The following is a 121,896-nucleotide window of genomic DNA, read 5'->3' as shown; positions in this document are numbered from 1 at the left end:
TTTCCAAACATAAAGCAAAAATATAGGAGTAGAATACGCTCATTATTATTATTTTTTTTTAAGTTTCCCAGATATCACTGTTTAATGAATGAACGCACTAATTTTAGCTACTAAAATTTTGACAGCTGGTGAATAAACTCGACTGACGAATACGATGTTATTTTACACGTTAAATAACAAAAATCTCACAAAAGCTCTTTTTGTCAATAGTTTATTTGTAGATTTTATAGACAATTTATATATAGTAATGTATAATACAGAATAAAAAAATACAGTAAAGTAATGTATTACATTTCACATTAACCAAATAGGAAAAAACAATGATACAGTAATGATACAGTGACAAAACATTTGTGATTTACCAAATATAGGGGGGTGCTTTATTAAGGCATAACGTGCAATTTTGGGGAAAAGGGCAAAATGTTGACGGGCAGTCTACTGGTTGCCATTGCGATTGCTTCTTATTTAAAACTTTTCCCTAAATTGGAACTTCTCTTTTGCCCAGATAACTCTCCCCCATAGTTATGGGGTTCAGTGAATAAAATAAAATGACTCTCAAATAGTTACATATTATTATAGTTTAAAGAAAAAAGTCCACAATTCAAGCTTTTACTTTACAGGTTTCTGGTGCTGATCCAAAAGAAGCCTAAATAAACCAGCTTGCTTACACTACTGGCACTCAGAGAGCTAGATGTGTTTGTTATTGCTTAGCTCATTCCTAACTCCTCTGCCCATGGGAAATATGACGACCTGTTTCAAGGTCACCCAGCGTTTAAAGTAATCATCTCTATTTTTTATTTTTTTTATTCACATTCATCTATTTGCATTAATGGACACGCAGCACATAAAATCAGTCCATACATATTCAGACAATCCAGCAGTTATTAACTGCTCAGTGACTACACAATATAATGGGATTTGCCTTGACCGTTATCACAAAGGTATTTTGCTAATATACTTCAAACTCTAACACCAATGGGCTTTCTCAAAAGGCATCAAGTTCATCTTCTCCTGCTTTCTCCCTCATTGTTACCGAGTATTAATTCAATTAATTTTTATCCGTATTCTGATTGCCCGAAACACTTTGCTTATCATAGATGTATAATTTCACATTATACGTGTATGATGCCTAACATGGAAAAGCAGATTCCATCATTTTCAAACTTGACTTAGAACTTCTCTTATTCTTAAATTATGTACAAACATTTAAAATAATGTGATTCTTTGCTTTAAGTGGTTTGTGCAGAAATGTGTCCCTTTCACAACTGGATCTTTTGTTAGTATGAAACTCAAACAACAGGTAGATATACAATTAATAGATACACACATTTGTAGACACAGTATATAAAATAAAATAAAAATTTAAAGGGGAGGGACTACTTACACTTAAATAAATATGTGATGCCAAAAAAAAATAGAAAATCAATATTCTTAAAACTGTAAAGTTATTTTAAAATTTGCCGATGTGAGCATACAAGTTTGTAATTACAATATGCAATTTGCAAGGTTCTAAGAAAAAAATGAAATTTTTACTCACCGTAAATTATTTTTTTCTTAATATGGTGGCAGTACATATGGGTTGTGCTTCCTAATTGGGACAAGTATCTGCAAGATAGGTAATTAAGAAAAGTCCCTCCCCTTTACCCTATAAAGGGCTTCCCCCGGCAAACCCACCTCAGTCGTAGCAAGAATACACACCTAAGCCACACACTGTAAACAAAATTGTAATTTAGAGGGTGGGAGATTTGTACTGCCACCATAATAAGAAAAATTATTTACGGTGACTAAACATTTCAGTTTTTTCTGACATATGGTGGCAGTATGTATGAGATATAGCAAGATCCCCAATCGGATGGGCCTTATGCCTAAACAGCTTGAAGTACCTACGCCCTAATGCAATTTTAGAAGCAGTGAGTACATCTAGCCTGAAAATGCCTGACGTTTTGTTAAGGTGCTAAAAGCTGACCAAGCAGCAGCCATGTTGATTACTTCGGGTGAAGTAAGAGCTTTCTCTGCCCACGAAGTGGCCATTGCCTTTGTGGAATGCGCTGAGAAAGATGCTGGCGAATCAAAACTACTGAAGCATAGGCCATTATGATTGACGAAAAAACGTGAAATAGAATTACGAGAGGTGGGTTTTCCAGGGGAAGACCTTTATAGGGTAAAGGGGAGGGACTTTTCTTAATTACCTATCTTGCAGATGCTTGTCCCAATTAGGAAGCACCACCCATACATACTGCCATCATATGTCAGAAAAAAACAGGGATTTTCTGGAAGGGGCAATCTGAATTGTAGAGAACTAATAAGAGATTTTTAGGCCAAAATAGTTTCAATGGGAGATTCTCCATTTGCCCATCATGGCCTAAAATTTCCAATTCTAATTCTGTGCGGGAATAGACCCCATAGTCCATAGCTACATTCATTGAGTCACCATCAGTATAGAAAATAATTCAGGAGTGTGTAATAATAATAATATGTAGTAAATATAAGGTTGACTGAAAATCTTGACACATGTAATTTATCAAATAAATAGTTTACAGAAACAGTGGTTGCAAATCCACTTCCTTGAGTACCCTAACGAGTATGCACATACTGTGATGCTTTAAGCATTTTCATTTGTGGAGAAGTGAACAATTTAAGACCAAAACAGTCAAAATAGAAACGTGGGAATTCTGGTCTAAAAATTGTGGAAATTCAAAAATAAATTCTTCATTCTAATTTACATAAATATACCTTTAAGAACTATTTTGCCTGATGTTAAAAAACCCCAGGTTATAAATGCAATAAACAACTATGGGGTGATTTCTGTGGAACATCCTGACTGTATGAATAGCCAGAATTGAAGATAATATTCCTTCTCCAAAATAAAGTTCTGTAATACCTTAAATATGTTTCCCCTACAGACGGGAACTACAGTATTCCATTAAATCAAAAGTCAGGCATATAAATGTTATTGAAAGTTAAAGATTGTTTTGCAGAAGATATTCAGGAGCTTGTTACAGTGGGCCAGATACAGCATATGAATTATCATTACATCACCTACTTATAGTTATCTATTGACGCTACATCATTCATGAACAACCAGTGCTTGAAGACCTATAGGTGTGCCCAGCTGAATAAAAAAATAGACTAATCTAAATTTGTGAAAATGAGTTTGAAAGTCAGTGGAGTTGAAAATGAACATTATTTCAGCAGTCAGCAGACATCCAGTTTTGAGATCCCCTCACTGCCATATCCATGAATAATTCCCACAACACTCACCACTTCCTTTTTACGAGTATAATTTAGAGGGACTGTGATTCATCAACAGCTCAAGAGGTCTAGCTAGTGAATGATAATCACATTTGAAAGAAAAGAAACACATGAACTATCAGTGCTATGAATATCTTTCACACGGTGAGGACTTTTAATCTTACATTTACGGAGGTTTGACAATAAACCCCATAATTCTATGTTCCATGTACTGAAAGGGTGTCAGGAGCTTTGGCAAATGAAATAAAGTGCATACAGTATTTGTTTATGAAAATCACAATATCCAAGTAAAAATCAAATGCATCAGAATTTTCATTGGAATTTCAATTCACTGTCAGTGAAGTAGTGAATATGAATTTGATGGAATGTCGCTTGAAGAACTCACGTGAGCTGAAGAAATGTTGTAAGCTCCTGTAAAAGAAAAAGTAAAATACAAATAAGCTGATTTAGTATGCGTCTAAATGCTTCAGGATTTATTTTCATTCCCCCCCAAAAAATAAAATCTAGTTTCTTGCTCACACCATGAAATATGGCGGCAAATTTAATTTACAGGAAAGGGACTGGTATTTTTTTAATTTTGGCTTTTAGCATAAAAAACACATTATTTATATTCTTCTATCTGTATATTTATTGTAGTGTTATCGTTAATTATCATATGTACACTGTTGTATTGACTTTGCATGTTTTATGCAGACCATCTGTTTACCCCCTCCTTTTCTCAATAAAATGTTTGTAAAACAAACAAAATAGTTTCACTAAGATATACCCAGCCAAAAACAATGACAGTTCTATGTTAATGGAGAAAGGTGGTTTGGCAAACAGAATTCCAAAAACTGTCATATAATATGAGTGTTGCTCAAGTGGGGGTTTGAGGTCTGATCTAGTACTTAACTTGGAGCTTAACTTGTGTTCCATCTCTATATGAACACACTCTGTCTGGCTGCAGGGGATATTGAGGAAGGGGTGTTTGTGGGGGGATATTGGGGAAGGTGATAGACTAAGAGTTCTTGTGTTTTCTGAATGGTAATTATAACTCTAAGGGGATAGTCTGGAGATGGACAGAAAGTTGAGTCTATGCAGGGAAAGTAGGGGCCAAATGAGGTAAGCCTAAGTTAACATGGTTAAGGGGTGGTGATGTAAAAGGACAATGGTAGAGGGTCATCGCTTTTTTTTTTTGGACTTCTGTCATTCTAGCAATGCCTGTGATATACATTAGATATTTTTTATGGAAAGCTTGTCATATCAATTTCACTTATTGTTAGTTTTTTGTTTTTTTATGTATTAGATATAATGAAATGTAATGTTTTGTTTTAAATAAGGTATATTGATTTTTTTTTTTTTTTTCAGAAAATTAGATTTTTTAACTGGCTGAGCAGCCATGTTATGTCAGGCTCTACTAACCAACTGCTGCTAACTGATGCTGTAATTGCTCTGTGTGAAATTGCTGCAGCGGGCATTTTAGTTTACAGAGCAGTTGGTCAGATAACAGGAGAGTCTAACCCAACATGGCTTAAAAGTGAAATATTCTATTGGAAAAAAAATCACTAAGTTTCATATAAATGTAATAAACATAAACATGTGATTGTCTGTTAAATGGTCATGTTCTGTGTTAATGAGCAACACGTCCATAGTGGTAAATGCTAGAAACTGCTTCCCTTTCCTACAACAAAATGCAGTTTTGAAACATCTTTGAATTCAGCCACTGGAATGTTTAAATTCTCACCTTTTTTATGAAACAGATTGAAGACTCCTTTGTTCATGACTGTCTTAGGGAATGGAGAATCTGAAGAGTTGGTGTTGGTAGTCTGTAATAAATTACCAGATGAGAGACAGAATGTTAACAAATAAGAATCAAATCAATCTGAAAACACTAAAGTGTTTATATGAATATATTCTACACATTTCAGTATATTGTTAATACAGTTCAGTCAACTCCATGTCCTTAACCCCTTAAGGACACATGACGTGTGTGACATGTCATGATTCCTTTTTATTCCAGAAGTTTGGTCCTTAAGGGGTTAATAAGATGGTTTATAGTGATAACTCGATATTTTAAATTTGCACATTACCAACATCTGGAACTGCTTTAATTAAGACTCATTTAAACAGCATGTAGCCTGATGAATTGTCAACTGTTCTGCATAGGACAGTGACTGCGGCATAGACACGTACCCCTAAAAAATGGTTACCCCACTTTGTCCACTACCCCAACTGTTCACCTCCATGTCCATTGTATGCGTCTTGTAACCATCTCACCTAGTGACCTGCATCTGAAAGAACTGTTATAGCTTCCTCAGGACTGTCATCAGAAATTCTGAAGCTTGTTACACAGCTCAAGAACCCTACTCACTATAGAAGAGGTGTATATATATTGTATAAAAGTGTATATATATAGGTGTAATATATATATATATATATATACGCATACATACAAGTGGCAGCGCTTTGTGAATAATCCCCTGAAAGAGTATTCAGAGGTAACACTTATCCTCTGGCTTTTTCAAGATAGACTATGTTTCGCTTGTTATCCTCAGGATTTTTTCAAGATGGACTATCTTTAAAAAGACTGTGGATAACAGGCGAAACATGTTGATGCGAAAGTGGCTTGTGAACTGTTGTAACAGCACGAGGATTACAGCAGCGAGGAGTTTCAGTGTCTCCCCGGACCACACACTGATTCCTGCACTAAAAGGAAACTGGTGGCATGGAACACACCGGTGGAGCGATAACTCTGCATGCTGCTATGATTTCTACTTATGCTTTTATTGTGGTTAATGGAGACAGTAATCACATTTTTATCCTGTAAGAGTTTCTATGAGGGGTAGGGTTTGGGATATCTGATTAAACATAATTACACTATATATGTTTTATTCTATCTTTTAAGGTAATTGAAAAGGGACTGTATGTAACAAAGTATCATATTGGAAGTGAATATTGAAACGGAACATCCAAGTACCCAGTTTTCTACTAGACCACCTCTACTATAGGACTCTACTATTGGTTGGATTTTGTAATATATTTGAGCAATAATTTCTCTGTGTAATATTAAGTGTTCTCTGAATACTATTTCAGGTGATTATTCACTAAGCTCTGCCACTTGTTTTTATGTATGAATTGTTGAGAATTAGGGAATATTCTTGTTTTGTGGAGCTGCTAGACTATTGAATATCTAAGCACTGTTAGTATTTGATATTGTTTTTTTGTGCGCTCTCTTTTCTGTGTTTTTATTTGTTATATATATATATATATATACACACACACATACACACACATACACATATAAATGTAGGAAATGTAGAGCCTGGACCCATTGATGATTAAATCATCTTGTTTCATTTCTTGAACACTGTTCTGACACTGTCTTGTTAAAGAGTTCAAACTTTTAATAAAACACTACAGACATTAACAAATTGATTGAATATTTTAGGTAAAAAATGACCCAATTGACCCAATTCAGAAACATTCAGAAATCCACCAGGAAGTGGCGTACACACGACCCATGGGGCCCCGGTGCGAAAATTGATCCGTGGAGAAAGGTAAGTGCTGAAGACACACACACACACTCTCACGAACAGACACATACACACTAGCTAACAGACACACACAGCGACATACATACATACACACTCACTGACAGACAGACACACATACACACTCACTTACAAAACATACACTCTCACTGACAAACACACACTCACTAACAGACACACACACTGACACTCACTAGCAGACACACACTCAATAACAGACACACTCACTGACACTCACTAGCAGACACACACACACACACACACTAACACACACTAACACTAACACACACTAGCACTAACACACACTAACACTAACACACACTAACACTAACACACACACAGGTTTTTTTTTATTTAATCCCCCAGCCTCCTTACCTTTGGGAGTGCTGATGGGATTGCCTGGGGTCCAGTGGTGTCACCAGGCAGTCAAGCTGGTGGGCGCACGAGGGAGCACTCTCCCCTGTTTAGCTCCCTCGCGTAATATATATGACGTCATATTCTGGCTCCGGCATCAGTGCGGTGCGCGAGGGAGCTGAACAGAGAGCACTCAGGGGAGACTGATCCCTCGCGCGCCCGCCAGCTGGTCCACCCGGTGACACCAGGGCCAGCCTCGGGGGGCCCTGAGGTGGCCCCCCAGGAGAAAAGGCTGGACACACTGGGTACATACCGTGTCGCAGGGGACCCCTGCGACCCCGTTATGTACGCCACTGCGGCTCAAGGTCAGCGAGAATTTCTAGTTTAATGAACTAACGTAAATACTTATATCCTTATGATTTCCAGTATAAAATTTAAAGGACCACTATACGCACCCAGACCAGTTCAGCTTAAGGAAGTGGTCTGGGTGCCAGGTCCAGCCAGGATTAACCCTTTCTTCTATAAACATAGCAGTTTCAGAGAAACTGCTATGTTTATATTAGGGTTAATCAAGCCTCTAGTGGCTGTCTCATTGACAGCCGCTAGAGGCGCTTGCATGCTTCTCACTGTGAAAATCACAGTGAGAAGATGCCAGCGTCCATAGGAAAGCATTGTGAGACTGGCTGAATGTGCACGCGGCTCTTGCCACGCATGCGCATTCAGCCGAGGAGGAGGAGAGCAGGAGGAGAGCTCCCCGCCTGGCGCTGGAGAAAGAGGTAAGTTTAACCCCTTCTTCCCCCTAGAGCCCGGCGGGAGGGGGACACTGAGGGTGGGGGCACCCTCAGGGCACTATAGTGCCAGGAAAACGAGTATGTTTTCCTGGCACTATAGTGGTCCTTTAACCCCTTAAGGACACATGACGTGTGTGACACGTCATGATTCCCTTTTATTCCAGAAGTTTGGTCCTTAAGGGGTTAAGAAATATGTAAAAACTGAAAACCACAAAGCCCACAAAGTTTTTTTTTTTTTTTTTTTTTTGGTGAGGCATACCTTGGTCTGTTGTGAAGTGAATCTGGACAGTGAGAATGTGTGGAACAAAGCCTCTCGTACCTGTAGAGTAAAAAAAAAAAAAAAATGAACTAAAATAGCATTTTACACTTTTAAGATTTGTTTTGGTCTGACTGCAATTCATTTGAATTTGGGCCAGTCGGATAATCAGACAAATTCCCAAACTGTGAGCTGAAATGTTCCATGAATCACAAACCAACCATAACTCGCAATGGCAGAGCATGTTTGTTTTGATTTGTGATTCATAATTCCATCCATGGCACCAAAGAAAGTGAGGAGGAAAAAGATGGTTGATAGTTAAGAGACAGTCGCTAAATGTGGATTTTATTCACAAATCAAGTGAAAAGTAGACAATAGGGCCTATTGGAGGGAGGCAATAGGTATATATATATATATATATATATATATATATATATATATATATATATATATATATATATATATATATATATATATATATATATATATATATATATATATATATATATATATATATATATATTTATTTATATAGTTTATGTTCAATAAATGTATAATATAAAAAAACAGAATCTAATTCAGCAGTTTCTCCTCTTTTTCTATCTTTTGGTTATTTTTGCTCACTTGATTTGTAAACCAAATGGCGTGAAAATTATCTAATCGGTGTACTGCTAATATTAAATTATGTATACATTTTGCAGCACAATGATAGGGCCATTATTGATATCTCTTTCAGTTCTAATGAATCAATTTTTCTGCACAGAAATTCGGCCAAGCTGGACCGGCATATATGGCAGATATTTGTGCATCCTAAAATTTCTTCAGTTTTTTTGATGAGCTAAATTTTCTCATCCTGCAAAAGTCCACGTTAGATAAGTGAGTAATGTAATGTATACAAATATGCTGAGAGCTTACCTTTTTGTCCATCAAACACCCAAACAGCAGAATAAATAAACCCTGAAAAACAGTAAAACAACAAATATTTTTCAATTCCTACAGAAATATGGCTACTATCTATGAATTTGTATGTTTAATACAACTATTACTGAAGCTTGTTTGATACAACTTGATATTTATAATACACTCAGTACAAGTATAGCTGTAAACACATCAGTGAGAATTCTACATTACATTTTATTTTTCAGACTTCAAAAGCACATATTTGTTAAATATAGAGCAGGGGTGCCCAAAACGTTAATCCCCCAGATGTTTTAAAACTACAGCTTTCATGATGCCTTGTCATTCTAAAGGCACGCAATGCACCATGGGAGTTGTACTTCTACAATATCTGGGGGGGTATACCTTTTGGGCACCCCTAATATAGAGGATAAATCAACATGATACTAAAAATTTAAAGATGTTAAGTTCTAGTTTAAGCGGTTCGTTCATAATACTCTAAATTGTTGTTAATCCTAACTTTATGGCACAATCATACAGTTTTAAGATATATTCAGTATCATTATATAATTAGGATACTGTAAACTAATAGAAGCAGGCCGGTTTATATGTAGAATCACTGCCTGTTCACCTGTTAATTATCTCATACACTAGCATTATATGTGTAGCCATACAAATAAACTGAAATACTTTAGGACATTTAGGCATTTTTCGTAAACTGCACTATATACTGCACCGAAAATAGCTATAACCCCACCTGCCTATTAACAGATATCACAGGAGGAATCTAATGCTTCCTCTCTTCCTTTCTAATTACTTGTATGAAGTATCCCAACAGGTACTTTCACAGTTCTGGCTTTAGTGCATGTGCTATCAGATTAGCGATTAGTTGCATGTATCTATTCTGATAAATGTAAGTACTGCCAACTAAATGTTCCATCAAGCAAGAGTTTATACAATATGTTCAGCAACAATGAAAATTAATGGCTTTGAGGTCGTCTGAGTCACTTCCTGGTTTGGTAAGAATTCTAAACAGAAGCTCTAATGGACATTTGCAGTGAAAATTGGAAATGTAAACATAAGTATTATTTATGAAATGCTAGGTATATTTTGATATGCCTTATCTAAACATTGCATTCAAACAGGGTCAACATACATTTAATTCCGTATATTGGTAGGTAAAATATAGGTAAATGAACTCCATTCTGAAATTAACAGGATTATTTACTAACGTGAAAATCAAAAGTTAATTTCAAATTCAAGGCCAGAGTAGCTGAACTGACCTTGTATTTGAACCTCACTTTGAATTCACCTTAAGTTATCACTTTATCAAATAACCCTGTAAGAAATGCAACATAAAGCAAAGGCATATATTCTTAAAAATTTGGTAATTTGGTTAAACTTGACCTTAGAAACAAAATAAAAGCCAACATTAAGGATAATTCTAAGCCTTTTGCTGTAGTGGTTATGGTTCCAGGGGTCCCCTGGTACCTTCCCATGGAAAGGAGTCAAACCATTTTCAGAATACTATTGAAATTAAGATCAGACCAGAAAATATATGCATGATAATGAACTAATGGCTGCCATCTGTCTGCAAAAGTAAAATAGGAAATTCTCATAACTTTCATATATATATTCAAACTTCTCTGTTTAAGCATTTCTTTCCTTAAAAAAAAAAAAAAAAAAAGTGGAACAGCTTGCACTGTTTATATGGTAGAAAAGCATAGCTTTGTGGAACCAAATGGGGAAAAAATTAATTTTAAATAGATTAAATATAATATACATTTAAAATTGTTTATATTTTTCTATAGAATTTTAACTTGGCTTACCTGAAGTGAGTTGAGAGCTGCAAAAATACCATGGATCCATGTTTCCTGGCTAGCCACTGTTCCAATACCAAATCCCCAGGTGAGACCAAGCAGGGGAGTTAAAATCAGAATGCATTTTGCAATGTGTTTCAACGTGCTTGAGTCGTCCTTTTTTTGTTTGTCTCCAACAGCAGGTCTGCAGAGTTTTTTCAGAACTACAAAAACAATCATGACGTTCACAAGCAGAATTGCTAACGCTGGCACCACAAATGCAATGAATGCTTTGCTCTCCGTTGTGTTCAGCCAGCATGCATTGCTTGATGTATATAAGTTTCTTGGCTGGGTGACAGCCACAGTAATTACCGAAATAACCAGAGGGCATCCATAGCCCAGAGCGAATGATATAGTCATCATATTAGTTTTACTCATGTCATGCAAAACATAAACAAGGCGATAGAAGAGAATAAGCCCCATCGTTAGCATCCAGAAAAACACGGACAGGTAAAAAAAATGTGTAAAGAAGGTGGTAGCCACACAGGCATCTGATACAGGTACTCCTGACTTTGGAGTCAATGCATCTCCGATAATAAACCAAATATCCGCAAGCAGGAGCGATACTGCGATGTTTATTATACAAACATGACGCATGTAAGAGGTTTTGTTCTTTGTCACTGACTTCCACACTGTGGCTTCGACACAGATACAAATAACCAAACTAAGCATGGAAATTCCAACACCAATGTAAGTTATATAGTCCAATATTATTACTTCAATTACAGGTTTCGGTTTAGGGTCACCATACGACATCAGAATTGAAAATGAAGTCAAGTGGGTGCATTCACATGATACATTGTCCGAATTATTTCCTACAATGCTGCACCCAGCACCATCCCAAGACTCTGTGGTAAAGTTCCAGAAAACACATTTGGGATTCTTTAACGAGTTATTGCTCGTTTTAAAGTTCATTGAAATTTTAAAGTCCTCTGTACTGGTTCTGTTAGAAATAGTAGTAGTCATGACAAGACCATTCAATACCTGTGTATTATTTCCGGTAGGTATAATGTCCTTTAAGGTTGAATATGCAATGCTCACAATGCTTGAGTTCGGTGGAATATGCTTCAGAGTGTTTGTATAAACATTGCCTGTCAAATTACCATCAAAAGTGAAATTTTCTTGAAATGTATTTGTGTTTTGATCTACAATAAGGCCTGCTAACTGGACATTTGTGTTAGCTTTTATGGATACCGTTACATTGAAAACAAGTTTATTAGCAAAGTTTTCCACGGACTGAAGTAGATTTGAACTTTGTGCGGTTTGATCCGGTGCATTTTTCCAAGCAGCAACAGATGAATCGTTAACTACAACGTTGACTGTAGAAAGGAAATTCTAGAAAGAAAACAGTGAAATTAATGTGAGACTGGTAGTTATTATATGCATTGTGTTAAGCTTTTTTCCCCCCTTCTAATTCTGATCTTTCAGCTGTTTAGTAGATATCTGCCTAATATGGTTTCCTTACCTTGGATTGCCATAATTAAGGATACTGGATTAGGGACTTCACTATTAAGCAACTAAAAGAACACATTTAAGAAACAATTTTGTTATTTTCCTCTTTCAGCTCTTTAGTAGATAGTTCCCCTTAATTTGGTGCCTTGATGTGTGGTTTCCCAACTTAGGATACCGAATTAGGATGCCATTTCTCAGATGGCTCCTTTATATGGTATCCTTAAATCGGATACCAAATTTAGTGTGGAAAATTGATTTTGGTATCCTTAAATGGATACCAAATTTGTGGAAAATTGTATTATTTTGCTTTTGTGCAGGATGTGAAAAGTGACACTATAGGCGTGGCAGCACTTTTCACACCCTGCACATCAGTTTGCGTAATGATTTTATTTTATTTTTGTAAAAAAAGGTTTTTGTAATGCTGTTGTACAAAAGGTGAAAAGTGCTGCCCTTGTGACTTTTAAAAACACTGTACTGCCGGACAGCAATTTTCACAGGCCTGCACAATGGAATTTATAGGATTTTATTTTCCCTTTTCTTCAAAAATTGGAGAACACAGTAACATGGAGACACAAACACACGTATGCCTTTGTATAGAGGCAAAGACAAGCCCAAAGCTTTGCTATACCTCTGCATAAAGTCAAGAGCTTGCAAATGCCTTTGAATTAAGGCTTAGGCTTACTAATTCTCTTTATAAATTAATGGCTTGCTTTTGCCTCCATATAGCCATCTACTAAACAATGTCTAGTTTGGTACCCTAAGTAGATATTTTTGGAATTAACGAAACTGACACTTATTTTTTATCCTTGCACATGTCTAGTGTTAACCACCAAAAATGTATTTAGATTAAAAATTTGATGTATTTTTTTTTTATTTAGTTGCACATACGTATATGTACAAATTTATATAAGCAAAAATGTGAAAATGTTTTTTTTTTATGCACACGTACATTTTACTAACATATAATGTTGTGTTAGGTATAAATATGGGATATTAAATGAAAACCCTTTCTGTATATTAATCTTAAATTGAGCCCTATATTTTAAGTGAAGCCAGTGTAGGGCCTGAGAGAGGGGGGAGGTGTGGAAGGTACAGGCGGACAGAAAAAAGAGCCTCGCTGCCGCATTCATTATAGACTGTAGAGGGGCAAGTTAGGAACACATAAGACCACGTAAGAGTAGCGAAAGCAGCATTGCATGTGTATACAACATGCAATGCTGTATCCCTGCCTAGTTCTCTATAATATATCAGAAACTGTGCTCACTAAACTGAATCCAATCCGCTTGACAAAGACCTCTAGTTAGGTCAAAACGTTGCTGTGCATTTTGTTGCAATAAATCTGCCTGCGGCTTCACATTTGGAGTGCCTGTGAGTTTTTCTTGTTTGCCGTGTCGTGGTGGGATTGCTGGTCCTGCTCCGGAGCACCTGTGGCCGTTGGGAGTGAGTGTGGCTCCTGCGATCTACTTTGCTACATATATGTATCAGACTTAATAGAGGCGCACCACCGGGCTTTTTTTTTTTATTTTTTTTTCTTTACGGATAGATAATATTTAAGCATGCATTATTAACAGCAAGGATAGTTAATGATTAAATAAGCAGATTATCGTGGGATATCCATTACCCCATGGCAACTCATAAGTTAATGCTGCTATGTCTAGTGATTTTCATGGAGTTTTCCTATAGAGGCAATTCAGTAATAAAGTCTAGGAAAGGGAACTCGCTATAGACTCTTAGAAAATATCACATACAGCTGATAGAGACACAATTGTAACATACTACTTTTTTTTTTTTTAACTGTAAATACTTTCTTTCCTTTTTAATTTGAATTGATGCAATCATACAGAATACTTTTTCATTACACTAGTAGGAAAAGATTTTTAAGTGAGGGATTATTTTTCCAATTTGCTTTCTCCAGTTTAGCTCCGAATATTCTTGCAAAATTGGAAATAATATTAATAATAATAATAGTATTGTTTTCATTAGTAAAACTGAAACAGTATAAAACGAAGCAGCACAAGTTTAATCCTGTCAGAGTGGACTGAAGTAGGAAACGATGGACCCCACACCCTCTCCCTTTACTTTTAGTTAATTGTATTGTCGTGGTGTTATGAAGCATTGGGACAAAAGTCATCATCAGAGTCAAGTTCTGAGTATGGATATGGTGGTAAATAGTTTTAAATAAAAGGCGGTCAGGTTAGTTATGACTGACTGGCTATTTGGTGGTTAATAAAGTTAAACGTTTTCTAAGTTGGTGAACCATATGTTATATGTTATATGGGTATGGTTACAAAGTTATAGTTGTAAGTCCTTTGAGCTTTGAATAAACACCACGGCCAAGTCCATTGAAAAGTGATAAACGTTGTCTGTGGTTATTGTGTCTCATTTTATTTAAACAAATATTGCCTACCATACATATAATGCTGTATTTGGAGTTAAAGTATTGACTGCAAACCGGGCCTTTCATTTTTAAATGTTTTTTTGTTTTGTGTTTTTACCTAGCTTTTATTGTTAGTCATCTTTTATGGTCTGGAATTGAATTTGTAGAGCTACAAAGTTTGCACATGCTACACATTATATTGAAAAATACATTGCACCACTAATGATTTATTTTAGAGATCCATGTAGCAGCACTTGGCCTGTGTGCCTGTTTTGATAAAACAGTAAAGTTTGGTTGTAAATCTGGTGTGCTGGACCACCCACTGCGTGTGAAGCCAGAGTATCTTTGGCGTGTGGGTTTGGGCAGTGAGATCATATTAAGGGTATTTAAAGGAAGATTGGGAATCTTGTGGATCATACCAGCTTCTAAGAGAATCTGTAATACTAAAAGACAAAATGTGTATTTCAATGTCACTGTTTTATACCTCAGCAGACATAGGAAAGCTGATCCTGGCTACTCCCATCATTGAGCATACATCTTCTCTTCATGCTAAAGACGGTAATTATTTTTTTCTTATTCTCTATCAAATTTATGCCCAAATGATCTGAATAAACATAATCTTATTAACATTAGCACATGGGATATTTATTTATGTTAAATGAACATAAATCTTACCTGCATTAATGATTTTTGTACTGTTGTGGCGACGTTATTAACTTGTGATAACATGCTTACTACAAGTGCTAAATTATTGGATGAGTTTGTTATGCTGCTCGACTCACTGTTCACTTGTGCAGAAATATTTTCAAGCAAATCTGGTAGTTGGGCTTCAGAATCTGGGCTTGTCAGTGCCTTAAAATAAAAAAAGAGAAGAGAAGCAACATACATTAACCATATAACAATAAATATATATATATATATATATGCACATAGTTATTACATAACAGATACAAACCAGCATTGTTTATTTGTTGCATGTGAAAATAATTGTCAAAATGCCAGGTTTCAGCTTAACTAATTAATATAACCTGATACATGCTCTTGAACAGATGCACTCGGGCCATCAGATTAATTTACAAGTTGCCAGAAAGCCTCAATGCAAAGTGTGAGATATAATCACAGGGGTGAATAACCATAGATGAGTTGCAGTGCTATTGAGGTTAAATATCCCTATGTGACAGCACATACAAAAGCAGCGCACTGCCATCTAGAGGAAATAAAGGGTAATATTTGCAATTGGTAACAGTATAAGTGTAAAAAACTGACATTGTAACAAGTATCTACAGTAGCATTCTATATTATTATTATTATTATTATTATTATTATATTATTTATAGAGCGCCGTCAAATTCCGCAGCGCTTTACAATGGGTGGACGAACAGACATGTAATTGTAACCAGACAAGTTGGACACACAGGAACAGAGGGGTTGAGGGCCCTGCTCAATGAGCTTACATGCTAGAGGGAGTGGGGTAAAATGACACAAAAGGTAAGAATAGTATTAGACTAGTGACAGTTGCAGAAGAGGAATCAGTTGGGAGCTATTAAGAGTTTAATTGATACGCTTTTATGAAGAAGTGGGTTTTTAATGATTTTTTGAAGGAGTGGAGACTGGGTGAGCATCTAACGGAGGAGTTCCACAGGAACGGTGCAGCCCTTGAGAAGTCTTGAAGGAGAGCAACCTTCCAAGACCTTAGTCGCATCTGGCATTAAGTAGGGGCGGATGCGCGCAATGTTTTTGAGATGGAAATTACAGGATTTGGCGATAGATTGAACATGAGGCTTGAAGGAGAGTTCGGAGTCAAAGAGAACACCTAGGCAGCGAGCCTGCGTGGTGGAGCTGATGGTAGCACCATTGACTTGGAGGGAGACAGACACAGGAGTAGCAACACTTGAGGGAGGAAAGACCAGAATTTCAGTTTTGGTCAAGTTAATTTAAGGAAGTGGGCAGCCATTCAGTTAGAAACAGCAGAGAGGCAGTGAGAGACACTAGTCAAGAGGGACGGGGAGAGATCAGGAGAGGACAGGTAGATTTGCGTGTCATCTGCATAGAAATGATATTGGAAGCCAAAGGAGCTAATGAGTTTACCAAGGGAGGCAGTATAGATGGAGAACAGTAGGGGACCAAGGACTGAGGAGAAGGGGAGAAGAAACATAGCCAGAGAAAGAAACACTGAAAGAGCGCTGGGAGAGGTAGGAGGAGCACCAGGAGAGAGCAATATCTTGTAGACCGATATTGCTAAGGATGAGAAGAAGCTGTTTAAATCAGCACTTTAAGCGGATCTGTCTTCCCTGCAAAATTTGGCATGAGAGACAAGTTACATTTTAAACATTTAAACATCTTTACTTTTTGCAGCAATAAAATCGACAAAAAAAAATATATATATATATACTGGGTTAAAAAGATGATAACCTCAAAAAATGAATGTGTAAATTGGATTGGTCTATAAACTGAAAACTGCTATCAGTTTCCTATCTGCAGATTGTACTGAATTGTTATAGTTAGCGCAAAATTCTACACTGATCAGTAAGAGTACATGCATGATTTTAGTAAATGTTGAAATGTTACTCTTTTTCTTACCTACCATGGTGGGGTAGAAGACAATAAAATAATGGACGTTAAGCCACTACAACAAAAACTGATTAACCAGTGGATGCCCAGTCCCTTGGTTCTAATAACTATAGGATCAGAGAGTGTCCAGTGATTCTGACTCAAGAACTTCCCTAAATTTCTCACATCTAAATTATCAGGTATTGATAATATTGGTCCAAAAGAGTTAAAGCTCCCCCTGCCAGTGCGTAGGGAGTATACAAGTCATGAGTCACCAACCCATCCTTAAAGGACCACTCTAGGCACCCAGACCACTTCAGCTTAATGAAGTGGTCTGGGTGCCAGGTCCAGCTAGGGTTAACCCATTTTTTTATAAACATAGCAGTTTCAGAGAAACTGCTATGTTTATTAATGGGTTAAGCCTTCCCCCAAATCCTCTAGTGGCTGTCTCACTGACAGCCGCTAGAGGCGCTTGCGTGATTCTCACTGTGAAAATCACAGTGAGAGCACGCAAGCGTCCATAGGAAAGCATTGTAAATGCTTTCCTATGCGACCGGCTGAATGCACGCGCAGCTCTTGCCGCGCGTGCGCATTCAGTCGACGGGGCGGAACGGAAGAGGATCGGAGGCAGAGATCTCCCCGCCCAGCGCTGGAAAAAGGTAAGTTTTACCCCTTTTCCCCTTTCCAGAGCCGGGCGGGAGGGGGACCCTGAGGGTGGGGGCACCCTCAGGGCACTCTAGTGCCAGGAAAACAAGTATGTTTTCCTGGCACTAGAGTGGTCCTTTAACACAGTAATAACCAACCATTCATCCATCCCCTTCCAACCCCTTCTCTGTCATACTTATTAAGGTGGTGTTGTTTAGCTCAAAAAAAAAAAAAAAAAAAAAACTCTATAAAAGAACATTTCACACCCTATCGATCTAGGATGGGGCAGTAGCGAGTTATCAACTGGTAGCTTAATTCAACCCCTTTTGAGTTGACCATATGTCTCCGACAGCTATAATCATAGAATAAAATAAAAATTAAAAAAATGCCATGAGGTCTAGAATGTTATGCTACTTAATGGACGGTTGGGCAAAGGAATTACCTTCTATGCTGCTAGCACTATAGATATAATAATTACTTGAATTGATGCTACTTCCATCTCACTCCCACCCCATTCCCTACATCCTTTCCCTTTCTCTTACCCCCCTCCCCCCCCTCTTCAACTCACCCCTTCAGTTCACATTGTTACAGTTTTGAAAGTTTGTAAATGTATTATTCATAGGCATAATATGGAAAAGCCAATGTAACGCATACGTTGTAATGAAATAGCTGCACCACATGTTACATTTTGTTTACATTGTATTCTTTTTTGCTGTATACTGTTCTTAAACAACATGCATTCTGTTCATAATGCTGTTACACCTGCACTAAAACGTTAAATAAAAAATAAAAAGAACATTTCACAAAGCCCTCTTAAAGTATAACTTCAAGGTATTCAGCTATAAATCATGACCAAAATAAAAGACAGAACTCTCCACAACTGGTACACAATTGTACACTAGGACATATAATTGTATTATTCTGCTTCTAACTATAGAAAATGCTTTGCCAATCTCTAAACTGCACAATTAAGCTACATGGTCTATCCACCAAATCATGGAAATGCCTGGCATCCTAGTTCATTTTATTTTACCTGCAAATCCACATTTAGTCTGTTGAGAGCTGCAGAGACGCAATTATCTTGCTCCGGCTTCCAGCTTCCACCACTACAAATGTAGTTAATATCCCCTGTTTGTTGACTATTTACAGCACTACAAGGAATTGTTACACGGTCTCCTTCTTTCCCAATCAATTTAATGCTATCATTGCATTTGACCTCTGTAAAAAAAAAAAAAATAATAATAATTAATTTGCTCTGTGAATAGGAATATATGTAATTAAAATAATTTATACATTTTACAGTGATATAGTCTATACAGCTACAGTGTAGACAAGACTGATATAAAGGGATTGTCAACATACAATTTGAATTTTTTTTATGATTAATTAAGGTATTTTATTGTAGTAAGTAGGCAAGTAATCCAAGCATTAGTAAAATATAATTATCATAACATACTACATTTTAAGCAACATTCGATCATAAAGGTGAACAATGCATGTCAATGGTGGGCTAAAAACATGTATCTTTTTCATCTGCAGACTATGAGTTCAAAAGACTAATATATAAAGTAGCTTAAGGTAATGCTTAATGAGAGGAACCATATAGGAACAGCAAAGTAGTCAAGGCACTCAAGGTCTTCATATATCAGCAGATTTATTGGGAAAAACATGAGAGATACAGCAAGGTTTCTATCCCTTCAGGGATCTTTATCAAGTTTAAGGGATCGAAACATTTCTGTATCTGTCATGTTTTTCCAATGAATCTGGTGATGAAGACCTTGAGTGCTGGGACTACTTTGCTTTACTCTATGGATTAGGGGTTTGCCAGCCATAGGTAGTGTGCCAAGGTCTACAGGTGATGAGAGTGCGGGTCCCTCATTTTTTTGTTGTTGCTGCTATGAATGAGAGGAACCAGTCAGATGAGAGTAAAACCCAGATGTCAGGACAAAATATAAGAAAACAGTGCAAACATAAAACAGGCAAACTAGGCATAAGTGGTGACAAAGGTAGCTGCTCTCATTATTACAGTAAACTGAAATTGGTTGCCTCCATGTTTAATGCTGAGACTGTGAGATAGCCTGCTTAATATGTAATATGAGGATAAGAAATCCCATTACTATAGCCTTGCTGAGTGAACCTATATAGAAATACCTGTTTGCATTTTATAACCTGTTTTCTCTTTTTTAAATTACTTTGTATTTTGATGCATTTATTTATATTTCCTTTGCAGCTTTATTTATACTTGTACTTGATGAATTTCCATTTCAATAAACACAAACAATTAAAACGCGTATTGGTAGATTCCGGGTCACACTCACCCATATCTTCAGCTGGAAGGCTATTCCATGCATCTACTACCCTCTCAGTAAAGTAATACTTCCTGATATTATTTTTAAACATTTGCCCCTCTAATTTAAGACTATGTCCTCTTGTTGTGGTAGATTTTCTTTTAAATATAGTCTCCTCCTTTACTGTGTTGATTCCCTTTATGTATTTAAATGTTTCTATCATATCCCACCTGTCTCGTCTTTCCTCCAAGCTATACATGTTAAGATCCTTTAACCTTTCCTGGTAAGTTTTATCCTGCAATCCATGAACCAGTTTAGTAGCCCTTCTCTGAACTCTCTCTAAGGTATCAATATCCTTCTGGAGATACGGTCTCCAGTACTGTGTACAATACTCCAAGTGAGGTCTCACCAGTGTTCTGTACAATGGCATGAGCACCACCCTCTTTCTTCTGCTAATGCCTCTCCCTATACAACCAAGCATTCTGCTAGCATTTCCTGCTGCTCTTTTACATTGTCTGCCTACCTTTAAGTCATCAGAAATAACCAAATCCCTCTCCTCAGATGTTAAGGTTAGGACTCTATCAAATATTCTGTACTCTGCCCTTGGGTTTTTACGTCCAAGATGCATTATCTTGCACTTATCCACATTAAATGTCAGTTGCCACAACTCTGACCATTTTTCCAGTTTACCTAAATCATTTGCCATTTGGCTTATCCCTCCTGGAACATCAACCCTGTTACATATCTTAGTATCATCAGCAAAAATACACACCTTACCATCAAGACCTTCTGCAATATCACTTATAAAAAAATTAAAGAGAATGGGTCCAAGTACAGATCCCTGAGGTACCCCTCTGGTGACAAGCCCTTGCTTCAAATATACCCCATTGACTACAACCTTCTGTTGCCTGTCACTCAGCCACTGCCTTACCCATTCAACAATATTGGAATCCAAACTTAAAGATTGCAGTTTATTGATAAGCCTTCTATGTGCACCAGTGTCAAAAGCCTTGTCTACTGCACCACCCTGATCTATTTTAGCGACCCAATAAAAAAAAATAAAAAAATCAATAAGTCAGTTTGGCATGATCTTCCTGAAGTAAACCCATGTTGTTTCCGATCATCAATTCCATGGGATTTTAGATGTTCAACAATCCTATCCTATAACAAGGTTTCCATCACTTTATCCACTACTCAAATAAGGCTTACTGGCCTGTAGTTGTCTAACTCCTCCCTACTACCTTTCTTGTTAATTGGTGCAACATTGACTAATTTCCAGTTTTCTGGGACTACTCCCATTAATGATTGGTTAAATACATCAGTTAACGGTTTTACTACTACACAGCTAAGCTCTTTTAATTACTTTGAGTGTATTCCATCAGGCCCCACCGACATATTTGTCTTTCCTTTAGACAGCTAAAATACAACCTCTTCCTCTGTTAAAAATCACATGTAACAAATTACTCTTTTTTTCCTAATAGAGGTCAAAACAAAACGGATCGCTGCTCCAAACAGATCGTCTCTTCCTCTTGGCTGTTTTGAAGGAAGAGTGACAGCAACTAGCCCTTCTCCTGCAGAACAGCAATGTTTTACATTGCCGGGTAAAACACAGATTGAGACATGACACCCAGACCACTTAATTGAGATGAAGTTGTTTGGGCCCATATAGTGTCCCTTTAAACTTGTAATTGCAATATCAGTATAATTGCTAAATAAGACAGCAGTAAACAAACTAAAGCTCTAAACAATAATTGTCAAACTAATATATGGTTTCTGCTGGAGACAGATCCGGTCTGGCCATCGGTCAAACTGTGCAAATGTCCAGTGGGCCGCAATGGCCAAGGGCCGGGGCCAACCAGGGAGATCAAAGGATCTTCCAATCCGGCCAATGCAGGGCTGACGCTCAGTGAGCGCAGCCCAAATATGCAACAAAGTCCTTTTATGGGCCAGTGAGGAGATTAGATACAGGCAGAGCGGTACAGGGAGCTACTGATCTCACGTCCTGCTGGGGGCCATATGCTATGCTCCTGTGAGCTTCGATTACTGAGAGTGTTGCCATGGGTTACCATGGCAATGCTCTGAGTAACGCCGGAGCTCCCCGGAAGCAGCAGCCAGAGAGCTCCCTCAGCTAACTTGACCAACAGGATATCTCCGTCCCTTGGCCAAATGTAACAGAAGGGAGGGGGGAACAAATGTAGGGTTTTTTTGTTTTGCTTTTTTAAACATATTATTTCATTATGTTATTATTATTATGAATTGTACATGCATTTAACCCCTTAAGGACAGAGCTTCAGAAGCTTGTCTTTCACTTAATGACAACAGCATTTTTTGCATTTTATTTGCTGTTTGCGTTCAACTGCAATTTGCATTTGACTAATTTCTTGCACCGCCGCATATTATATACCGTTTTAAAGGACAGAAAGGGCTTTAATTTGATGTAACATATACATATTATATATATATATATATATATATATATATATATATGTTACATCAAATTAAAGCAAAAAAAATAAAAAATAATAATGTGTGCAAAATTAGTGCAGGTTAAGGAAAGTAATTAAAAATAAATTCATTTAGTTGTTCTGATTTACAGAATATATAATGTGCAAGTTCTGTTTAATTAAGATTTTCTTATCCCCTGCTATGTTAAAAGCTTGCTAGACCCTGCAAGAGCCTCCTGTATGTGATTAAAGTTCAATTTAGAGATTGAGATACAATTATTTAAGGTAAATTATATCTGTTTGAAAGTGAAACCAGTTTTTTGTTTCATGCAGGCTCTGTCAATGATAGCCAGGGGAGGTGTGGCTAGGGCTGCATAAACAGAAACAAAGTGATTTTTTTTTTTTAAAGATTCTTTATTTTTCATTTTTCATTTTTCATAAACAAAGGTTGATGAACGTTTTTACAGAAAAAAGAGGTTGGTTAGTCAGGGGGTAACAATATGATACGACACAGTTTCATTGACACATAACTCTGGCATTGTGTTTGGTATCTCATACATTATATTCCCTTGGGGACTTGTGAGTTAGGGGGTTCGTGCGTATAACCTTACAGGTCATGTTCTCTTTGGTCAGATGTTGTTGCGGAGGTCTAGGGCGGTTATGATGTTTCTGACCAGGTAACGGTCCCGAAGTTTGCCAATTAATAGAGACAAGTTAGGTTGTAGGCTTGTTGGGTCAGGTATTTTGGTGGCGGTCGTTCTATTGTTGGGGGGGGGGGGGGGAACAGTTGTCTTGGAGGTACGGCCTTTGGGTCGTTTAGTGACTGTGGCGATGGCGGCAGGGCCTGGTAGGTGGGTTGGGTGCTGTGGGGAAGGGGAGTGTTGGGTAGGTGTGGGTGTTAAGGGTGGGGAGAGTGTTATGAAGAGGAGGATTAGAGGCTGCTGCCCTCCTGGGTACTCCCTCCGAGCCCAGGGTAGGTGGAATTGGTTTGGGGTTGGTTGGCTAGGTGCGTGTCTTCGCATTCGTTCTATGTTGGTGGTGTTGGTTGCGTGATCTGGTAGGTCACCATGGAGGGTTACTGTGTCCTTCTAGCCATGGGTCCCAAACTTTGTGAAATGATTTAGGGGTGTCGTGTATCTGTGCTGTTATTCTGTCCATGTCTATACTATCTGTGATTTTTGCGTATATTTGAGGGTGGGTGGGTATACGTGATGTGGACCAGTGTTCCGCAATTGCTCTGCGTGTGGCAAGGGTCACTCTTGCTATGAGTTTATTTTCATTGCGGGTGAAGCTTTCCAGAGGTTTGGAGAGTAGAAGAGCCCATGGGTCAAGGGGTACTGGCTTGTCCAGTAGTCTGGATAGGAGGGCCGTTATCGTTAGCCATAAGGGGGTAAGTTTAGGGCACGTCCACCAGCAGTGGAGGAAAGTGCCTGTTTCGCCACATAATTTCCAGCAGAGGTTGGTGGGGCTTTGTTTCATGGCTTTTAGGCGGTAGGGAGTGAGGTACCATCTGAAGAGCATTTTGTATGCCTGCTCTTGGTGGGTGACGCATATTGAAATGGATTTGGTAGATGCCCAGATGTCTGCCCAATCTGAGGGGTCTTCGGGGGGTCCCAGGTCTTTCTCCCAGGCCGCGATGTATGGGAGGGATACCTGTGTATGGTGTGTGGTTAGTGTCTGGTATATGGTTGATATTTGGCTCTTTCTGAATGGTGAGTGGAGGGTGTCCCTTTCGAAACTGGTCAGGGATGAGGTTGCTGCTAAGCGGACTGCGTCTGTTGCTGCGAAGCTTCGAAGTTGGAGGTAGCGAAAGTAGTCATATGTGGTTAGGGTTTCGGGGTTGGGGATGTCGGTGTATTGCAGGGGTTTGCCATTGGGGTAAAGGTGTCCTAGTCGAACTATGTCGCGGTCTTCGAAGTGGGCGTAGTCTTGCGGAGTGAGGCCTGGTGGGAACATTCTGTTGCGGAGGATTGGGGTGAGAGGTGATAAGCCCGTGGACAGCTCGAATTTGTCGCTTAGGTGGTCCCAGAGGTCTAGGGAGTGGGTGATTGTTGGGGAGGTGGGGGGTGGCAGCGATCTGTATTGTTTTTGGAGCCACATGTATTGGGAGGGGTGTTCTTTACCAAAGATGAGGTGTTCTAAGTCTACCCAACGTTTGTGTGAGGGGGGAAGGTGCCAGTGTTGAATTTGGGTGAGGTGAGCCGCATGGAGGTAGAGTGTAAGGTTGGGGAGGCCTAGCCCTCCGGAGGGTTTGGGTACGTATAGTGTGGATCTACGGACTCGGGGTTTCTTTCCGTTCCAGATGAATGGGTCTATGGCAGTTTGCAGTTGTTTGAGGTCTGTTTTTTTACAGGGGATGGGTAGTGCTTGGAAGGCATAGAGGAATTTGGGTAGGAGGTTCATTTTAACCGATGCTATTCTTCCTAGCCAGGATATGGTCATCGGTTTCCAGCGTTCCAGGTTTAGGAATGCTTTTTGGAATAGTGGGGGGTAGTTGGCTGTGTATAGGGTAGAGGTGTCGTTGGTGATTTGGACCCCTAGATAGGTGATCGCTGATGGGCATATTCTGAAGGGGAATTCCCGTTTCAGGGTGTGGATAGTTGATTCCGAGAGGTTAAGCGGCATGAGGTCTGATTTAGTGGCGTTGAGTTGATATCCGGAGATTTTTGAGTAGCTTTGTAGGGTTGTTAGGAGGGTGGTTAGGGTTGGGACGGGGTTAGTCAGGGTAAGGAGGATGTCGTCTGCGTATGCTGCGATTGTGAATGTTTCGTCCCTGATCCGGAGCCCTTCTATGTGTGGGTCATTACGTATGGTCTCCAGCAGGGGTTCAAGGGAGATGGCGAATAGTAAAGGGGACAGGGGGCAACCTTGACGGGTTCCATTCAATATGGGGAAGGAAGGTGGGGTGATGTTGGGGATTAGGAGGTGTGCGGTCGGTGTGTGGTACATTGCTTGTAGAAAAAGGGTGAATTCTTGTGGGAATCCGAATTTGTGGAGTACTGTAAAAAGGTATGGCCAGAGAAGGCGGTCGAAGGCCTTCTCGGCGTCTAGGGAGAGTATCGTGGTAGGGAGGCGTTTATGATTGGCATACCAGATGAGGTCTATAGCTCGTCTGGTATTGTCTTGTGCTTGTCTTTGAGGGATAAAACCTACTTGGTCTGGGTTGATAAGTTTTGGTAAGAGGGGGTTGATTCTTGTCGTCATCACTTTGGTCAGGAGTTTTAAGTCTATGTTCAGGAGTGAAATTGGGCGAAAGTGGCCTGGGTCTTCGTGGGTCTTACCGGGTTTGGGTAGGAGAGTAATGTTCGCTCGCGTCATGTCGGGGGGTAGTGGGGTGCCTTTGAGCATTTCATTAAATACTTTGCATAGTCGTGGGGTGAGTATGTCTCCAAATGTTTTGTAGTAGATAGCTGTCAGGCCGTCAGGGCCAGGGCTTTTATTGGGTTTTAAGGTTTTTATAGCTGCTTGCAGTTCTTCTGGGGTGATGTCTGCGGAGATTATCGTTCTAGCTGTGTCTGTGAGGGAGGGGAGGGAGAGTGTTTTGAGGAAGTCGTCTGTTAAGGTTTGGGTGAGGTCGGTTTGGGGGTTCGGGGTGTGGTTGTAGAGGGACGTAAAGTATTGTTGGAATGTTTTCCCGATTGTGTGGGGGTCTCTACTCAGTGTGCCGTCTGATGTACGAATCTTGGAGATTCGTTTCGAGTCCGTTAGGTGTTTGAGACGTTTTGCTAGCATCGAGTCTGCCTTGTTACCCTTCTCGTAGTATTTTTGTTTGGTCCATGTGAGTGCTTTAGCTGTGGCTGAGAGTGAGAGGCGTTTGAGCAGGGTCCTAGCTGATGAGAGCTGGTCAAAAAGAGAGGGAGTTGGGTTTTGCTTGTGTAGAGTTTCTAGACGGCCTATTTCAGAGATGGTGTCCATGAGTTGTCTGTTATGTTGTTTTTTGTGTGTCGTTGCAATGGCTATTAATTTGCCTCTTATGACCGGTTTGTGGGCCGCCCAAAGGGTGATTGGGGAGGACACAGAAGGGTCATTCAAGGTGAAGTACTCCTTTATGTTTTCTGCCAGGGACATGGTTCCGAGCTTGTCTTGTAGGAGCTGTGAGTTGAGCTTCCATGTCCACGGACGTGTCATGTTGGGAATTGAGAGGGTGAGGGAGATGTCGGCATGGTCCGACCATGTTATATGGCCTATGGAGGTGTGTGTGATTCTGGATGTGATGTTTGGGGAGATGAGGAAGTAGTCGATACGGGAGTAGGTGTTGTGGGGATGGGAGTAGAACGTATAATCTCGAGTGGAGGGGTGCTGGGCTCTCCATATGTCCAGGAGGTTGTGTGTGTGAAGGAATTGAGAGAAAGGGGCGTCGTTGTGTGAGGGTCGTGGTTCTCCCTGGGATTTGGTTGTGCGGTCCAGGGTTGGGTGGTGTGTGGCGTTACAGTCGCCCCCTACAATGGTGAAGGTTGCTTTGAGCGTTGTTAGGTGGGCCGAGAATGTTTGCCAGAAAGCTGGGTCTGGGGTTGTGGGGGCGTATAAGGAGGTGATAGAATAGGTTGAGGGTCCTATTTTGCCTGTGAGCGTGAGGTATCTACCTTGCTTGTCCGGGAAAGCTTGGACATCGGTCAGAGGGCAGGATGCTTTAAGTATGACGGCTACTCCTTTGGTTTTAGCTTCTGGTGAGTTGGCATGGAAGCTGCGGTTGTAGTGCTTGTTCTGGAGTGGGAAGTGTTTGTGAGGGGTGAAGTGGGTTTCTTGAACTAAGAGAATGTCTGCTTTTTGGCTGTGGGCCCATCGTAGTAGGGCGTGACGTTTTTTGGGGTTGTTAAGGCCCTTTGCGTTGATGGAAATACAGTGTAGTTTGAGTGGCATGGCCGGGGTTGAGTTTGATCAGGTGCTGGGGTGTGTCTGTGTGGTGTGGGATGATCTAGAGATTGGGCGTCGGGGTCTGGGTAGTCCCAGGAGGGCAGCAGGGGGGGGGGGTATGGCGGGACGGGTGAGGTATAAGGAGGGGGTGTAAGTGCTGGACTTATCTCAGTTGCCAGCAAGGGTGGTCTGTAGTGTCAGGGGTCTCTCTGGTTGGAGTGGTCAGAGACCGTTGACACAAATCAGGTCGTGTGGGGGGAAGAGGTCGTCTGTCTAGGAGTGGGTGGCAAACAATTTGCGATTGTAAGTGGGCAGTCTGGTATTAGTGCAAAACCTGGTGTAATGGAACCTGGAGAGTAACTTTTGGAACTATTTACAGCAGCGTGTACTTCTTGCCGCGCCTCGATGCGACATTAGGTTGTTTGGTGTATTACGGCTTAGGACTCTTCTGTGTGGGTAATACGTCGTGGTTTAGGGGTCACGTCCCCCCGGGCCCATGTTTAGGGTGGTGGGCCAGTGGAGCCCCAAGGGCCGCCCAGGGCCCCCACCGCTGCCTGGGTATATCATATCCGTGGGGCTCAGGGCCGTCGCGGCCCCCCGCCTCCCCCGTCCCGAAGGCAGGGGGAGGGGGAAGGCCGCCAAGACCCAGGCCGTGTCCCCTCCCGGCCCCGTCCCTGACAAAGTGGCACCGTGGAGCGGCACCTGGTCTCCGGGCCGTCGCGGCCCGCCGCCCCCCCCGCCCCCGGGGGGGGAGGGGGGGAGGGGAGGGCCGCCAGAGCCCAGAGGTATCCATCCCCAGCCATCCGCCGGCTGTCCCAACCGCTGAGGTCGATTCAAGTGTAACCTGTGTGATGCAGTACCCTGCCGGGCCGGGACCGTCGTAGTCCGCCGCCCCCCCGTCCCACGAGGGGGGGGGGGGGAAGACCACCAGGGAGCCGGGACCCCCCTCCACCCATCTCAAGTATAAAACAGAAGCTTTCTCCAGAGACCGTGACCCCCACCCCAGCATCATGCATAAAACATAAAACAGAGATTGTCCCCATAGAGCCCCTACGGTATTCCCAGGGTCCCCAGAGTTTTTGTTGGTCGTGCCGGAGGTGCAGTATCCCTCCCGAACCGGGACCGTCGCAGTCCGCCGCCCTCCCCGCCCCGAAAAGGGGGGGGGGGGTAGACCACCAGGGCCCCGGGGCCTCCACCCCCAGCCCCAGGTGTAGAATAGTGGCTGTCCCTATGAAACCATATCCCCACCCCAGCCCTAGGCATAAAACAGAGAGTGTCCCCATAGTATTCTTACGGTATTCCCAGAGTCCATAAAGTTCTTGGAGATCGTGTTGGTCTTATAGGTCGGTGTCCAGCCGCTGGGTGTTGGGGTGTACTTTAGGTCGATCAATAGCTGAGTGGGGCCTTAGGCATATGCGTCCTGGGGTGCTATGCTGTGTTCCTTGAGGTGTTGTGTGGCCTCGCTGGGGTCTCCTAGGGCTGTGGGCGGAGGCGGGCTGATCCGGGGAGGCCCAGCGCCGCCAACGCGGGGACTGGTGCTGGAGTGCAAAGTTCCCAGGGGGGGATCTCGAGAGTGCTGAAGTGTCCGTGCGGCTGTGGGGCGAGCGCGACAACCAGGGTCTCGCGCCGGGCCCCGGGGTTTGCGGTCAGGTCTCTAGTTTGGTTTCAGTGCGGGTACCAATCAGGGTTCTTCTTTCCATGCAGCTGGGTCTGGTGTGACGGGAAGGGTCCGTGCGAAGTAGCTGTAAATAGGGTCGCTGTGGATTCGGTCGAGACGCGGCAGCCGTACCGGTGTGTGGGTTTAGGCTGGGAGCTGCCTGGGGCGCTGTCTTCTATCGCGCTCCCGTTGCGGCTGTTGGTCCCATGTTCGGTGTTGGGCTGCAGGTTGTTGTGAGTTTGCGGTTATGTCTTGGGCAAGGTCCTGGAGGCCTAGTTGTGCGGCAAATTCCTGGGCTTCTGATGGCCTGTACAGCGTGTATGTGCGGTTGTCGTGTCGCACCATGAGTTTAAAGGGATGGCCCCAGGAATAGCGAATTCTTCTTGCTTGTAGTGCTTGGGTTAGGGGTTTCAGCTCTCTGCGTTTGCGGAGGGTTGTAGGCGCTAGGTCTTGGTATAATTGTACCGCATGGCCTTCTATTTGAAGTGGGGTCTCTCTAGTTGCGCGCATTATTGCTTCCTTAATATGGAAGTAGTGGCAGCGGACTATGATGTCCCGTGGTTGTGAGGTACTCGCGGAGGGCGGGCGGAGAGCCCTGTGCGCTCTGTCGAGGAGAAGATCTGACGGTGGAGCGTCTGGCAGCAAGCTGCTGAAGGCCTCATGAAGCATGGCGTTGAGGGCCTCTGGTGCGGAGGATTCTGGCAGACCTCTTATGCGAATGTTATTCCGCCTGGATCTGTTGTTCAGGTCTTCTTGTAGGTCCTCTAGGTATGCTATTTGTCCCTGCACTTCCTTGAGTGTGGCCTCATGGCTGGAGGTGATGGCGGTAACGTCGGCCATTTTGTTTTCCAGGGTGTGAGTGCGTTTCGTTAAGTCAGTCAGGCCCTCTTTGAGTGGGGCTAGGTGTTTCGTCAGCTCATCTGCCACTAGTGATTTCATGTCAGATAGTAAGTCTTTCAGATCTTTCTTTGTAAGGGGCGAGGGCTCCCTTTTGCGGCTAGTGACGCTGGTATCAGAGTCTGAATCTGAGGCCTGCAGGCTGTGTGTGCCTGGCATCTCTTTGTCTGACCTGACTTTGAAGATTGGCGCCACGGCTGCTCCGGTTTTGGATTTTCGTCCCCCTCCCATCTTAACGCGTTCCGGTGTGGGTCGGGATCACGGAGGTCAGTTTTCGGCTGTCTTTGTGCGGTATTGCCCCTAATGTGCGCTTATAAATGTATTGCCGCCACGGAGCTCTCCTACAACGCGGCCATCTTCGTCGGCGGTTAAGCTCCGCCCCAGAAACAAAGTGATTTAACTCCTAAATGGCAGTGAATTGAGCAGTGAAATTGCAGGGGAATGAACTATACACTAAAACTGCTTTATTTAGCTGAAGTAATTTAGGTGACTATAGAGTTCCTTTAATGAGCCTATGTTTCCATTTGGGGTATTATAACAGTTTGACTGTTCAAAAAAAACCCATAAAGGCCTACCATTTGTAAAAGTAGACACTCCAGGGTATTTCACATGGTGCATATTGTGCCTTAGCATGCCCCCATTTTTTTACCAATATATGCCAAAGTGGTAAAAAAATAATTTTGGGCATTTTTTTTTACATACGGATTGCATTTTTGCTGGGAATTTTGTATATTTCATATGTGCCACTAAGTTCAAAACCCCCAAATTATGCTCAGCTAAGTCTTCTGAGTAAAAAGACACCCCCAATGAATGTCGTTGGCACTATTTTGTGAAGCTACAGTGCCATATAGGAGACCAAGCCACATCAGTTTTTACCGAACTTTGAATTTTGACGCTGGGCCTATGTGCAATTTCCAAGCATCTTCACAGGTTTTAAATTCAAACTACCCCACAAAGGCCTACCATTTCTTAAAGTAGACACCCCAGGGTATTTCAAAAGGCATTTTTTGAACCTTAGCGTGGGATCATTTTTCCTCTAGCTTGTACCAAGTGTAGTGGTAATAAGCGTTTTTTCTGCCTTTTTTAGACACACAAAGTGAGTTTGCACAGTATATTTTGCAAACCTTATGTGTACTACCACTGTATAATACTTCATATGTTGCTTAGCTATGTCGGCTGAGTACAAAAATACCCCCGTATGTACCTTTGCCAGGTATATGTGGACATCGGAGGGCAGGGCTGCCATCAGAAATTTTGGGGCCCCTGACAAAGCACAAGGTCTGGGTTTGAGTAGTGGATGTAGTGTGTGTACATTGATGTAGTGTGTGTTTGTGTAGTGGATGCAGTGTATGTATGTACTAGATAAAATGTATTTAGTGGATTCAGTGTCTGTAGTGGATGTAGTGTGTGTATTAGACGCAGTGTCTGTGTATAGTGAATGCAGAGTGTTTCAATTTGTGGTGGATGTAGTGTGTGTACTGTGAATACAGGATGTTTGTGTAGTCGATGCTGTGTGTACAGTTGATGCAGAGTGTATGTTAGTGTAGTCAATGCAGAGTGTGTGTCAGTATAGTGAATCCAGAGTGTGTGCATAGTTTAGTGAATGCAGAGTGTGTGTTAGTGTGTAATAAATGCAGACTGTGTGTTAGTGTTATATATGCAGTGTGTGTTAGGGTGTAGTGAATGCAGAGTGTGTCAGTGTAATGAATGTAGTGTGTGTGATTTTGTAGTGAACGCAGAGTGTGTGTTAATGTGTAGTGAATGCAGAGAGTGTGTTAGTGTGTAGCGGATGCAGAGTGTGTGTTAGTGTAGCGAATGCAGAGTGTGTCTTAGTGTAGTGAATGCAGAGTGTGTTTTAGTGTAGTGAATGCAGAGTGTGTTAATGTGTAGCGAATGCAGAGTGTGTGTCAGTATAGTGGATGCAGTTAGTGTGTTAGTGTGTAGTGTATGCAGAGTGCATGTTGTATTAGTGAATGCAGTGTGTGTGTTGTATTAGTGTATGCATTGTGTGTTAGTGTATGCAGTGTGTGTGTGTTGTATTAGTGTATGCAGTGTGTGTTAGTGTATGCAGTGTGTGTTAGTGTATGCAGTGTGTGTGTTGTATTAGTGTATGCATTGTGTGTTAGTGTATGCAGTGTGTGTGTGTTGTATTAGTGTATGCAGTGTGTGTGAGTGTATGCATTGTGTGTTGTGTCAGTGTATGCAGAGTGTGTGTTGTGTTAGTATATGCAGAGTGTGTGTTGTGTTAGTGTATGCAGAGTGTGTGTTGTGTTAGTGTATGCAGAGTGTGTGTTGTGTTAGTGTATGCAGTGTGTGTTGTGTTAGTGTATGCAGTGTGTCTGTGTTGTGTTAGTGTATGCAGAGTGTGTGTTGTGTTAGTGTATGCCGAGTGTGTGTTGTGTTAGTGTATGCAGTGTGTTGTGTTAGTGTATGCATTGTGTGTTGTGTCAGTGTATGCAGAGTGTGTGTTGTGTCAGTGTATGCAGAGTGTGTGTTGTGTTAGTGTATGCCGAGTGTGTGTTGTGTTAGTGTATGCAGTGTGTTGTGTTAGTGTATGCAGTGTGTGTGTTGTGTCCGTGTATGCAGAGTGTGTGTTGTGTCAGTGTATGCAGAGTGTGTGTTGTGTTAGTGTATGCCGAGTGTGTGTTGTGTTAGTGTATGCCATGTGTTGTGTTAGTGTATGCAGTGTGTGTGTTGTGTCAGTGTATGCAGAGTGTGTGTTGTGTTAGTGTATGCAGAGTGTGGGTTGTGTTAGTGTATGCAGTGTGTGTTGTGTTAGTGTATGCAGTGTGTGTTGTGTTAGTGTACGCAGTGTGTCTGTGTTGTGTTAGTGTACGCAGTGTGTGTGTGTTGTGTTAGTGTATGCAGTGTGTGTGTGTTGTGTCAGTGTATGCAGTGTGTGTGTTGTGTCAGTGTATGCAGTGCGTGTGTTGTGTTAGTGTATGCAGTGTGTGTGTGTTGTGTCAGTGTATGCAGTGTGTGTGTGTGTGTTGTGTCAGTGTATGCAGTGTGTGTGTTGTGTTAGTGTATGCAGAGTGTGTGTTGTGTCAGTGTATGCAGAGTGTGTGTTGTGTTAGTGTATGCAGTGTGTTGTGTTAGTGTATGCAGTGTGTTGTGTTAGTGTATGCAGTGTGTGTGTGTTGTGTCAGTGTATGCAGAGTGTGTGTTGTGTTAGTGTATGCAGTGTGTCTGTGTTGTGTTAGTGTACGCAGTGTGTGTTGTGTTAGTGTATGCAGTGTGTGTGTGTGTTGTGTCAGTGTATGCAGAGTGTGTGTTGTGTTAGTGTATGCAGTGTGTCTGTGTTGTGTTAGTGTACGCAGTGTGTTGTGTCAGTGTATGCAGTGTGTGTGTGTTGTGTTAGTGTATGCAGTGTGTGTGTTGTGTTAGTGTATGCAGTGTGTGTGTTGTGTCAGTGTATGCAGTGTGTGTGTGTTGTGTTAGTGTATGCAGTGTGTGTGTTGTATCAGTGTATACAGTGTGTGTGTGTTGTGTTAGTGTATGCAGTGTGTGTGCTGTGTCAGTGTATGCAGTGTGTGTTGTGTCAGTGAATGCAGTGTGTGTTGTGTTAGTGAATGCAGTGTGTGTTGTGTCAGTGTATGCAGTGTGTGTGTTGTGTTAGTGTATGCAGTGTGTGTGTGTCGTGTCAGTGTATGCAGTGTGTGTTGTGTTAGTGTATGCAGTGTGTGTTGTGTTAGTGTATGCAGTGTGTGTTGTGTTAGTGTATGCAGTGTGTCTGTGTTGTGTTAGTGTATGCAGTGTGTCTGTGTTGTGTTAGTGTATGCAGAGTGTGTGTTGTGTTAGTGTATGCAGTGTGTTGTGTTAGTGTATGCAGTGTGTGTTAGTGTATGCATTGTGTGTTGTGTCAGTGTATGCAGAGTGTGTGTTGTGTTAGTGTATGCCGAGTGTGTGTTGTGTTAGTGTATGCAGTGTGTTGTGTTAGTGTATGCAGTGTGTGTGTTGTGTCAGTGTATGCAGAGTGTGTGTTGTGTTAGTGTATGCAGTGTGTGTTGTGTTAGTGTATGCAGTGTGTCTGTGTTGTGTTAGTGTACGCAGTGTGTGTGTTGCGTTAGTGTATGCAGTGTGTGTGTGTTGTGTCAGTGTATGCAGTGTGTGTGTTGTGTCAGTGTATGCAGCACGTGTGTTGTGTTAGTGTATGCAGTGTGTGTGTGTTGTGTCAGTGTATGCAGTGTGTGTGTGTGTGTTGTGTCAGTGTATGCAGTGTGTGTGTGTGTTGTGTCAGTGTATGCAGTGTGTGTGTTGTGTCAGTGTATGCAGTGTGTGTGTTGTGTTAGTGTGTGTGTTGTGTCAGTGTATGCAGTGTGTGTTGTCAGTGTATGCAGTGTGTGTGTTGTGTTAGTGAATGCAGTGTGTGTTGTGTCAGTGTATGCAGTGTGTGTGTTGTGTCAGTGTATGCAGTGTGTGTGTTGTGTTAGTGTATGCAGTGTGTGTGTCGTGTCAGTGTATGCAGTGTGTGTTGTGTCAGTGTATGCAGTGTGTGTGTGTTTTGTTAGTGTATGCAGTGTGTGTGTCGTGTCAGCGTATGTAGTGTGTGTGTGTAAATGTGCAATCTGGGGAAAGGGAGAGGGGGAGGTGGAGGAAGGGGCATTTTCACATACATTTTTAAATGTAATTACATGTTTCTCCCCCCACCCTGCTTACCTGTGTCCAGGGAGGGGGGAGATTACATCCCCGGTGGTCCGGTGGCATGTGGGGGCCCCCGGCTCCCTGTTAACGCAGAGGGGGCCCAGGCAGCACACTGCCTCTTCTCTTCTCCTCTCTTCCAATAACCCTTGCGAGACCCGCGGATCGTTGCCATGGCAACCAGGTCTCGTGAGAGTTATTAGAAGAGAGAAGAGGCTGTGTGCTGCCTGGGCCCCCTCTGCGGTAACAGGGAGCCGGGGGCCCGCGGCTGCACACATAGATAGCGATATTCGCGATCTATGTGTGCAGAGAAAGAAAGTGGGTTGTCACCCCCTGATGGCGGCCCTGTCGGAGGGGCACATTTGGGACACAGCCATTCCAGTTTTTTTCAAACTTTTAATTTTTACGCTGTGCCCATGTCCCATTTTAGAGTATTTTACCAGGCTATATAATCCAAATACCCCATAAAGCCATACCATTTCTTAAAGAAGACATCCCAGGGTATTTCAAAAGGCATAATTGAACCTTAGCGTGGGATCATTTTTCCGCTAGCTTGTACCAAGTGTAGTGGTAATAAGCGTTTTCTGCCTTTTTGACACACAAAGTGAGTTTGCACAGTATATTTTGCAAACCTTATGTGTGCTACGACTGTATAATACTTCATATGTTGCTCAGCTATGTGGTCTGAGTACAGCAATACCCCCGTATGTAACTTTGCCAGGTATATGTGGATGTTGAAGGGGCACATTTGAGACGCAGCCATTCAGTTTTTTTCTAACTTTGAAGTTTTACGCTGTGTCCATGTTCCAATTTGGAGTAGTTTAGATGGTTGGTTATTGAAACTTCCCCACAAACACATACTATTTATTAAAGAATACACCATGGGGTAATTAAAAAAGCATATTTTGAACCTTAGCGTGGGATCATTTTTTCTCTAGTTTGTTCCAGGTGTAGTGGTACTGAGTGTTTTTAAATATATTTTTTTACTTTTTAAAACTATTTTTTAAACTTTTGTTTTTCTTATTAATTTTTTTAAACTTTCCTAAACTTTCTTAAAACTTTTTTTTTTTTTAAGATTTAACATTTTTCTAAGCTTTTTTTTTTTTTACCGTTAACCCCTAACTAGCAGTAAGCAGCACTAACAGTAAATTCCCCATAGCTCCTACAAAAAGATTTTGCGCTCACTCCCGTCACTCCTGTGCAGCAGCAACAACCACAGTACACATCAGGCACCATACATACAGTAAAAACCAAAGAAAAAGTTATCTGCGCTCTCTCCTGAATCACTATGTATATTTAAACAAATAGAGGTCATTTAGTTACTCCAATTGCCATTGGAAGGAATGCCCGCCTGCCAACGTCAAGGCAGACCTCCCTAGGCAAATCCTACACTGACCTAAGTTACACCTTTGTATTGCACGCCTCCCCAACCTCTCACATATACTTCACCATCCCCTCCCCTCACCTATTCAATGTTTTTACTTAATGCTGTTATTACCTTAAAACAGATTGCCATGATATTACCAAATCTATCATCATGCTTTTACAGTATGTTCTGGATGTATGTACACCCCCACACGTGTGAAAATCTCAATAAAAATCTTACCAGCTTTGCTTAGTGGATATCCTGTCATGTCCATACTAGTTACAGAGTCATTTAACTGGTTAAAGATTTTGCATGTAGCCATAATATTGGTAACACAGGGAGCAGGTACTTCATAAGATGCTGTGTAGCATGGGCCATTTTGCTTCATATCTAGGAAGATTAAATAAATTGATCAATCTCAGAGCAGGAGAATATATACATGCTGTTTCCTTTATCCACACAACGCATGATACATAACTCAATGTATTTCTTTTAATTACTCTCTGCAAATGTTTCTCTCTTTGTAACTATTCATATTTTTCTATAACATGGTCTTTAATACGGGTTATAAGGTTTAGGCAGATACTTGAAAGGGAATGATAAATTATACTGCAAAGGGTCTAGAATAGCCACTACTTAACAAACTTGGAAGTCATAGCACACTAACAATTTCTTAAATTCTTTTTTACATTTTTTTTTAATTTACATTTTAGATTAAATATTGGGGAATGTGCTTAATTCCCACATGTTAGAGCAGGCAACCTTCGGCATTCTGGATGTCATGGACTACATCTCCTATAATGCTCTCTTCAGCTATGGTGCTGGTAAATCATCAGGGGAGATGTAGTCTACAACATCAGGAGTCCTGGAGGCTGTCAACCCCTGTGCTAGAGCACTCTATTGATGATGATCTGCCCAAGCGGACAAGCTCCTATAATAGGTAGTGAGTAATAATTTTAAGTGCACATTAAACCTTATTATAATTTACCTAGCTTAATATGAATGGTAATAGATAACTGTGTTTTGCAAATAAGCAATGTAACAACACGTGCCAAGTACATGTTTGAGTATAACGTAATGTGCATGTGCTGGTGCAAGCCCTTTTCATTGATCCTAATTAGGATTCAGGATCCAAACATCTTGCAATGCTACACCCAGTGATGTACTTGCCGTGAGACAAACAAGGCAATTGCCTTGGGCGGCACTTTCCAGGAACGGCAAAAAACGCTGCCCCTAATGCCCACGCAAATACTTTGTTAGCCTGGTGGCATGCGGCTAGCTGAACTCCAGGTGGGCGGTGAGGGAGTGGAGATTTTGAGCTTTCTCTGCTCAGCATCATAGTGCGCTGCAGAATGATGCTGGGAGCCAGAATATGATGTCATATTCCGGCTCCTGGCATCACTCTGCGGTGTACAAGGGAGTTGAGCAGAGAGAGCTCACAAATCTCCACTTCCTCGCTGCCCACCTGGAGTTCAGCTAGCCGCCTGACTGCTTCCATGGCTGCCTCCCTCCCTGCCCAAACAGCCTGTCCAGCAGCCCCACTGGACCCCAGGTAAAAATTCCACCCAAAGGTAGGGAGGCTGGGTGGATTTAAAGTAAAATGTAAAAATTGTCTGTGAGTGTTGGGTGGGGGAGTGAGATGTGTGTGTGTGTGTGGCTGTCAGTGTGTGTGTGTGTGTGTGTGTGCCTGTCTGTGTGTCAGTGTGTCTTTCAGTGTGTGTTTTTGAGGGAGCCTGTGCTTCTTAGTGACTGTGAGTGTGTGTCTGTCAGTGAATGTGTGTTTGTGTCTGAGTGACTGTGTGTGTCTGTCAGTGTGGGTGTATGTATGTCTGTCAGTGTGTGTCTGAGTGATTGTGGTGTGTCTGTCTGTGAGTGAGTATGTGTGTGTCTGAGTGATTGTGTATGCCTGTCAGTGTGTGTGTGTATATGCGTGGGTATGTGTGTCAGTGAGTGAGTGTGTGTGTGTCATTGTGTGTGTATGTCAGTGAATGTGTGCATATCTGTCTGTGCTTGTGTGTGTCTGTCAGTATGTGTCTGTCAGATTGTGTCAAATCAGTGTGTGTGCATGTCAGTGAATCTGAGAGTGTGTGTCTTTCAGTCAAAGTGTGTGTTAGTCTTTTAACAGGAAGAGGTGTGGCATTGACAGGAAGGGGTGGGGAAAATGTAAATTAGGGGTGCCCAAGTTCTGTCATGCCTACTGCAGCACAGATCCAAAATACACCACTGGCTGTACCCCTTTAGTTTAAATGGGAGAACAGCACTGGCTGAATTGTTCATTACTGTGGGCTAGAGAGATGGTGTTTGTTTTTCCTGATGAAATGGGGATATTCACAGTTGAGGTATTTTTTTTATTTTATGTGCATTTTTTAAAAATACATTTTTGTAATACAATGTATATGCCTGGGGTTTGTGGGGTTGATCCAAGGCTGTAGTGATTTTTTAAAATGACACATTAGCCACCTTTAAAAGAAAAAAAAAAGTAAAAATAAGTAGAGAAGTATTGGAAAATGAACAATCAAATCCATGACGAAAAAGTGATTAAAAAGTAAAAATATAAATGCTAAAAATGTTTCAGGATCACAGACATATGGTGAGAGATGTGTAGTCTCGTTAATTCATTGTAAACATAACATTTTCAAGTATTAACCAGGAAGCTGGGGATGTTAAACAGTGAATGATAACAATAAGCATGTTTACCTCGTTCTTCCTTTGAAATGATTAATTTGGCATTAAGGTAATTGTTAATGTTATCCACGCAACATGTAAATGTTACTGAAGTTTCACAGACATACGAGAAACTAGCTGGCTGAATCTGAATCTGGCTGGCTGGAATCAGGCTATAGACGTCAACTCTTCTCGATGTTGTCATGTTGTTTGAAAAACAGTAATATGTACCTGTTAATTCAAAAAGAGCAAAATGACTAAGGTTATCACATCATAATACATGATTATTTCACTTCTGCATCTTTTCCTTATCTGAATACCTTTCCAAAATGACCCCCTTGTCTATTATATCATATCACTTCCAACTAACCCAAAATTTTGTAAATACATATCTTCAAAATTCAACAGCTCTCGTATATGTTAATACAAAGCTGCGTACATTCTCTCTATGCCGGGGTCCTTTGTTTTGTTTCTATTATAACAATTTTAATACAATTACCTAGAATATGATTTGTTTTTTTTCTACTGCTTAAATTGTGTTTATGTCAATCCTGCTGATGTCTATCTCCTGATTAGGCCAGGCCCTTTCACAAAAACAATATAACTCTTCGAACAACAGCAAAACATTTTTAAATAAATTACAGAACCGGCATGGATGAGGAGAGGTAAATACCATGTTGCCTTCACAGAGAATAATTTACTCTGTGTGGTGATCTGCTGTTTGTGGGTACATCAAAGTGTTCTGTTCCAAAAGTGGTCTACACTAATAAAAAAAAAAAAAAGGCAAATTTCTTTGAGAACTAACTGAACTGGCACTCACATTCCATTGCACATTGGCATTTCTGGCAACATAATCACAACAGCACACTGTAGTGGTTATGGTGCTTGGAGTGTTCCTTTAATAGATTTTAACCCTTTCAGTATTCAGTGTCAAAAAGAAGGAAGGCCCAGAAATCTGAAAAGTAGCATGTACATATATATATATTTGTTGCTGTATGGAATAAAATGGCAAAATGTGAAAATGAGACACTGATGATAGTAACAGCTCATACCATTACTATTTAAACTAATGTGCTTATTAGCTATCCGAGCTGTAATATTTACCAGCAGATTACGGACTGTTCTCACCTTCATAATACCACAATGTATGTATTTTACTGAACTCTAACTTGCTTTGCAGGTGGTACAGGAGGGAGGACATAACTTACCGTTCCAATTTGTATTCAACGTATCACTAGGAATTGTTAGTGTAGATATTTTTCCCACATTGGTATAATATGTTTGGCTAATGGGCATTGCTGTCAATGAGTTACCAGTACTGCTAAACTTCCACGTTATCGAGTCGCTTTCTTTACATTGCAACTGAAGTACTTTCCCTTGTGATACTTTGAAAATGTCAACCACAGGATATATCTGTAGGGTCGCTGTTTGGAAAAAAAAACAAAAAAACATAACCAGCGATATAAATGACACGGTCATGATGATGTCTTCTATTAATAGGCACTCATTTACATACAGTAGTTAAAGACACGAAATCCGGTAAATCTAAACTTTCGATACACTCTATTTATTGATGTGATCACCGTTTATAAGATAAAATCTGCCACTTTCATTTCAGAAATTATATTGTACATTTTTAAAAACTATTAACAAAACAAAACCAAAAAAAAATAACCTATTGTGAATCCTTTAACAAGCCAGTAAGAATCCCCCTAAACAGAAACAATGAAATAAAGAGAGATGGCTATTTATTTATATATTATACAATACATATATTTCTATTATACGCTATACATCTTCAGTGAACACTGCCGGTAAAACTTACAAATAAAATTTTTACATCTTTCAATTTGCATTCTATGAAATCAGAATTTTGAAAGCAGGATTTGTTCCTTCACCCCACACTATTTCAGCATTTACTAGGTTGAACAGAACAGCAGAGATGTAATTCTGCCTTGAAGCAATTGCCATCCATTGATGCCCTAGACGTGAGTGTGTGTGTGTGTGTGTGTGTGTGTGTGTGAACGTATAGGAGAAATGCCATATATCACACATGTGCACTTGGCATAGTGCCGTTTGAGTGCATGGGCTGTGCAAGAGTTGACTCATTTGCATACTTTGCTAGACTTTGCCCAGAGAGTGTTAAACTAAAACTAATATATAGACACATTTTATATAATTGTAATTTAAATATAGTGTTGCTAACTTTTAGTTTAATGCCAACATATAGACACATTTTATATAATTGTAATTTAAATATAGTATTGCTAACTTTTAGTTGAATGCCAACATATAGACACATTTTATATAATTTTAAATTAAATATAGTGTTGCTAACTTTTAGTTTTATGCCAACATATAGACACATTTTATATAATTGTAATTTAAATATAGTATTGCTAACTTTTAGTTTTATGCTAACATTTAAAGTCCATTTTCAAAGTTAGAATTTTTAAAAAGCAGGACAACCCATTGATCATTCCTTTGATATTCAGTTAATTTACAATTACAACAAGACATAAGGATGAGTGTAAAGTAATGCATTAAAGTCAATGTGAAAATGAAGTTACCTTTTATAGAATTAGCATACATTCAATGATGTTGTTTTATTAAGCTGCATTTTACCTGATCCCCCTTCCCCTTTTTGGGATACACCCCAGGGGTTTGAACAAGAACAGCGTACCGACCCCACATTAGAGGGATATAGGAAGGCAGTGGCCGTTACCCCAGGAAACAACCCGCACGAAAAGTTTGAATGGTATAAGGGATTGCTGTATAGAGTGACCGGGGGGTGGGACAAGGGGCCACCCAGGTCATCAAAAGACAGTTAATTGTACCCCGTAAATTCTGGGCTGAGTTATTAAAACTCAGTCATGACATTCCCCTAGCAGGACATCTAGGGGTCAAAAAGACAAGGGACAGGTTAACCCAAACGTTCTTCTGGCCTAGGGTCACACAGGACCTCAAGTATTTTAGCAGGACATGCGACGTATGTCAAAGGGTAGGGAAAAGAGGGGACCTTCAGAAGGCCAAACTTCACCCATTGCCCATTATAGAACAGCCTTTTCACCGAGTAGCGGTGGACTTAATAGGACCCCTCAGCCGACCCAGCCAGTCGGGCAAAAAGTTCATATTAACGGTAGTAGACTACGCCACTAGATACCCAGAGGCAGTCGCCCTCACAAACATAGAGGCAGAGACCGTGGCAGAGGCCCTCATTAAGTTATTCACCCGGGTAGGTTTCCCCCAGGAGATCCTATCCGATCGGGGAACTCAGTTCACGGCAACCCTGACACAACAATTGTGGCAGAGCTGTGGAGTGAAAACCCTGTTCAGCACCCCCTATCATCCCCAGACTAACGGGCTCTGTGAACGTTTCAATGGCACACTAAAACAGATGCGTGTACACGTGTCCCGGGTACTCAAACGAATTCACCTCGCAGGGCTCACATTGAAACCAGACAAATGTCATGTAGGCATGGCCGAGGTACAGTATCTTGCCCACAGAGTGGGCTCTGGTAGACAACGTCCAGAGCCAGCTAAGGTAGAGGCCATAGCTAACTGGCCCCAACCTCGTACCAAAACCCAGGTACTAGCCTTCTTAGGGACGCCAGTTATTACAGAAAGTTTGTCCCAGAGTACAGCGCCCTGGCCAAACCCCTCACGACCTTACCAAAAAGACCCTTCCCAAACAGGTCTCCTGGACCCCAGAGTGCACGGACGCTTTCCAGAAGCGTAAAGCGGCATTGAGTGAGGCTCCTGTGTTGGCAGCACCCGACCACACTAAACAATTTCTTGTACACACAGATGCCTCCATGTTTGGGCTGGGAGCCGTGCTAAGCAAAGTGGGAGCCGATGGCATGGAACACCCGGTGGCATACCTCAGCCGCAAACTTTTACCCTGAGAAGTCAGCTATGCCACCGTGGAAAAAGAGTGCTTGGCTCTCGTGTGGGCACTCAAGAAACTTCAGCCCTATTTGTACGGACGGGCATTTACCCTTATGACCGACCACAACCCCCTGGTGTGGCTTAACCGGGTAGCGGGTGACGATCCCAGGCTATTACGGTGGAGCCTGGCCCTCCAACCCTACAATTTTACCATGCAGTACCGTCCGGGCAAACAGAACGGTAATGCGGATGGCCTGTCACGCCAGACCGAACTGGACTACTAAAAACACACTTTTTCTCGGACATCCCCAAGCCAACCCGACAGGGTCTAGGCGGGTATGCCGACCTATGGACTTATAGGGGAGCAGTGTGAAGAAATGACTCTGTTATCCGGTATTTCTGCCTGTTTCTTGCTATTTCTGTATGCTTTCAATCGGCAGATGGAACTGCCGAACAAAGACCACCCCTGGCTCACTTAACTTCAAAGCCGGCATCACTTTCACCCTCTAAGTGTGCAGTCGGCGTTCGTACTGCCGAACGCCACGTGGCAGAGAAAACCGCGGCCATCTTTTTTTCAGTCAAACAAAGGCAGCGGGACTTGGTCGTTGAGTGTCTGGAACTAAAATCGGACACTCGACTTCCCGAACACCGGTCCCAAACGTACGAACGCTGGAACTATATGTACCGACTAGCTAGAAGAGCGCTATTCGGTACATTTGTGTATACGAATGAGGGGAACAATCGCTGCTAAGAGCCAGGGGGATTCGGTTAGTATTTATATTCATTTTTCTCCTTTTTCTAAAGTGACCGGCAAATCCCCACGAACCTATGGAACTATTTTGGGCAGCCCACCCACGGTGAACCGGTCACAAAGGACTTCCATGGTTTTTGCGAACCCCTGAACCGATCTGGGTGAAATTTGAATATGTTGGTCAGCCAGATCGGGGCTATCAGGGGACATAGGAATTGTGGGGATACCCCATGTATAAAGGGGTGTTCCAGAAATTGGGGAAAACAGTGATTTTTCAGCCGGGAGATAATTGGGTTGTTACTGTATCAGACCTGATTATCTCCAGGGCTAGGGGAGGGAACTATATGTTTATGTTGGGTGTGTTTTATATTTTTACTGTACAGAATTGTTACTCCTCCCTGTGGGATGTCCCCTTGCATGGGGACCTGCATAAAAAGCCCTGTATGTGAATAAAGCTGAGTTCTACTTGTATCCTGATCCTGGACTCTGACTGTTATTTGGAATTCGTATGCTTTACTAAGGGAATTATCTTGTGAAGCTATTTGTATTTCGTATGGATTTCGTTCCTTGGGACTACCGAACGGAGGTCTATCTACATTAGCCTCTGGCGCTTCGGGAGGAAACTACCGAAAGAGGTTTGGCTAGACGTAGTTTCCTTACAACTGTCACCTCAACACAATTTTTTAATATTATGATCGTTTCATCTAGTTTACTATAGGTAGGGATGAGTTTTTCTCATATTTTACATATACTTCATTTAACCCCTTAAGGACCAAACTTCTGGAATAAAAGGGAATCATGACATGTCACACACGTCATGTGTCCTTAAGGGGTTAATAAATAATCTATTTCCTTTCAAAATTTAATAAAGGTGTTTTTAGGGTGCTAGGGGTGCCTAAAAGGACATAGAAAGTAAATTTGGGCTTGTTTATGGGCTTTGTGGTTGTGGGAGGCACAATTGTGTGGCACTTTACAGCCATTCTTGGTGCAGTCCAATGAACTACTCACAATATCTGTGTGAGAGACAAATGTGAGGCGTGTGAAGGGGGAGGGCAGAAAAATGCATCTTAACCTGTGTAGGAAATTATTGATTCTGAAGAGTTCTGATGAGAGTTGAATTAGAATGGTAGAAAATGCAAAAGGTAGCTCACACTAAATGTGGACAAACCAGGACGTGTAATATTCGTTTAGGTTCCACACAGTACACAGTGGTGCAATGTGCATTATTATTATTATTATAAATTCCACGGATGACCTCACCATCTGTGCTCTATGGGGATAAGAAACATGGGCTGTCTATTTAAATATTATATAAATATACACACACCTTTCCCCTGATGCTACGTAAAGAGTTAACTGTATGTAAATAATGAAAACATTCACTCCTTTTGTACATTGACTATTCTTTTCTATCATTTGTATTATTTATTATTATTATTATTTACAGAATTTTGACTAATGACATTCCTGGTTATAAAACAAATAATAAATATAAATGCATTCAATCTTAGTTAAGAGGACAGTTTTCCTACGATATAATGTACTTACAATATCTAACAGTAATAGATTGATTTGTTATGGCACCATTGTTGGACCAACAAACACAGTTGTAATTAGAAGATATGTTAGATACACATTGGTCTTGTGTTGCCTTGATTTGCAGCTCTTGACATGAACTAACATTATTCCAGAATACGGATTCTAGAAACGAAAAGGAGCAGAAGAAAAGAAAGTTAGAACAATATAGAAGCTGTTTGGAGATTGTTTTCAATTGCACTTATAGAAATGAAAGAAAGAACTTACTTGTAGTTAAGTCATTTCCACTGATATTCTGACAAGATAGCTTTAGCCTATTTTCTTCTGAACTTGGACAGCAGCTGAGCACAGACATGGCGGCATCATTACAAATCACATTTCCATTTAGTATATTCATCTGTATGGTTTGCACAGTAAGGTTCACCGATGCCTGATAGGAGTTAGTGTCTTGATTCACGATGCAAAAGTAGGTCCCTAAAAATAGCAGAATCTGCATTATTATGAATATGAATTGTTTTTTCTAACCCCAGACTCTCTTTTGCAGCCTGTGTCCCAAACAATTGAACACATAAGTTTGCTCCCAGGACTCACCGAGACCAAGTCTCGCAGCTACAGCCTTATGTAGAAGTAGAAGCTCTGGGACATTGTTTTCTGCCCACCCTACCCCACACCCCAGGGTACTCACTACATAGATAGTACAAATTACCTGGTTTCCAGACACACACATTATACCTACCAACCTCCCCTCACATGCTCATTTCTCACACTGTCTGCCTTTAAACCCTATACCACTCTCATCTCTCCTATGGCTTTAATATTCCATCTAGTCCCCATATCTATAATAGAAACTCCGTGTTCTCCTAATAATGTACTCCTGTCTATTTTTCACTTTTATTCTTACTTCTCTCATTACTAAAATCTCTGTATCCTTCTGCTTACCTGTTCCCGATGACACCATCTTCACTGCCCCCACTTAAGTTCCCTCCTCTCTTTATTCATCCCATGTCCTTTACGCATACCTTTTCTACCTTTCGCCACAAACTCCTTCTCTTTCCCTTTCTCACACCAAACATTTAAATTCTCCTCCTTCTTTCTCTTCCTTTCTATCCTTCTGCTCCTAGCAGCTGGTGATATCTCTCCAAACTCTGGTCCCTCCTTCGCCAACCTACTTTTTGCTAACACCAGGAACAACACCAATCTCATACCCATCCTGTGTAACTCTCCTTTTAAGTCCTCCTTTCACACAGCCCTCTGGAATGCACGCTCTGTGTGCAACTTCACTAAATCAACTGCTGTCCATGATTTTTTAATTTCTCATTCCCTAAATGTTTTTGCTTTAACTGAAACATGGCTCTCTCCCTCTGAAACTGGTACCCATGCCTCATCCTTGATCAGTTTGCTTCCTGGCTTCGCTACTTCCTTTCCTCTTATATTTCATCCTGTAATTCTTGAGGACATCAACATTAACCCACTCTTGACCTTAGTAGTCTCAAAACCTATTTTAATTATTTCTTCCCTTGGGCTATCACAGTAGGCTAATTCTCCCACGCATGTAGCTGGCAGTAGCCTTGATCTTATTTTTCAGATGCATGCATGGTCTCTAAGCTCTATAACATTACATTTCCTTAATTCTATTGCCCTCCAGCAGCTTTCAGCTGATGTCCATTTTCAACTTTCATTCATACCTACCTTCTCCTGTCCTTCCTTGGCTATCTCCTAATATAATGCTACCCTCACCACTGCCCTAGACGCTGTAGGCCCGCTCCAAACATCTTAAGGAGAATTTGCCTCCAACCGTGGAACACAAAATCGACATGCTACCTGCAGAGATGCCCCTGTGTAGCTGAAATCCAACTCTCTCCCTGACCCCCTCCACTCTACTGAGACTGCTCTGATTAACATTACAAATGAACTAATCACGCCTAAATCCAAAGGCCACTTCTACTTACCAATTCTTCTTGACCTCTCGGCTGCCTATGACACTGTTGATCATGTCCTTCTTTTCCAAACTCTTCAATAACCTTGGTCTCTGTGACACTGTCTTCTTGTGGTTCTCCTCCTATCTCTATATATTGTTTATTCCGTTTTTCTTTCTTATGATACCTCCTCCTCTCGTCCTGTCTTGGTTAGAGTCCCCCAAGGCTCTGTTCTTGGTCCCCTTCTGTTTTCTCTTTATACTGACTCTCTTGGCAAACTTATTAATTCATTTGGATTCTGCTACCACCTGTAAGCCGATGACACCAAAATATATCTCCGCTCCCCTGATCTATCTCCCGCTGTCACCGCTTGCCTATCTTCCCTCTCGGATTGGATGTCCTACCGCTTTCTGAAACTCCATCTCTCTAAAACTGAGCTTCTTGTTTTTCCTCCTTTCTTACGCAAGATGCTGCTAAGGAGCTTGTTCATGCTATAATAATTTCTCATTTTGATTACTGCAATTCTCTCCTAATTGGTCTCCCCATAGGCCGTACTGCCTTGCTACAGTGAAGGGGGAAGGCAATGATACAATGAATGCTGCCACTAGACTGATTTTTCTCAACAGACGCACCTTTCACACCTCGCCTCTCCGTCAATCCTTACAATGGCTTCCTGTATCCTATAAGAGTCAATTCAAAATACTAACCATTACGTATAAAGCTCTTAACAACTGTAGCCTCTGTTATATTTCTTTACTAATATGTAGCTGACCTTCTCCTGTCCACTGCTCGCACCCTTACTGCTAACTCGTGCTTGCAGGACTTCTCTCGGGCAGCTCCTTTCCTTTGGAACTGTCTGCCTACCTCTATTAGACCTCCCTCTAGTCTTCAATCATTTAAGAAGTTCCTTAGAACCCATCTGTCCAAGAAAGATTATGGCCTCAAACGTGTCTCTTACTCTCCCCTAATGGGCCACTCTCCACTCTCACCTCCAGTTCTGATTCATTTCCACCTTGTGGTTTGGTTGCTATCCCCCTCAATGCCCATTCTATTGTGTTTTTAAACATGTTGTAATTGTCTCATTTATTGTTAAATGTCACCCTTTTTTATTAATATTACAATATCACAATATTAATATTTTTTCATATCGTGAAGTGCTTTGGACTAATTTGGCACTATATAAATGATAAATGACAAAAATAATAATAATTAAAAAATGTGTAATTTCCACATAACAATAACTTAAAGGGAAGTCAATCACTTTGAGACAACTGTTTCATTCAAAAGCTTTGACTTGCCTCACTCTGTATGCTGGGAAAAAGCAGGTAAATATGATTTTTTTTTTCATTTACATTATGTTTTCCACACCCACTCCAGAAGGGACACTGATCTAATCAAACATGGTCCTATCCCTGGGAATGCTGGAATAGTGCACTAGGCATGTCTGAGAGATTTACAAACAATCAGTTGGAAGAACTTTTCATCTTGCAACATCCTGACAGGAGGAGAAGAGAGGGATTCCAATCAAAGTGATTCCTAGTTGGGTAAGATAGGTGGGGGTGGGGCAGGCTGAAGAGATTCCCCTAGCTGAGAAGAATGCCCAAAATGCAATCAGGCCAAGCTTGTAGTAAGTTTATAAATGTTTATATGTTTATTACATCATTTTCTATGTTTTACTTGCTTTATTTTGGTTTGTATATTTGTTTAAAAGTGCTGGATTGCTGGTATAAAACAATAAATTGTCGATGCATTTCACTCTAATTCTTTAAAAAAAAAAAGAGAATGGGTCCTTTTTGCCTAACCAGGTTGTTGATCTAAGGAGAAATCTGACTGCCATTATGGAGTCAACAATTATTATTTTCTCATTGTTGTGGCATAATCAGAAATGGTTTCAATTGTTTGTTTTTTGACTTCTTTTGGATCAACATCATCTCTATGAGAAGTCTGTGACTGGACTGCGAGAGTGTCTGGATGACGTCAGGATGGGGTATGGAAGATTACCACCGGGAGCTTTGCCGGACGCTGGATGTCAGGTAAGTAAAACTTTTTATTTGCCATTTTTAAGGCCGGACCTATTAGGACACTGTAAGTTGAGGAGCAATTTTTGTTAAAGGGTTAGAGTAACCCATAAACAACCTAGATGGGTGGGTTGTGGTGGTCAGACCAGTTTTGGACAGTCTGATCATGGTTTTGGTCAAATGGCAATGTTTTAATTTATCAGAAAAATCAGAGCTATGCACCAAAACCACTTGATTACATGATAGTTACAGCCCTTTAATGCACGGAAAATAGGCAAAAGTTATCAAAAGCAAAGTTAACATTAAGGATGCCTTATTGGTGTAATATAAATACCCACTTGTTTTACTCTATGTCCTTACGTAAAATACAGTAATAGACTTTTGTAGTAATAATTAAAAGGATCAGTGAGAACTTGCAAATTTCTTAAGAGCATCATAGGTAATAAAATGGGTGTAATCTTACCCGCATTGCTGGCAGTAAGTGATGATATCGTTAAGGTGAATGAGATCATGCCACTTAGTACATTTGTCTTGTTTGTAGCATTAGGAATGGATTGGCCACCATTTAGGTACCAGTTGATAGTTGAGTAAGAATTAATGGAGACATTGCAGAAAAAGGTTACATTATCACCAAGATATGGAAATTCGGTAGACCGGTTCAGAGTGATGTTATCTATGGAAAAAAAATAAAAAAAAATCAGTAGAATATTTTGATTAGAAAGCAGTCAGCATTCCCTGAGAGATGTTCACATCCTTATACCATATCTCCATCTTGGACAATGAAAATGTAATTTGTAAAATTGAAGATTATCATAGTTATTTGCTAGAATGCGAATTGTCTGTAATTGAAAGCAAAATGTAACTTTTAGACCAAAACAGCTAAATCTGATAACAAAAATCTCCAAGTCAGCCACTTTTAGTTAGACTATTGTGGCCTAAAATTTGAACAGGTTGATTTACTAAAGTAAGAAGTAGCAGGAGTTAAAGGTAAATTCACAGTAATTTCTAAATTTTAGGTCAAAACAGAGAAACTGAAAACAGAGCAGAATTTACATGTTTTGTTCTAGAATTAGAAATTTGCTTTTAACCCCTTAAGGACCGGCCTGTTTTTGCGATGTTTGTACGTTAAGGACCAGAGCAGTTTGTGTTTAGCTGTAATTTTCCGCTCTCTCATTTATGGTTCCCATACAAATTATATATTGTTTTTTTCAGGACAAGAAGGGCTTTCTTTACATACCATTATTTGTATCATGTCATATAATTTACTTTAAAAAAAAAAATATGGTGAAAAATGGAAAAAAAAAATTTGGACTTTTACTTGAAAAATCTTTTACTGATCTACAAAAGCTAATGAAAAAACTGCTAAATAGATTCAAAACGTTGTCCTGAGTTTAAAAACACCCAGTGTTTACATGCGTTATTGCTTTGTTTTGTCTGCAAATACTTACCTGTAACTTTATTTAGGATGGGTGGGTTAGTGAGATTGAAAATTCCTGTTAAATTTGCAAGTAAGTTGTTATTTGCTGCTTGGATTGAAGAAGCATCAAATTGATCTGCAGTGATTGTGTAATCAGCAACGACACTCCCAGGTCTGAAAGTGAGATATAGTGTCACCTTTTTATTTTAAGACAAACAAATTAAAAGCATAATTTTTTACAATACATTTTTTTTAAATAATTCAAAATATTACGTTTAAACCATTAGTGGTACGTGGGTGTTGTGTGGGTTTCTGTGGTCATATAATTCTAAAATATATAAACTGATGTACCAACAACATTCTAGAGGGAATGGGGTATAGTGACACAAAGGGTAAAAGTAGGGGTACAAAGTAGGTTGTTAGAAAAGTATTCACTGAGGGCTTGGTAGGTAATTTTTTACAGTTGCATGAGAGGAGTCATGGGGGATGGGGATAAAAAAAACTGCTGTTTAATTGATATGCTTTCTTGAAGAAGTGAGTTTTCAATGATTTTTTGAATGAGTGGGTGAAATTCTTACGGAGAAGGGAGGGGAGTTCCACAGAAGAGGTGTGTGACGAAGTGCCCTTCGCCACTTGGGCCTGGAGAGGACTGCTTGCCAGCCTCTTGCCATGTGATTATGGTCCCTGGGAGATTGGGCCCTTTAAAAACAGTATTCGGCCATACCAGAGTGTATGTCACTCATTCTGGCCCTTTGAATACAGTGGGGTCATTCAGTACTTGCCCTGTGTGAACGGTGATACCCCAGATAGCTATGCCATGGAGCCCATTCATATAATGAGAGACTATGGGAAAGACTTTAGCTCCATGGCAATTGAACTGTGTGAATAGGATCTGAGCGCTATTCGGTAGTTTTGTGCGCTCAGATCCCAGCTATCTGGGGATATGTGAAATGTCTGTGTGTTATGTGTAAAAGGTGACTTTATGTATGTTAAAGTGGTTTATGTCTTTTTGCAACCATGTGCTCAATGGAGTCTGCTTCTAGCCCTGGATAATTGGCTTACTTTCCCCCATTGTCTCCAGGATAGAGGCCTCTGTAAAACCTGCTTGAACCAGATTTTGTGAACTGTTTGTTGCCAGCCAGGGCCCAAAATATACTTGTACTAACTTTTGAACCCCTGGTCTGATTCATGCCATTTTTAATATGTTGTCCCCCTGAATGGATTGATTGTGGATATGTATTTTTATGTGAATGTGATGTATGGTTTAAGAGTTATGAAAGTTGGGTAGAAAGTATGTTTTAACTGTATGTGTAATTGAGTTTCCTCTCAGGATAAGGGGAGGGAATATGTGGGCTGTAACTGTGATGTGATTGGTTGTTTTGTACCTCCCTGTGGGCGGACCTGTATTTGCAACAACTGTAATAAAAACCAGACTGGGTGTGCCAGCACCTCAGACCTCTGCTTGACCCTCAACACGGAGCCTTGTCTCGTTCTTGGGGGGATTCACTGTATGCTGATAGAGACTGATTGCTAGGAGTGTAAGCTGATTGTCTGCTTTTCCTGTTCGTCTGCTAGCAGCTATTCGTGAGGTTCCAGTTCGGAGTGCTATTTTGTATCCAGTTTGGGAGTTTGGTGTTCTGCAGTAGCTGTGCCTGTATATCTAGAAGGGGAAGATCTACTAAACGGCGGTTTAACCCTTTTATGCCTGGGGGTGCCGTTACAAGGTGCAGCCCTGGAAAAGTCTTGGAGGTGATTGTTAGAGGTGGGAGTACGGACAGAGGATATACGTAGGTCTTTGTCAGAGCATAGGGGCCTTGACGGGACATACTTGTGCATTAGGGAGGATAGGTAGGTTGCAGCAGCATTATGTAGGGACTTGTAAGCAAGCACCAGAATTTTAAATTGAGCCCTATATCTAACTGGAAGCCAATGCAGGGACTGACAGAGCGGGGAGGCGTGGGAGGTGCGAGCGGACAGGAAAATGAGCCTTGCCGCTGCATTCATTATAGATTGCAACTGTGCAATCTGGGAACACGTAAGACCACTGAGAAGAGTACTGCAGTAGTCCAGGCGAGAGAGAACAAGAGCATGGACCAGCACCTTAGCACCTTAGTCGCATCCATGGTTAAATAAGGGGCTGATGCGCGCTATGTTTTTGAGATGGAAGCAACAGGATTTGGCGATTTATTGGATATGAGAGGTTGCAGTCAAAAAGAACACCCAGGAAGCGAGCCTGAGAGGTAGAGGTGAAGGTAGACTTGGAGGGAGAAAGACATGGGAGTAGTAACACTTGAGGGAGGAAAGACCAGAAGTTCTGTTTTGGACAGGTTGAGTTTAAGGAAGTGAGCAGCCATCCATTTTGAATTCGAAGAGGCAGTCAGGGACACGAGTCAAGATGGGCAGAGAGAGATCAGGAGAGGACAGGTAGATTTGCGTGTCATCCGCATAGAAATGATAACGGAAGCCAAAGGAGCTGATGAGTTTACCAAGGGAGGAAGAGGCAGAGTCAGAGAAAGAAACACTAAAAGAGCGCTGGGAGAGGTAGGAGGAGCACCAGGAGAGAAAGGTTTCCTGTAAACCAAAATTACGGAGAATGCGAAGAAGCTGTTGATGATCAACAGTGTCAAAGGCAGCAGAAAGATCAAGTAGAATTATGATAGAGTAATGGCCGCGTGATTTAGCAGCAATTAAATCGTTGGATACTTTGGTCACAGCCGTTTCGACAGAATGAACAGCTCGGAATCCAGATTGAAGGGGGTCAAGCAGAGAGTTGGTTTTGAGAAAGTCAGTCAGTCTGGTGTACACAACTCTCTCAAGGATCTTGGAGGCAAATGGCAGTAGCAAGATAGGGCGGTAGTTGGATGGGGAGTTGGGGTCAAGGCTGGGCTTTTTCAGAATTGGGGTTACAGTTGCATGTTTGAAGGGTGAGGGAAATGTGCCAGAGGAAAGGGAGAGATTGAAAATTTTAGTGAGAAGAGAGGGAGACAAAGTGCGGATGAGATATGAAGGAATAGGATCGAGGGAACAGGTGGTGGGGCAGGAGGATCGGAGTAGAGCAGAAACCTATTCTGCTGTAGCAGGTGTGAATGAATGAAGAATGGTGGAGGGAGTGGGGTTGAGTGATGTATTGTTAGGGGAAGGAGAGAAATTAGCAATCTCTTCTCTGATTGTTGAGATCTTCTCAGTGAAGTGAGATGCAAAGTTTGTGGCGGACAAGGTGGTAGAAGGAGGGGGATTAAAAGGGCGAAGAAGAGCATCAAAAGTGTGAAATAGGTGTTTGGGTTGATGGGACATTGTACTTATGAGGGTGATAAAGTAATTTACTTTTGCAGCGGAAAGATCCAGGCTGTAGGAGCACAGCATAAATTTATAGTGGAGGAAGTCAGATGCAAAGTGTGGACTTTCTCCAGCAGCGTTCAGCAGTTCTAGAACATTTTTGGAGGTAACGGGTCAGCTTGGTGTGCCAGGGTTGTAATTGGGGGCGCTTGCGGTGTTTAATTGTAGGAGGTGCCATGATGTCGAGTTGAGAGAAGAGAGTTGAGTTGTAGAGTGAGGTAGCAAAGTTAGGGCAAGTTAGATTTGAGATGGGTAAAAGGAAAGTTTTGAGTTTGGTGGCGAAATGCTGGAGATAAAGGCAGTTGAAGTTTCTGCGAGATTGGAGAGTTGAGGGTGGTGAAATTTGGGTACGGGGTATGTTGATGTCAAATGTTAGTAGATGGTGGTCAGACAAAGGAAATGGAACAGTGGAGAGATTAGAGGTGGTACAGAGATTGGTGAAGATGAGGTCAAGAGTGTTTCCTGCTGTATGAGTTGCTGAAGCAGACAACTGCGTGAGGCCAAAGGAGGAGGTTACAGAGAGCAGACGGGAGGCATCAGGGCAGTTGAGGTTGTTGATTGGGATGTTAATGTCCCCAAGTATGAGGGAGGGAGTGCTAGAGGAGAGAAAGTGGGGTAGCCAGAGAGAAAAAGTGTTCCATGAATAGCCTAGGATGACCGGTGCGGGGTGGGGGGGGGCGGCGATAGATGATGGCAATTCTTAAAGGAGTGGGCTTAAAAAGGCAGACAGTGTGAACTTCAAAGAAAGGAAAGGGCAGGGGCAGGGAGGATAGGTTGAAAGGTACATTGAGGGGAGAGAAGGATGACTACACTGCCTCCTTTACAGTTGAGTCTGGGAGTGTGGGAGAATTGTAGTCCACCGAAACAAAGAAGCGGGAGTAGCGGTATCAGAGGGGGACAGCCAGGTCTCAGTGAGTGCCAGTATTGTGAGTGAGTTAGAGAAGACAAGGTCGTGTATAGCTTTTGATTTAATATAACTACAGATTGAATGGGCATTCCAGAGTGCACACTGAATGTTGGTAAAGGAGGATAAACTGCACATTTAAATTCTATATTTTCTTCAACCCAATTGATGGTTCTGTACATTTAAGAGCCATTCAGGGCCAGTGCAACCATTAGGCAAGCTAGGCATATTTCCTGTCTTGGGCCGCGGCGCTGGGCCGATCCTCCGGGCGCCTGAAAACGGGGGCGCCGAATGGAGCCCTGTCGGAGGGCGCCCCTGAAACTGTCCTTCAGTATGGCAGAGCAGGCACCTTCCTCCCCTGATGGCAGGTGCCTGTTCTGCCAATTAATGCCGGAGGAGAGGAGGAAGGTGACAGCAGTGTTGGAGGCAAGGGGGGCTCTTCTTGCAGCTCCCCACTCCTTCCTCACGCGCTGTGAAGTCATTCTGGCCCCGGCATACTAAACAGCACGCTGGAGGAGTGAGGCGTTGCCCCACACAGGACCGCAGGGAGGTAGGGAGGCTGAATGTCTGAGTCTGTGTGTCAGTGAGTGTTTGACTGTGTTTGACAGTCATTGAGGGTGTTTCTTTGTGTGTGTCTGTCTGTCTGTCAGTGAGTCAGTGAGTGAGTGAGTAAATGTATGTCACTGAGTGTCTGCCTGTGTGTGTCTGTCAGGGAGTGTGTGTGTGAGTGTTTGACTGTCAGTGTGCGTGTCTGTCAGTGAGTGTCTGCCTGTGTGTGTATCTGTCAGTGAGTGAGTGTATGTCTGTCAGTGAGTGAATGTGTGTCTGTCAGTGAGTGTGAGTGTTTGACTGTCAGTGTGTGTGTGTCTGTCAGTGAGTGTCTGCCTGTGTGTTTCTGTATGTCAGTGAGTGAGTATATGTCTGTGTATGTATCTGTCAGTGAGTGTGTCTGTCTGTCAGTGAGTGGGTGTATGTCTGTCAGTGAGTGTCTGTGTGTGTCTGTCAGTTTCTGTGTGTGTGTTTCAGTGAGTGAGTGTATGTCTGTCAGTGAGTGAGTGTATGTCTGTCAATGAGTGTGTGTCTGTCAATGAGTGTGTGTTTGTGTATCAGTCAGTGAAAGTGTGTGTCTGCCAGTGTGTGTCTGTCAGTGAGTGACATGAGGGGGCAGCAAAATGGATCTATGCCTAGGGCGGCAGAAATCCTTGCACCGGCCCTGGAGCCATTATGTATAGGCTACTTTTATTAAACTTCTAAAGGAACACTCCAGGCATCAAAGCCACAACAGCACTCTGTAGTAAATTAGGTGCCAAGAGTTCCCTCGCACCATACCAGTGTAAGTAGTCAAAAAATTTTAAAGAACACTTTGACAACTTACCTGGAGTCCCTCTAGGTTCTTATCACCACCTTCCCTGGTGCCAGACGCTGTTGGCTTAGCTTAGTGGCAGGAGCTCCCCAATGCAAGGGAGACAATTGTGAATGTTTGGTGGGACGCAGATAAGCTGTCACACTATTCTTAAAATGGTTAGACTATTTACTCTGGGAGGGTGACAAGGCCTACAGCGGGCTGGTGTAAAGTGCTATTTAATCTTTATTTCATGTGAGTCTCTGTTTGTGTTTAAAATATATATTAAAGATTGAGCAAGTGACATCACAACTCAGTTTAGTCAACACACAACCAGAGCAAACTGTGCAATTGAGAAGGAGAACACTAACCTCTAGACTGAAAGCTCGTTTGACGAAGGTCCTCATATATCTATTGTTACTGTAATATTTTGTAATTGTCTCATTTATTGTTAAATTTCCCAATTTTATAATATTGTAAAGCGCTGAGGAGTAAGTTGGTGCTATATAAATACCAACAATAATAATAATGTTAAGTTTCTCTACGTGCATTTACTATGAGAGAATGCAGACAATAACAGTGATTGACAGGATATTGTCATCCTGACAAATTTAGTGGCACACAGTTAAAGGATAGATGTGTGGATTTGGACATTTGCTAAATATAAGGGATAATTTAACAGAGTATTAAAAATCTCAGCAAATGACAGTTCCTCTTTAAAAGTATACATCAGGGATCTCAAACTCTGGCTTCCCTGGTGTTGATCTTCTACAAATCCAAGAATTATTTGAATGGAATAGTTGGCTATAGAATCATAGTAGTTGTAGTGCAAAAACATCTGGAGGGCCAGAGTTTGAGATGCATGTTATAGGTACTTGTTAAATTCACATTGACATGTTTAAAAAAAAGTCTTTATTTAGGTTCACGTTTTGCAGTTGGTGTCACTGACATGAATACCCATTGGCATATTTGGTTAATTTTTTTGAATATATACTTTGTGGTAATAAAGATTGTATACTTTAGTGTGCTGGTACTACTACACTACAAGATTACTATGACAATTTCCTCTGCCTGTTAATTGTGTTAGTTTGGCATACAGCTCTGTGGCAGAATTGCCTAAACTGTGAATCGCCTTGTTTCTTTTGCGTGTGCCTACTAGAATGTGTGTTTCCCCCTCTTTCCTATTCCTTTTTCTAGAATTTTGCCTGTAAAACCCTGCACTACACCTTTTGACCGAAACCTCAGTTAGAACGTTTACTTAGAATGTTCACACCTCGCTAAGGGGGTGTGAAAACCACAAACCGCAAGGGACCGAGCGGCGTGTGCTTCCCTTGGGTGGCCGCCGGTTCATATTGCTAAATGCCCACCAGGGGGAGCGTTAGTCTCCGGAACAGTGCCGGACCACCATGATGCTCCAATTAGAACGTTCACACCTCACTAACGAGGTGTGGAAACCGCAGACCGCAGGGGAACAAGCAGCGTGTGCCGAACCCTGGGTGGCTGCCGGTTCGTATGGCCGAACGCCCACCAGGAGGAGCATTCGTCTCCCGAAAAAAACACTGAAAGAGCGCTGGGAGAGGCAGGAGGAGCACCAGGAGAGAGCAATATCTTGTAGACTGATATTGCGGAGGATGAGAAGAAGCTGTTGATGATCAACAGTGTCAAAAGCCGCAGAAAGGTCAAGGAGAATTAGGATAGAGTAATGACCACGAGATTTTGCAGCAAGTAGATCATTGGATACTTTGGTCAGTGCCATTTCCACAGAGTGCTTAGCGAGCAAACCAGACTGAAGTGGGTCTAGCAGAAAGTTGGACTCGAGGAAGTCTGTCAATCTCGCATTCACAACTCTTTCAAGGATCTTGGACGCAAAAGTAGCGAGATAGGACGGTAGTTGGATGGGGAGTTAGGGTCAAGGATAAGCTTCTTTAGAATTGGGGTTACAGTTGCATGTTTGAAGGGTGATGGAAATATGCCAGAGGAGAGCGAGAGATTGAGAACTTTAGTGAGAGGTAGAGAAAGAGAAGAAGACAGAGTACGGATGAGATGCGAGGGAATTGGATCTAGGGAGCAGGTGGTGGTGCAAATGAATATAGAACAGCAGAGGGAGTAAGGTTAGGGAAAGTATTGTAAGGGGAAGAAGAAAAATGAGAGATCTCTTCCCTGATTGTAGAGATCTATTTAGTGAAGTGAGTTGCAAAGTCTGATGCGGTCAAGTTAGTAGGTAGAGGAGGAACAATAGGGTGAAGAAGAGAGTTAAATGTGTGAAATCGTCGTTTGGGTTCGTGGGAGAGTGTGGTTATGAGGGTATTGAAATAATTTATTTTTGCAAAAGAAAGCTGTATGAGCGCAGCATAAATTTATAGTGGAGAAAGTCAGACGCGCAGTGTTCAGCAGTTCTGGAGCATTTTTGGAGGTATCGAGTCAGCTTGGTGTGCCAAGGTTGTTGATGAGGGCGCTTGCTGTGTTTAAATGTAGGAGGTGCCATGATGTCTAGTTGATAGGAGAGGGTGGAATTGTAGAAGTTTGCAGAGCTAGGACAGGTGAGGTTCAAGATAGGTAAAAGGAGAGTTTGGAGATTAGTGGAGAAATGATCTAGGTCAAGTCAAGAGGTTTCTGTGAGATTGATGTTCAGACGGTGGTGTCAATTGGGTCTTGGGTATGCTGATGTCAAAAGTCAGCAGATGGTGGTCAGATAGAGGAAAAGGAATATTGGAGAGATTAGAGGCGGTACAGAGATTGGTGAAGGCTAGATCAAGAGTGATCCCGCTGGGAGTGGGTTGCTAAATTGGACCATTGCGTAAGGCCAAAGGAGAGCAGAGAGCGGACAAGAGGCAGTGCAGTTGGGGTTGTTGATTTGGATATTGAAATCCCCAAGTATAAGGGAAGGAGTGCTAGATGAGAGGAAGTGGGAAAGTCAGGAAGAAAAGTGCTCAATGAATAGTCTAGGATGACTAGGGGGCGGTAGATGATAGTAATTCTTAAAGGAGTGGGTTTAAATAGGCGGACAGGGCGAACTTCAAAAGAAGAAAAGGATAGGGCAGTGGCAGTTATGATTGGTTGAAAGGTACATTGTTGACGGGAAAGAAGGATGCAAAAGTGAGTTTTAGATGAAAAAGTCATGTATGGCTGTTTATTTTAAATTACTGCAGACGGAGCGGACGTTCCAGAGTGCACACAGAATGTTGGTAATTGAGGGTAAAGGGTAGGGTATTGTGATGAGGTTTGTGGGGTTTCTGGTTTTCTTAGTGTGTGTAGAAAAGGTGAAGAGAAGGAGAGAAAGTGACAGGAGGTGTGAATGGGGTTTGTATGAATAGTGTCAAGGATGAGATCGAGTGTGGGTAGGAGTGAGAGAGTAGAAAAATGAGTGTAAGGCATGAGATGAGAAAAGGGGGAGTGTAGCAGAGAAGGGCATATGTAAATGTGGTTTGGGGGGATGAGTGAAGTGGGTGTAAGGAGATATTTTTATACTGAGGGAGGAGGAAATAAAGAGGAGGAGAAGACAGATCATTGCTAAACTGGGAAAAAGTAAATTGGAAATAATTGGAATATCAAGAGCAGGTGAAGTCAGGGTAAATATTACATTTTATGGGTTAAGAAAGTGCAGGATTGTACTAATAAGAGCTTTAAAATTAGATACATCCAAATCCTCTAATAAAGTATAAATTCCGGATATTTACAAAGCCCTGATTTTAAAAAATATTGGGAAGGGTAGATTTTCATTCAAAGGGGCACATCAAGCAACATGGCAGCTAACTGGAGTGCTTATGTTGCTAATAATTTCTGACCATCAACCCCTGGGTTTTGTCAAACAATGTAAGTTTGTTCAGCACCCAGAGAGGACCCTTCCTCAGCCATATTGGTAATGTGGAACAAACACTTCATTATTATTAATGACAATTCCATCCAGTCTGTACAGCATTGATTAGCTTGGAGTGCTGGCTAACATACCATCAGCAGTCTCATTGCCACCTACATTGAAAATGTGCTCCCTTTACAATGTTCACTGAGAAGCAGAGAGAAGACTCAACTAATGAGGAGGCACTTTATAAAGCATAACGTGGCCAAAAAGAATACATTTTGCCAATCTGAGATTGATAGTAGTTGGTGGTGGGCTGTTCTATGCAACATCGGCCCATAACATGATGCAATCTGAAGCATCAACTCATCAAAGCTACTGTGATTTGAATGTATTTATACTAGAATGTAATTTGGTCCTAATATGATATCCTTATACTGTATATACACAAGTAGAGGGTTTTAAAGGAGTTACTACTATTACAATCCATACTGAATGTATATATTTATTTATTACTGACATCACATAAAGCGCCAACAAATTCAGCAGCGCTGTACAATTGGGAAAAAGACAAACACAATAATAACAGACCGATACAACAGGTAGAGGACCCTGCCCGTGAGCTTACAATCTAAAGGCTAAACTGGGAGAATAAGACAAGAGGTTGTAGAGGGATTTGTATGTGAGAGCAGATAGAGTTAATAGTATAACTGCAGCAGCTGATAGCATGGGAAGGGAACGAGGAGGTGATTGGCTGTGGTTCCAAACAGCTGGAAGAGCATGCTATATAGTTAAAAGGAACCAGGGCGGGCGGGTAGAGCCGAGTATATGAGAAGTTCTGCTAATTTTCCTTACCTGAAGCCTGTTACTGCTGCTGATCTGAATCCAGGCAGGGACTTATAGCTTTCAGATAGCTGGAAAACACAAAGGATAACGATTTTGGGGATTTTTTCACCTTCCATTTCTAGCTAATTAGTAATTATGTAGTAAGAAAACCATTTAACAATTACAAGTGCTATATGTACATATCTACTAACCAATATTCTGTGTGTACGTAAGCTGCCAGCACATTATAAATCAAATGCTATGACTATTTATCACCCACAATGTTTGGGTTTGTAAGGTATCCTACATGTTGCTAAAGCAATTTAAAGGAACACATATATGTAGTCTCAACCTTTGAGTGTTCTTTTATCTTTGGAGATTTGGTCCCCGATTGTAAAATCTACAGTATCCTGAGTGCAGCCACTCCACCTCTTCTGAGATCATCTCTGTCCAATCGGATGCTACTTATAGAAAAATATTGAATCCAATGCTTCCCTATGAGAAGCAGTTACAGTGGCCGGTTGGGTTATGCTGTGCATGAAGATGCTGCACATTTAGGCAAAATGTAAACATTGCCATTACCATTTTACATTTGTTTTACATTACCAGACCAAAGCAACAGCATCTATGGACCCATGCATTTTATAGGATTGATTTAAAAACTAGAAGAAACCAGTCTCTACAAATATATTCTAGCAAGTGGCATTCCCAAGAAAAGTTCAAAATGTTGCATTTCGTTTAGGTAATGATTTGATGGTGCTGCTTTAATAAGTGAATGGGGTCCATACAGATCCTTTCAAAAGGATGCCGTTTGCAATTGTTTGTTATGGATTTAGGTAATGGGGTACTTCTGGTTAAAGAATTATCAATAATATTTAAGGGTTACGAGTGCACTCTACGTTCTGTGAACATTGACTCCATTAAATTCTAGCTAACAATGAAAGAAGCTACAGTCCACAGCCTCCCCAGTGTCCTCAATAGGTTAGGGCAGTATCCTTGAAAGTTAAGGGATAATTTATTGTAAGGATTTAGGGTTACAGTGTGGGTTACCCTAATAACATGCAACAGTAAACAATGCTGCAGTTATGCTATATGTTTATAAATTTAATGCCATATCTGTGATGTCATAGCAAAAGCCAATATTTTAAATTGTAAAACTATAATTCTGCTTTCATGTATAATAGTCTAAACACCACATTCATAACTGGAGGATTATCTTATACATACCGCAGTGTCCAGTTTATTTTTATATTCTTTATACTTTGGGCTAGATGGATTCTTCAGGTCATCTGTAAATAGTTCATTAATTCCAAGACTGAGGCTTTTTTGCTGGGGGTTTCCAGTGATCGTAGCACTCTTAGTGGTCGTAGTTCTGGTGGTGGTCTTAGTGGTCGTAGGCGTTGTGGTTATTGTAGTGCTCTTAGGGGTCGTAGTGCTCATAGTTGTTGAAGGGATTGTAGTGGTCAAAAGGGTTGTAGTTCTTGTAGTGCTCAATAGAATTGTAGTGTTCATAGTTGTTGAAGGGATTGCTGTGGTCGAAAGGGTTGTAGTTCTTGTAGTGCTCATAGGAATCGTAGTGTTCATAGTAGTTGAAGGGATTGTTGTGGTCGAAAGGGTTGTAGTTCTTGTAGTGCTCATAGGAATCATAGTGCTCATAGTGGTTGAAGGGGTTGTTATGCTCAGAGTGGTCATAGCAGTTGTGGTACTCATAGTGGTCGCTAAATATATGCAACAATTAAAAGTAGGACAATGCATTAAACAGGCAATACACAGTCTTAAAGAAATGTAGCATGATCAATGCCAGTAAAATTAATGATTATGAGGCATATTATATATAATATATAAGATTATAAGATTAGCTACATTTTGTATTTTAATTTTATTGTTACCGCTCTATGCATTGCATATAACAAACACATGGTTACTGGTTCTGTATTACAGATTGATCTAACAAATGTTTCTTGACTTTTTTGTTCTGCATAGATCAATTAATATTTGCAAATTGAACATTAATTAAAGGAACACTGCAGGCACTATAACCACTCCAACTCACCGTTTAGTAGAGATGGCCTGATCTCTGGCAGCCTACAGCCCCTTCCCCAAATGTAATATAGTGGAGACCAGTTATGCTCCATCTCACACCATAGCAATTAATTCCAGGGATTAGGGCAGTGATTGAGAATGTTCAGCTGATATGCTCAGCCAATCTCTGCCAGCTTCCCCTGGTATGGCAAGAAGTGCAGCACAGCTCCACCTCCACCATTCTGTGGGGTCCAGGCTACAAGCTGCTGTGTATCTCTGACAAACGGTGGCACCATAACCACTTCAATCTGCTAAAGTGGTTAGGGTGCCAGCAATGTCCTTTTAATGCCTGCAAATGCTGTAAAACTATTTAGCTGTTTAGTATCAAAAACAAACACAACAAAACAATAATATTCAGACTTTAAGACATTTGAAAGGCACACATCACAATATTATGTTGGTTTAAAATACAATTTGAATCATCTCTGTGATTTTGTTTGTTGTAAGACAACAAACACGTATTATTGTCCATGGAAGGGATAACTGAGTTTACAACATATGTATAGAAACGTATACTGTGCTGCATAACATGTTGGTGCTACAGGAACAAAAACGGCAAACAATGCTATTGTGGAAAAAAAAAAACCATAACATCAAACTACTTACGTGTGATAATTATCAACAAATAGCTGATGAAATGGTGAGATGATATGCCGATATATAAATTGAAGCAATCTACAAGATTACTTAAAGTGAAGCCAAGGTGAATTTCAAATTTAGACATCTCTAAAGTATGCTTAGTCTGCTCTCACAGGATTTCTTACATTATCAATTGGAGTTGCACTGGAATTTCAGATGCTGGAAGAAGTTTGTACATTGCTCTGTCTTCTAGGACTGTCACTGGGTAACATCATCAGGGGTGATGTAAAGCCTCTTTAAAGTGGTTGTTTTTTTTACAAATATGTGTGTATGTGCCCCACCAGTTTTAAACTTCATTTGCTATGTATTATATAAATCAGTAGACAGCGAGGGAGATGAGCTGTTCTATATATGGTGTGGCATGAGATCGGCTGGGGGCCTGTCGGCAGCGACTGGTATGTTGAGTGCGACGTTGGAGCTCTGGGAGCCACTTTGCGCGGCAGATAAGACAGTATCAATTGCGAGTTGTTACATGTCCACTCTGTCCTTTTTATGTCATTGGTTCAGGTGGGAGGACGTGTCCAAGGTTTTTAGCATTACTCGGGGGTAAAAGGAAGGCTTTGGTGTCAACGGCCGGACACGCGTCAGCCGATCTCATTCGAGGTGCTGGTGAAGCTGTTGTCCTTCCTTCCTCAGGTTGTTCGTCTGCTTACGAGGTGCGGCTATTTGGCGTGGCCTTTTTGTTATGCTTCTTTGGCGCGCTTAGGATTAGTGAATTGATGGCCCTCCGGGTCACGACGCAATCGCAGTTACAGCGAGAGGATTTGTCTCTGTCAGCTTCGGGGATAGTTCTCATGATACGATGGTCAAAGACGGATCAGACAGGCAGTGGAGTTCAGGTTCATATCGAAGTTACAGGGGGCTTATATTGCCCAGACCGGCTCGTAAGGGAGTATCTCAGGTTTCGGGGGGAGGGCTCCCTTCTGGTTCACCAGGATGGAACGTTGCTGATTCGGTTCCAGTTCTCCAGGATTCTGCGTGTATGTGTAAGGGGGGTTGGATTGGAGCCAAGGCAATGCACGTTACATTCCTTCCGTATAGGGGCAGCGACACAGGCGAGTCAGGTGGGTCTCCCCACAGATGCGTTAAAACGATTGGGGCAGTGGAAATTGGGACGTATGAGCTATATGTGCGCCTGCATATGTTATGATGGTGTTTCCCTTTCCCATCACCCCTTCCCACTCTCTCTCAGTTTCGTTTTGTTCTCGGTGGCAGATGGGTGTTATGTCTGTTCTTTAGGAGACCGCGCTTCATATGGATAATGGGGCACTCCTATGTGTACTGGGAAGCCAGGCACACGGAAGACAGAGTATATGGTCATAACTTGGGTTTTCCCTATGAGTCAGTGCGGGTACGTTGGAGGGTGTTAAGGATATTACGCTGGGATGAAGTGTACTCAGAACGTGTTTAATTGAGCTGCAGCATTTCAGGTCCGGTCATCCTAGTATTGCACGCGGGCAAGAATGATATTGGTTGGTTGATCTCATCCATGCCATGAAACAAGATATGGCGTGCTGCTTTGCTCTTTTTAAAGAATTGACTATAGTTTGCTAGGAAATCATCCCTTGCCCAGTATGGCAGGCGATAGGAAAGGCTTAGAGGGGTGTAGAAGGAAAGTCAACATGACGGTCTCAAGATTTATTTGACGCATGGGAGGAGTGGTAGTTCGCCACTTTGAACTGGAACGGAACAATTCTAATGTCATGTGGGGGGATGGCGTGCACCTGTCACCGGTATGATTGGACATATTCAATGTGGGACTCGAGTCAGGAATTAAAGTTGCATTGTTTGCGTGGGGGGGGGGCGAGATGCCAGCGCGGAGTAGGACGCACAAGGAGGGCGTCACGGTATCCTGGTGTCGCTTTGGGGAGATGACAGCCCGTTTGGGAGCTGATGGCAAGTGCAACTGTCTGTTGGGCAACTGCTCAACAGCTGACAGAGTTGGATAATGTTAAAATTAAAAATGTTATAAAGCTGTGGCCGTTGCCCTTTTCCACTAAGAAGGTGTCCGGTGTGTTATTGGGGGGCAATGGTGGGGACATGGATGATGGGTCAGCATTCAAGTAATATGCATATGTATAACATAAAATCAATAGACAAACAGAAATTATAAGTTTTCCTAAAGATCCAAGTTATTTCCTCTTTCTCTTTTATTATATGTGCTTGTGTGTACATGTGAGTGTCTGTGTGTGTTTGTGAATGTCTGCATTACTTCATGTGAAAATATGTGTATGACAATGTCTATGTTTGCTTGTGAATGTATGTGTCACAATATGCCATATGTTGGGAGGGGGGTTACATGCCACACACTGAGGAAATGGGTGAATTACTTTATTAAAGCTCAAAAGAGATCCACCGAATATTTTGTGTGTGTGTGTGTGTGTGTATGTGTGTGTGCATATTTAAATACAAAAGTGAGCAGCTTGTTACAAAATATCAATTTCCCTACAAACTTTTATCTATATAACACATTTTTCTCAACCTGTCCCAGTAAATGAAGTATTGGTAATAGTTTTCTCACCTGCTTGACAATACTGTCCAGTGTTTTCAGTCATGTTGATGCAATTGCAGCTACTAACAGTTGAATTATCAGAACATTGTGAGTAATTACTGCAGATATCTGTCGGCCATATAAAACCATCTTCACATTTACACTGCAGATTTGTGCCAACCTGAGTGCATGCTAGTAAAACAGAAAACATAAAATAAACAAACTTTGTTAGGACTACAATAAAATACATACTCCATGAAATAGTCTGATTTATCATGCGCATAATGCAGTCATTAATAATGTATTATCACATGCTCTAATGTGTCTGGCTAAAATATCTCACTTTTTATTGCCTGTGTCACAGCATGCATCCAGATCTTTCACTTTCTCTGCTGAATATCCATATTTTCTCATGACTCTTGTCATTATTATTATCGCCATTTATATAGCGCCAACAGATTCCGTAGCGCTTTACAATATTATGAGAGGGGGGATTTAACTATAAATAGGACAATTACAAGAAAACTTACAGGAACGATAAGAGGACCCTGCTCAAACGAGCTTACAGTCTATAGGATAGATATTATATAACTGCTACCTTGGACTGGATGATCTATCTCAGATAAATATTGCTGCTCCCATCCTTGTTCAATCCATTTTGGAACATGTCATTTTTTGCTTTTCTATCATTTCTAACTTAAGTTCTGCTATTTAAAAATTTCTTGAAAAGCAAACCATTTCTCTTTTCACCCCCTTGATTCACTGCCAGTCATTCACAGTCACTAGCCCCTTCTGTCCTTAATTCTCACATGCAGGCAACCGGGTGACAGCCAAAGGTCAATGACACCTGGGTGTAGGACTTTTCATATAGTGCCGTATATGTATGCAACTAAAGTGATTTTTCCTTTCTACATCTGCTCCATATATGTCCCACTTCTTTCACAATAAAGTGAATCATAGGAAACCAGTCCTCAAAAAATATTTTGCAATGCGAACAATCTAAATCAGTGTAAAGGCGCAAGTACAGTGGGACCTCGGTTTACAAACGCCTCGGTTAAAATAATTTTCGGTTTACAAATGTAAATCCATTGAAAATAATGCCTCGGTTTACAAAATTTTTTCGCAATACAAAGCGTTTCCCCAGGATGCATTGCTCCTGGGAGGTTTATAGCACCTGCATGCTGGAGCCTGTGGGTAGCACGTGGCGTAGATTGTGGAGGTGTTGGAGCGGCTTTTTCATGGAGTTTTGGAGCTATTCTGGATATTGTTTGCAGTTGTTTTGGGACTTTTTGGTGCATTTCTCAAGCTGTGGAAAGGTAGGGAGCTGATCTTTGTCATTTGCATGCCTTTTATTGTGTGTACTGCATTGTGGGTTGGTTTCCATTCCAGCTCATTCTGACTTTTTTCTGACCTCCAGAACGGATTAATTGGTTTTCAATGCATTCCTACATTCGGAATATTCGGAACATTTGGTTTACAAATGTTTCGCAATGAGAAACGTCCCGGAGAACGCATTAATTTTGTAAACCGAGGTCCCACTGTACTTACAAATGTGGGTATACAACTGCAGAGGCATAACTAGGAACCACTGGGCCCCTGTGCCAACATTGCCCTGCCCCTCCACCCTCATGTGTCTCATTCTAGTCCCAGCCTCTTCTTGATCTTATTCCCCCTAGCCCCTCCATGTGTGTCACTTCTCCCTCCCCAATGCAGTAGCCAGTCTGACAGGAAGTGCTCGGTCAGTAAGCCCTTCCTGTCAGACCGCGGTCCGCTCTGCCATACTACAAGCAGTGACTGGAAGGAGAAGAGCGCTGTGTTATGCGCTCACTTCTTGCTGATCGCCCAGAGACTGTGCATCCCGGACCAGGAATGGTAAGAGGGACAGTGTGGGTTCAAGTTACAGTGACACAAACTCACTCTCCATCAGTTGGAGGATTTCTCTAGATTTGCCTATTCTTACAGAACATCCTACCTGGTTTTGCATAATTGTATCAATGTTTATGGACAAGTAAATATATTGGAATGCCCGCTATTTTAGGGAAGCATATTAAAGGAAATCCATTACTACTTTGTTGTTTGTTAAACCTAATAATTAACAGAAAGTTTGGCATAGAATGTGCTATTTTTATACTTTAATACAAACAAGAATTTTTACGTGCATCATTTGTAAGTCTGCCAAAGCACACACTGTCATATGGTGCAAATCATAGTGGCTACTGTGATCCTTTGGCATAACAGAATATGCCTAAGCTCACATGTAATCAATTCATCACAGCAAGATTACTTACTTCCATTGCACTTTTCAGCCCAGTAAATGCCTCAATAGTGTTTATGGGAGAGGGGAAGAGGAACATTGAGAGCTCCCCTTTAACTACCGAAATATTTTTTTACACAACACTCTATCATGCCTTCCATTGCCTGTCCCAGAATTATTACACTTTCTTTCTCTGTAAAGCCACACCTTTTAAATAAGTACCATATATATTAAAATTTGTATTCTATTACTATGTAATTATACTACACTTCCCCAATAGCGATGTCCCGAACAGTTCGCCGGGAACCGTTCGCCAGCGAACATGGGAAGTTCGCGAACACGTTCGCCACGAACACGCGCGATGTGTCGGTCCGCCCCCTATTATGTCATATTTGGGTAAACTTTGACCCGGTACCTCACAGTCAGAAGACACATTCCAGCCAATCAGCAGCAGACCCTCCCTCCCAGAATGTGTCAGCTGACTGTGAGGTACCGGGTCAAAGTTTACTCAATGATGACGTAATAGGGGGCGGACCGACACATCGCGTGTGTTCGTGGCGAACATGTTCGCGAACTTCCCATGTTTGCCAGCGAACGGTTCCCGGCGAACTGTTCGGGACATCTCTATTCGCCAAATGTAGATTTGCTGGATCAGGGTCCTCATCACCTCTTCTTCCTGCGTGCCTTAATAATTTTTTTTTTTATTATTGTGGAATTGCCTATGACTCTCTTTCCAGTCATATTTAATCATCCAAATTATAAAATGAGATTTGTATTCATCATGAACTCTCTTTGATAAACTGCAGCCTGTTCACATTTACCATTTGAATCTAACTCCATGTTCAAAATTAACAACATTTTAAACTATACCTGTAGTCACATTTATACTTTGTATAGTTGTCCCACCAGTTAAGTTCAATGGATACGTTAACCCGTTTATGAAGTTCTTGATAGTGTCTTGTAAAGTGGGGTCCTGGAAACTGACTTCAATATCGACTGTATATTCTGCATCCAGAGCTGAAAGATAACATGGAAAATGTTTCATTATAATATCAGCTGGCATATTTTTTTTTACAATGATAGTTTTCTGTACTAAGTTTAAATGAATTTGGCCACCTAAATGGTGTTTACAGATTGTATCTAGGTGATAAAAACATAAACATTTATTAAAGAGAGAGAGCAAAAATAGCTAAGACACTCATTTCTCTTGATCCATACATTAACTTGGGATGTGTCACTCAATAGCATTATTTCCCCATAATACATAATTTACCATTACATTTTAATAATTTTAATATGTGTCGTGTCAGCTTGCCTGACAATCGTTCATTAAATCACGCCATTAAAAAAAATGAAAAAAATTTAATTTCTTACCAGTAGATGGCAGCACATGCTTCCTTCTTGTGTTTACTGTATATATTGGTGATAGTTTTGTTTTAATGTGTCTATATGTAACAAAGTAGGAATATCTTTTGATCTATCTCTTGCAATTCACACAAAGGAATACAATTTTAAAACTTTATTTTAAATGTAGTAATAGCGCTACGGAATTTGATGGCGCTATATAAATAATAAAATAATAATAATACAGTTTCATCACACTGTACACAGTACTAATATACAGTAGTTCCTTCTCACTGAATGTAGCTCTGTTGGTGTGTTAGGGAGTTTTGACTTATTGGAATGCACGGGCTTATAAAAAAAACTTACGTTCCCGTATACACGTAATCATTGTTCTGTCTACCACAGATAACACATTTCACATGGGTTCTTTATCTGATCTGAAATTCATATATTTTGTGATATGAATACATGATTTTTTGTTCAATTCTGGAGTGATGAAAGACAAAAAAACCTTATTACAATATATGAACTGAGTGACAGAAGACGATCTTGAAGAGACATGTCATCATACGATATTACAAATAATAGGTGTTGTTAGGGGAGGAATTTGGGGGTGCTGAATCCCTAGCTGTGGTGCTCTTTAGCAGCAGATTGTTACAGTCTGTGGATTGGTCAGATATTAGTGTTGTGTTTTTTGTATTTTTTTTATTTAACATCAGGCAGCTGCTTTCAATGCAGCCACCTATTATAAAAAGAATGATGAGTAGTAAAGCACTCTGCCAGGTTACTTAGGGGAGGGGGTAGTGCCCCTCAGGTGACTGTCAGAAGGGGGTGCTAAAAAAGAAACCTTTGCTGCACAACCCTTCTATTACAAATGTAGCCTGGGAAAATCACATTAATATCTGGCTGTAAAGAATGCTCTTTTTTTCTGTTATGTTTTCATTGAGATCCTCAAGGGTATCAGCAGCTGTGTTCATGGGTTGAGAGGACAGGACGTGACACAGAAAGGTGGGGATATTTCATGACATATCTCTATGTCTCCACCTCTCTGTTAGTGTAGGGGTCATTGGATTGAAGCCCCGAGAGTTTCTGTAACCTAGCAACACCCCTGCCTTGGATTGAGGCCCCCCTTTTATTTCTGTAACCTAGAAACCCCCATGTTACAAATAATCAGCAGAAATCGATATGCTTTTGTTAGCTACAGAAGGATGACATTTTTTGTGAACCCACCAAAATAAAAAATTGAAGTTTTTCACAATATAGTCAGATTTCTACAGTGCGTCTTCATTTTAAAAAGTGGGTTAATAATATATTATACATTCATACCATTAGTGTATAAGCACTCCTAACACTAATGGTAGGAGTTCTTGAGTAAGGAACAAGAGAACTGTGAACATCTGTAATGTATATTTGCCCCAAATGAGAGGATAAAGAACGTATTTGATAAACTACAAACATAAGAAGACGGCCTTGTCAAAGTGAAATAATGCTGTATATTGTTCTTTACCCATAACGTTATTTGGAGACATATTTTGAAACATTGTGCAGGAACAGAATTGAAGGCCTTCACATGTGACGGTTCACAGATGGAGCCCAGTACTCACTACTGGCCATTTGGCAGTGCTTTGGAGACTGTGTTGCACATTCTAATTAATCTGCGTCATGCAGTGTCTCTGTCAAGGGTTAAATGGTTTACCTGCATAAGAGTAACTTGTTGCTGCATAGGAACAATGCTTATCTGTTATCGGGTAGTTTGGTGTTTCATCTCTGGCTATTTATGTTTCAGGATTAGAAGGGAGAGGTGGTACCAGCTCTGCAATATGTTACTTACATGGGAGGAATGAAAGAAACATTGACAAAGCAGATATGGGCAGTGTAAGACCAGGGGAGGGTGAATGAGGTTAGGAATGATTTCCGAAGACAACACGATCCCTAATGGAGTCTAAATTATAACGCACAAAGTTTACGCATCATACATTAAGGCAAAAAAGAGCAGGAAAAAGGGAACTGTTTTACAATAAAATCTATGCTGAAGTCTGAAATGAATAATAGTTGAACAAATGGAATACCACACTCACTAAAAAGTCTAAGGCATACATGAAAATACACAACAAATACACAATAAACAAGCTGGGAGGAATGACTACAGAATTTAACCCGTAATGCACATCCAGCTGTGGGGAAGGTCTACAGCAGGCTTCCCCAAACTACGGCCCTCCAGATGTTGCTGAACTACAACTCCCATGATTCTATCAATGTAACAGAAATAGGGTCAGAATCATGGGGTTTGTAGTTCAGCAACATCTGGAGGGCCGGAGTTTGGGGAAGCCTGGTCTACAGAATGAAGTGCTCTATAATTTACCCATAATGCTCGTGCCGTTATGTGGAAGGGTTACAGAATGAACCCATTATGCTGTCACACAACTGAGAGGAAAGACTGCAGAAATGACCCATAATGCATATCTGCCTCCAAGAATATATCATGCAGCAGATTGCAGTACGGAAATTAAAAAAATAATGTTTATCTCAGTTTATATTGTATAACAGATGTGTTTCCGATTATTTGACCCCTGGTTGGAACATAAAGTAATAATAATAAATAACATTCATTTTCTGGAGATCTCTTATCTAGCATTTACCAGAAGTGAAAATGTATCAATGGTACAATTCTTTCCCCATATATAACACTTTAATGCAGAGAGATGTACCAAACACTAAACTATTTCAAATATGTAACATCCTCCTGAAATGTATTGCACCAACATAAAGCAAGAACGGCACTATGCAGGGATATTATCAATGGAATAAATCCCCCTAAATACAATACAAATAGACCTGTCATTTGCCAGTAACCAACTCGTGAGCATAAAAAAACAAAAACCAAAAAAGATACATGCAGTCTTCATGTTGGCAGTACATGTGGTGAAACAGTGCAACTTGTTTTAGGATTATTTTTATTGGGGGCTAATTGTATTTGGCACATTAATGGTTATCTAAGGTGGAGGTGTGCTCCAGACATTTGTTAGGTAATGTTTGGTGTGCTCTTAAAGTGACACTCTGAACACAGCACATCAGGTGCAATGGGTAGGTGAGTTTATGTGTTTTGCTTTGGAAGACAGTTTTCTCCTCCCCCCAATCCTGCATTCTTTTTCCTGCTGTACTGCTAATGACCTCTACAACAGAAAGCTGACAGAAGAACAGCAAATCTGAGAAGCTATCAATGTGCCCATAAGACACTGATTGTGAGATAAGCTCAGCAGTGCTGTATTTAAAGGAACAATCCCCACACCTAAAGCAGTTTAGCTTACTGAAGTGTTTTATGTGTGAAGAGTGTGCTCTTTTCTTTATTTTTTTTCATTTTTACAAAGAAGTGCAGATTTCAGTAGAAATTGGCCCTTTTGTAAATGAGCCTCCCTCCCTGTTAATCAGGCAGCATGCCCTGTTACTTCCTGGTTTTAGTTCTTCTTAAGCTGCATTGATAAGCCTGTGATTGAATAGCCACAGAACATATGGGATGTGGAACAAGGGGAGGGCTTGCAAAGGCTTTAACTCCCCTTAGTGACTAGAGCACTTTTCAATTTTCTTACCATTTTTTACATTTTGTCCTGAGTTTAGAAATACCCAATGTTAACATGTTCTTAGCTTTTTTTTAAGTTACAGGGCAATAAGTACAAGTAGCACTTTGCTATTTCCAGACCTTTTTTTTTTTTTTTCCAAAATTAACGCGTAACATTGTAACACTGATATCTGTAAGGAATCCCTGAATAACCCTTCACATGTATATATTTTTAAAAGAAGACAACCTAAGGTATTATATTTGGGGTATTTTTACTTTTTTCATGCAACCATTTTACCTCCAATCTATGCCAAATTTAACCCCTTAAGGACCAAACTTTTGGAATAAAAGGGAATCATGACATGTCACACATGTCATGTGTCCTTAAGGAGTTAAAAAAACATAGACACACATAGCAATTTAACAATACATGTACGGAAAACTTTAAGGGTTACTGCCAAAGAACACTCCAATATGTGTTCAGCAACATCTCCTGAGTACAGTGATACCCCCTATGTATAGGTGTGTCAGGTTCTCTGGGGGCTAAAATACCTTATTTGGAGGTTGTGCATTCCAGTTTTCCAACCCGGAATTTTCTCAGCTGGTCATCATGCACCCATGTCCTATTTGGGAGATTTTTGAAGCCGGCCAATGTAATTTACCCCCATCAAACCATATATTTTTGAAAAGTAGACAGCCTAGGGTATTTCAAATGGTGGTATTTTAACACTTTCCATGCACTAATTTTACCACCAGTCTTTGTCAAACTTTTGGGTAGTCATTTTTTTGTGTTATTTTTCTTTCACATTATACTTTAGGCATGGAATCTCCGTTCCTATTATGTGTTGCTGACAAAGGACACCCCAATATGTTTTCAGCAACAATGTACAGGTTGTATGGGTTTTTGCAAACTTACAGGGGTCAAATGTGGAGCTTTCCCCTTTTCCATGTTTGCACATTGAAATTTGCCAGATTGGTTTGCTTGGCTTATGCTGCCTTTGAGACCGTATAGCAGCCCAGGAATGAAAATTAACCCCATCATGGCCAGGGGCGTATTAGCCGCGAGGCAAACAAGGCATTTGCCTTGGGCGGCATTTTCCAGGGGGCGGCAAAAAACGCCGCCCCCAAATGCCCAAGGCAAATGTCTTGTTAGCCTTGCGGCTAACAGACATGCTGGGCTGCTGCTGGGCGGTCGGGCGGCGCTGCTGGGCGGCTGGCGAGGGAGCACTTCCTCTGAGCTGTCTGCTCAGCTCCCTTGCGCGCCGCAGAGTGAGGCTGGGAGCCGGAATATGACGTCATATTCCGGCTCCACCTTCCAGCCTCACTGTGCGGCGCGCAAGGGAGCTGAGCAGACAGCTCAGAGGAAGTGCTCCCTCGCCAGCCGCCCAGCAGCGCCGCCCGACCGCCACTGGACCACCAGGGAGAAAGATGGACTCCCCCCCAGCATTCCCAAGGGTAAGGAGGCTGGGGGGGTTAAAGTAAAAAAACAAAAAAGTGTTAATGAGAGTGTGAGTGTGTGTGTGTCTGTTAGTGAGTGAGAGTGTGTGTGTGTCTGTTACTGAGTGAGAGTGTGTGTGTCTGTTAGTGAGTGAGAGTGTGTGTCTGTTAGTGAGTGAGAGTGTGTGTGTGTCTGTTAGTGAGTGAGAGTGTGTGTGTGTCTGTTAGTGAGTGAGAGTGTGTGTGTGTCTGTTAGTGAGTGAGAGTGAGTGAGAGTGTGTGTCTGTTAGTGAGTGTGAGTGTGTGTGTCTGTTAGTGAGTGTGTGTGTCTGTTAGTTAGTGAGTGTGTGTGTGTGTGTGTGTGTCTGTTAGTGAGTGTGTGTGTGTGTCTGTTAGTGTGTGTGTGTGTGTTAGTGAGTGTGTGTGTGTCTGTTAGTGAGTGTGTGTGTGTCTGTTAGTGTGTGTGTGTCTGTTAGTGTGTGTGTGTGTCTGTTAGTGTGTGTGTGTGTGTGTGTCTGTTAGTGTGTGTGTCTGTGTCTGTTAGTGTGTGTGTCTGTGTCTGTTAGTGTGTGTGTCTGACTGTGTGTATGTTAGTGTGTGTGTTTGCCTGTGAGTGTGTGTGTATGTTAGTGAGTGTGTGTCTGCTAGTTTGTGTCTGCTAGTGAGTGAGTGTGTGTCTGTTAGTGTGTGTCTTTTAGTGAGTGTGTTTGTCTGTTACTTAGTGTGAGTGTGTCTGTTAGTGTGTGTGTGTTTCTGTTAGCGAGTGTGTGTTTCTGTTAGCTAGTGTATGCGTATCTGTCAGTGAATGTGTGTGTGTGTATTTAGAATGCGGGGCGGGGTAAAGGTTGGGTGGGGGTGGCGCGCGGGGGTACACCACTGATCATGGCATACCATTTGTAAAAGTAGACAACCCAGGGTATTCAAAATGGGGTATGTTCAGTCTTTTTAGTAGCCACTTAGTCACAAACGCTGGCCAAAGTTAGCATTTTTATTCGTTTTTATTGAAAACTGTTTTTTTGCTATTTATATTTTATATATATATATATATATATATATATATATATATATATATATATATATATTCGTCCAAAATAGGCAGGAGCACTCACTTGCTTAAAGTCCAAAGTTTATTAGAACATCTTTAAAAACGATCAATGTTTCAGTCCTGCATAGAGGACTTTCATCAGGATCAAAGATATATGTGTGTGTATGTATGTGTATATATATATATATATATATATACACACACACACACACACATATATATGTATACACACACACACCTAATTTCCATACATGTATAATATATTATAAGTAAAGCATTTTATAATATATTATACAAATATAATGCATATATGTGATTTCATTAAAGGTGTATTTTGAGATATATGTGTGACTGTAAGCCCGTTTGAAAAGGGCCCTATTCAACCTATTGTTCCTATAAGTTTTCTTGTAATTGTCCTATTTATAGTTAAATTCCCCCTCTCCTTATATTGTAAAGCACTACGGAATCTGTTGGCGCTATATAAATGGCGATAATATATATCTCAAAGTGCACTTATAATGAAATAATATATATGTATAATATATTATAAAATGCTTTAATTATTTTATAATACATAATATACGTATAACATTATTTTTTTAAAACTTTTTTGACAGCTCAGACGGTCCCCCTGACAGTCCTAGAGTCCTATAGCGGTGATGTGATCATTGTGATTACATGGCCCTGAAAGGCCGGGGTGGCCGGAGCTGCTGCAGAATGAGTAGAGGCCAGACTATTTTAGTTTCTACAGTTAGAAAATGCAGAGATGGATTTGATGGACCTATGTCTTATTTTGGGGCATTATAATAGTTTGGTTGTTCAAATGACCACACAAAGGCCTTCCATTCGTGAAAGTAGACACTCCAGGGTATCTCATATGGCATATATTGTGCCTTACGATGTCGTCATTTTTTACTGTTATATGTTACTTTCTCGTAACAAAATATTTTTCACAGTTTTTACTTAAGCATTACATTTGTGCTAGGCATATTGTATATTTTAAATGTTTCACCATGATCAAACACCCCAAATTATACTCAGTTAACTCTTCTGAGTAAAATAATACCCCCAGTGTAAGCTTTTGACAATATTTCGTGCCGCTACAGTGACAAATAGGATACCTGACCATTTCAGGTTTTTAATAGTAGAATTTTGAGAAATGGATTTGAAGGGCCTATGTTTCAATTTGGGGCATTATAGTAGTTTGACTATTTCAATAACTCCACAAAGGCCTTGCACTCGTGAAAGTAGACACTCCAGGGTATCTCATATGACATATATTGTGCCTTAATATGTCAAAGTTTGTGGTAAAAAAATATTTCTCAAATTGTTTACTTTAGCATTACATTTGTGCTGGGCATATTGTATATTTGACATGTTCCACCATAATCAAACACCACAAATTATGCCCAGTTAACTACTCTGAGTCAAACAATACTTTGTATGTATGTATGCTTTTGACACTATTTCGTGAAGTTACAGTGCCATATAGGAGACCTGACTATTTCCGTTTTTACAGTAGAATTTTGAGAGATGAATTTGATAGGTTTATGTCTCATTTTGGGGTCTAATAGCGGGTTGCTTATTCAAACTTGAATAAGTTTTAGTCAGTTTTGCTATTTTAGTCTTAATTTTGCAATTACATTTTCAGTTTACTACAATTTGCTGTTTCGTGAAAACAAAAACCCTGTTATTGTGTTATTTTTGCAGTTTTGGCATTCTTATTTTGAACACTGTGCTTGTCACATAACTGTTTTAATGTCATCTCCTTAAATAAAAATGGTAGTATGATGAAGTAAAATAATAACCACCGAGAGCAGCTACTTATAAAAACTCATACACGGGGGCAGAGCCGAGCAACTGACCTGAATGGCCGCACGACGAGCGAGCTCCGCAGTAAAACAACACTTTGGACCGGATTACGCAAACCCAGCCCAACGAAACCGGTGCCACACCGACCTGCCAGCATCCAACAGCGATATGGGCCGGAAAAACAAAAAACCTAAGCCCGACAACCCGCGGCAACACCACAGCATCGGCGACATGTGGAAGCAGGCACTCAGCGCCCAAGGCCCCAAAATGGCCGCTTACAACGACTACGGCTCAGATATATCTGATGATTTCAACACGGAGACTGAGATGGAGCAGCCACACGAGGTACTACCACCTCACAAGTCACCCCCGAAAACAGACTCCTCACCAGTGACTGTCACGGTCATGAAAGACCTCCTAGCAGACCTCCGCTCCACAATACAGGCAGACATGGCTCAACTGCGCAAAGACCTGCAAGGCCTAACGGGCCGTCTGACCACGCTGGAGGCAGACTCCCAGCGCGCCAAGCAACACACCCAAGACCTCCAACAAACGGTTCGGGACCTCAAGTTACAGCACTCCACATACGAGCAACGTATAGCAGCCTTAGAAGACCAGAGTCGCTGCCGGAATATAAAAATCCGGGGCATAAGAGAGGACATACCGGAGTCTGAACTCCCGCACACGGTGCGGAGGCTAATGCAGGCACTACTACCTCCCAAACATGCCAGACAGGTACCCATTGAAAGGGTATTTCGCCTCTCGCGAGCGGCTAAGGCCCCTCCAAAGGCCCCAAGAGACCTACTGGCATGCTTCCAAAACCATGGAGACAAGGTGGCGGTGATGCAAGCCACGAGGAATAAATCTCCGTACCAGTTTGAAAATATGCAGCTATCTTTCTACGCGGACCTGTCGGGGTCCACCCTGGCATGGAGACGCACGCTTCAGCCCTTTACAGCCCTCCTACGCCAACATAATATTACATACCATTGGAGAGGTTCGCGCACAATGTTGGTCCACCATGGGAACGGGACTTCCACCATACGGGACTTACAAGAGGCAACTGAGCTACTACCGACCCTGGGACTTCCCCCGATCGCTCATCCTCCACCGGAGAAAAGAACCACGCTGGCACAGGACACCGCATGGAACCCCGCAACAGTGGTCACATTTGTCCCTAGAGGAGCCGAAATGGCGAGCGCTGCGGCAACCAACACCTGACGCAGTCCTGAAGCTCTCCGGTATCCAGACAAGACTATTTTCAGCAGCAACGCTCGCTGCAACCCCTGGACTCATGACCCACTCATGATATATATATGTTGAAATGATAAAGCCACATTATTAAGGTAGAACTCACACGAGTTTTAGCAACCAAGGGCATTTTTAAGCCACTTATGTAAAGCCATCTGATATCTCCCCCCCCTTCCCCCGGGTAACAGGGGATCCATACGCAAAACCACGCGGGGCTCCGACCCCCTTCCTCATACGGTTTCGTTGTTATGCTATGTTGTTATTCTATGCTTAACGTTCCTGACTCATAAATGCATAAATGTTCTGGTATATACTAAGTATGATAGCCGACTACATAAGCAACTGATAGCTCTTTTTAGACTATTAATCTATGTTTTAGCCGCGGTTACGTTTCCCACCTTATAACACCATAATCGCATAAGTAACTAAGACTGCTCACGCTATAAATTCAATGCTGGTACCATTTACTATTAAGCTTAACGCATCAGCTCATAGTCAGTTTGCGTGCGACTTACTGCGACTTTTTAGCTTAACATTGTAAATTTTAATCTGACACATTGCTCAGCCTCTCCGAGGTGAATGTACGCTTGGCCACCTGCAAAGGTGCAAGGACTGAAGGCTATGCAACCAGAAATTGTTAATGTGCATTACGTTCATTATAGTCTTAGTAAGCTTGTTTATGTACATGTGTGTGGAGTGATCATAGCCGTGTAAAGATGCACAGTGTTACTTAGCTGCAAATACCCAGTACTAGCACACCTAGGGCCAAATCACGGGCCTCCAGAAGGGGTATAGACCAACCAGCATGGACTGCTGGAGGGCTTCCTCCTACTTTTCTGCAATACAAGGCAGGTACAGACCACATGGCCCATAGTTCGCATCGCCTTCCTTACCCCTGGGTAATTTTTAAAGCTACCAATCCTTCTTATGCTACTATGTCAACCTGCACAGAGCCCCTCCCTCATGCAACACATACTCCACTACTGGAGTAACCTAAGGAATCCATAGACCTGCAGAGATCATACCTTTTATTGACACATACCTGGCACATTAGAATCGGCACAAGGTCAACCTCTTTAGCTAAGACCTCGCGCTAGGCAGCAGCACACCCAGTATGTAATACCAAAAGCGCTGCCATATCATGGAATAACCTCCTGGGCCCAGGACCCAGGTCACTCCATAACTAAGCTGACAGATCCATTATTAGTTTAAACACTCTTATGTACCCACTGACATCCTCGACGTCATAACTCAGCACGCTACCGCGGCAACACATTTAATTATATTTAATCTCATCCTAACGTTGGTTTTGTAGCTTATTTCTCAAGTTTTATACTACAAACGATGTTGACACCTGTTGATTTTACTCATAAAAATGTAAAGTGCAATTGTTTCATATGCCATGACGATGTTAACAACTGTTCAACCATATTAAGCTAGTAGAAGCTGTCGTTGCTCTACCAGCCTGTATGTAATTCTTTTCTTGCACGCCAAAATAAAGAATTAAAAAACAAAACAAAACTCATACACGGTCACAGCTTGGTTATTATAACGTGATATTGCAATTTCATTTTCAACATAATTCTGCATTTAGCAAATACGCTTTTATGCTTAACTTTTAGAATGTTATTGTTCTTTTCAATGTTATTTATTTACAAAAATGTCCGAATGGAAAGACACAAAAAACTCTTCCAGGTAATATAGAGGCTGTCTGGATGGTGAGTAAAATGTTCTATCTACCCAGCTTCTAAAGTTAAGCTGTGTTTTAACTCATATTTCTTAAGGAGCGTGATGAAATCCATCATGTTGCCTTGTGCTCCGTTTGTTGTTAGCAACAAGAGTTAAACAGTTAACATAAAGAAATATATATATATTCAATAATAAAAGATTCCAAGGTGATGTAAGTCAAATTGTAAATGTTTGGCTGAAATGTCAGATTCAGTAGGTGATAGGAAAATTATTAAACTCTCTGGGTGTCTGTGAAAAATAGTGCTATTGGAACTGCGAGTCCGGAATGTTGCACATCGTTTGAACTTTACTGTGATGTTACCTTCACAACATGCATAGAGGTGGAAGCTAGAAACAAAGAAAAAAGGCAGCACTTTTCATGTGTTGCCCAGCCATATGTATAAGTGATATTTGTCCAGGTAAACATGATGGATATAGATATACAGAGTCATCGGCCACTAGGTGGCATTGTATGAATGAAAAAAATACTGGCCTAAGTAAATGGAATTAGAGTAGCCTGAGGCGCATGCATCCTTTTTCAGTATTCTTTATTTACTGATTCCCAGAATGAACCTGTGAGGTAGTGATCTCTAGCATTTATCATGGATTACAACTCTCAAAATACTCAGTCAGAAAAGTAGCCGAAGCTCGTGACCATGAGCTAAAATATAAACAGACACATAACCCATGGTTCACTGTCTGGGGGTTGCTACCTATTCTTGATCTGTATAGGCCAATAAGATGGGTATAAAAAAAAAAAAGTTAATCTGATTTCTGAAACTGTCCCATCTTCATTTTTCTGTCGTCAGAGAGTTAGGAGACGAGCTGCAAAATCATGATAGTGACTCATGTCTCTTGCTTAAAGTGAACACACTGTCATAACACATTCTTGGAGTTATTTTTACCCCACGTACGTCTTTACAGAAATGCTATTAATTCATCCGTAGAAGGTCACCCCAGCTTAGAAAAGCAGTGCTCGTTTTTCCACCACTTCTTTTGTGGAAATATTTAAAGAAACGGTATAATGTAACTTAACAGTCTGATACCTAAGAATACTGTGACACCTCAAACAAACACATGTTTACGTATGAAATATAAAAAGGGACTTTACCATTGCCAACTCATCGACAGGATGAAAAAACAAAACAAAATGAAAGGACTTTTTCTTGATCAATGGAATGGCCATTTGATCAGCTTTGGAAATGAAAAAAACATTTGTAAAATATTACTTTGACGTTCATTAGCTAATTAATAAATGATATTAAAGTGACAATCAGGCATTTCCTCCAATGAATTATGGCAAATAAGACATCTAAAGTAAACAATTTAAATCATAACAACCAAGTAAAATATAGTAAAGAAGGATTACATTTACACTTATGTTGTATAATTCAAGTATTGACTGTTCAAAAACCACCGATAGGTTTGCTTCTCATAGCAAATATAGTTTAATCTGCATGTGTTCTGACAGCAGAACTCCAAATGTTACAGTTCTACGTGAAGAGTGGGCCTGTATGCCTTTAGACTTGCTTACCAAGAATGTACTTCTAGTGATCACATGATAACATAAATATGCTCCAGTTGCCTTGCCAATGTGCAGGCTGTATACAATGGGCATTGAAACGTGTCAGAGCCAATAGCATATCAGACTGTCTCAATAATTATGGATCTGCCTCACCCCACCCATATGGATTGGACATGCTTAGTATTGTAGAGGTTTGGTTGTTATTATCTCTTTCTCCCAAAAATTTTTTTAATGAAATGCTTTAACCTGTGAAGGATTTTTTTTCTGTATAAGTGAATTCTGTATAGATTACAATTAACTTACACAATCTCACATTCATCATAGTGCTTCACTATCACCAATAATGGTTGACCAGTATTCAAATCACTATAATGATAAACAACTTAAAAACAAGTTAACGTGTTGCATTGATCTACTCAAGATCCAAATTAATATATTAAAAAAAACTATTTTAGTGAAAATGGTTACTGTAGAAATATCTTTTCCACATAAGGAATCCATGCCACCAAAGTTGAGTTTTTGGAAGAAACACACAACACTATGTGTGGCGAAAAAGAGGCACAGCACACCAACATCAAAACCTCATCCCAACTGTGAATTATGGTGGTGGGGGCATCATGGTTTGGGGCTGCTTTGCTGCGTCAGGGCCTGGACGGATTGCTATCATCGAAGGAAAAATGAATTCCCAAGTTTATCAAGACATTTTGAAGGAGAACTTAAGGCCATCTGTCTACCAGCTGAAGCTCAACAGAAGATGGGTGTTGCAACAGGACAATGACCCAAAGCATAGAAGTAAATCAACAACAGAATGGCTTAAACAGAAGAAAATACGCCTTCTGAAGTGGCCCCGTCAGAGTCCTGACCTCAACCCGATTGAGATGCTGTGGCATGACTTCAAGAACACGATTCACACCAGACATCCCAAGAATATTGCTGAACTGAAACAGTTCTGTAAAGAGGAATGGTCAAGAATTACCCCTGACCATTGTGCACGTCTGATCTGCAACTACAGGAAACGTTTGGTTGAAGTTATTGCTGCCAAAGGAGGTTCAACCAGTTATTAAATCCAAGGGTTCACATACTTTTTTCACCTGCACTGTGAATGTTTACATGGTGTGTTCAATAAAAACATGGCAACATTTCATTCTTTGTGTGTTATTAGTTTAAGCAGACTGTGATTGTCTATTGTTGTGACTTAGATGATGATCAGATCACATTTTATGACCAATTTGTGCAGAAATCCATTTTATTCCAAAGGGTTCACATACTTTTTCTTGCAACTGTATATATATATATATATATATATATATATATATATATATTATTATCATTATTTATATAGCACCAGCAAATTCCGTAGCACCGTACAATATATATATATATATATATATATATATATATAAAAAACAACAACTAAAATATGATTAGCTGTATATATGTACACATACCTAACACATACCTACATTGGTAAAAATGAATGTGAGATAGATGGGTAAATAAGAGGCATGCTTTGGACCTCCCTGGTGACACAAGAGAGACGGGACTCCCAAAAAAGGTTTGGTTCTCCCAATGAGGGGCAGGTAAGTCCTGGGTGTAAGCATGCTAGAGCACACATCGTATAATTAGAATGCACTGCAATAATTGCACAAGCCTGACTAATGAGAAGTTTATTGGGATCTATCTCTCATGTCCCTAGAGGGTGGACACCAAAGAACAGACCTGGGACAGAAGCCCAGATTTGTGAGATATGCAAACATATGACTCTTCTTCTTGTCTGGGGTAAAATGTTTTTTTCCTGCCTATGCAGAGTTTGATGTTATCTGTATTTTTAATGTTAAACATTGCCCAATTAATTCTCCATTAATATTCTGAGTAAATACCTATTAGAAGAGAAACTACAGAACAAGATAAATCCATGCCATTTAACAGAGATAAATCCATGCCATCAGCACTGCTGATCCCTTAAAAGTTGATCAAGAGGTTATTTAACATAAGTATTTTTGTTTTCCTGTTGCTGATAGTTGCTAGTATATGATTTGGTTACGTAGTGATTGATGATCTCAACTGCTTCCTTATTTCCTTCTGTCACTACAACACTGCGGATTCTAAAATGAGAATGCAATGCAAGGCCTTCAGTTCACTCTGCCTCAACTTCTCTCACAAACATGACTGCAAGGCAAAAAAGACCCCTAATGGAAACCTTATCCTGCTGGCAATATTTGAGATGTAGAAAGCAATTAGATGGCTCATCCATGTTGAGCTGTTTTACATTTCTTTCTAAATAATAGACATGTGTGCTTGGTTTTGGAAGAAATACATTTCATGCAAATTTAGGCCGATCAGCTGTTCAGACAAATCCATATCTTCAATGGATAGCTCTGCACTTCAGCATCAATCTTATCCAAATGCCTGGTGCCTGGTAACAAATTGTATAAACATTTACTCCATACTGGTACTCAGCGTCTTTACTGCAGAAAATCCTTTATTTGAGTTTTATGCCAAAACAGGCAACATTTCATTTCAGCTTGTGAACTTTGATCAGGACGTAAAATAGCGTTATAGACTTATAACCGAGTAATTGACTGACGCAGTGGCCAAACATGTTTGTTTGATTCAGTATGTGGAGTTCTGCTGTGGCGCTAAGAAATAAATTTAAAAAAATGATTGATGGCTGGGCAACAGTCACTAAATGTTGACTTTATTCACAGAACTAGTGAGAAGTGACCAATAGCTGGAAAAATGGAGGTGCAGTTAAAAAAAAATATATATATATATATATATTTGATGTATATGTGCTTTTTTTTGGTTCATCCAAATAATTTTTTCCGAATAGTTTTCATGGACAATATTTGAACAAGTCGAGTCGTCAAATGAATGAACCATATTTAATTCTTGGAAAAAATGCTTCAGCCGAACCAATTTTCTGCATAGTACACAAGTCTAGTGAATATTGCAATTCTACCTCTCTTCCCCAGCATCACCTCCATGCAAGCAGAAATTAAGAGCCTGCAGAGCAGGAACGAAGAATTTGACCTGTGGTTCGCCGCCGTGGAGGACACCCGCCGAGCAGCTAACTTAATGATACGGGGGATACCCGACGACATACCAACCGAGGAGCTACCGCACTATGTACGCAGACTCAAGACAGAACTGCTTACACCGAAAGCGGTCAAAGCCATCCACCTTGAGAGCATATTCCGGATTCCAAAACCGGTCAGAGCACCAACAACGGCCTCACACGACCTCATAGCCCGCTTTCAACAACGTAAAGACAAGGCCGCAATCCTGGCTCTAGATGTCCACGGGAGGACAAACGAGAAGGCAGCGGAGAGGCGCATAACACCCACACCTAACAGCTAGGTACAGGTTGGATCACACAAATAAATACCTAAACAGTGCAGGTACCCACAACATGTACCCCACCCATAGACCCACAGTACACACAGTGCTGACACCAAGGCCCAACCCACTCCGCTGCCCAAATATTTGCTCTTAGATAAGCAGCCTACACGACGAAGCAGAGTCCACAGCGGCTCAGACAACTATCATGCAGGCACAGTCCTTCCCTCATCCCCCTCATCTGCAAAGGGGAACAAGCGATGTTTCCCACTCGAGGCACACACTAAATCTCGCATACGCTCTAGACAACAAGATACCAACCACTAACACAAAATCTGTGCATGTAATATGTATGCCATACCTATGTTTCTGTTATGGTAACTGTTAAATACGTCACACTAATGTGGCACCGCACGCTTATTGTACCAATTCTTTGCACGACAAAAAATAAAGAATTATAAAAAATACATTTAAAAAAACCAATTGTGGATAAATTGTGTGTTAATATTGTTAACAGGAGTAGTCCTGTGTGTATTCATTGTTAACAGGAGTAGTCCCAGAAGATTGGAAGTTAGCGAATGTTGTGCCCATTCACAAGAAAGGTAATAGGGAGGAGTCGGGCAACTATAGGCCAGTAAGCCTTACTTCAGTAGTGGGGAAAGTGATGGAAACCATGTTAAAGGATAGGATTGTTGAACATCTAAAAACACATGGATTTCAAGATCAGAGACAACATGGGTTTACTTCAGGGAGATCATGCCAAACTAATCTTATTGATTTTTTTGATTGGGTAACTAAAATTATAGATCAGGGTGGTGCAGTAGACATTGCTTACCTAGATTTCAGTAAGGCTTTTGACACTGTTGCACATAGAAGGATTACCAATAAACTGCAATCTTTGAGTTTGGATTCCAATATTGTTGAATGGGTAAGGCAGTGGCTGAGTGACAGGCAACAGAGGGTTGTAGTCAATGGAGTATATTCGAAGCTTGGGCTTGTCACCAGTGGGGTACCTCAGGGATCTGTACTTGGACCCATTCTCTTTAATATTTTTATTAGTGATATTGCAGAAGGTCTTGATGGTAAGGTGTGTCTTTTTGCGGATGATACTAAGATATGTAACAGGGTTGATGTTCAAGGAGGGATAAGCCAAATGGCAAATGATTTAGGTAAACTAGAAAAATGGTCAGAGTTGTGGCAACTGACATTTAATGTGGATAAGTGCAAGATAATGCATCTTGGACGTAAAAACCCAAGGGCAGAGTACAGAATATTTGATAGAGTCCTAACCTCAACATCTGAGGAAAGGGATTTAGGGGTGATTATTTCTGAGGACTTAAAGGTAGGCAGACAATGTAATAGAGCAGCAGGAAATGCTAGCAGAATGCTTGGTTGTATAGGGAGAGGTATTAGCAGTAGAAAGAGGGAAGTGCTCATGCCATTGTACAGAACACTGGTGAGACCCCACTTGGAGTACTGTACACAGTACTGGAGACCATATCTTCAGAAGGATATTGATACCTTAGAGAGAGTTCAAAGAAGGGCTACTAAACTGGTTCATGGATTGCAGGATAAAACTTACCAGGAAAGGTTAAAGGATCTTAACATGTATAGCTTGGTGGAAAGACGAGACAGGGGGGATATGATAGAAACATTTAAATACATAAAGGGAATCAACACAGTAAAAGAGGAGACTATATTTAAAAGAAGAAAAACTACCACAACCAGAGGACATAGTCTAAAATTAGAAGGACAAAGGTTTAAAAATAATATCAGGAAGTATTACTTTACTGAGAGGGTAGTGGATGCATGGAATAGCCTTCCAGCTGAAGTGGTAGAGGTTAACACAGTAAAGGAGTTTAAGCATGCGTGGGATAGGCATAAGGCTATCCTAACTATAAGATAAGGCCAGGGACTAATGAAAGTATTTAGAAAACTGGGCAGACTAGATGGGCCGAATGGTTCTTATCTGCCGTCACATTCTATGTTTCTATGTTTCTATGTTTTTGTATTTTATTGTACCCTATTTTGTGGACCCAGGACCTACTTGAAAACGAGAGAAATCTCAATGTATCTTTCCTGGTAAAATATTTTATAAATAAATAAAATAAATGTTCTGATGGCCTCATAGTGCGGATGAGTTCAATTTACATGCATGTGGAATATAATTAATCTCATGCAAAGGTCATGTTGCCTAATGTTATTTAACAATCTGAAAGCCTATCTGTTATTGTATCCATATTCTTTTAAACTGCATAAAAATGTAGATCATAAAAAAATAAGAAACAATATTTTTGATACTTGACTGGGCTTATTCTAGCATTGTTTACTATTTATAATGAGTATTATTTTTATTGCATATGTCTAAACCTACAGAATTATCAGTCTTTTCAACCTTTGACATTGGAGAATAATGTATCTTATTTAAACAGACTGATTTTTAAACATGTATAAAGCTACATTACTGAGAGTGTTATTGCTGTGGAGCTCTGTTATACACTCAGATAAACCAACAATATGGAGTTTCTACAAAAGACGGACATTAGGATAGAAAAGAAGGACAGAGGGATATGGGTCAAAAATAGGGACTGTCCTTCCTCAATAGGGACACTTGGTTGGTATGGATATTAACCATATCCAATACAATTCTCAGCAAGCAGTAGAAGAAGATACCGTTACTCAGTAATCCTGGTAATGGGAAATATTGACAGGGTAACTGGAATTTTAAGATAACGCACCTGAAATGGTATTACTCTCTAGTTTGGTCCAATATTTCAGATTCCCTTTTCAGTTCCCCTCCCAGTTTAGTGGATAAACCCAGTATTGCAATATGTTGGGTATTATTAACGAGATACCATTTTGTACTGTGCTGAAAACCAAAACTGCAAAAATATGCTGATTTTTAAAAATGAACAGCCCCCATTTGTGCAAATGTAAAAGAGATCACAGAAAAATGTGTCAGTCTAATCTCCAAAAATCTCAGCATCCCTCCAGTGAGGCACCCAGTCCTCTCATAGTGAAATAAATACAATAGAAAACCTCTGAAACAAGGAAGGCCTGAATACCATGTCACCTCAGGGAGAAAACACAACCCATGGAAATAAACAAAAAGGAGATGAGTTATTGAGAATGATTTCCCCCCCTTTCTCCCCCCCCTTTTTTTTATGTACCCTTTCCTTTACTTTTTCCCCCCAAGTTTTTCAAAAGTTAATTTAAAAAAATGACTTAAAAAAGTGTCACTTTAATCGCATTGTGTACCAATACCCCAAATGTTTGTGTCTATGAAAATTGTTTAACCCCTTAAGGACACATGGCATGTGTGACATGTCATGATTCCCATTTATTCCAGAAGTTTGGTCCTTAAGGGGTTAAAGGCACCCTGTAGGCACTATAATAATTTCCTCTCATTGAATTAATTATAATTCCCGTGTCCCAAGGCACTGTACCACCATTTAATGTTAAACCATTTTCCAGCAGTTTAATACTGAATGTGGATTCCTGGTCGCCTATAGCCCAGCCCTCACTGGCAGGGCCGCCATTAGGTTGGTACAGACAGTACCCCAGTAAGGGGCCCGAGACAGATAAGGGGCTTGGAAGCAACTGAGGACCACTTGGAGATTTAGCAGATCTCTCAAACTGGCACATAAAGAATGTAGTCATAACAATAATTGTACTTTACATTCCCTTCCCTACCGCTGTTCCCCCCACAGCCCTGGCTGTCATTATGCCCATCATGCAGTGTATTGCCGCGCATGCACACTATCCTCACACCTCCTTCCTATAGGAAACATTGGATTGGCTGAGATCATCCAGATTCACGAGGCTGATCCACATGGCGGATACTGGCTCTGCGGGGGGGGGGGGGGGGTCACATGGGGGGCCTCAGATGGAGCCTCAGATGGAATTTTTTCCCAAGTAAGTGGTTAATCTCATAAGAGCAGACATTAGACTGTGAGAGTAGGACCTGCCAAAGATGGGGTACATTGACGTTGTGGCAGGCTTATGCAATGTATGATCATATAATGTAACTAAATCCCCATTTTTTTTGCCTAGATTAGGTGTTTTTAAAAAAAAAAACTTTTACAAACTAATAAAATCTGTCAACATTGAAGTTGCTGTTTAGTAGATAGGAGAGTGCGCTGGATCTTGTGTATTGTTTATTGTATAATATGGCCCCCAGCAGCACCCCATTTAAGCATGTTTAGGTGAGTGCAACCATCCCCCCATGTGTCCTATATATATTTGGGAGTCTAGCCAACTCCTTGGTTTTGCACCCCTCCCTGTTACAGGTGCCTCATCTCAGGTCCCTGTTTAGCCTTGTACTGCAGAGAGCCTCAGATGGAATTTTTCCCCAAGTGGGTTAATCTCATAAGAGCAGACATTAGACTGTGAGAGTAGGACCTGCCAAAGATGGGGTACATTGACGTTGTGGCAGGCTTATGCAATGTATGATCATATAATGTAACTAAATCCCCATTTTTTTTGCCTAGATTAGGTGTTTTTTAAAAAAAAACTTTTACAAACTAATAAAATCTGTCAACATTGAAGTTGCTGTTTAGTAGATAGGAGAGTGCGCTGGATCTTGTGTATTGTTTATTATATATATATATATATATATATATATATATCTCCAGTCAATATATTATGTGTATATATATATATATATCCAGTCAATATATTATGTGTATATATATATATATGTGTATATATATATATATATATCCAGTCAATATATTATGTGTGTATATATATATATATATATCCAGTCAATATATTATGTGTATATATATATATATATATATATATATCCAGTCAATATATTATGTGTGTATATATATATATATATATCCAGTCAATATATTATGTGTGTATATATATATATATATATCTCCAGTCAATATATCATGTGTGTGTGTGTATATATATATATATATCTCTCCAGTCAATATATCGTGTGTGTGTGTATATATATAGATATCTCCAGTCAATATATTATGTGTATATATATATATCTCCAGTCAATATATTATGTATATATATATATATATATATATATATATCTCCAGTCAATATATTATGTGTGTATATATATATATATATATATATATATATCTCCAGTCAATATATTATGTGTATATATATATATATATATATATATAAATATATATATATATCTTCAGTGACTCCCAAGTAAATCAGGCACGGAGATTGGCAATATAGTTATAAATAAAGTGGAGCTCACCAAACTGTAGTAAATGTATCTGGCTTAGGAGGCAAGGTGGAGAGGAAAAATGACTGACTTATAACAATATCAGTAAAAACATAATGTGTAAAATTCCCCTCAGAAAGCGGCCATGGGTGTACCAAAATGGCTGCCAGCCAGATAATAATAAGATATTGTGTGCACCACGATGGCTGCCAGTTGTGTGCACTGTGTGTACCAAGATGGCTGCAAGCTGTGTGTACCAAGATGGCTGCAATATAGATACTAATGAGATACTGTGTGTACCAAGATGGCTGCCAGATAGATATTAATGAGATACTGTGTGTCCCACGATGGCTGCCAGTTGTGTGTACCAAAATGGCTGCCAGCTGTGTGTACTGTGTGTACCAAAATGGCTGCCAGCCAGATACTAATGAGATACTGTGTATACTAAGATGACTGTCTGGAAAAGGCTTGCAGCAAATAACAGACACAGTAAAAAAACCAAAAACAGAAAACACACTAGGGAGGCAGAACAGAGCACATCAAAGGTGTATTTCTACCATATTAAGCAGAAAATTTAATATAAAAATAATTCAATATAAGTTTCCATAATCCTGTATTATTATTATTTGTATTAATTAATAAAAAAAAATGATAACACCACATCTGTTTGCTCAGCAGCACAACACAGTTTGCAATAAATAATCTGTAATTTGATCTATAATGGACCATAACCTCGAGTTTATTTTTTTAAATTTCGCTCTCCTTGGCATAAAAAAAAGTGTGAATGAGAGAGATATTATTTATTATATTGAATTATGTAAATTCTCACTGATGTTAAATGTGGCCCACAAACACTAGAAGCTAACATGGGACGCATGCCACCCAGTCACATCCACATCGTCTGCCATCACATTTGCAGTGCCATCACTTCCACACATGGCACAAACTTGGCTGACATGATGCAGACCACCAACAGTGCCATCATAAGGCCACACTCAGGTCAAAACCATCTGCTATGTGGGGCGTGAGGGTAGCCCCGAGCATACATTTATATATTTATCCAGAAGCTCAGACTGCGGTGAGTCCACCACTGGACAGTGTCTATCTGTGTGTGTGTGTGTCTTTGTTTACCTGTGTATGTGTCTGACAGTGTGTAGTTGTGTGTGATTGTCTGACAGTGTGTTGCTTTGTGTACATGTATGTCTCTAACAGGGATATTCAAAATGACAATCGCTAGCAATTAAAAGTGAATTTCAACATTTAGGCCAAATTAGTCAAGTTAGAAAAATTCTCCAATTCAACAATGTTTCCAGTTGGGCTTGTTTGGTCTTAAATTTTAAATTCGCCCTGAATTCACGCTGAGCTCCCGTCAAGTTTCACATAAGTAAATAAATGTTTTCATATAATTTACCCTAACTCTGTTCCATTAGCATGTTCTAATAACTAAGCCTCTAAAATCTTTATGAGGAAGTTATTGATAAACAAATGCAACAGGCTCACTGCTAAATTATCTTCCTCACCACACCCAGCTTCATTGTGTTTTTATGGCTTGGTCAACATTAGTGGTTTTAAACTATCTACTACATTGGGAAAGATTCAAATTAAATATTTACTGCATTACTCATGTTAATTGTTATGTCAGGGATTCCACGTGTGAGAGTCATATAGTGTGATTAGGGAAACCCCTGGACTATATATGTGTGTCCTAGTTTCTAAGACTTTGGGGGTCCCACGTAACACAGTGTGGAGTCATACTGCAAAATAAGATTATTATTATTATTACTGTCTTTAATGCTTAGTGTGACATGACTCAATGGGCAGTATGAAACGGAAAAAGGATTTTATAAAATACAAAGTAACAATGGAAGTACGGATGGATAAATTAGAAATGATATTATACAATAATTTTATAGCCCAGAGGAAAAAAAACATTAATTTGCTGAATGTCTTTGTGAAAATATACGTATTCTGCTGTAATTCGAATTATAATCAACATTGTTCTGGTTTTTTTTTTACATCTGTTTAAAAAAAAAAACGATAATAAAAGATCTGAAGTGCTGTTTTTGTTTTGTTTTTACTCCGGGCTAACTTAGTTTTAACAATTTGGATGCCTGTCAGCTCATTTTCACTCACTGCTTAGTCAGACTGCTTGGACAATATAGGTAATCTAATCTACATGACATCTATATGGAGGAACACAAGAGGAGCTAGGAATTGTCTGAGTTCCGATATGTTATCTTAACCCCTTCACTACCAAGCACGATTTGTTTGAAATAAATTATGTATAGCATGAATATTATCTTGGTAGCACACACATATAATAATGTATATAGACTGCTTTTCAGACAAACTTAGAAATTAGATAATCGTACACATTTTTCATTGATTTGTTTCTAATATTCTTTTAATTCTTTATCTGCTCACATGAAGACATGATTAGACAACGCCAATGATACAACAGATTTAAGGTAACTTCCAAGTGATACAATATTGCATTGTTCTCTGGGAACTGACACTATTATTGTGTTGTTTGATTAACTCACAAATGTTATACCAACAAAACAGCACATGACAATACTAACAACAACAATACTAAAATACTAAAATAAATATACTGTTATCAAAGAAACACTTGCAACTCAACCCCCCCAACTCATCCAAAGATGACCAAACCTTTGTGAATAACTGTGTGCTGTTATGGACCATGGCCGTCAATTTATTCATAAGATAGTTATCGGTTATTTTGGACTTTAGCTCCTCCATAGTAGGTACTTCGCCCGTAACCACTCTGCTGCCAGAGCCAGGGCTGGATTTACATAGGGGTTAATGGAGCTGAATCTCTAGGCCCATGTCCATGACATAGGCCCATAGATAATAGAAAATATCTGTCTGCATAGTCCACACCTAGTTAGATGTCCTGTGTGATTGGCAGACAGCCTGGAATGTTTTCACACCTGGGTGACTTTTCGATTCTTCGGGCAGACCCTTCCCATTTTCCCATAACTTTAATCCCTTATTTGCATAAAGTGGGTGAAATCCCTGGGTTTGAGTGCCCTATCCCAGCACAACTCATCAAAGGACACTGTTTCTATAAAGGTGGTGGACTGGGAACTCATATTTCAGATGAAATTTAATGTTGACAAATGCAACGTTATGTACTTTGGCATCAAGAATGCACAAGCAACTTATACCCTAAATGGAAGCGAGGGAAAAACAACAAACGAAAAGGATTTGGGAATTGTTATAGACAACAAACTATGCAACAATGTGCAATGTAATCAGCAGGGGCTAAGGCCAGAAAGGTATTGTCATGCAGTGTCATGCAGTGTCATGCAGTCATACACACGGCCCATGGGGCCCCGGTGCAAAAATTAATCCATGGCTCCCCCACTCCGCGTGCTTACTCTGAGCGGGCCCGGCCCCGACACATGGCGGCGGGCACCTGGTTGCAGGGGTCGCAGGGGTGCGACCCCTGCGACCGCGGAATGTATGCCAGTGCATGCAGATACACATATACTTAAAGGACCACTACAGACACCCAGATCACATCAGCTCAATGAAGTGGTCTGGGTGCCAGGTCCCTCTAGTTTTAACCCTGCCGCTGAAAACATAGCAGTTTCAGAGAACCTGCTATGTTTCACTGAGGGTTAATCGAGCCTCTAGTGGCTGTCTCACTGACAGCCGCTAGAGGCGCTTCCGCGATTCTCACTGTGAAAATCACAGTGAGAAGACGCTAGGCGGTTTAAATGTGCACGCGGCTCTTGCCGCGCATGCGCATTCGGAACTGAGAGGCGGATCAGGCCGGAGGGATCCCCAGTGCCAAGGGAGTCCGGCGCTGGAGAAAGGCAAGTGCTGAAGGGGTTTTAAATACATGCACTCTCACAAACAGACGCATAAACACTAGCTGACAGACACACACATTTACTGACAGAGACACACTCAGTGTCTCTCAGACATACATACACACTCACTGACAGACAGACACACATACACACTCACTTACAAAACATACACTCTAACTGACAAACACACGCTCACTATCAGACACCAAACAGACTCACTAACAGACACACACAGTAAAACACTCACTGACACACACACACTCACTGACACACAAACTAACACACACACTGACACTCAGTAGCAGACATACACTCAATAACAGGCACACAGAAACTAACACACAGTAACACACACTGACACAAAAACTAACACTAACACACACACTCCAACACTAACACACACACAAAAACACTTTTTTTTTTTTAAATGTGATCCCCCAGCCTCCTTACCTTTGGCATTGCTGAGGGGATTCCCTGGGGTCCAGTGGGGCTGCCCGGCGGCTGGTCCTGCGGGCGTGCAAGGGAGCACTCTCCCCTGAGTGCTCTCTGTCCAGCTCCCTCGCACGCTGCTTACTGATGCCGAAGCCGGAATATGACATTATATTCCAGCTCCTGCATCAGTGCGGTGCGCGAGGGAGCTGGGTAGAGAGCGCTCAGGGGAGAGTGCTCCCTCGCATGCCCGCCTGCCCGCCCGGTGACACCAGTGCCAGCCTTGGGGGGACCTGAGGTGGCTAGCTCCTGGGCCCCCCAGAAGAAGAGGCTAGCCACACTGGCGTACATACCAGGTCGCAGGGCGGCCTGGCCCCCTGGTTAGCCAGGCCCGGTCGCAGCCACGACCCCTGCGACCGCGGTATGTACGCCACTGTTGTCATGCATGAAAAAGGGCATTAATTCTTGGGATGAGAATATAATTTTGCCTCTTTATAAATTATGGCAATAGAAAAAGTGCAGAGACGAGCTACAAAATTAATAAAAGGAATGGAACATTTCAGCTATGAAGAAAGGTTAACAAACTTAAACCTCTTTAGTTTAGAAAAACGTTGCCTCAGAGAGGATATGATAACATTATACAAATATATACATCCGGGGCCAATACAAACCATTATGTGGAAATCTATTCACAAATTGGACTTTATATAGGACACAAGGTCATGTGTTTAGATTCACCTAAGGCAAAAAAATAGTTTTTTTGTACAGTAAGAACAATAAGGATGTGGAATTATCTGCCTGAATAAGTGGTTTTATCAGAGTCCATACAGATGTTCAAACAGCTACTAGATGCATACTCGCAAAAACAGAATATTCAAGGAAATAATTTTTTAATGTAGGGTAATAGCTTCTTGATCCAAGGATTAATCTGACTGCCATTCTGGGGTCAAGAAGGATTTTTTTCCTAGTTTGTTGCAAAATTGGAAGTGCTTCAAACTGGGTTGTTTTTTTTTTTTTTTTTTGTTCCTTCTTTTGGATCAACAGCAAAAAAACAAATGTGAGGAAGGCTGAACTTGATGGACACAAGTCTCTTTTCAGCTATGTAACTATGTAACTATGTGGGGAAAGTGTTGTACTCCAGACCTCTCCAAACCCCCAAATTTGTTCATCCTTTATAGAAATGTTTGGTGAAAGAAAAGCTTTATTCAATGCCGTTTATCTTATAATATTTCACTTAGGGTCTGAAATGTTAAAATAAAAGGAAACGTGTTTTTTCTCACAAATATTAGGGGCTTACAAACCTGTAGGTTATTGTAAGGAACCCGAGGCTATGCTAGCATTACATCTTTACTGAAAGCTACAACATACTGTCTGTAAAAAGAGTGTCTGAATTTCAGAAATACTATACACATAGAGCAAATACAGTGAAATCATACATTTCTAAAATAAAGGTATTAAGAATATAGCAATCTTTATATTCGGAGAGCTATTCACTTTTCCTCCTCCCTGACTATAGGAATGTTATAACCCACTGAACCTTCCTTTACTGTTTGTAAGGAGGAATTGCATTTCCAGCACAGTTGCAATTGCAAACTTTAAATGTGTGGCCAAGAACATGTATTCTTATCTAAGCTGATAACAGTAATGCTTTAAGAAGGACTAAATTTTGTTTTGCAAAGTAAATGAAACTAAAAACATTTAAAAACTATTCTGGGAGTGAAGAGGTTTGATAGTAAAACAAACATCCTTGTATTATTGCAAAGATATCATATACTCTATTGAAACAATTGTATAGATTGTAATGTAATAATAATAAAAAAGGAAATTGTATTACCTGCTCGTTTGTGTCTTGATAAACTGCTCCCTGGGACGTATCCAGAATCTGCCCCATTATTTTTACTTTTAAGCTAAAAGATACAGAGAATAATTAGATGCTGATCAATGCTTGAATTAAGCCAAATGCGAACAATTCTTAGACGGATTCCAAACTTCTGTTTTTTATAAACTGATACAGTTACAAGGGCATTTTGTTGGTAACAACTTTAGAAAAAAAGAGTCTATTACTTGTGTATTATATCATATAGGTATTATATCATCATATATCAAATAGAGGCATGTGCACCAAGTTGAGTCCCAGGTTCTCATTTAGGCACCATTCCATCTGTCAGCCCCAAGTCTCCTGTAAGACTGAGAGAGTAATAAACACTTACAGTTATATAATTTGTGACAGTGCTACTTTAATAGACTGTATTTAGAGTTAATTAAACATCAGTGTATGGGGCAAGTGCTGTGGGTGTGAGGTTTTAATGTCGTAGGGTGAGGGGTTAATATAGAATGATTTAGGGTTAATACAGCATGGTATGGAAGTTCTAAATATTGGTTCATGCAACACTCTGCATTCAATCAAAGGTTTCATGTCACAATGATTTACAGACGACATTAGAGCAGTAGTTCCCAAACCAGTCCTCACGCCCCCTACCAGTCCAGGAATTAGGATATGTTTTCACGGGTAGGGGGAGGGAGGCATGAGAACACCACTGTATTAGGGTTTGTGGTTGGACTGAGTGTGTGGCATAGGGCTGTTTTTAGTAGGGGTTTAAGTCAATGTATGTAATAGCCTTTGGCTAAAGCCCATAATCTATTTGCCATCTTGATTGACAGCTGAAAGGAGGGTCCATATGTTTAAAAAAAAAAATAGATGTGATAGGAACTCTATGTTGTATGCTCGGTCATTTAAAGGGACACTATAGTCACCCAGACCACTTCAGCTCAATGAAATGGTCTGGGTGCAATGTCCCTTAGGTTTTAACCCTGCAGATGCAAATGTTTACATTGCAGGGTTAAGCCAGGTTCTAGTGGCTGTCTTCTGCCATATTATGCCTCCATCGCGCAGAGCGTCCATAGGAAAGCATTGAGAAATACTTTCCTATTGACAGCTTGAATTTGCGCACGGCACTTGCCGCGCGTACGCATTCGGATCCGCTGACGTCGGCAGAGGGAGATGACGTCGGCAGGGGGGGGGAGAGGACACCAGTGCCGAGGGAGCCCGGCGCTGGAATAAGGTAAGTGGCTGAAGGGGTATGAACCCCTTCAGCCCAGCAGGAGGGGGACCCTGAGGGTGAGGGTACCCCATGAATGATATAGTGTCAGGAAAACAGGTTTGTTTTCCTGACACTATAGTGATCCTTAAAAAAAAGGTTTGTGTGTACTATGATACATTTTAATGACGTACACAATTATAGTGTTAGACTCTAACTGTATAGCAGTTTAGCCCAGTAAAATGTTCTAGCAAATATAAACAAAGACTATCACTACATTTTTAATGGTTTATTGCTCTCTGGAAAACACACCCTTAGATCTCAAAACACATTTTTTTTTACCATGTCTAAAGTGCAACAGAAGGTTGTTTTTTCCACTAAACAGTAAATGGTGGTGAAAAAAATAAACGGATGAAAAAATAAATAAATACATAAATAAATAAGAAACCCCAAATTCAGGCAAGGAGCAGCTTGCGACCATAAATGTAGATGTAGATTTTTTTTTAAAATGAGCAATTTTCGCCTAAATTTTGAAGTTACGTTTTTGATTTACTACAGTCTGCTGTTACCAAGAATTAACCCACAAAGTAGTTAAAAGTATGAAAACATGGAGTGATCATCTTTTTAACATAGAATGACCATCTTTTGAATTTGTTTGTGTATGTTGCAGAGTACATGTATGTAAGCAAAATTATTTGAAAAAAAACCCAAAACTAAATATTTTAAGATTTGTTAACTTAACAAATTGAATTATTATTATTGTTAACGATATATAGTATCCATTTTGAATTCACTTCAAATTTCTGCTAATTCATACTTGGTGAATAACCCTGCTAATTTAGAACCACCTTCCCCAGTCATCTCCTGTGTAAGGAGTGCTGTCAAATCCAGCTTCCTACGCTTCTAACAACCTTTGTTGCATACTAGGCTTCCCCAAACTCCAGCCCTCCAGATGTTGCTGAACTACAACCCCCATGATTCTCAGCCTATCTATTTCATTCATAGAATCATGGGAGTTGTAGTTCAGCAACATCTGGAGGGCTGGAGTTTGGGGAAGCCTGTTCCATCCCTCTTGCAAAACAGGCATGGGTCAAAATACACTGTAATACAGAGTTCGGCAACTATGGAGTAAGTTTTATTTTACTTCTTCTTCAGTGTTATCCACAAAAACAATCCCTATTAAGGAAAAATCCCTCCAATTCCATGTACCACACTATTCTATTATAAAATACTAATAGAGCAGTACTGTCAGTTGAATGACTTGTACTGCGGAGATCAATGACTTTGTACGTGATATGGGATGTCACGTTGTCACTCATTCATCCAGTTTGTCCTGGTCAACTGCAGGTGCTGTTATTGTGATACAGAAATGTCTAGGAGCTACGACAGGTCAACTGTGAAATGGGAGGTCGCAGAGGCTCACGGAACTGGATTGTGGATTATTGAAGTGTGGGCCATAGACTTGTTTTGGTCAGTTTGTCCAAATCAAATTCCTTTTAATCTACGCTCAAACGAATCAATTCATCCAGGATTTACTTGTGAAGTCGCATTTTCATTAAGACTCCACAGGTAAATCCTGCATGAATTGATTAGTTTGGGTATAGATTAAAAGGAATTTGATTAGACGAGCCAGCTCATACTGTCTCTGAATTGCAACTTGTACGCTAGAATTCTATATTAAGAGCTTATGGTAATGAGGTTTAATGACATAGTAGATATAGATAGGTCTGATATAACTTTGGGCAATGCTGAAATAGTGCAACAAGTAATGAACCATTGTTCACCATCTAGTGATCTAATTAAGAAGGAAAGATAGATCCCACTGTGATAAAACTACAACTCCCATGATGCTTTGCCCTGACTTAGGGTTATGGCTGGGATTGAGTAATGAATAATATTTCCCTGTCTGTTTAGTGTCAGCTATAAAATAAGCCAGGTGCATTAATAATTTGAGGCTTTGATGTGTATTGGGCTGCATGACCCTGTTCAGGTGAGGGGACATCCTAATGCTACAGCAGAAAATTAGGCTCTACAACAGGGATAGGCAACATTCGGAGCTCGAGGTATTGTGCACTGCAAGAGTTTTTTGGGAGATGTAGTGCCAAAGGTTACCTACTATAGAAGATGCTTTGCTTATACCATTTCTACAATCAAACTAGTGTGTTTAAAATAGCAAGTTAAATGTGTAGAAGTCTGTTCTAGCAATGGTGAGATAATCCTGCATTCAGAACTGCATCACTACAGCTCCAATCATCCTAGAGCAGTCTGCTAAAGCACAGGTTACCCCATGGTAGACTATGTAGATGCTGTAAACTGTAGCTCCTGTCAAGCTCAGCCAGGCTTTATATAACTCTTATCTCCACACTAAACAGGACCATATTTTTGGTCTTCCTGCATTTTGTAGTTCAGTTGTCGGATGTAACACAAGCCACTGTTAAGTGAGCATTGCAATTCTAAAATCCATTATATTTATTATCTCAGTGAAATGAACCATGACTAAACAGGCCTGGATCCTGGAGCCAAACAAGAATGGTTTGGTATGGGTGGGAGTTCTGTTTAAATGAATTAAAGTAAAATAAATCTTACACATGTCAGGATGGTTAAATCCTCCAACAAGAAATAATGGGGGGTTTGCCAACATCTCTTTTATAAAACCCTGCAGCATTCCGTGACTCGTTATGCCTGTAACTGGAGTTTAATTGTTACAGTGTGCCTTATGGTCATTTGAAACAGGCAACAGACAAAACATCAAAACCGTACAAATCTCTAATCAGTAATTATCCGTTACTTTCTGCGCTAACCAGAAATAAAACAGAAATTATGGAATGGTGAGCTTGATATGCCAAGTTATTTGCTAAATTTAATTAAATTAGCTGCTTTGGAAGAAGACACACAAAAACAAGTTAGTTTCACCAAATATGGTAATGTTATATTGCTCTTAGTGAATATGCTGTAGGATATATACATATATATCATTTTGTTTTTGTTTCACTGCAACTTAATCTGTTCTCCACCATGGTTCCGCATTGTGTGGACTTGACACGAGGCACGCTATTAAGATATGTTCTAAATATATGGTAATCTATTGTTATCAGATACTGTTACAGTTTCCATATCATGATATGTCTTTATTCTGTATGTTACACACTCTGTCTGCTATTTTGTTTTATTTTGTTTCTCTCTTCCCAGCCCCTTGTTCAGCATTTCGCTAAAAAGAGAGTGCCAGAATTAACAATGGCAGCTATGACTGGATCCTGGATCCTGGACCCAAGGGTTGTAACTCCCAAACATCTGAGGGAACTTGTATCAGACAAGTACAGCCTAAGGCCGATGTGTTCTGTCTCTGTCAGTATGTTTGGTGCATTCCACAGCAACATAAACAAACTCCAGAACTCCAACTGCTGTGGAACTGAACTTAAAATAACACATGAAATAAATAATAATAAAAATAATAAAAAAAATCAATGTAAAAAATGTAGCTGAATCTTCTTCAGTTTAATGAGTGAAATGTATATTGTGCTTCATTCATATTATTGTCTGATTAATTCCAGTCGCATGAACCAAGAGAAGGTCAGAATGGCCCAACACTGAGTGGTATGAAGTGATGCAGAGCATATGACTTGAAAATCCAAAAATGAATCTACACCTCTAATAATCTAATGATGAGCTTGCACTGCGCTCAGTGGAGGCAGTATTCTGGTGTCTCCAGAACCCGGACACTGGGGAACAAACCAGGGATGGTGAGACATAACCCCAACTTGGACCTGGGACAGTTGGGAGGTATAACATTCATAGTATGGTTAATGGCTACTTAGGGCTACTTTCTGTCTGATACAAAAATCTTAAAATATTAACTTTCCATGACTTTTACATATATATTTTAGCTTCTTTGGGTGCGCTTTTTTTAAATATATATATATATATAGAGAGAGAGAGAGATAACCCATTTATGCTATACTCCATTTACAGCTTTACCCATAAATCTATTGAGCCAGTATTATCCCCAGATGTTTTAAAACTACAGCTTCCGTGATGCTTTCTAAAGGCATGCAACGCATCTTGGGACTTGTAGTTCTACAACATCCGTGGATCTACCTTTTGGGCAGCCATGTCTTAAGCCAATGTAAGTATTTTTCTACCAAGATGCAGGTTGCAGGGTGCAACTCATAAAGGATACAATTGTGCCAATGACATTATTAAAGTGTATGTATATATACTGAAGGTACCTAACATACAATAATACTCACAAGAGTTGACAGCAGTGACGAGAAATCCAAATTAAACGTAGCTTCTGCAGGTATCATAAAAGATGATAATAAAAATAGCACAGGTAATGACAGTAGATGCATCTTCTACTTCCTTATAGGAATCTGAAAGTTAAAGTGAAAATCATTTTTAGAAGAGCACTCAATTAAAAATGAAGATAAAGGGATACATGGGGGTATTAAAAGGCTACTGTTGACAAAGTAGTCATTACATTAAGTGGGGTAAAAAAAACTCTAGCCTCCCAGATAACTGACCTACTCTACCTAATCTATAAAGAGAGTATGTTACACGTCAAACAATGGTGGCTGAATGGGGATTGATGGAAACATTAGGAAAATATGTGATAGATCCATTTAAATAAATTGAGAACACATGTATAACCCTAGATAAATGGGAGGTGGAATATTATCAATATGGATTAAATAGGAATTATTAAGATGGAACGAAAATAGATCAACCCTGAGGCAGCAGTTGTAAATTCTGTTTATGTCGTTAGAATCTGCAGTAGTTTGAATTTCCAAACCCTGAGTAATTGTGGCTATGACATCACATAAAGTGTAAGCTAAAAATCAGCAGGTTGTAATTATGGTCAAATTCTTTTAAATATTTATTTATAAAATATTTTACCAGGAAAGATACATTGAGATTTCAATGAGCTATGTTTGTTCTTTAAAAAAAGCATAATTCATTCTGTCCTAACAGATGGACAGGGGTTATATGTTAAAAAAGAGAAGACCACAGGCACTCCAAATTGAGTGCCTGTGGATTGAGTGCGGTTCCCACTATCCACTCTGCATAGGGGTTAAATGTTGACTCGACAGCAGATAGTACAGTCCAATAATCTGTTACTGCAGTTTACTGCCTCTATACGTCTCTTGCAAAGTGATATTATTTCCTATACCCTACACCATTTAACCGCAATGGAAAACATTAATGTTATCCATTGGAGTTAAATGGTGTAGGGTATAGGAAATAATATCACTTTGCAAGAGACGTATAGAGGCAGTAAACTGCAGTAACAGATTATTGGACTGTACAATTTGCTGTCGAGTCAACATATAACAACTTTCTTCCACTAACTGATATGGCATACCCTCTGCTCCATCTGACTTCTTAAAGTCTGTCCTCATTTACTGCTATCCACCCTCTCCACCACCCTAATACGTTAAAAATGAGCATAATGGCTGGGTGCTAACAACAAATGTACTCAGGCCCCTGCCTATCTAGAAAATGTTTTTATATTTAATCTGTAAGCAGAGGCAGTTTAATAAAAACAATGTATCAAAAAATGAGTTAAACACAACTGCATTATTCACGCAATAGATCCCCCAATGTAATATAAATTCAACCCATTAAACCATATTATATGGTTTAAACTATTTAATCGTTTAGCCCACTTTCATTATAATATCCCCTTGTTCAATACAAACAGAAAGCACCCCGATCCTCTTTTTCCTACAGAGCCCCGCAATTATGGAACGACCTCCCGCACACTTTTCAATCTTCCCCAGGCCTAAAGTCCTTTAAGAGATCCCTCTCTACATATCTCAAAACAGAATGCACGTGTCATGGTTGATTATATATTTCCTACCTGTTCTATGTTACATTTTGTATATATTGTGTATTATTATTGTTTTTGTATTTTATTGTACCCTAATGTAACAATGCAATGTTTTGTAGACCCAGGATCTACTTGAAAACAAGAGAAATCTCAATGTATCGTTATAAATAAAATAAATAATATAAACTCTCCCCAATCCAGTTATTCGATGCACTTTGTTAATATAATCTTATCAGATACCCATTTTATACAGAAGCTAACCCCCCCTCCCCCCCTGCATTTCATTAGATCTCACATTTCATGTAAACTCAGATGACCCCTATTATTATACCCCCTATTTAATGGAAGCACAGCCCACTCCTGTTATGAGATCTCCACTTTAAATTGTAGCTATGCTCACTTCTGTGTTAGCCATTCCTACTGTTGCCAATATGAATCTCTCAGTGTGCACTGCCCAAAATTCTTAACACAATGTTTTATGACCAGACAAGAGGTGTTTATAATCACAGTAAATAAAATTCATGTCCGAATATAACATTTTTTTTTTTATTTTTAGAAATATCCCTTTAGAAAGATCACATTATTTTGATACAAAAAAAGAAAAACAAATTATCAAAAGGTGCACAAACCAAATATACCGCATGCACCACCCAACAAGCCACATAAATCAATGTGCACCGAATGCAACATTTAGAGAAATTCGAATAGTGCTCAAAATCTCAATTAGAATAGTTTGAAAATTACCTCAATCTGGTTGAATAGATAAATACGAAACATTTTTAAAAATTATATATAATAAATCCTTTTCCAGGAAAGAAAATGAAAAAGATTTGCTTTGTTTTTTTATAGTGTGTTTTTGTGTTTTGATGAGGCACTTACAATAGGGAGACTTGTAATACAAACACAGACAAAGAACAAATGACATATCAACTCTAACCATTAGACAAGTCTGACCAGTTAATCTAACAGGCAGGGTAAGTAAATTGATTTCAAGCGGAACATTTATCATAAGTAAACAAAACGATTGTAACTCTAAAAGAACAATTAAAAAAGGTCAAATGATGGACTTTGAAACTATTTGTTTTGCCGCAGTTCTTTGTCTGTGTGTTATTGCATGTTATATAATACATGTTTAATTAATAGTACAATGCAATGTATTTTACAAGTTATTTCTTACGATACAAAGTGACCTGGCTAAAACACGGTGATGTGAAATGCAAGCTGGGTTCTCACCCAGTCCGCTCCAGAATGCCACAGGACAACTGGCTTGGGCTCTTCTATAGAAAACATTGATAGAAGGAATAACTTCTGGTAACATAAAAGTAGACATATATGTATCTCTCCCTAGCTGGGTACAATCAGAATGGAAACAGAAGCCCTTTCGCATTTTGTGCCCACATAAAGATGCTAGTAAGTAAGTACCACCCATACATGTGAAATGTTTAAGGGGTCATGTGGCCCAGCTTCCCCTAACTTTGCACTCAGCTGCAGATTGACAAATTAAGTCATTTTCATGTTAATCAAAGTTGTGCAAGATCCCTGGCCTCTGCTGTGAGGGAATTCAGTGATTTCTTTTCCATTACAGATTACATATGGATTGCCTCTGAGCTGTAAGTCCTTCAATTTTTGCAGCAATGGCTATTTGACCTAAAATCTTTCTGATTTAGAAGAGCCCAAGTTCTCAGTCTCCACAGTGAAAAGCCCCATATGTGGTTTGCTAAGAGGGCATAGAGTCGTATGATTGGATATTCACTGATATGATTGTCATCCAAATTGGGCAAGGAAATTTCATTCTGATCCAAATTTGTGTCACAAGGGATGAGTTCACTAATGTGGGGATCCCCAAGATCCCTATTAAGCTACAAGATGGCCCCCTTTATTACAACACTACATCGACCTCTGACATATACATGTTTAAATATAAAAACAATGCAGCTTTGAAAGAAAAAAAGGGAAACAGTGCTCAATAAAGAATTCCATCATTACAGTTGGAATTTACAACTCTTGATTAACAGTCCCTGAGTCATAGCTAAATGGCAATATGATAAGTGGTCCACTTCCCTTATCAGAGTTGTAGCAAGGGGGGGGGGGGGGGGGGAGGGAGCAGAGGTGGACAGGTGGTCCTCAGAGAAACAATTGTTCTAAAGATTACTGTTTAGATCATTAAACATTATTGTTACTATTCACTAACTCTATATGCACTTTTATATTTTACTTTAAGGAGAAGGAAACATTTCATTACTACTTTAAAGGCCACTTGTTGGCCACGTTTCCATCGAACCTATATGTCTGCTTGGTCGAGATGGAAACTTGTTGGCCACATTCCCCTCTATCCTCTATGGACACTTGGTTTGTCACAGGCATATCCTTGATTGAGTCAGACCATAAGCTGGTGAATAAGTAAAATATCTCACGCAATTATAATGAATCAGTTAATATATCTCCAGACTGAACATAATGAATGCACTCCCACTAGTCACAGACAACAGCTTCCTCATACTTTAATAGCTACTACAGTGCCACTTTGCTGATGGCTAGAAATATTGTAGCATTTTTAATTCCAAAGGCATTCCACATATCATGCCATCAAAATGTCTAAAAAGCCCTAACTCGATCAAATACCCAGACAATGTGCAAACGAAAATCAGCAAAACGTCAAAAGAATGTGGAAAACCCAAAGAGCAAAATGATTTGCAGACATTTTTCTAATTGCTATTTGGCAGTTTTTCTAATTCATTCTTTCAATTCACTACAAGTATTTAGAGAAAACAATCTTTTTTTTTTTTCTTTTTTTTTTATTTATTTTTTAAGTTGAAGGTTTTTCTTGTTGCTGTGGGCTCATTAACTGGAAGCAAAGTGATGCCAAAATCAGGAAGAAATTCAGGGAATTATGAGAAAATATAAAAATCACGATTTGAGTCAGATGTCCACTTTTAACATTTTACTTTGTTTACTATTTCTTTAACCTATAGTAGTGTATACACTGAATCGTGAGTTATATAACCATAGCCACCAAAAAAATCTCAAATGTAGCTCAAAATACAGTTTTAAAACAGTAAACAAAGCAGATCTATGCTGGGTTTGCGTTCTTGTTTTTTTGCCTCTCTGGGTCCCATGAGATTAACATGGGGAATAACGTTCCTCCCCCATTGTTGAGTGGTGTCCTCTTTGCCTTCGTTTTTGGCAGTTGGGAGTTTAGTTGTCATTCAAGGAAGTACTCACTCCGTTCAATTAACTGGGAAATACTGACCGCACAGTTTTGGTAACTAAACAAGGCTATGTGGTAATCACACTCCTTGAATTTGAATCTGTGTTATGTGGTTAGCAATATCAATTTCTGTTTTGATCACACCTCTATGTCTTACAGTTAGAGATACTCAAATTATTAGTAAGGTGTTCACAATCTCGCCACTGTGGCTCATTTGTAATCAGTCATGGCTGGAAGGTACAGGTGCGGCGTAACTATGCCATGCAACTCCCCAACGCATCAAAATGACTTAAAATACGGTACTTTTGGCCATGTGGTCTTTGATATTAAAACATTATCAAGCCATTTAAAGAAACATTGATAAAACTGCCTGTATAGAATGGCGACAATTTTTTGAGAAGGTTAACATTTTTAGCTTAGAAAGTCTTGTGAGTATAACTTAAATGGCCTTATTGTTGGATTGCTAAATTATATGTGTTGTGCGACATTCTTTGCGAAAAACCCACAACATTCTTTCTTCTTACAGAGCCTATAACTATCATTGCTAACATCTGCCAGGATCTACAGAGCTGACGGAAATACATAAGATTAAACTCTTGATAACAATGGTATTGAGATATAAAGAAATGGCAGTGAGCAAATGTGTCATTTGTATTCATTATTATGATTGTGCTAATACAAGTTTATTCTTCAATTGTTAAAGATTCTTTTAAAATAGAACATTTAACACTGATTTCTATATTATAAAACAATCCCACATTGTGAAAGCTTGCCCTTTCATTTAACAGTCTTATGACCCAAACATATCAAGCATTCACACCTCAGTTGTGCTAACTATAATATGTAGATGTAAAAATGTTTGCCCCCTTGTCAAACCTACAGCATTGTCAAAAAAAGTTTATTTACTAGAGAGAAAATTGGATAGAGAGGATCAACATTACTTCAGGAAATGATGCCATAATTTAAGGAATTTAGAATCCTCCTGATACTTCTAGATGACCTTTTTTTAATAACATTAAATAACCAATATTCAGCGGCCCTGTAGTTTAACTCGATTATAGACCAGATTACTCTCTTAGAGAGCATTTGATTGGCACAGTGTGGTGTTTTGCCGCGCATGCACATTAGCCTCATGATGTTTCCCAACGGTGAAGCATTGGAGTGGTCCAGATCATCATCAGCCAAACAGGCAAATCAGCAGGATGGAGACCCGCACAGTGATCGATTAAAGGTCAGTAAAACTCACCTTTCATACCCTCACAGGTGCAGGAATGGGGAACCTAAATAGGTACATTAACTCTAGTATTCCATTAAGGACCAAATCACACTAATCTTTGAAGGGCTCCACCATCTATATAGAGTCAATTTAAACTGGGACAGGGACAGGGAGAGCCTGTTGCATTTACTTTATTGATAATTATTCTCCAGTCCTTTGGGGTCCCTTTGTCTCCAGATTCCACTCCAGTACCTCATACAGCTCCGGGGGCTAATCATACAAGGCCTGTTGATGTTACATCCCTTCTGTCTAATACATATGAAAAAATTGTTTTTCTTTATGGTAAGCAGCGACTGACAGCAAGTGACGAGGACAGACAGCCTACTTCAGTTTTCTCTTCTATTATATCTCTACAGCCTAGAATTAATCTGTCCTAAAGAAAACATTAATGTCAGAAATTTAATACAGCCAGAAAAGTACTTCTGGACAGGATTTTGGCATCCAAATTGTAATATATGTATAATTTGACAGAGTAGGTAGAATACACTGGATTTATACAATCCGGACTGCATAGCCTTAGGACGAAATCTGAGCCAAAACATTAAAATGTACCTCTTCCTTCACTAGCAACCTCTGCGCATGACCTGACCTTTAAAGAACGTGTTAAGAGACTCAAACCACCTTAATGCTCTTCTGTCTCACAATGAAAGCTGTCTTTAATCTCGTGTTTTAAACAATGTCATTATAGATCGTTCTTTAGCCATGAGATAATAGGTGCTTGAAAATAAACAATTAGTATGGAGCACAAAGAAGGATGTGTGGCTTTAAATACACCCGTGGGATTCTGAACAGTTTAACATCTGTAAGCCGGATAAATTCAAATAAATGTATTATTAGCAAAAAAGAATAAAATGTGTATGTTTAGCATACAATTAGCAAATTCTATGAGAAAGAAGTGTCTGTCAAACTGGGTAAAAAAAAAAGTGTTTTAGATAACTTTTACACAAACCTTATGTAAGTATGACTATGTCAGGAATTAGAAATTATTTCAAATTGAATTTTGGTAGTAGCTGAATTTTAAAAAGTTCAGGCACTTTGAAGTAACAAGTTGAAATTCAAATTCAATTCACTAAGAATTCTGGACAATTCACATTGTAGTGATACACCATGTAAAAGTATCCACATTATCTACACTGCAATTAGATCCTTTAACAAGTCGCTATAGTACTGTCAGGGTGAAGTGGAGACGGTAGGTGGAAATTCAAAATTACCGTAATTTCAAAATGTATGATAAAAGGGAATTCCCATAGGAAAGCATTGAGCAATGCTTTCCTATGGGGAGATACTAATGCCAGCGTGGCCATCGACGTGGGCGGAACCTGACCAGCACCGCTCAACATTGGATTCAGATAAGTGAATGAAGGGGTTTTAACCCCTTCAGCACCATGGGAGGGGGCACGAGGGAGGGCGGCACTGTAGGATTCTATTGTGCCTGGAAAACAGCTTTGTTTTCCTGGCACTATAGAATCCCTTTAAAAGAAAATCCTTTTTCAAAATGCCTATATAAGATACTTCAAAACCCAAGATTAGCCACAGGCATGAATAGATCGGAGACCTATAATTATCGTCAGTATAATTTTCCATATCCAAAGGAAAGACGTGGGAGCATTTAAAATTATTCTTATTTTAACAGGCTCCTGTTAAAAAAAAAAAAAACCCTTCATAACTAAAAAAACAACAACTAAATTAAACAAAGACCATTTGAAAATGTTCATTAGTGCAGATATTATTATCAGGGCCGGCTCTTCTGCCATGAGCGACGTCCTTCCCCCCCCCCCCCCCACCCCCATCATGCTGCAGATGCTCTATAGAGAGCCTCAGGCATCTGCAGCACTGCCCAGGGCGGCGCGTCCATGAGGGCACACCGGCACAGGCAAGCAGGAAAAGAAGGATCGGCAGGAGGGAAGCGGATAGCGCTCCCTCCTGTCAGTCCCTCATTGTAGCGTGGCCGAGCTCTGCTCCGGTCTGCGGTACAGGAACATCCGTCTCCTGTACCCGGCCGGACTGACAGGAAGTGCTCACTCAGTGAGCACTTCCTGTCAGACCGGCCGGGTACAGAAAACAGAAGCTCCTGTACCGCGGAGCTCGGCCATGCTACACAGGGTAGAGGAGGGGGGGTTGAAGAGAACAGTGGGGGAGAGACCACTGAAGGAGGGGGTGGGGAGATACCACCATGGGAGGGGGGATGAGGAGAGACCACCATGGGAGGGTGGGATGAGGAGAGACCACCATGGGAGGGGGGGTGAGGAAAGACCACCATGGGAGGGGGGGGGTGAGGAAAGACCACCAAGGGAGGGGGGTGGGTGAGGAGAGACCACCAAGGGAGGGGGGTGGGTGAGGAGAGACCACCATGAAATGGGGGCTGAGGAGAGACCACCATGGGGGGGAGGGAGGGGGAGGAAAAATGGAGCTGCTTCACTTTCCCCCAGAACATTGACTTTTATGACCACAGTTACAAACAGCTGCCAGACAGTCTGTTCTACACCAGACCAGTGGAGCCAGACTGCAGCCAGAGACCATTATTATTATTATTATTATTTTATTATTTATATAGCGCCATCAGATTCCATAGCGCTGTTCAATGGGTGGACTAACAGACATGCAATCATCCTCATCTGGTTGTAAGTAGGCAAGCTAGTATATTATTAGTGACACTAATCTCTAATTTACCTCACATTAAAGGGACACTATAGTTCCCAGAACCACTGCAGCTTAATGAAGTGGTTCTGGTGTCTATAGCCTTTCCCTGCAGGCTTTTTAATGTAAACACACAATGTGTGCAGCACTGGCGTTAGTTAACATGGCAGATCATATGGGTGGGGCATTGTGATGTCACATGGGGGAGGGGGAGGCAGATTTTTTTTTTTTTGCCTTGAGCGGCAAAATCCTTGCACCGGCCCTGATTATTATTAGTATTATTAAGGATTTTCATTGGTGATAAACATTTAAATTGCTTTTAAAACTCTGTTGTGTCAATAGTATTTGGGTAAAACAATAGTGTTTGGGTAAAACGGTGATGAGATTTAGAAACTACAGCAATTGACACCAATTTACACTACCAAGGAGAATGCACATCAAACAACAATTTAGGTCAGCAAATGTATTGTAATGCTATTATCTGCTTTGGAGGAAAATTGTCTTCCGCAGGGCAAAAGGAGGGAACTGAGCAATGAGATGTTTTGTGACTGTTTCATCAGACACAGCAATTAGTAAATCCCTTGATTATAAGTGTGAGTTTATAAAATTAAGGGGTGGTAAAAGGGGTTTACTAGATACTCAACATTTTCCTGTAGAAACTAGACTTGTACGCAGAAAAAAAAAAATGGTTCATCCGAAATCAATTTGTTTAAAAAAAAGCAAACATTTCGGGGAAATGATTCGGCCGAACAAAGAGGGGGCAAACATTGGTCAATCAGTGTACTGCAAAATAACTATGTATATATTTTGCAGTATGAGCATTTTTGGGCCATTTGGCTCCCAGATAGTAACCAATAAAGGAAACACAACGAGTAGCAGCAGTACAATAAATAAACAATATTTATTTACAAATTATATAATAAATATGTAAAATATTGGTAATATAAAAATGGTAATATAAAAAATATTTTTTTTTCTACACCTCCTTTGGTTTATTATTTCCTAAAGTGAAAATTTGAGTGAATTTCAAATTTAAGGCCTGTGTACTGGAATTGGTAGCATTGCTGACTTTGAGACTTTTACCAATTTGGCTATTTTGCCCTTAAATTTTAAATTCACTTTGAATTCGTTGTACATTATCACTCTAGTAAATAGCCCTGACAGTGGCTGTCCCTTAAAATCAATTATTATTTTTTTCTCATGAACCATCAATTCTTTGGTGCCATGGTCTGAATCACAAAACAAACGAAATGGCTCGTCTGTTGTCCATTTAGTTTTGCTTTGTGATTCCTCTATATGCCGATGTGCAGTTGCATCAGAGTTCATAATGTTAGATGATTCGGGAGAAACAGAATGCAAGTCTAATAGAAACACTATTGGGAATACAGGGCTTTCATTGTGCAGAGAACTGACAAAGGGACTGCAAATATTCAGTGAAAATAGGCAAGTTACCTTGAGTGGCCTTTTATTGTGGCCAGCCTAAGGCACACCTGTGCAATAATCATGCTGTCTAATCAGCATCTTGATATGCCCCACCTGTGAGGTGGATGGATTATCTCGGTAAAGGAGAAGTGCTCACTAACACAGATTTAGACAGATCTGTGAACAATATTGGAGAGAAATAGGCCTTTGGTCTTAGATCTTTGAGTTCAGCTCATGAAAAATTGGGGCAAAAACAAAAGTGTTGCATTTATAATTTTGTTCAGTGTCTAAATATATGAATATATGAATTTATGTTACAATGTCTCCAGGTTCTGGAAATGTATTACGGCATCTTGAACTGCACATTACTCCTCAGAGCCACCAGCACTCCTGATTCAACTGGATCACCCTAATACACTAATACAGTGTTCATCATGAGAATATGCTGATTAGACAGCATGATTATTGCACAGGTGTGCCTTAGGCTGGCCACAATAAAAGGCAACTCAAGGTAACTTGCCTATTTTTACCTACAGATTGCAGTTCCTTTGTCAGTTCTCTGCACAATGAATGCCCTGTATTCTCAATAGTGTTTCTATATATGTATATATATATATATATATATATATATATATATATATTCTCCTGATCAACACTGTATTAGTGTATTAGGGTGAACCAGTTGAATCAGGAGTGCTGGTGGTCCTGAGGAGAATTTTCAAATGTCAAAACAAATATCAGCCGAATCTTAGTGACCATTAACTAGACTAAGTGAATTTTCACAATGTGCAGTTCAAGATGCCTAATACATTTCCAGAACCTGGAGACTGGTAAAGCAAGTGTGTGGCACCAAGGTCCATGTGGCCAGAAGAAGTATTAAAATAAAGCAAACTCTTGTCGCTGTAAAGAAGCAAAAAAAAAAAAACGATAATCCAATGTGTGTAACTCTGCACAAAATGCAACAACAACCAGACATTAGAAATTAGGGCAATGCATGAATTAATAGAGCAATTTGTTAAGAAAATAAAATGAAAGTCTCTCTGTAGACTGTGTGTGGCTGTTCTTTCATGGTTTAATGTGGAAGTTAGACAATCATATACAGAAACTGATGAACACTGATGGCATTTATGCATTGTAACATCCACTAAGACACTCTAAGTACTAGACTGGTCACACCAGAGCCCTCTGTATTAGAAGGACTGCACTCAAGTCCTGAGAGCTACACTGGTCATATCAAGGATCAAGGTCAAGAGTATTAGAGTAGACATATAGGAGCCCTGAGTACCAGAAAGGCCATATCAGAGTTTAAAGTACTTGAAGGGCCATATCTGAGTCCTGAGTACTAAAACGGTCATATCACAGTCCTGAATACTAAAATGTTCATATCAGAATTCTGAGTACTAAACTGGTCATATCACAGTCCTGAGTACTAGAAGGGATATATCAGCATTCTGAGTACTAAAAGGGGCATATCAGAATCCTGAGTACTAGAAGGGTCATATCAGCATTCTGAGTACTATAAGGGTCATATCAGAGTCCTAAATACTAGAATGGCTATCTCAGATTGTTCAGTATGAGAAAGGCAATTTCAGAGTTCTGAGTATTACAATGACTAATCAAAGACCTGAGCACCAGTGTCCTGAGTACTAGGAGTGCTGTATCAAAGCCCTAACTAGTAGAATGGCTATATTGTGTCCCTGGGTCTTAGACGGGTCATATCAAAGTCCTGAGTACTAGTAGGGCCATATTAGCATTCTGAGTACTAGGGCTATATCGGAGCTCAGAGTACTTGATGGACTATTTCAGCACTCAGAATACTAGGGGGTCTATATCGGCGCTTTGAGTACTAGAAGGGCCATATTAGCATTCTGAGTACTACTAAGGCTATATCGGAACTTTGAGTACTAGAAGGGCCATATTAGGGTTCTAAGTACTAGTAAGGCTATATCGGAGCTTTGAGTACTAGAAGGGCCATATTAGCGTTCTGAGTACTACTAAGGCTATATCGGAGCTTTGAGTACTAGAAGGGCCATATTAGGGTTCTGAGTACTACTAAGGCTATATCGGAGCTTTGAGTACTAGAAGGGCCATATTAGGGTTCTGAGTACTACTAAGGCTATATCGGAGCTTTCAGTACTAAAAGAGTCATATTAGCGTTCTGAGTACTACTAAGGCTATATCGGAGCTTTGAGTACTAGAAGGGCCATATTAGGGTTCTGAGTACTACTAAGGCTATATCGGAGCTTTGAGTACTAAAAGAGTCATATTTGCATTCTGAGTACTACTAAGGTTATATCGAAGCTTTGAGTACTAGAAGGGCCATATTAGCGTTCTGAGTACTACTAAGGCTATATCGGAGCTTTGAGTACTAGAAGGGCCATATTAGGGTTCTGAGTACTACTAAGGCTATATCGGAGCTCTGAGTACTAGAAGGGCCATATTAGGGTTCTGAGTACTACTAAGGCTATATCGGAGCTTTTAGTACTAGAAGGGCCATATTAGCATTCTGAGTACTACTAAGGCTATATCGGAGCTCTGAGTACTAGAAGGGCCATATGAGTCCTCCTGATCTTAGCATTGCAGAGGTACACTCACATAAACAGCCAGTTTAGAGTAATACTGTATTCAGAGAAAAACAATAAAGGAGACTTTGGAGTTTTGAACTCAAAGTGCTGGCCCTCACGGCCCTATACAGGCTTCAATAAGCTATTTTGGTTATCGTGCATAGAGTGCCCCATTAAGGCTAAGGCTGCCAGAATCATTTAACATCCACAGACCATCAGTCTATCAGAGTGAAATGGTTTAGTGCTTAAGGGAGACAATATTTTCTTGTTTAAAAAAACACAAACATGATTTGGTATGTGTCATTCTGTTAATGTTTCTTTGAATTTACTTTTTTTAACCGATAAGCACTTACTGCTTAGATAAATGAGTTTAATTTATATATCATTAGATTAAGACCTACCAGGCATGCAGCATATAAGTGTATGTATTTGTTTGGCCATAATACAGAACTAGACTCCCACTATTATATCTACATTAAGTGATTTTGAGAAACTTTTAGAAACCTTAAAGCTGGTTCAGCATGGACTGTTTGGATATGAGCAGGTCTCAGTATCCTTTTGTTTTAACATATGTTTAGGGGAGTGTATATCGACAAACATCTGTAGAGTTACACAACCTTCACTGTATCGGTGTGTATATTTCTTTTTTCGATAAAAAGTGTACTAAGTGAAATAGGCGTACACAGAGATGTGGAGCCTCTGTAATTACAAGTGCATTAGTGGCCGCCCTAGTAAGACCGAACCGCTGGCTTTTAAATGGATGGATGGAAATACATGGATGGATAGATGGACGGATGGACAGACAGAGAGACAGACAGATGGGTGGGTGCGTGGGCAGGCGGGCAGGCAGACATACAGTTACACAGGTTTGTAGCTAACATTTCTTTAGATTTTTTTTTTTTTTATCAATTTAGTGGGGAAGCAGAGAAGACAATAGAAGCACATCTCCCAACAAAGTCAAAGCATAGATCTCCACATGTTCAACTCCCATTGCTCTCAGGCAGCCGTAACAGTTGTAGTTTGAGCAAGAAATCGACATGTTAGCCAAGTGAACACAACATAATCACCTGAATATTAGTAGATAGCCAGCTGGGAGTTATGGAAACATTTATTAAGAATATTGTAAATGCAATATGTGCAATAATCACCAAAGGCAAAAGGGTAAGTGGCGTTCCTTAGTTGGAGTTATGTAATAAATATTGGCTGTTTAGATAATGCCCATGTTATAAATTCCCTGTTTGTTAGTTATATACAGCCTTGCTTCCCTACATACACCAGAACTAGATTTCTCAATGTATTTTGCAAACTTCTGTCAAAGTACGATTAACTGTTCATACTCTGTGGAAAGGAAGTGCAAAATAGTTGCTAGAAAGCATAATCACAAAACAGCAAACGTCCTACAGACAACGCAACAGAATCACAAAACGATACAACTAACAAATTCAAAAGCCTCACATTTAATGTGTGAGTGAGAAGACATCAGACATCACAGAACCTGAAAGTATGTGGGTGCAAATGAGACATGTTTATTATGACTGAATGATGCAGAATTTAACTATGGATTGCAGATCTATCCATCTATCCATCCATCTGTCTGTCTGTCTAACTATCTGTCTATCTATCTGTCTGTCTGTCTGTCTGTATGTATGTCTATTATTCACCTGTCTGTCTACATATCCTTTCTTTTTTTTTTTAAATATATCTGAAACAAGAAACAAGCAAAGTGGTTTATTCACTGAACAGTGATATATATCGCGAAATGACCAAGGGATTACAAAATGTGCACATATATATGTAGTTGCAAAAATAGCCAGGTTGTAGAATTTACACTATTTTTGTCTTTTTTTTTTTTTACAATTCACTGTTTACTGCATAATTTCCTAAGTGTGATTATTAATAACACAATACATGTCAGAGTGATTAGCATATTATACCTCCTCTAGACTGTAAGCTCTCTGAGCAGGATCCCCATCATCCTATTGTTCCTGTAACATTTTGTAATTTTCTAATTTATTGTTGCATTTCTCCCTTTTATAATATTGTAAAGTGCTACAGAATAAGTTGGCACTATACAAATGCCAATAATAATAACAATAATCATGAATACTACTTAGCTACGACTTACTACTCACCTCTATGCGCAGAGAATCAGCTTAAGTTCTGGCTATTGGAGGTCTAAATAGTTAACTCCTTTCTCTGATTTGAGTTGATTCCGTGAAAATTCATTGTGTATAAAAATCCAATGGATAAAGTCTAACCCCACGTGTGTGACCTTCGGGATACAACAAGACTTGACTCCAGATCCGTACAGAGGAGCTCAGCACACTGTGCTGGAGAGCACATACAGTGAAATAAAAAAGACACTATTCACATTTTGCAGAGATTACTTCCTCGTGACGATTTGCAGCTCAGGAATGTGTGTGTTGTAGCTACTTCTGGTTCTATCTAACGATGCTCTTTCAAAGTGGACTAACTAGTTTTGCTTTATTGTGACTTTTTCTAAACAAAAGGTGAAAGAACGCATCATGACTGGGCATGTGGAATTTCAGGTATCGTCGGTTTCACTTAGCACCGAGTCTACAGAATAGAAATATATTTTTATTTCCTTCATTTTAAATCCGAAATCTTCACCAGTTATATATTAAATTAGGTGATCAAGGTCACAGGAAATCAATCTCGACCAGATCAGGAAGCGCAGAGCAAAAAATAAACGCCACAAAAGAAAAAATAGGACCATTAATTGGTTTTATTTGTGTTTTTACATTTTGTTCTATTTTCGTTTTTTATTTTCAAACAAGGACCACCACGGACAGATGCGCCAAGACATATCCCCGCTGTTTCTCGACAGTTGCCTCTAGGCTAAATCAAATTCTGTATAAATTATATGAATATTTAGTGCTAATACAAATTCATCCCAACAATATATATTAGCTGTAATTCACAAATAACGAGTTACATAAAGCACAAACTAAAAACACAACAGGTGCCGTTTCATAGACAGTCTTATCTGTTACAGATTTCTATGCAACAGTTTATGCAACAAACCCATGGCATATAGCCAGCAAACAAGCTGTTCGGTATCTTCTTATGATTCCAGGACTCTGCAGTCAGTGTTGGCAATATCGTAAAACCTTAAAGGAAGACTATAGTGTCAGGAATACAAACGTATATTCCTGACACTATAGATGCAAAAATCCATTTTAGGTGGTCTTGCCCCTTTTAGAAGGCATAAAACGTACCTATTCAAAGCGCTGCTTGGGTCCAGTCGCAATGACCCCACCCACACTCTGCCTCCTTGGCTGAGCTTTGGGAGGCTATTGCGCATGCATGGCAAAACGCTGCGCTGCCGCCAATCAGCATCTGCATTACATTGAATCATGTTTTCATGCAGAGAGTGGAGACGCTGAATCCACGGATGCAGGAAGCACCTCTAGTGGCTGTTTGAGTGAGATGTTCCTTTTCTCTGAAAACAGTATGCTATATATCAGTGATGGCGAACCTTTTTGAGCCCGAGTGCCCAAACCGCAATACATGCCAACTTTTTTTTCCTTAAAGTGTCAACACGGCAATTAAACCTCAATACTGAGGTTTACGTTTAGAAAAAACAACTCGTACTGTTGTCCGAACTAATTAACAACTTTTGTTTTAAAAGAACACAATAGCAGAGAGTTCAATAATACAAATTTTAAATAATGATATAAATAGATAAAATTAAGCTTATATTTATTAGTATCTCCAACAAATGCAGTACATACACACAGAGACTGCTGAATACATACACACAGTCTGCTGAATATACACACACAAGACTGCTGAATACAGAGACTGCTGAATACACACACACACACACAGTCTGCTGAATACACATACAGACAGACTGCTGAGTACACACACACAGACTTCTGAGTACACACACACAGACTGCTAAATACATACACACAGACTGCTGAATATATACACACAGTCCGCTGAATACACACACATACAGTCCGCTGAGTACACACACACAGACTGCTGAATACACACACACACAGACTGCTGAATACACACACACACACAGACTGCTGAATACACACACACACACACAGACTGCTGAATACACACACACACACACACAGACTGCTGAATACACACAACACTGCTGAATACACGCACACACACAGACTACGGAATACACGCACACACACAGACTGCTGAATACACACACATACTGCATTGAGGGGTGTAGTTTAAGGGGCATTGAGGGGTGCTGTGTGTGTGCTGTGTGTGGGGTGCTATGTGTGTCTGAGGGTTTCTATGTGTGCTGTGTGTGTGTGTGTGTGTGTGAGGGGTGCTGTGTGTGTGTGTATGAGGGGTGCTGTGTGTGTGTGTATGAGGGGTGCTGTGTGTGTGTGAGGGGTGGTGTGTGTTTGTGTGTGTGTGTGAGGGGTGGTGTGTGTATGAGTGATGGTGTGTGTGTGTGTGTGTGAGGCGTGGTGTGTGTGTGAGGGGTGCTGTGTGTATGAGGGGTGGTGTGTGTGTGTGTGAGGGGTGGTGTGTGTGTGTGAGGGGTGGTGTGTGTGTGAGGGGTGGTGTGTGTGTGTGTGTGTGAGACAGGGGTGCTGTGCTGTGTGGGGGGTATGGCTACTGTGCAGGGGTAGGGGTGCTGTGCTGTGGGGAGTAGGGATGCTGTGTGTGTTGTGGGGGTGCTATGTGGGGGGTTAGGGGTGCTGTGCATGGGGGGTAGAGGTGCTGTGTGTGGAGGTAGGGGTGGGCAGCGAAGCTGGGTGTGGGGGAGGGGTGGGATGCTGGGTGTGGGGAGGGGAGGGATGCTGGGGGATAGGGGTGCTGTGGAGGGGTGCTGTGTGGGGGGCAGGGGTGCTGTGTGGGGGGTAGGGGTACTGTGTGTGGGGGGTAGGGGTGCTGTGGGGTAGGGGTGCTGTGGGGGGTAGGGGTGCTGTGTGTGGGGGGTAGGGGTGCTGTGGGGGGTAGGGGTGCTGTGGGGGGTAGGGGTGCTGTGGGTGGTTAGGGGTGCTTTGGGGGGTAGGGGTGCTTTGGGGGGTAGGGGTGCTGTGGGGGGCTAGGTGTGCTGTGTGTGGGGTAGGGGAGCTGTGTGTGGGTAGGGGTGCTGTGTGTGGGGGGCAGGGGTGCTATGTGTGGGGGGTAGGGGTGCTGCGTGTGGGGTAGGGGTGCTGTGTGTGGGGGTAGGGGTGCTGCTGTGGGGGGGTAGGGCTGCTGTGGGGGTAGGGGTACTGTGTGGGGGTAGGGGTACTGTGTGGGGGGGTAGGGGTACTGTGTGTGGGGGGTAGGGGTACTGTGTGTGGGGGGTAGGGGTACTGTGTGGGGGGTAGGGGTACTGTGTGGGGGGTAGGGGTACTGTGTGTGTGGGGGGGTAGGGGTACTGTGTGTGTGGGGGTAGGAGTACTGTGTGAGGGGGTATGGGTACTGTGTGGGGGGTAGGGGGGCTGTGTGTGGGGGGTAGGGGTGCTGTGTGTGGGGGGTAGGGGTGCTGCGTGTGGGGTAGGGGTGCTGTGTGTGGGGGTAGGGGTGCTGTGTCTTGGGGGTAGGGGGGCTGCTGTGGGGGGTATGGCTGCTGTGGGGGGTAGGGGTACTGTGTGGGGGTAGGGGTACTGTGGGGGGTAGGGGTACTGTGTGTGGGGGGTAGGGGTACTGTGTGTGGGGGGTAGGGGTACTGTGTGGGGGGTAGGGGTACTGTGTGGGGGGTAGGGGTACTGTGTGTGTGTGGGGGGTAGGGGTACTGTGTGTGTGGGGGTAGGAGTACTGTGTGAGGGGGTAGGGGTACTGTGTGGGGGGTAGGGGTACTGTTTGGGGGGTAGGGTTACTGTGTGGGGGGTAGGGGTACTGTGTGGGGGGGTAGGGGTACTGTGTGTGTGTGGGGTAGGGGTACTCTGTGGGGGGGTAGGGGTGCTGTGTGGGGCGTAAGGGTAGTGTGTGGGGGGGTAGGGGTACTGTGTGTGTGGGGGGGTAGGGGTACTCTGTGGGGGGGTAGGGGTGCTGTGTGGGGGGTAGGGGTGCTGTGTGGGGGGGTAGGGGTGCTGTGTGGGGGGGTAGGGCTAAAGTAATAAAATAAAAAATTAAATGAAGTATATTAAATCAGTCCCCCCCCCTTCCTCCTTCTTACCTCTAATGAAGGAAGGGGGGGACACAGCCATCCCTGGTGGTCCGGTGGTGGCAAGCAGTCTTCCGGGTCGGGAGGCAGGAGAGGGATCTTTGCAGCAGCTCCCCTGTCCTCCGCGCGATGCTGTGTGGAGCGTTGCCATGGTAACGCGCGGCAACGCTCCACACAGCCTGCTCGCTGGAGGACAGGGGAGCTGCATCACAGATCCCTCCCCTGCCTCCCGACCCGGAAGCAGAGTAGGCACCTGCCGTTTCGGGAAGGCAGGTGCCTACTCTGCATTATTGGCGAACCTATGGCCGCGTGCCCACAGAAAGGGCCCGGCGTGCCACCTGTGGCACGTGTGCCATAGGTTCGCCATCACTCCTATATATGTTCGGAGGACTCTAGTGTCCCTTTAAAAAAAAAAAAAACATATGATAGGTAGAGATGTCCCGAACAGTTTGCCGGGAACCGTTCGCTGGCGAACATGGAAAGTTCGCGAACATGTTCACCACGAACACGCGCGATGTGTCGGTCCGCCCCCTATTACGTCATCATTGAGTAAACTTTGACCCGGTACCTCACAGTCAGCAGACACATTCCAGCCAATCAGCAGCAGACCCTCCCCCCCAGAATGGGTCAGCTGACTGTGAGGTACCGGGTCAAAGTTTACTCAATGATGACGTAATAGGGGGCGGACCGACATATCGCGCGTGTTCGTGGCAAACTTTTCATGTTCGCCAGCGAACGGTTCCCGGCGAACTGTTCGGGACATCTCTAATGATAGGTGCAACTCTGTCCTAACAAACCCATTCATTTTACTCCTTAAAGGGACGCCCCAGACACATAAAACATTTTGTCAGGATCGGGGCAGGGATCCAACACGCAGAGTACAAAGAGTAGCAGATACGTATACCGGACCTTAGAATGGCCGGACTTAACGTAAGAACTACGTATAGAATGGTCAGGGACAAGCCGAGGTCGAGAGAACGAGAAGACAGGTAAGCGAGAGACAAGCCGGGTCAAGGATAACAGAGAGAACAGGTAAGTAATAACAAAGCCGGGTCAGAACCAAAAGACAAGAGAAAACAAGAGCACTGTGCGACTAGACTGGCTAGAACCACGACAGGGCAATGAGTAAATGCTGAGAGCTCCCTTAAATACCCTGGTTCTAGAGACTAATCACGCCTCCGCCGAGACCTGATTCGTGTCCGGTATTTGACTGACAGGTCGGGCTAGAATAGCGTCATGACGTCGACTATTGAGCGTCACGTTACAAAAAGGCATAGCTCTCTCGCGGCCGGCGTTTACATGCGCGAGGGAACTGCGAGGAACGGGAGA

At 40.8% G+C, this 121,896-nt stretch overlaps 1 protein-coding gene across 1 annotated transcript; it reads right to left on the bottom strand.

Moving 5' to 3' along the window:
* Positions 1–3,214: 3,214 nt before the first annotated feature.
* LOC134586120 (adhesion G protein-coupled receptor F5-like) lies at positions 3,215–116,811 on the bottom strand. The gene is made up of 22 exons (XM_063441630.1): positions 116,591–116,811; positions 101,772–101,894; positions 96,321–96,393; positions 68,840–68,986; positions 65,746–65,907; positions 61,731–62,221; positions 60,534–60,592; positions 50,332–50,474; positions 49,347–49,556; positions 45,217–45,423; positions 44,962–45,114; positions 39,983–40,198; positions 38,808–39,005; positions 36,351–36,500; positions 29,672–30,279; positions 25,849–27,516; positions 15,444–15,620; positions 10,910–12,274; positions 9,099–9,140; positions 8,187–8,246; positions 4,976–5,057; positions 3,215–3,663 (listed from the first exon to the last, which is right to left on the bottom strand). The coding sequence occupies exons 2-22, from the start codon at positions 101,871–101,873 to the stop codon at positions 3,587–3,589; spliced, it is 6,390 nt and encodes a 2,129-aa protein (XP_063297700.1). The 5' UTR covers positions 101,874–101,894; positions 116,591–116,811; the 3' UTR covers positions 3,215–3,586.
* Positions 116,812–121,896: the final 5,085 nt, after the last annotated feature.

The sequence above is a fragment of the Pelobates fuscus genome, chromosome 2 (assembly GCF_036172605.1).
Source record: "Pelobates fuscus isolate aPelFus1 chromosome 2, aPelFus1.pri, whole genome shotgun sequence".
NCBI lineage: Eukaryota > Metazoa > Chordata > Amphibia > Anura > Pelobatidae > Pelobates > Pelobates fuscus.
The sequence above is the reverse complement of the archived record's forward strand: the minus strand, read 5'-3'. Positions and strand labels throughout refer to the sequence as shown.

What these genes read in the sequence shown, in the direction of transcription:
- LOC134586120 (XM_063441630.1), bottom strand. Translation starts at nt 101,873, where the DNA reads ATGCATCTACTGTCATTACCTGTGCTATTTTTATTATCATCTTTTATG. An exon ending in AAAATAAACTGGACACTGCG is followed by an intron (nt 60,593 to 61,730) that starts GTATGTATAAGA and finishes TGTGTTTTCCAG; the next exon opens with CTATCTGAAAGCTATAAGTC. An exon ending in TTCAAATAGAAGGCCATGCG is followed by an intron (nt 27,517 to 29,671) that starts GTACAATTATAC and finishes ATCAACGCAAAG; the next exon opens with GGCCTTAACAACCCCAAAAA.